The sequence below is a fragment of the Vigna unguiculata genome, chromosome 8 (assembly GCF_037176805.1).
Source record: "Vigna unguiculata cultivar grain cowpea cultivar isolate G323 ecotype 2 chromosome 8, ASM3717680v1, whole genome shotgun sequence".
NCBI classification, from domain to species: domain Eukaryota; kingdom Viridiplantae; phylum Streptophyta; class Magnoliopsida; order Fabales; family Fabaceae; genus Vigna; species Vigna unguiculata.
The window spans coordinates 34624867-34769045 of record NC_140799.1 but is presented as its reverse complement, the minus strand read 5'-3'; the positions used below and the strand labels follow the sequence as shown (position 1 = coordinate 34769045).

At 30.4% G+C, this 144179-nt stretch overlaps 13 protein-coding genes, 1 long non-coding RNA gene, 6 other non-coding genes and 2 pseudogenes across 24 annotated transcripts in view; 18 read left to right on the top strand and 4 right to left on the bottom strand.

The window, feature by feature from the left end:
• Positions 1-4201: 4201 nt before the first annotated feature.
• Positions 4202-6839, top strand: LOC114193127 (transcription factor RF2b-like). 2 transcript variants are annotated; one of them, XM_085665351.1, is made up of 4 exons: positions 4202-4803; positions 5426-5558; positions 5768-5852; positions 5992-6839. In XM_085665351.1, the coding sequence occupies exons 1-4, from the start codon at positions 4211-4213 to the stop codon at positions 6345-6347; spliced, it is 1167 nt and encodes a 388-aa protein (XP_085521477.1). In that variant the 5' UTR covers positions 4202-4210; the 3' UTR covers positions 6348-6839. The 2 variants fall into 2 exon arrangements, with proteins under 2 accessions (XP_085521477.1, XP_085521476.1); XM_085665350.1 differs by having other exon boundaries at positions 5980-6839.
• An 11602-nt stretch (positions 6840-18441) lies between these two features.
• Positions 18442-20064, top strand: LOC114193799 (expansin-A4-like). Its single transcript, XM_028083740.2, has 3 exons — positions 18442-18639; positions 18804-19116; positions 19486-20064. The coding sequence occupies exons 1-3, from the start codon at positions 18495-18497 to the stop codon at positions 19787-19789; spliced, it is 762 nt and encodes a 253-aa protein (XP_027939541.1). The 5' UTR covers positions 18442-18494; the 3' UTR covers positions 19790-20064.
• Positions 20065-23584: 3520 nt separating this feature from the next.
• LOC114193943 (expansin-A2-like) lies at positions 23585-25244 on the top strand. Its single transcript, XM_028083946.2, has 3 exons — positions 23585-23781; positions 24403-24691; positions 24828-25244. Exons 1-3 carry the CDS (start codon positions 23640-23642, stop codon positions 25129-25131), a joined length of 735 nt encoding a protein of 244 aa, XP_027939747.1. The 5' UTR covers positions 23585-23639; the 3' UTR covers positions 25132-25244.
• Positions 25245-28977: 3733 nt separating this feature from the next.
• Positions 28978-44806, top strand: LOC114193188 (PAP/OAS1 substrate-binding domain superfamily). Of its 2 annotated transcripts, none has more exons than XM_028082905.2 (9): positions 28978-29536; positions 35212-35397; positions 36029-36121; positions 36409-36591; positions 36714-36816; positions 36895-37077; positions 41570-42489; positions 42606-43042; positions 44433-44806. In XM_028082905.2, the coding sequence occupies exons 1-9, from the start codon at positions 29288-29290 to the stop codon at positions 44497-44499; spliced, it is 2421 nt and encodes an 806-aa protein (XP_027938706.2). In that variant the 5' UTR covers positions 28978-29287; the 3' UTR covers positions 44500-44806. The 2 variants fall into 2 exon arrangements, with proteins under 2 accessions (XP_027938706.2, XP_027938705.2); XM_028082904.2 differs by lacking the exon at positions 44433-44806 and adding an exon at positions 43197-44423 and having other exon boundaries at positions 28996-29536.
• A 2830-nt stretch (positions 44807-47636) lies between these two features.
• TRNAG-GCC (transfer RNA glycine (anticodon GCC)) lies at positions 47637-47707 on the top strand. The gene has a single exon. It is a non-coding gene; the product is annotated as a tRNA-Gly (tRNA).
• Positions 47708-47710: 3 nt separating this feature from the next.
• LOC114195751 (small nucleolar RNA snoR114) lies at positions 47711-47797 on the top strand. Its single transcript, XR_003606581.2, has one exon. It is a non-coding gene; the product is annotated as a small nucleolar RNA snoR114 (small nucleolar RNA).
• A 10498-nt stretch (positions 47798-58295) lies between these two features.
• LOC114194436 (putative serine/threonine-protein kinase WNK4) lies at positions 58296-62968 on the top strand. 2 transcript variants are annotated; one of them, XM_085665550.1, is made up of 7 exons: positions 58296-59041; positions 59413-59556; positions 60002-60225; positions 60324-60481; positions 60562-60865; positions 61049-61387; positions 62102-62968. In XM_085665550.1, the coding sequence occupies exons 2-7, from the start codon at positions 59510-59512 to the stop codon at positions 62584-62586; spliced, it is 1557 nt and encodes a 518-aa protein (XP_085521676.1). In that variant the 5' UTR covers positions 58296-59041; positions 59413-59509; the 3' UTR covers positions 62587-62968. The 2 variants fall into 2 exon arrangements, with proteins under 2 accessions (XP_085521676.1, XP_027940434.1); XM_028084633.2 differs by having other exon boundaries at positions 59413-59678.
• An 899-nt stretch (positions 62969-63867) lies between these two features.
• LOC114193787 (transcription repressor OFP2-like) lies at positions 63868-65439 on the bottom strand. Its single transcript, XM_028083722.2, has one exon. It carries the CDS (start codon positions 65167-65169, stop codon positions 64036-64038), a length of 1134 nt encoding a protein of 377 aa, XP_027939523.1. The 5' UTR covers positions 65170-65439; the 3' UTR covers positions 63868-64035.
• Positions 65440-67127: 1688 nt separating this feature from the next.
• LOC114193314 (uncharacterized) lies at positions 67128-68818 on the bottom strand. The gene is made up of 3 exons (XR_003606251.2): positions 68717-68818; positions 68528-68613; positions 67128-67382 (listed from the first exon to the last, which is right to left on the bottom strand). It is a non-coding gene; the product is annotated as an uncharacterized LOC114193314 (long non-coding RNA).
• Positions 68819-74442: 5624 nt separating this feature from the next.
• LOC114195096 (uncharacterized) lies at positions 74443-74901 on the top strand. Its single transcript, XM_028085492.1, has one exon. The coding sequence runs from the start codon at positions 74443-74445 to the stop codon at positions 74899-74901; it is 459 nt and encodes a 152-aa protein (XP_027941293.1).
• A 2758-nt stretch (positions 74902-77659) lies between these two features.
• On the top strand, positions 77660-78612 carry OFP17 (ovate family protein 17). The gene has a single exon (XM_028085637.2). It carries the CDS (start codon positions 77916-77918, stop codon positions 78459-78461), a length of 546 nt encoding a protein of 181 aa, XP_027941438.1. The 5' UTR covers positions 77660-77915; the 3' UTR covers positions 78462-78612.
• A 154-nt stretch (positions 78613-78766) lies between these two features.
• LOC114193543 (MYB family transcription factor) lies at positions 78767-81213 on the bottom strand. Its single transcript, XM_028083379.2, has 2 exons — positions 80803-81213; positions 78767-80353 (listed from the first exon to the last, which is right to left on the bottom strand). Exons 1-2 carry the CDS (start codon positions 80900-80902, stop codon positions 79035-79037), a joined length of 1419 nt encoding a protein of 472 aa, XP_027939180.1. The 5' UTR covers positions 80903-81213; the 3' UTR covers positions 78767-79034.
• Positions 81214-86081: 4868 nt separating this feature from the next.
• On the top strand, positions 86082-86152 carry TRNAG-GCC (transfer RNA glycine (anticodon GCC)). The gene has a single exon. It is a non-coding gene; the product is annotated as a tRNA-Gly (tRNA).
• Positions 86153-86156: 4 nt separating this feature from the next.
• LOC114195752 (small nucleolar RNA snoR114) lies at positions 86157-86241 on the top strand. Its single transcript, XR_003606582.1, has one exon. It is a non-coding gene; the product is annotated as a small nucleolar RNA snoR114 (small nucleolar RNA).
• A 7753-nt stretch (positions 86242-93994) lies between these two features.
• TRNAG-GCC (transfer RNA glycine (anticodon GCC)) lies at positions 93995-94065 on the top strand. The gene has a single exon. It is a non-coding gene; the product is annotated as a tRNA-Gly (tRNA).
• Positions 94066-94068: 3 nt separating this feature from the next.
• LOC114195750 (small nucleolar RNA snoR114) lies at positions 94069-94155 on the top strand. Its single transcript, XR_003606580.1, has one exon. It is a non-coding gene; the product is annotated as a small nucleolar RNA snoR114 (small nucleolar RNA).
• Positions 94156-95052: 897 nt separating this feature from the next.
• Positions 95053-95454, top strand: LOC146884434 (premnaspirodiene oxygenase pseudogene; annotated as a pseudogene).
• On the top strand, positions 95053-97061 carry LOC114193045 (desmethyl-deoxy-podophyllotoxin synthase-like). Its single transcript, XM_085665223.1, has 2 exons — positions 95053-95949; positions 96134-97061. The coding sequence occupies exons 1-2, from the start codon at positions 95608-95610 to the stop codon at positions 96764-96766; spliced, it is 975 nt and encodes a 324-aa protein (XP_085521349.1). The 5' UTR covers positions 95053-95607; the 3' UTR covers positions 96767-97061.
• A 17274-nt stretch (positions 97062-114335) lies between these two features.
• LOC114193176 (uncharacterized) lies at positions 114336-117254 on the top strand. Its single transcript, XM_028082890.2, has 3 exons — positions 114336-115440; positions 115576-115619; positions 116788-117254. Exons 1-3 carry the CDS (start codon positions 115305-115307, stop codon positions 117043-117045), a joined length of 438 nt encoding a protein of 145 aa, XP_027938691.1. The 5' UTR covers positions 114336-115304; the 3' UTR covers positions 117046-117254.
• Positions 117255-128246: 10992 nt separating this feature from the next.
• On the top strand, positions 128247-130047 carry LOC114194061 (CBL-interacting serine/threonine-protein kinase 11 pseudogene; annotated as a pseudogene). Its single transcript, XR_014984171.1, has one exon. The product of XR_014984171.1 is annotated as a CBL-interacting serine/threonine-protein kinase 11 pseudogene (transcript).
• Positions 130048-141019: 10972 nt separating this feature from the next.
• On the top strand, positions 141020-141730 carry LOC114193371 (uncharacterized). The gene is made up of 2 exons (XM_028083138.2): positions 141020-141291; positions 141385-141730. The coding sequence occupies exons 1-2, from the start codon at positions 141130-141132 to the stop codon at positions 141487-141489; spliced, it is 267 nt and encodes an 88-aa protein (XP_027938939.1). The 5' UTR covers positions 141020-141129; the 3' UTR covers positions 141490-141730.
• Positions 141731-142347: 617 nt separating this feature from the next.
• LOC114193370 (CBL-interacting serine/threonine-protein kinase 10-like) overlaps positions 142348-144179 on the bottom strand; it is a 2621-nt gene continuing 789 nt past the window's right edge. Inside the window, exon 2 of the mRNA XM_085665825.1 lies at positions 142348-144179. This exon is cut by the window's right edge and continues 267 nt beyond it. Coding sequence (XP_085521951.1) covers positions 142705-144048 — 1344 coding nt within the window. The 5' untranslated portion in view covers positions 144049-144179 and the 3' untranslated portion in view covers positions 142348-142704.

The window sequence follows — 144179 nt, the reverse complement described above, 5'->3', positions numbered from 1 at the left end:
CTAAAGTTCATCAATCATATGTCATCATATTAAAAGTTATTAAAAATAAAAAAATAAAATAAAAGAATATAAAGCATGGAAGATTGAACAAAACTGATGACAAAAATTACATTCTAAATTCTAAAAATTAATTTATGTGAACATGATGATAAATTTTAAAAACAATTTTTCATTTTTGTTGTGAATCATATAACAAATTGGTTGTATTTTTCGAGATAAAACAATTCATCTATAAAACTTTTGTAGTAAACATCACTCCATTATTCACTTTCTTGTATTACGTAAAATATGAATTTTCTTTTACAAATTAATATTCTAAAGTCCGTCAATCATTTGTCATCACATCAAAAGTTATTAAAAATAAAAAATAAAATAAAAGAATATAAAGCATGGAAAATTGAACAAAACTCATGATAAAAATTACATTCTAAATTCTAAAAATTAATTTACATGAACATGATGATAAATTTTAAAAACAATTTGTCATTTTTGTTGTGAATCATATAACAAATTGGTTGTATTTTTCGAGATAAAGCAATTCATCAATAAAACTTTTGTAGTGAACAACACACCATTCTTCACTTTCTCAAATTTCCTAAAATATGAATTTTCTTATAAGATACTTGTAAAAGTTACAAAATTAAAATTGAAATTATAAAAGAAAAATCTTTGCTTCACATATAGTTTTTAAACTATAAAATATTCTTATTAAGTTTTTAAATGTTAATTAAGCATCAATATTTGTCTTATTAAGTGTTATTTAAATCATAATAATATCGATTACTTATTGATATAAAATATTAATAATAAATTTTTAAATTAACTTTTCAAATAAGGTCATGGTAACCATCATTTAAACTTACACATCTCAATTATGTTAATATTCTAAAGTCCATCAATCTTTTATTATCATATTAAAAGTTATTAAAAATAAAAATAAAATAAAAGCATATAAAACATGGAAGATTGAACAAAACTCATGATAAAAATTATATTCTAAATTCTTAAAATTAATTTACATGAACATGATGATAAATTTTAAAAACAATTTGCCATTTTTGTTGTGAATCATATAACAAATTGGTTGTATTTTTCGAGATAAAGCAATTCATCAATAAAACTTTTGTAGTGAACAACACACCATTCTTCACTTTCTCAAATTTCCTAAAATATGAATTTTCTTATAAGATACTTGTAAAAGTTACAAAATTAAAATTGAAATTATAAAAGAAAAATCTTTGCTTCACATATAGTTTTTAAACTATAAAATATTCTTATTAAGTTTTTAAATGTTAATTAAGCATCAATATTTGTCTTATTAAGTGTTATTTAAATCATAATAATATCGATTACTTATTGATATAAAATATTAATAATAAATTTTTAAATTAACTTTTCAAATAAGGTCATGGTAACCATCATTTAAACTTACACATCTCAATTATGTTAATATTCTAAAGTCCATCAATCATTTATTATCATATTAAAAGTTATTAAAAATAAAAATAAAATAAAAGCATATAAAACATGGAAGATTGAACAAAACTCATGATAAAAATTATATTCTAAATTCTTAAAATTAATTTACATGAACATGATGATAAATTTTAAAAACAATTTGTCATTTTTGTTGTGAATCATATAACGAATTGGTTGTATTTTTCGAGATAAAATAATTCATCAATAAATTTTTTGTAGTGAACACCATTCCATTCTCCACTTTCTCGTATTACCTAAAATATGAATTTTCTTTTAAAAATTGATGTTCTAAAGTCCGTCAATCATTTGTCATCACATCAAAAGTTATTAAAAATAAAAAATAAAATAAAAGAATATAAAGCATGGAAAATTGAACAAAACTCATGATAAAAATTACATTCTAAATTCTAAAAATTAATTTACATGAACATGATGATAAATTTTAAAAACAATTTGTCATTTTTGTTGTGAATCATATAACAAATTGGTTGTATTTTTCGAGATAAAGCAATTCATCAATAAAACTTTTGTAGTGAACAACACACCATTCTTCACTTTCTCAAATTTCCTAAAATATGAATTTTCTTATAAGATACTTGTAAAAGTTACAAAATTAAAATTGAAATTATAAAAGAAAAATCTTTGCTTCACATATAGTTTTTAAACTATAAAATATTCTTATTAAGTTTTTAAATGTTAATTAAGCATCAATATTTGTCTTATTAAGTGTTATTTAAATCATAATAATATCGATTACTTATTGATATAAAATATTAATAATAAATTTTTAAATTAACTTTTCAAATAAGGTCATGGTAACCATCATTTAAACTTACACATCTCAATTATGTTAATATTCTAAAGTCCATCAATCATTTATTATCATATTAAAAGTTATTAAAAATAAAAATAAAATAAAAGCATATAAAACATGGAAGATTGAACAAAACTCATGATAAAAATTATATTCTAAATTCTTAAAATTAATTTACATGAACATGATGATAAATTTTAAAAATAATTTGTCATTTTTGTTGTGAATCATATAACGAATTGGTTGTATTTTTCGAGATAAAATAATTCATCAATAAATTTTTTGTAGTGAACACCATTCCATTCTCCACTTTCTCGTATTACCTAAAATATGAATTTTCTTTTAAAAATTGATGTTCTAAAGTCCATTAATCATTTGTCATCACATTAAAAGTTATTAAAAATAAAAAATAAAATGAAAGAATATAAAGCAAGAAAAATTGAACAAAACTCATGATAAAAATTATATATGAAGGGCAAGGGTAGTTGTTGTCCCCACAGTTTGCAAAGTATTGTCTACTTTAAAATGTCGTCACAGTTTTGTCTTTAACAGACACCTCAATGGATGAAGAAAAGAATAGGTATTTAAATTGTGTTTGACCTCAACTCCTAAATACTGTGAAACTATTGAATATACTGGAACAAACCTTCAAACCTCTCGTCGATAGCAAGAGAAATTATTATTCTCATATACAACACCGATATTTTGACTCAACCCAAATTCTTATGACAACATCATTATGAAAAAAAAAATAAGATGTAAGCTAAATTTTAAAACTAATAACATTTCATAGCATTTTTTTATTCTACTTACTTTAACTTCTTCACCTACATACTTAATATGTTTAAAAATACCTTTTAAAAGGTCAAAACATTAATTCACAGAGTGTATAGTGACATATCAATGGACCTTTTCAACCGTGTCACATGATTGTACATGTGGTATTACGTGATGTTTGAAAATGATGTGCATAAATTATAATTCTATATATATATAATTGTATATGATACAAATTAAATAGGACTTTTTGGGCAACAACGAATTAAATATCTTTTGGGCCCTCAACAATATATACCATAATATATATAAATATCTATAGTTTAATTCACATCGCTTTCCTTTGTACAAGGCGGGGATCACAAGGTAGTTTATAAAATTATAAGTAAAGAATATTATTCTATTTCTACAACAATAATAAAAAAGAGTTTAATTAAAATTTCCACAAAAATAATTATTTATAATTTGAAAGTAATTACTCCCTTTGCTCTTTATTATAGAGTACATATTTTCCGGGATTTGTTTATCTTTTTTATAAAATACTTTATAATAAAAAAAATTTAAAAACCATTAATAATAAAAAAAATAATATGATACATTCATAATATTCTTTAAAAATTCAAATAAATTAATTATTTTATTAATGTGTTTAATTATTATATTGAAAGTGCCCTACCTTAAAATTCAGAGGAACGTTTTTTTAGAATAATTTAGTTGGATTGAATATAATAATTATACATAACTAATGCAATTATTAAAAACTATTTCAAAGTCAAAGTCATCATTTAATTTGAATGGCTTAGTATAATGTTTTTATATACATGAATCAAAAATCTTAAGTATACTGTTACAAATTTTATTTTTCATAATCATGAGCTGGAAAAAATGTTATGTAGTATAAATACTTCCTTTCAACATTTTAATGGTGATTTTTTTTTTGTTTATGTTTAATAATATCATTCATTCTAAAGAATAGCAAAAAATAAAAAATAAAATCGTATATAACAATGTAAAAGTAACGTAAAACGAATTTATGGATACATTATAGTTAAGTTGATTAAAAAACTCTTAACATAATATATTTATTATTATTCTTATTATTTAAATATATAGTTTTTTTTTTACTCGTGTCTATCGGAAATGTTAGAAGTGGAGAGAAAGAAGGAAGAGAGTTCAACTCTGTTGGGTGACAAAACTATTAGCTTTAGGGAACAGATGCAAGATCCATCTTCAAACCCTAATTCCAATTCCAATCCCAATCCTCACAATGCCAATGCCGCATCTCAGCCACCGCGACCGGCACCGTCAACAGCGGCCGCCGGCGCCGGCGCCTCATCGTCCTCGATTTTCGCACGCTCCGGCGGGCCTCACCACCGGCGAGCTCACTCGGAGGTGAGTTTCCGGCTTCCGGACGACATGATGGACCTTTCGCCGTCGGATCCGTTTGCCGGCGGGTCATCTACGGCGAGTATGGACGAGATCGGATCCGAGGACGACTTGTTCTCGACGTACATTGACGTGGACAAGCTGGGAGGTGCAAACGGGTCGGGCGGTGCAGGAAATGGAGCGGATCCGACCGGAGAACTGGAGAAAAGTCCGGCGATGGCGAGGCACCGGCACAGTAATTCCGTCGATGGCTCTTCATCGTTTGGCGAAATTATGGAAGCTAAGAAGGCTATGCCTCCTGATAAGTTAGCCGAGCTATGGACAGTTGATCCTAAGCGTGCTAAGAGGTTCTCAACTCAACTGCGATCTCAGCAATGCTTCTTTTACTTTGATTTTGGGTTCTAATGATTACACTTCGATGTGACGTGTGAATTAGTAAACAGTTGGTCTTATCAGTTTAAGGTTTTACGTTAGTTGATTTTCGCGTTTCAAATTTAATTGGTTTATGAAGTTAAATTGAGGCTTGTTGCTGAAGGTTGAAACTGCTTGACCTCTCTGTTGTGATATTTTGATGATGCTGTGTGAATTGATATGTTTTAATTAATGAATAATTAGAGGTCAGGGTTTTTAGTTGCAGTCGTCGTCACTGTTTCACGGCAATCCATGACATTTGCTAGAAAAGTCAGGCATATGTAGCCTTAAATTGCGTTTGCCACTTGGTTGGAGTGTGTAAAAGAACCTTGTTGTGGCAAAAGTTATGGTCATAATTTGGTAAAAAGAATTGTCGTTGTGGCTGAAATTGAGGATGTGAATGCATTTTTAAAACCTTGTTACAGCATGAAGAACCATTTAAATGCCGAGAGCGAAGGGTTTATGTTAAAACTAGTGCTCACTTGTTTCATTAAGTGATTGCTTTGAATTGGATTCTGTTTATTATTATTGTCATGATGTTGTTGTTTTTGTGAATAGAATACTTGCAAATCGGCAATCCGCTGCTCGATCTAAAGAGAGAAAAGCTCGCTATATACAAGAACTCGAGCGCAAGGTTCAAACACTTCAGACGGAAGCCACAACTCTTTCTGCTCAATTGACATTATACCAGGTTTGTGCGTGTCTAAAATTTAAAGTGCTTTTAGACGTTCCATTTTACGGAGTAGACTCTGATTTGTTAAGGGATTTCCTGATGCTGCATGGTAATGTAATGGGGCGTTGTTTTTGAGGATTTACTGGGTTGACTTATTTCGTATGCGTATACAAACCAATTGTGGCTAAATAGAAATGACACAAATACTTATTTTGATTTTTTTATAGAGGGACACGACAGGCCTGAGTACTGAAAATACCGAGCTTAAGCTCCGTCTGCAAGCCATGGAGCAGCAAGCACAGCTTCGAGATGGTAACCATCATTATATTCTTAATATACATAAAAAATACGTACTTTACTACTTTTTTTAATGTAACTCTTAGAAGTGTGTTATTAGGATTAGCTAATTGTACTGAAATTAGTTTCTGATATGTTATAGCTCTTAATGAAGCATTGAAAAAGGAAGTTGAGAGACTTAAAGTTGCTACTGGTGAGATGATGAGCCACACTGAATCCTTTAATTTGGGAATGCACCATATGCCGTTTACGGGACCAACTTTCAGTCCAATCGTGTCACAATCAGGCCCTTCTGGTCACCAAAACATCCAGTTGTCATCATTTGGTCACTCCCCATCAACAATGCCAACTCATCCACTGCATCAAACTAGTTCTCATACACTATCAGAAATATTGCAAAATGACCAGCTTGGTCGTTTCCAGGGGCTTGACATTAGTAGCAAAGGGTCAACTCTGGTGAAGTCTGAAGGCCCCTCACTTTCTGCAAGTGAGAGTAGCACTACATTTTGAATTGACTGAAATCACTTGACCTGCTGACTTATCCATTTCATTCATTGTTCGTAGTGTTGACGTCTAGTCAACTGATGAAGGTACCTTATTTCATGATTCAGATTTGAGGATTAATTCTTAACTATTTATTCTTATTAGGGATGCTCACCAAAAAGGGGAAGCACCCTTGGGGTTTTGTTGTGAAGTTCACACAATCGTGTTTCAGCAAGGCATTTGGTGTTTCTGGGCGCTGGAATATCGGGAATGAAAGGTCGTTCCCATTGTATCTTTGTATGTTGGGATATGCATCGATCCTCTGATCTTTTGTATCATTGTTTACGTGATAGCATGTACACTGTGTGATTTATTGTTGTGTTTCACTTCATTCATAGTCCTAGATGGACTCGTTTTTTTTTTTTATAAATCTAGTTACTTAGTTTTTGGTTATTCATAGTCGTTGTACAATCCAAGATTTTTGGATTCCTGTTGTATTAAAAGCTTCTTCCGAGATCAGACCTTTTTTTAGTAATTGGCATTTCTTAGTGATTATAATCTAACGGAGCACACATAAATTAATCCAAATATAAATCTTTGTAATATTACACTTTTGATTGTAGCATGTTTAGCCACAACCATACAAGCGAAGCATTTTATTAGTAATTATCCAAGCTTCTTTAAGCTATATCTCTGTTGTAACTCCGGCATAACCTTCGTTTTTCATTTCATATATTGAGTTTTCGTGCTATCCTTGTATAATTTTCTGCGTTAAGTTTCTATATTGTTCTTTCTCTACATAGTGTGATCATAAAGTACTCATTTCAGTGACTTTCAGACGTTGGATCTCCAACATAGAAACAATGAATCTGAATATTAGGTGATGTGATGGCATATACATGTAGGCCAAGCACGATATAGTTATAAAATATTGTCCCAAAGCATGATGATGCAACCATATTGGTATCAGATGCATAATCAATGATGCCGGCAAAGGACATAATTTGAAACAATTTTATGATGCTCAAGTGGGTCCCTAGTAGACTCTGCAAACAGGACATGTTCTTCCTACACTTAAAAATTCTAAGCCTGCACTATCTCTGAAGTTTAAAGTAATTTTTTAAAATCCAAAATGTTATCAGTGTGTCACTTCCTCAACAATAATCTGGAACACATAAACCCATTTCTCTTCATGCACATGATCCATAATACATCTTTCTCCCTGTAGTGAGTATTCCGGAAAATGATAAAATAGTATTATGAAACAAATATTTTAAAAAGTAATTAAATTAATTTTAAAATGAGTATTTTATAAACTAGCTTTGTATTTCAAATTGGTATAACAAATAAAAAGATGCAAGAGGGAATGTATAATTAAAAACAATAATTCTATTATTTGGAGTTATGTCTTCCAAAATAGGATGACATTGTTTGGAAATATACAGTGCACTGCTCGGATTTCGGATTTGGTAATGTTGTATGTATCAGGGATGAGAAACGAAGGTATATAAAAGAAGAAGAATAATGTACATACCGGTTCTATCCTTGAATCGATCGTCATGGCAGAAGTAATATTAACATGATAATTTCTGGATTATCACGCTAAAGAAGGTTAGAAAATCATATCATAATTAGACTCTTCAAGGACTTTATAAATTGAGTATGTAAGTGAAGTATTTAATATTTTTGAAACTTTTTCCATTTATTATTACCATTTAGATCAAATACTTACTTGAGCATCAAAATACTTTTGTAGGTAACAAAATGATCGGACAATATTATGTGAGACATCATACAAAAGATCAAACTATAATTCTGGTTGTTTTAGTGAGCAAAGGTCAAGTTGATAATTTTAGTTGAAGTTATTATTATTTTTGAACTTTTAAACTAAGTAAATTATTCCTCTTGAACTTAAGGTCCGAAAAAGATAGCAGTTTATCGTCTTAGCTTTGTTTGAGTTATATTTGAGTATGGTTGGATGAGAGAAACTCGACATGACTTATTATCTTTAACAATTGTCATAAAATGTTTGTGTTTTATGAGTTATTTTAAAATTCTCATGCAATATGATGTTGTGATATATACATGTATGGAAATTAAAGTAATATATGAAAGAGTAATATATGATGTTCTGATACAATATAATGAAATATAATGAAGTAAAAAGGTGTGATATATGATGATGACAATGTTGAACATTATTGGTTTAGTTTATTTAAATGGTGTATGATATTATGAATATTATGTTTACGAATGATATATACATGTATGAAAATTAAAGTTCCCAAGCTTGTGATGACATGTGGGTCATAGTTGAATTTGTGTATTACTTAAAGGAATCTATGATATAATATAGATTTCCTTATTGATGGTTTAAGTTGTATAGACTAAGGCATCATGTAATGAGAAGTAAATAAAAAGTATTTGCACATTGTAACATTTGTAGATGTATGACTTAGGTTATAATGAACTCTGAGTGATCCTTGACCTTAGGCTCGTTATTAATATAAATCTTTGAGTGAGTCAAGTGTTAGTATTTTGTATGACATTAGTGATAGATCTTCAATAAGTATTTTGGAAGTGTCAAAAAAATGATTTTTTTTTTTGGAGATACCATGTACACAAAATTATACCAATCAAATAAATTATTTTTTACATATTAATTTATATATATGAAAAAAATGTGGTGGCCAAAGCACCCTATAACATGGAGAAGTTCCATAGTTAGACTACTTAATATTAGTCTTCCGAAAAGTATATATCAATTGTTATTGAATCTAATATTATCTTTTATGTATATTGATTCATTATTCAATTATGTATTTGAGTTAATTATGTTTTTGTCTTTAAAGTATAATACAATTTTAGAATTCGTTCATATTTCAAAGTTGGATCTGGTTTAGTCCTCATAAAGATAACAAAAATACTCGTGTCCGCGGATATCCACAAATAAAACAAGTCACGGATAGTTTGTGGATACTTGCGAGGATAATGGGTAAAATAATACCTTCTTATTAATGAGACAAAGTCGAGTATCATACTGCTTGTACTCGCGGTATCTATTACTTGTTAAAAGTATAATTTATAATTTATAATCTATCCTGACCTAACACATAGTTAAAATTAGATTTTCCTCTCGCAACAACCCCTCTACTGCTTCTCTTCTCTAACAATGTCTCAGTCCAGGATCTTCTGCAAAATTTTAAGTGAAAACACTAAAGCAACAACAATTACTCCCTGTGTTCATTCTTCTTAGACTTTCATGCATGGTCAAGCAAGAACAAGCAACCATCATTGAGCTCACCACCACAGGTGGCGTTGTTCCGCAATCACTGCCAATTAGTTGCTCTTCTTCACCAGTGTCGATGTGGCGCAACCAGGGCATCGCTGGCACCGATGACACCGTTCTTTACCTCCTTCACGCGTCAAAATCCTCTTGGAACCATAGGTAATGTCATCCCTCCATCTTCGTTGCATTGTGTCATTGTTGTCTATCATTGTGACGTTGTTGACCGAATAGGCCATAGTCTCCTCTTCTCTCTCGAGCAGGAATTATGATCTTCCTTCATATCTACGAGTCGTGAAGCCAGAGCGCGGCAACCTTGCCTCGTCGTTTGCATCGGAGTCGAATGTGACCGTCAACATTACCACTAATTTTCGATCTCTATTGTTGTTCAACTCTATCCTTATTCCATTGTATTAATCAAATATTGATATTATTGTTCTATTTTTTTTAGATCTTGGCAATGAAAATGCTCAACTCTATTTTTCTTATAATGTTATTAGGATTTTATTCTAAATTATTATTTTTTAAATATATGCGGATATCCATGGATATCCATAGGTTTTAGAAAATTCACGGATATTTTCTAAATGGTTATTCGGCGGGTAACTGGACGAGTGACATAAAAGATTTTTTGTTGTGGGTCGAGTAGCGAAATGACGTTAGATTTTTTTTTACGTAACAAACATACTACCATGTGTGTCCGTGTGTGTATGTGTCCATGTGTACCCATCTCTCTCCCTCCCCACCTTCCCCGCAACTATTCCTCATACCTCACCCTCTATGGCCCTTCCTCCTCCTCTCGCACCCTCCCGGTCTCTGAACCTCCATTATCTCATTATCAAGAGATTATGAAGTGGAATTCAGAGTGTGGAGAAACCCTAATTCATGTTTATGGAATAGGTAAAGGGCGCGCAAGTGGGACTCCTTGGCTTGACGGTGGTGGCAAATATTAAGATCGACAAAAGAGATGGAGAAGAGAGAGCCGGAATTAAGGATTTGTTAATTTGAATTAATGGAAGTTACTATATTGTAGTGATTCTGTAGTAATTATAAAATGTGTATGTTGCAATTTGGGGGAAATCTTAAACCCTATCTACTTTCAATTATTATCAGTTTAATTTGTTTAAAACATGATCTTATATATCTAGACCAAATCATTGCCCCTTGTTTGCTTAATGCTTTATTTGATGTTTGAATAATTGTAGTTACTATTGGGAAGATGAAAATTTCTAGGCTTGGATTTTCGAGCGCAAAAAGATAAGGAATTTGGGTAGAAAAAGTTCATATTTTGTAAGTAGTTTATGTGAATTACGCTACTGAAGGGAATAGTGAAATCTCATTATTGAGCATGCTAGAGGTTAAGAATTAGAATAAAGGTATTGTGAGGAGAAGGGTGGGGGAAGGGAGGGAGGGTAGGGGGAGCAGAGGCCAGGGGGAGGAACGGAGGGTAGGGTATGAGGAACAGTCACGAGAAGAAAAGTATATATATATATATATATATATATATATATATATATATATATATATATATATATATATATATATATATATATATGGACACATATAATTGGACACAGTATAAAATAACCTAATTTCGATGTGAGAAAAACTACATTCATACATTTCTTAAATACGAGGATCAAACAAGATCAAATTTTGAAATAGTAATAAATTTCAAAACGAAAAATAATTAACCCATGTATTTCTAATGTAAGTCACTTTTTTTTATGAAATGATTTTTATTATATTATTAATTAACTTGATGTTTTTATAATATGTTATCATATATTTTTTTTTTCAAATAAGTATCTTTAATAAATAAAAATATCTATAAAAAAAATATTCATAATAAAATTTAAAAAATAATTATATTTATTTTTAAAATTAAAAGAACACATGCACCTAGCGCATATATTTTCATTGGTATATATAAAATAATTCTCTCAATAAATACACATATTTATATTACTATTTTATCTTTTATTATGTTTTAAAAAAATATTGAAAATAAATTGTTCAAATATAAAAGTGAATACAAACTAATTTTAATAACAAAATATATTATAAGTTTAATTACTCACTTGGTCCTACTTTGATATGAACATTTTACTGTGGCCTTTACTTTTAAAATAGAGTGATTTTGTTCATTTCTAATTTGAGACTAAATTTTTTATTCGTATAAATATTATATTGATATTTTTTTTAAAAATGATTTTTTAGCGTATTACATTATTGTATATTATTAACCCATGGTTTATTAATCATGACTTTTAGCACTAAATTTTAATATAAATATTCGTAGACATTTATACAAATATCAAATTTGGTCTCAATTAAAAGATGGTCAAATTTATTATTGTATAAATGGTATTAATTAATTTATTCTTATAAAAAAAACATAGTTTAATAATATATTAGTATTAAAAACTTACTTTTTTGTAAAAAACAAATATACTTAATTAGTTTTAATCTTATAAAAAACATGATTAACAAGACATGGATTAATAATATATAATAATGTAATAGGTTAAAAAGTCATTTAAAAAAAATATCAGCGTAACATTTATACAAATAAGAAATTTGGTCTTAAATTGGAAATGGACAATATTGTTCTATTTTGAAAAAATTATTAAGATTAAGTTGAATCAAAGAAACATATGTATGAACTAAATTAAATCAAAGATATATATGTAGAAACTAAATTGAATCCAATAAACATATATAATGATTAAATTGAAATATAGACAATGACACTTACACTTGACATTCACATTAACATTGACACGTGACACAAAAAGTGTTATGTCGTGTCATACTAAAGACCTTACACGTGGTATAAAAAAAATTTAAAAAAAAATCACATATTAATATGTGACATGTCTTTAACCTCGTCAGTAATTGAAACAATTTTTAAAAAATTATGACGCAATTGATATTTTTTTATGTAATTGAAACTTTTTTAAAATCTAGAACCACATTGAAACATTTCAAATCAAAGTGAAAATCAAACGGTAATTAATTCTATAGTATGGGCAGAATGTTTTATCTCTAATTATCTTATTCCTGATTATTAAATATAAAGAAAAATCATAAATTCATAGCTTATTACATCACTCATTAATTTATTACTTATTAATCATTAAGTTTTACATTTTTTTCCTATAAAGTTTTAAGTTTACTAATTGTTTTTATTTAAAATATTAATTGTTTTGCTGAGTATTTATCATATTAATTTATCACTGCATTAAACTTTTACTTATTATTAAAGTTATCATTTATTATTATATTAAACTTATAAATTATCACTAACTATAAATAGTTATTAAATTATACTTGTTCAAATTTCATCTGTCATTACATTTATTCATTTATTACTTATTATTATATATGACTTAACTTACTATACTAACTATAAAATATATAAATAATCTTCAATATTACTTAATTTTCAGTACTAATTATTAAATTTTTCAGATTAAAATTAATCATTTCAATTAACACATTAATTTATTATCTTTTTTCAAGTTTCACTAATTATTAAAATTATTAATTTTTATTATACTAAACTTATCATTTAATTATTAGTTGTCAAACTGATTAATAATTATTAAACTATATCTGTCCATTATATCAGCAAATAATATAATTAAGAGATAGATAGTACCCATTAGGTGTAAAAAAAACATTCAAATTTATCTGTACGTCTAAAGAAACTTTGTCCTATAAACTTTTAAGAGGGAAAAAGATAAGTTTCTACATAGATTAATATTAATTCTGTACATAAGTTAACTTAAAAAAAAAAAAAAAAAACTGCATATAACTCTTTTTAATACTACATTTTTTCAATATTTTTCTTTATAACTTACAAATAAACTAATTTTAATTGATAAACAGCTTCATTTTTTAAATTTCCTCTCTTATAAAGAAACCCAAGAGAAATTTGTATGATACTACTTATATAAATAACACATCGTTTTGCATCTAAAAACCACATAACAAAGAAGCACTTGTGTAAACCCTAATCAATTGTGTTTTATCACTAGAAGAAGCCATGTTTGTTCAGAGGAGAGTGAAAGTTGTAGTTTTGAGGCATAAGTTAGTGAGGCAAGTAACATTCAAGAAGAAGAAAAAGATGGTGAAGAAGTTGAAAGAGTGGAAAATGGTTGAGTTGGCACAAGAGGAACAAAGAAGAATGGAGAGAGAAGAAGAGAAGAGAGTAGAAAATATGATCAGAGAGGCGAAGGAGGAGCTGAGGAAGCTGAGGGAAGAGAATAGATTGAAGGAGTTGTTCCTTGACGTGCTTCAAGTGTACGATGAAACTGGAGAATTTCCTAATCTCAAAGATTTAACCAAGGAAGAGCTTCAAGGGTTGCTGGGTTTGATTGAAGCGAGTATGAACACAATTATGCAGCAGATGGAAGAACTTAAGATTGATGAAGCCACAGTCGTTAAGGAATGTGGAGATTAAGAAAGCCATTGAAGATCAAATTAATGAATCTCAATTTTGATTATGACTTAATAATAATGGTAGGCTGAAGATTAGTTAGTAGTTTTGAATTTAGAGATGTTAAGCTCTAAATTATGCACTGTATCTGCTATTACCAAGCATCAACATCACCCATCTATGTTATTTCAAATTTTAGTGTCGTGTTTTTCCTTAAAGTGGATTTCGTTGTTGTTTAGGGTATACATTGAATTAATTAGCGGCATAGTTGCAGTTTTCTGTTTTCTTATATTTCTTGTTTAGTTTTATTTTTATTGGGTTTATTTTATATTGTAGCATTATCACAAGTGTGAAACTCATGTTAAAACTAAGAACCACACCCAAGGTAACATGTCGATGTTGAAGTTCATTATTTTTTTCTTATCAACAATAAAAAATATATAAATAGAGAAATATTTAGGGTGCTTCAACCCTTTTACATATAAAAAAACAAAGAACAAAATTGTATAAAATTAAAAAAGAAAACAACATCGATAACCTATCAAGAAGAGAATATATAACAATTTAAGATAATTATTTTACAACCAAAACAGAACAGAATTTTGAAGACAAAGAAACAAAAGAATGTTGAGGATTTCACAAGCTCAAGGAAAAATCATTGTCTTAGTCAATTTTGTGACAAAATTTCTCTTTTGTTTTCTATGTATGTTCATCCGGTCCATAAGCCCACACTTTGTGTTCTGCAAGAGAAATCTTTAGACTATATAGCCTGCGTCTAGATGACACAATTAGATAGACACAAATGAGTTGAGTAAAAGTGTAACTTCAAAAAGATATCGCAAATAAAATATATCTCAAAACACCTAACAAACAAGCACCATGTGATTTGTGTGGACAAGACTACACCTCCGGCAGCTACAAAAGCCCTCCCAACTAACCAAAGAAAAAAACAAACTCCTATTCCACTATTGATTTAATGCACAAATCTAGACACAAGCACCAATCTGAGTATATGAATCTCACATTGGAAACTTTATTAGTTATCCACATCCAAGTCTTGATTTGAACTAAGTTTAACACTTTCTCACTATCCTTCATTTTATTCATAAAAATGATTTCATTTCTATGCATTGAAATTTATTGTTTAAAGACGGTATACATTAAAAAAACTCATTAGGAATAACAAAATCTTATTAAAAAAATTAAGGTATTGATTCCATAGATTTGAAAATATGACGGTTTAATTTTCTATATTACTTTTTTTAAAATATTACAATTTTGCATCTTATGAGAAATAAAAATCAAATACTCCACTTATTTTCTTTTGAGACTAGTATATATATATATATATATATATATATATATATATATATATATATATATATATATATATATATATATATATATATATATTAAAAATTTAAGTATAATTTAAAAATCTTACATAGAATACAAATGGAAAAACTGTGTAATATATTAGAAAAAAAATAATAAATATTATATTTGAAGTTAAAATATTAAATATTTTTAAATTTTTAAATTTTAAATTTTATAAGTTTATAATTTTAATTAATTTTAAAAATAATTTTAGGTAAATACAACTATAAATTCTTGAAAGTGCTTTTTTATATATTATGTGACAATGTTTATTCAGAAGCAGTGTAACAAAAAGTATAATAACAGAAATTCAATTAAAAAAATTTTAAATTTTTAGAACTTAATAAATTACAAGAAAAATTCAACTTTAAAAAATTTTAAATTTATCGAAAATTTATACATAATTAAACTTATTAAAATTGATGGATAATTTTTGTCTTAATTATTTTCGTCATTTAATTGGAAAAATAATTAGTCCATATGAGCAGTCCTACTCTTGAACGGAGTTGTAGTCATTGTTTGCGGCTTCTGATTGATCCCTCCCACAGAAAAAACGTGGCAGCAAAGGTCTCCACAACAGTAAGATCCTTAATTTGATATGACAATGTGACCACTTTGGGACAGTCCCTTGTGAAGGGCAGTGTCATTGATCCCTAAACCCACAGCAGAAAACCAACTATTTAATAGCTAGATGCTATGATAAATTATCAAGAGTCACTTTAGACAAAAATATTATAAACACTTAAAGTGGCTTACCAAATATATTTTATATGATTTTAATTCAAAACAATTATGCACATTCATAAATGTATTTTTCTCCCTTTCAGTGAATTCTTGTTAAATACTCCACTGTTAAATATATAAATAGAAAGGAAAAGATATCTGATATAATTTGCCCAAAAACAGGAGAATTGTAAATAAAATTTACAGAGTACTTCGTTTGGTTTCGAATGTAAATATAAAAGTATTGTTGATTTTAAAAATAGTAGTAAATACAAATTTTATTTAATTACAATTTTATCTTTTATAACTTTTTATTCTAAATCTTTTATTGCTTTTATTCTTAGTATCAAGTTTAAGGAAATTTAATCTAAGAAAAGTGTTTAGTTTTTCAAATGAAACTGGTAAAATAAAATATTATTACCTAGTATTTTAATTAATCTAAACTGATATTTTCATAAATAGAAAGATTGTAAGAAATAATTGAATTGCATATTTTTATTTGAAAATTATACGTTTTTTCAACAATATTATTATAAGAAATGTTATGCTAGGAAGATATTTAAAAATATGTTTAGTTTATTTTATATTTTTAAAAAAATAATTAAATTTTCAAAAAAATTAAAATAAAAGTAAGAGTTGAAATTAAAGTACAAATAAATCCAATGATACAGCTTCTCTCAATTTCATTAGAATTTACGACAACTCTTACTGTACAAATGAAAATAAAATAAAGACTTAATTAAAGTTTAAGTATGTGATAAATTTAAAAATTTTCAATTGAATTTTTATTAAACTTTTATATTGTATTGAATATTTAATAAATTTATATTTTTCAATAAAGTCTTCGTTAAAACAAACGCATTCTTACAAAATAAAATTATAAAAGAATTCCAAAGTTCAAATGATACAATCTTTTAAATGAAATAATTGATCTAAAAATATCATTGGAATAGTGAATATCGGAAGAATATTGTATATATTGGAAGTATAATGTAAAAGTTTAATATTTCTTGTGTTCAAATGGATGAAATGTCTATCACTATAAAAAGTTCTAGAATATTTAGAGAGAGTAGAGATTCATTCCCTCTTAAGATTATGGCATGTGATGACAATTATACGATATGATTTTGATCAAGTAACATCTAAATGCAATAAAGCACTTCCAAATATTTGAAGAGAACAAAATTTGCTAGAATGGTTTATCCAAATGCCTTAATTAATGGGTGTCAAACACATAATCAATGATCGAAAATGATATGTGAAGCAACTACTTTCATCCGATCTAATAAAAAAACTCTGAGCATGCACATCAACCCAATCATTCTTCAGTTCTTTTTTGGCACACGGGGATACATTAGGCCACGTATGAGTCCAACCATGATTTGGCAAGCATGTTTCTAATAAATTATGAACCAAACACTTTAATTATATCGAAGAAACCACATAGTTAATGACACTGTCTATGAAATCCTGTCTATGTGCCAAACTGTGAAGCACATAGAAGATACTATCGTCTTTTTCGCGTGGAAAAGGAGAGGCATATATCATGGAAATGCCCTCAGATGCTCCTGCTTTTCCTGGCCCAGATAGACAGATACCCTTTCATGTGCAAAGATAATGTTAGGTTTCTGATTTCCTCAATTAAGACCCTGCCCTACCCAATTCATTTGGAGGTGCATTTATATCTCTTGTCACTCCAACTCAAAACACCTACACCACAAACTGTTAACCATCGATATCCATTGTTTAAAGAATGATAATTCATTTGGACTCAGGTTTTATTGGTGTTGTATCTTTCCAGTAAAACTTCTTCTGTAAACCTAACAAATGATAATTTGATATAACTTGAGATCCATAACGAGATTTTAGATTTTTTAATAGATACTATTTCAATTACTAAGTAAAACTGTTTGTGATCGGAGTTTATGCAGTGATATTTGAGTATTAATTAATAAGATGTCCTTGACGTTTTTGTTCCTTGAGTCTGAGAATCTCTCCCTATTCTATCACTCTTATCCAACTAACAGTACCTAAGTAATGCTACTAAAGTGATGGCTAAGAGAAATATGATAATAGGCCTATAAAGTTTGTTGGGCCGTTGGGGATGCATGTGCTGGTCTCTGGCCTACAAGATTAGCGGTTGGGAATCTCAACCAGAACCATCGCATGTGCATTCGATTTGGCACTTGTTCTGTGACTTTAAGGAAATAACCCCACCACTGTGCCTGTCAGAAACCAGATCATGCTTATAAATACACACCCCTCTATGGGCTAAACCATTCAGCATCACAGCAGAGCAGAGCAAATTAACTGCACATTCCTCTCTTCAACCAAGGAATTTCCAATGGCACTCCATGCATCTTCTTTTGTCCTACTTCTCATTTCTATCCACCTTCACATGCACTTAAAGGGTGCCTTTGCTGACTACGGCGGTTGGCAGGGTGGTCATGCCACTTTCTACGGTGGCGGTGATGCTTCCGGCACAATGGGTGAGTTTAACTTTTGTCTTTATCTATCTCCAAACAAATTTACTCAGTATTCAGAACCACTTCATGTAAAACACACTCAGAATCTGAGACTTTTAGTAAACATTACTTTGACATTGTTTTTATCTTGTTTTGTAATTTTTGACCCTGTTGTTTGATGCGTGCAGGAGGTGCATGTGGGTATGGGAATTTGTACAGTCAGGGATATGGAACTAACACTGCAGCTCTAAGCACTGCATTGTTCGACAATGGCTTGAGTTGTGGGGCATGTTTTGAAATGAGGTGTGATGATGACTCAAGATGGTGCAAGCCTGGCACCATTGTTGTTACTGCTACAAACTTCTGTCCTCCAAACTTTGCTTTGCCGAACAATGATGGTGGTTGGTGCAACCCTCCTCTACAACACTTTGATATGGCAGAACCAGCCTTCCTTCAGATTGCTCAATATAGAGCTGGAATTGTGCCTGTGGCATTTCGAAGGTACGTGACCAAGCCATTAACAGAAACTGTGTTTGCATTTTCCACACCATGGTGTGGAGTGTACAAACTTCATCCATGCACAAAAAAACTCGTAAACAATTCCCACATTCATAATTTCTGTATTTATAATAAAGTAAAAGTCTCACCCTCTTTATAACAAATTCAATAAATTATCTATTTTAAAATGGTTAACCCCTGTAAAAGAAAATAACCAAAAAGAGAAACAATTTTTTCCAAATGTTTTCTGTATTGAGATCTTTGATATTGATGGGAAAGAGCATATATAATTTGATTTAACTTGTTCTAGTTTCCTACCAACCTACCTACTTAAAACCTCTTCTTTTTTTTATTTGGTGGTGATGATGACAGGGTGCCCTGTGTGAAAAAGGGGGGAATAAGATTCACAATCAATGGACACTCTTACTTCAACCTGGTTTTGATCACCAACGTCGCGGGTGCAGGGGATGTCCATGCAGTCTCCATCAAAGGGTCCAGGACTAGCTGGCAACCTATGTCAAGAAACTGGGGACAAAATTGGCAGAGCAACTCCTACCTCAATGGACAAAGCCTATCTTTTCAAGTCACCGCCAGTGACGGTAGAACTGTAACAGCCTTCAACGTGGCACCAGCTAACTGGCAGTTTGGTCAGACCTTCCAAGGGAGTCAGTTTTAGGAGAAAACAAATCACATGTTATTAACTTTATTTTGGTAAATTAAAAAATGTGATTACCTATATATTGTGTGAAAATTAATCCCCAACGGGATAATAATTGAAGAGGTTTTAGGTGTTGTTGATGCCACAAAAATGTTAAGAGAGGCATTGATTATGGAAAGTAGCTGAGGTGATTTATATATGGCATAATATATAAATTAGAGCACCCACTAGGGACTTCACAAATGTACTGTTATATTGAATATTCAATTCCAGTTACTACTACTTTCATCTAATCCTTAATTTTCCACACGTTTCAAGACTAAAAATGAATGAAAAATCAATATGTGATCAAAATTTTAATTTAACCTCTACATTTTTATAAAATATGTGAGTCGATCTATAATAAGATTTACTTATTTATCAAGTGTTATCTCTTATTTATGAAATAAAATGCCTGAACGTGGCTGTAAGATTAGACTATAAAGAAAATTAAATTTCAGTCATATTTTTCCGGTTTGAAAAAAAATATTAATAATTTTTTTTTTGTTTTTAATTTGTTGTATAAATAAAGGAAAACATGAACAAAAAGACTTTTTGAGAAGTGTAGATTTATTGTCCTTAAAAATTTATTTGCGGTGTATTGTGTAAGTCCCACGAGATACAATCGGATTTTGTCGAGAATCTCAAAACTAGCAAGTATTTTTATGGGTGGCAATAGGGGTTGATCCGGTCCATTTAGGCCAACCTGCACTTGGCTCGCAAAATCTGGGTCAGGCTGCTCTGCCTCACATTTTCAATGCGAGCTGAAAAATCTAGCCCGTCCCACATAAGTGCAAGCCCGTGGGCCTGAGGGTCAGCCCACTTTTCTTTTAAAAAAATATCTTATGATAAAACTTTCCATGTTTAACAAATTGGGAAAGTTTAACTTCTTCACAAAATTAAGCAAAGATTTTGAAAAGTTGGATATAAATTGATAATTTAACATTTTCATCGTATTCATATTCGTACTTTGACATACATGATGTATTCTTCAAATTTTAGGACATTCAAAAATACATAATACTTGTCTTTTCCAGTCATACAAGAATTTGGAACCTTCATGCAGGAGTCCAGAAGGAAAATAACCAATATACATAAGTGCAAGTTCTTTTTTTAAAGCGGGCTGCTTCGCAGGCCGGGCTATAGCAGGCCTGCGGGTTCAATGTCTCAGCTCGCCCCGGGCATTTTTTGCAAGCCCGCCGAGCCATGCCCTTATTATCACCCTGAGTATTTTTTAACCAACACTACAAGAAAACTATCAAATATTGACAAATTTTTTGACTAAAAAATATGTTTATAGACCAATTTAGAAACCAAGTTTTTAATTAGAAACTAATTTAGACACTAATTCTTTTGCTAGCCAAACCTAGGTAGCTAATATTAGTGACCAATTCATAAAAGAAACTATTTTAGTTATCAATAATTTTTAGTTTATAAATTGGTATCTAAATTGTGAAAAAGACAAAATATATCTATCTTAAAAGAAACATAAAACCATCCTAAATCTTTCCAAGTAACACATTAATGAATACAACTAAGATGTTCGATCAAACATGAATAATAAGTATTTTTCACATTTATTAATTGATTCAAATCTGCTCATGCTAAAAGTTAGAGTCGAGACGAGTCATCCCATATTAAAAGTCGAGTTAACTCAAGTTCAAGAACAATCGAATTATCTCAAATCTAATTGAATCATATCTATCTTAATATGAGTCTAACTCATACAACTCGATCTATTTTAATATGAGTCTAACTCATACAACTCGACCTATAGATCGATCAAACCTATAGAACTTTTATTGATATTTTATCTTCATAAACTTTTTCTTGTATAAACCTTTTAATTTTATGTGTTTTTTTTCTTCTTATCCTTGTGGGCTTTTTCACCCGGTGGCAAATCTACGTACTAATTAAGTTTTAAAAAATAATCTAACATCAATATAAAAGTTTAATAGCACTTAAGTAAGATTAAGAGTTTCTAGGTAAGAGTAACTTAAACGCCCATAGACTTTTAAAGGCACACCTTGATTTTCTAGGAACTCTTAAACAGCTTCTAATATATAAACTAAAAAATTATCATCTAAACTTGTTCAAACAACTAAGAAATTCCTATTTGCTGGTTGATTAAATAAGATGAGTACAAAAATCTCACACTTAAACGAAAAGAGTAAAAAGTAAACATTTTCATTGTGCAAAATAGGGAACTTACCTGAATTAAGATTATGATTAAAAGAATTTGATTTATACTCAATTCCTTCTAAATTTTGGAGTTGGTGAAGAAGATAACGGATGATTAGTCTATAAATTGAAAAAATGTACAAAAAGTTTTATTTTTTATTTTTGGAAAGATGAAGTATATAACAAACAAGGAATAATTTCTTTTTTAAAGTACTTAAAACCTTCTTATAAAAGGACAATTTTATTTTTCATTTGACGAGTCTATTTTCATAAACCTAAACAAATTGAGTATCACATAAGTTATTTTTTATATCGAAAAAATAAAAAATTAAAACTTTTTTTTGCATAGTATATAATTTGAGTATTTTCCTTGTTTTCTTTCAATCCATTAGACTATAATTAATCTCATCTATGACATAGTAAAATTAACTTAGCAACTTTTAGCACGTATGAGTCAATTGTAATAGTTTAGGTTTAAAAATTAAAACCATAAATATACTTCACCAATTTATCTTTAATTTAGTTTAAGGGTTTTTTTAGAAACCAATCAACACAATACATTTTCTTCATTTTAATTTTAATAAAAATATGTATAAAACTTTTCCTTGTAGCAATTTTTTGTACATCTTACCCTGTTGAAAATAACGTTTGAATAGAGAAATAAGAAAAATTCTAAAAATTCAACGGTCAAACAGAATTAAAGAAGTAATTAGAGCGGTCAAAATGGGTTGAAACTCGCGAGTCAACCTGACTTATCATGGGTTTGGGTCGAGTTGGGTTTAAATTTTTTACAAATTTTAATACGGGTTAATTTTTGACCCGACTCACCCGGGTTAAACCTGTGGTGAACCGTGTTGTGTCACTAACTCGCAAATAAAGGGTCACACAAATATTTTTTGTGTTAAGTTAGACTTTGTATTTGGTTCATGTTAGTTTTTTTTTAGTCAACACATAGATAATTTGTATTTTTGTAATTTTGGTTTGTATTTGAATTGTATTAAAGTTTATTTAAATTTTAATTAGAATTATAATTTAGTTTTGACTAAAAAAAATAAAAAATTATAATTTTTTTGAATTAAGTGAGCCTGTGAGCTAACCCGTTTAATCCACTAACCCGCAGTGGGCTGGATCGAGTTGAAATTTTTGTTGACTCGTTAATATGTAAATCAGGTTGGGTTGGCTCACTAAATGATCAACCTGTGATGAGTCGAGCTGGATCGGACCGAGTTACCGTTTTGACAAATCTATAAATAATGAATATATTTACGATAAATAATAAATAATTAAATCATTAAAACTTATTATCTGTCATACTACTCGAGGATCGAAAAATTATGTTTTGAAAGTATAAATTAAAGAAAACTATCTTTATTTATTAAATTAGTAGTTAGTATTTTGTTAATTGTGAGTGAATTATTACTTTTCCTTCTAACTTTATCACTTTCTCAAACTTATAACTCCTTTATTAAATAAAGAAACTAATTTATAAACCAGAAATAAAATAAATAATAATGAAATGTTTGAATTGTACAACTGTGCTTGTTAAACTATTCACCAATTGTTTCCTATAAATTGAGGTTTCCTATTGCACCTTCAACTTCAAACAAGAGTAATAGAAAAGAGGATTCTCCTGTTTAAGGCACTTGCAATGGCACATGCATATTCAACTGCATTGCTTCTTCTGATTTCTGTGTTTGCTGGAACGCAGTTGCAGGGTGGTGCCACTGCTACCGATGGTGCTTGGGAGGGTGGCCATGCTACTTTCTATACTGGTTCTTCTAAAACCATGGGTACGTTTAGTTAACACTTTTTTTATTTCTTGGTTTTGTGTTTGATATTAGGTTTGTTCACTGAACGAGGCCTAATATGGTCTGGGATGTGTGTTTCAAAAAAATTAAATTAGTTTCTAACTGTCTTTTAATATTGTTTTACAAGAAATATACTACTTTTTCTACTTTAATAAATATAGTTTTATAATTTTTTTAATTGATGTGTAGATATTTATTTTTAACTTTAAAAATGGTATACAAAGTAAAAGATTTGTAAATATGATTTGATGTGTACCTAATATATGACTTTATTTGGAAATATGATCTGATGTAGATATTTAGTTCTTAGGGCATTTTTATTGAAAATTTTGTTCTCCACATAACACAGTGTGTCCTTTTAATTACTAATTACATAGATAATACAGTTTACTGTGTAAGTTAAGTTCATTATTTGGTTTCTCAAAATTGGAATTTTGAATTTTGACAGGGTGTAAGCTGAGAACTGATTCATAAACTATATTTTTTTTTTCATTTAAAAAAATGTGTGATAAAGCGTGATTAAAGAATATCATAAAAGGCAATGTAATTATAAATAGAGATGGTGGCGTTTAGTAAAAAGGTTTTGGCATTATATATACGCAGGAGGTGCATGTGGTTACGGGGATGTGATCGCAGAGGGATACGGAAGTGACACTACAGCTCTAAGCACTGCTTTGTTCAACAATGGGTTGTCTTGCGGAGCATGTTTTGCAGTTAGGTGTGTTAATGACGCAAAATGGTGCAAACCTGCGACTGTTGTTGTCACTGCTACGAACCTCTGTCCTCCAGGTACTTGGTGCACCCCTCCTTCACTGCACCTCAACTTGGCACAATCACCCTTCCTCAAAATTGCTCAGTACACTGCTGGAATTGTGCCTGTGCAATTTAGAAGGTAAACTTCTTCGTCAATTATTCCTACTATACTAATAGATTTACATCGTTTAAAAAGCAATACCTAAAATAGTTTATTTCGTATTCTATATGTATTATAGAATCTTTAGTTTTGGTTTTTTCTATGATGAAAACAGGGTGTCTTGTGTGAAAAAGGGAGGAATAAGGTTCACAATTAATGGACACTCTTACTTCAACCTGGTTTTGATCCACAACGTCGCGGGTGCAGGGGATGTCAATGCAGTCTCCATCAAAGGGTCCAAAACTGGTTGGCAACCCATGTCAAGGAACTGGGGGCAAAATTGGCAGAGCAACTCCTTCCTCAATGGACAGAGTCTCTCTTTTCAAGTCACCACCAGTGACCGTAGAACTGTCACAAGCTACAACGTGGCACCGGCTAATTGGCAGTTTGGTCAGACCTTCGAGGGACGTCAGTTTTAGACTGTGCAATGTGGGGTAGCTTAATTGAATAGCTAGCTAGTAGGTGCTACCACCATTCACTGTACCGTTCTAAAAAAATATTGAATTTTAATTAAAAAGCTTTCAATGTCTTATTCCTATTCTTTTTCGATGTCTCATTCCTATTTCATCCTTTTAGTTTAATATACGTTTTTTTTTTCACTACACTCAATTATATTTGTTTGTGGCTTGTGATTATCAACCCATAACCACATTCACGAGACTCAATTTACTTATTCAATATGGTTGGGTTTTTATTAGTTTCTTTATAACTTTGGACTCTATTATTTGTGAAGTTTTATAATTATATATATATATATATATATATATATATGGAATAAGATATATTATTTTTGTAATGATAAATATTATGATTAAAAAATAACATGAATATGAATTTGTTTTAAAAAATAACAAAGTATTAAGTGCAAGCTGCTGATTTTCTAAGCTAACTTCTACATAATAAATATTCACAAGCAAAAACTTATTACAAGAAACTTTAAACAAATATATAATAGAATAATTTTTTCTAATTATTTGCTTGAAAGTTTCATGCAATTGTCATCATCAAAATCTTGCAACACAAATTTTCTTACTTTACCGACACACAAATCTCGACTGTTACTACTCATAGGTAGCTTGAAAAAACATATAAAAATGAATATAAAAGAGTAGAAATATAAACAAATAGGAAATAAGAAAATTAAAGTCATTTATCAAGTACTTGAAGAACGTAGAAAATAATAGAAATAACTTACCTCAACACAAGAGCCAAATAGGAAGCTGAAATAAATTCTTTGAGCATTGAAATCACAAATCATAAATAGAAAATACCAGTTCATGAAATGAAATGGGGTTAAGAAAATGTATAAAAACACATATTTAAAAGTACTCGTATTGGAATTTGTGAAAAATGCAACATACATATAAGTAGAGGTAAATTAGTATTAACAAATACATAAACTCGCAAACATCAGGTTAAAAACCAATTTGGGAACAATGTCGAAGAAAACTGTAAAACTTTACAAAGGTAAATTAGTTTTATCAAAGGTTCAAATTTGGGAATAGTGTGTAATAAAACATTAAAAATTTTCAAATCATAAAAATATTTGGCAAACCATATTTAAAAAACCATATACGGCTCAAGAAGCATGTAATTGTACTGGCACAGTTTCCATCTCAACTGCAATTTAAAAAATTTAAAGAATCATGAAACATGACAATGTACCAACCAATTAAAAATATAATAATAGGGCAAATAACGGTAAGAAAACCGATTTTAAAATTTAAATAGCTCCAAAAATTTTAAATGCTTACATTTTAGATAAATAAACCAAAATATTTACGAATTTAAATGAAAATCTTAAATAATTCAAAAATATTTCAAGATAATAACTACAAAGAAATTTAAAATTTAAATATTATCATACCTTTAAGTTCATATCCAATTCATAAAGTTTAAACATAAATCCCAGCTCTTACTACTCATAAATAGTATTAAGAACCAAATAGAAATGAATATAAATGAGTAGAAATATAAACAAATAGGAAATAAGAAACTACAAGTTATTTTAAGTACTCTAAGTACAAAGGAAAGAATAAAAATGACTTACACATGCAAGAGCCAAATAGGAAGAAAAAATGAATTTATTGAAAAATCGTAATAATACATCTTTAAAAGTATTTGTATTGAAAATTGTAAAAAAATCATAATATATATATATATATATATATATATATATATATATATATATATATATATATATATATATATATATATATATATATATATATATATATATATATATATATATATAAGTAGAGGTAAATTTGTACTAAGAAAGACTTAACAAATTTCAGGCCTCACGTTAAACATTGATTTAGGAATAATGTTTAATAAAACTATAAAAATTTTCAAAGCATTAAAAATATTTGACAAACCATATTTAAACCATATTTAAAGAGCTATATACTTTTCAAAAAAAAACAAGTGATTGTAAACAATCCAAATTTCGTCCAAACTGCAATTTGAAAAATTAAAGAATCATAAAATCATAACGATATACAATTAAAAATATAATATCAAGCAACTAAGTATATATAAAACAATTTTACAATCCAAATAACTCTAAAAAATTTAAATGTGTACAAATTTTAAATACATAAACCAGAATGACTACGAATTTAAATAAAAATTTTAAAGAATCTAAAACATTTCAAGAAATAGCTAAAAAAATTAAATATTACCATTCCCAAAATCCTAAAGTTTAGATACAAGTCTCATCTCTTACCGTTATTAGATAACATGAAAAAATAAATAAAAATGAGTCAAAATATAGATGAATAAAAAGTAGAAAACAAAAATCATTTATCAAGTATTCGAATCACAAAGAAAATAATATAAATGACTTATCTCCATGCGAATCAAAATAAATTTATTAAGCATTGCAATTACACACCATAAATAAAAACGAAAAATTATAATCGAAAACCATGATATCGGTTAATGAAATGGGTTTAAGAATGGAGTTAAGTAAATGCATTAAAAACACATATTCAAAAGTACTTTTACTGAAAAAATGTAAAAAATGCAAAATACATATAAGTAAATATAAGTAGAGGTTAGGAATTGAAAAGAACATGGAGTATGTAGGGCTATGAATAAAAAACCCTTCACAATGGTCGCCAAAATATAAAAATCTATCTTCAAAACAGAGAAATAGAAGCTTCATATAACAACTTAGGTTAAAAAACATAAAAATACAATTTAGCATAACTTAAAAATTTGAAAGAAGATATTAAACCATATAACATGGAGTAACAATATACCTTAAAATATTTTTTACTCAACAAATTATACCATAGAATAAAAAGTATAACACGATCACAATTTCAAACCCTTGTCGGTGGTTGATAAAATAGAAAGCAATTACCGTAGCATTTGACTACAAAAATCTAGATATGCTAAAAAAAAAAAGACAGGAAAACAATTTTATGCTACAGCAAATTGAAGGAAAAAAAGAAAAATAAAAGAAAAAGTGAAAAGTGAGAGAAAAAACACAGACACACTATAAGATTTGGTAGAAAACTTGCTCCTAAAATATAAAATACTATATTGAAGATTTATTAATCAAATGACATTGATATACCATAAATTAATCTAAACATTATCAAAGGCAATCCACCATAAATCGTATTATAAAAATATAAATATTCAATGACATTTTTATTTATAATCGCTCTTAATTAATCATGTGATATCATAATTATCGACCCTATTTTCCTTTCAATAATACTTATTAAGTATGGAAAATTTATCTTTTACTATTTTCTTACTCTTAAAGTAGTTTTTTTTTAATAAAATACTTCGATTTGAACTAAAAGAACATTGACATAATTAATGTATGTTCATTTATAAATAGTTTAAAAATCAAACTATGTTTGTTTACACATAGATAGTTGATATAATTTTTATTAACTAAAATCACATTTTATTTTGTACAAAAACTTTCATACAGTGGTTGCTTACAGAACTTTATAGATTACTATTATCTTTCTTGACAACTCCGACACCTATTCACCCAACACAACCAAGGTCCACTTTCCCAGCGTACATTTCGTGCAAGTTAATTACAAACCCTAAAAAGGGAAAGAAGAAGAAAAATAGAAACCTCCCATGCCTATCATAATAAATCCATAATTGTCCATAAGTTTATGATTTCAAGAAGTTGACTAATGAAAAACCATTTTCTTGATCCTAGATATGCACCAAATAATATTTTTCCAAGGGCCCAAATATTGATCCATTTATTATTTCATCAAAATCAGAAATAGGAGACTACTCTAAGAAGCAAAGAAGAGCCCTATTGCCCTATTTTTTCTTTCTTTTTCCCTCTTCTCTCTGTCTTAATTTTTTTTTTGTTTTTTTTTTTTTGGGTTTTCGCTCCCTCGCAGATAGATATCCATTTTTTTATTCCCATTTCTTTCTTCGTTCGCTCTTCGTTTTCTGTCTTCAAAAACCATACACGCGCCACTGTTGCTAGATTCACACCAACGCTCTCTATTTTCGTTTTATTTTCTTTCTCCTCTGCCCCGGACTCCGATTCCGGGTCGGGTTGTGCCCGTTTTAACGACAGTGATGGGCGATCTTCATGCAAACGGCATCGTTTTCGGGGAGGATCGCCCGTGCGGGTCCTCGCCGCCGTCTCCGCCGCTTCCGATTTCAAATCCCGATCCGTCATCTGTGGCGGCGGATGCCTGGGCGGCGGCCGAGCAAACCACCGGCGAGATACTCCGCAGCATACAGCCCACGCTCGCTGCTGACCGGAGGCGGAGGGAGGTTGTTGATTACGTCCAGAGGCTTATTCGGTACGGTGCGCGCTGCGAGGTGATGTTGCTCGCACTCGTAGATTCTCATCAATATTCAATTATGCTCGGTGTCACCGGCGTCGTTTTGGTTGCGTGGATGTTTGGTTTTTTTTTTTTTTTTTTGTATTGGATTCAGTTGAACGATCTTGGCGTGCTTGTTCGCTATTTATGTTTTTGTTTGTATGGTTTTGGTGATTGTGAAGGTGTTGGACTCGAATTTGGACTTATTTGTGTTGTTTTGAGGGCGTTGCTTTTGAAATTAGGGCGACATTGATGAGAAATGATAACTTCTTCATTAGGAATTGTGGTAGTTGCAATGCTGAATTGATAATGGAATGAACTTGTTCTCTGTCTGCTTTTCGTCACGAAGTTGTCAGATTAGTCAAGTTCACTTTTGGAACTGGTGATTAGGGCAGCTAAATGTGAAAGAAAATGAGGTGTGGTTGTTCATATCTTGAATGCTTTTGCTCTGAGTTAGAGTCATGGGACAGAGTAAGCATGACCACTTCGAAATAGTGTTAAGTTCTTTTTGTTACGTTATTTCTGTTACTTATCTGTGGTGGACTCGTATTAATGTCAGTCATTGAACACTTCACAGACATTTTGAATATTTTTAGATTCTTTTTACTACTTTTTTGCTATGTATTTATTATTGTCCGTTATATGAATGTGTATGTCACAATGATTAGGTAAATTGAAGTGCTTCATTATGTTTTAAATGACTTATGTTCACTTTTGACATATTCATTCCGTCTTTGATTTAAGACATGTGTTTTATGTTAATGTTATACTGATTTAAGTGTTGTTTTATAAGTGTTGTGTCTTTTAACTTTTTAAATTTGCTGAATTCTACTGCCTGTTGTATTGTTTCCATGTCTATCATGCTTTTGAGTAATAGAAATATGGTGAAAATGAGCAAATAAGTTATTTGATGAGAAGTCAGTTGTCGAAGGGCATTAATTTTGTACTCATTTTGTCAGGTTTGATATCAAAGTGAGTTGTCAAGCATTGTATCAATTATTAATTATATTTTTAGATTTAAGAAATTCCTTAATCTTTATTCGGATATGAATTATCAGCAAGTTCTTGACAACTAAGCTTGGAGATCATATCCATAAGGGTACCATAGCAACTCTGGTTTTTTAAATTAACATGCAATCATTTGATGGAAAAAAGGGTTTACATTGAGCACATCGGAATAGCGTCGAATTCTTTCATCATCATTTCGCCTTTTCTTGGTTTGTATTCATGACATTCTTTCTTAAATACAAAAAGGTAACTTAACTTTAAGTAACTACTATGAGAGCCGCATCCCTATAATTTAATTCATTAGGTTGGAAATAGTCCTTACTTTACTGAAAGAATAGACCGAATTAGGAATATCTCAGGTATTCTTGCAAACAATGTATTAAAATGAAAAGAAGATGCCCCATCAATGGCTCTCTGTATGGAAGGAAGAGAGAGAGCCACATCTTTCAAAATATCTGGATTTTGCACAAGGATTAAGAAAGGCATTCAATAGGCCTCTTACTAGAAAAATAATTACATTTCCCAGAATTGTACTTTATTAGTATTACTATGCATGAAATGTTATCTGTTACTAACCAAATATTTCAAAAGCTTAAGTGCATGTTTGGATTAAAGCGAAATCAATGTTGTGAAAATTGTGTGAGTAAACTTGCTAATTCGCATGATCCTATGAGTTTTGGGTGAGACCCATGTTAATTTGCTCAGGGGACCAGTGCTTATGCAAATCACGGTTTTCAGCAGAAAATTGCTGGATTGCTGATCCCTCTGGTACACTTTTTTAGATAAATGAAGATGATCCTGTATCTCCTATTGTTGTTGAACATTGCTAATGCTGTCACTGAATGTTGCCAACATTGTCGTTGGACGTTGCTGTCACCTTTGCAGGTTTCAATGAAAATGCTTCATGATGGTGTTGCATTGAGAAAATCATGAAAAATGTCATCGAGGATTTCTGGTCACGTTTTAGCAACTGTATGTTATTAGCCTTGCATCGAGCTTGGCAGAGGTGATGAGGTTTTAGTGTGTTGTAGAGGTGGAAGAGTCTAGTCACATGTTTAGGTTAGTGATTAGGATTCACATCTGAAGAAACAAAATGATAGGAAGGTGGGTTTTGGGCTTGCAGGTTAACTTGAAATGGGCCTTATGTTTGGGCCTATTATCATAATCTGTTTTTAGTGTGTTTGGGTCTTTTGGTCGTTTGGACGTATTATTTTATGTTCTTGGTGATTGATGACTTATTAAGAATTCTTAGTTATTTTATTATAAGCTATTTTTTTGTGATCTGTGTTGATCGTTTTATGATCATTGAGGTACAAAATTTACCAACCTTTCCGATGCTCAAGTTTGATAATATTAGTTGACAGAGCTTAAAGATACTTTTTATCCTAGTAGCAACAAATCCTCCCTTTCCAATTCATTCATTGGAATGTGCAATTTTGTGTTGGAATTTTCCAAAGTGTTTACATAAGTTTAAACCAGCATCTATAGACTTGCTCATATAGGTTTTGGTGCCATGGTTATCAAACCCGCGGGTTGACTCGTACACCTGTAAAGTCTACGAGTTGGACACTAGTCACGAGTTGACTTGGTTGCAAACTTGTTTTTGAGTAGACTCGGTTAACTCGTAATAGACTTGCGAGTTCGAGAGCGAGTCACTGAGTTCGTAGAATCGCACGAAACTACAACAAAATTTTTCGTTGGGTTTTCGGATTTTAATCCGAAATGAAAACCCCAAAAACCCAAATCTAAAATCTAAAAGAAATCGGAGATCTAGAAGCCCAAATCATAGATCCAATAACCCTAATCAAAGAACTAAGAACGAAACGAAAGAGAAGGTGAAAACTGGTTTTGCAGATCAAATACTAACCTGTATTTTGCATTTCACCACATTTGAGACCGATCAGGAGTCTACGTAGACTCTCAAGTCTGATAACCTTGTTGGGTGCCATGTCCTATCACCCAGAATTTTAAGTTGTTAGGTAAAGACCCAAGAGTGATATTGTTGCATCTCTAACGCCACTGCCTCCCCCCACATCAAGTGTGGATAGGGCGTAGGTTAATTTATATTGTGGTGTGCTTGAAGTTTGTATTAGAAAAATGGGGGTGGGCAGAATTGAACTCTAGACCGCTAGGTACTAAAAGCTTTGATACCATGACATTGGCTAACTATGCCATGTGGATGCTTTTATATTACACCTCTTACGATATCATTCCATTAATGCTCTCTCATTTCATTTATTATTGATTTCCAGAGACAGAAATAATTAATGTCTTCTTGATTTTCAAAAACTGTAGATAAGATAAAGCAAATATATTTTCTGAAACAATGATGATTCTTTTTGGCATACATTAGTTTAGTTCTTTTCTATCTGTGACAAAATGCACTTTTCTAACCTTATAATTGATTTGAGGCTGTAGGTACTAAAAAGCACACACCTTATGAAAGGTGTCAACATTAGTAAAAACCACAAACAGTATGATATGTGACTATTTTGCATTAAGTTCCATTTAAATAAGGAAAATTACACTGATCTTATTTGAGTTGATTCTCATTACACTATAACCTTCCTTGTTTGCAGAATAACACCAATATCCTTTCTTAATTTTGTGCACTGCCCTTACACCCATGTACCCTTGCTTGTTTATGTCGGTTATCCCACGTCGAAAAGAGATATGGTCAAATTTAAATATATAAGTTGGTGTAAATTTTATCTTATAAATTGGTTTTGTGAGGTTAAGTTAGGCTTAAAATATATTTTCTAAGAGTCTTATATAGATCTCCCTCTTACTTCATGTTTAACCTTATAAAGCGACCCATAATTATAACCAACAAAATGAGGTGAGTGTAATTTTCCAAGCTAGGAATATATTGGTTTAATAAGTGCAAATCATTGAGGTAAATGCAATATCTTCTATCAATATATTGTCTGTTGACGCCCACAACTTAATTTATGTTTCAAAAACAGCTATTGGTGAGCATTGCACTCAACAAATATTTATGTTCTTGTCTGTACCTTTCTTTATCTCATCAATTATTGTTTATTAGCCATCAGTTAGCTTGTGTTTGTAATGACTATTTTTAGAGTATATTTGGAATCAAATATTTGAAGAATCAAGAGTTGATTTGGTCTATGAAAATAATTTTTTCTGGATAAAATTTGTTACGAAGTTATGCCATCGTAATTGATTTTTATTTGGAAAAGCTATTCCATTTTTTTATGGCGTACTAATTTAAATCCATTTAAAACCAAATGGATTTGAGTAGATTTGTTTTGGTTTGAGTTTAATTGCCATTTGATTTCAGTTAATTATATAAAATGAATTAATTTAATGTTAATGTGACTTAAATCAATTTATCTAAATAAACTTGGAATTTGATTTCTAAATCAATTCAAGTTTTATTTTTGTATGCTTATTTCTAGACATAAGTTTTTTTTTTTTCAAAATCAAGTAAGATTGCCCTTGTTTTTAGTGATTCCAAGCCCAACATTAAATTTTGTTTTTTTTTCTTAATTCTTGTAGTTTCCTTGATTTTTTCTTCTAATACCTTAGTTTTTCTGTACGGCAACTATTTACCAACTACTCAAGCATAACGTTCATGGTCAAATACTCAAGCTTAACATTCATGGTAATAATAGGAGTGGAAAAAGTCCAATTAACAAAGGAAGTTTTTCTACCCTCATCTATGGGCACATGGTTATGTACTCAACTGAATTTGTTAATAAGGAGTTGATCCTATATAATTAAGAATATCTAGATTATACATGTATTAATAAGAATGTTTTTCTCTATTCCCATATCATGTCTTTGTTAATAGAAAATATTAAATCTCCTCTATTTATTGTATTGATTCCTTCTAAATATCAGCAAATCACCTGAACTGTCTCAGAAACACATGGTCTCGGTTCAATGTTTCTCTCTTCTCTATAGTTTAAAAGACTTAGTGTTTCAGTTATTTTATAATCAGCAAGATTCTAAAGGCATGGGTTGCTTGAACAAGAACAGTGTGCCTCAGGGGCCACTATGTTGTCTGGCAAAAGGTGCTGAATTGATATTACCCAGGGACACCTTCCAGTGTGGTTGTATTGTATGTGATACGGTCTAAAGTATTGTGGTTGTCTAAGTCCCGCATCAGGTATTCTGGGATTCTTGGTATAGAATTTAAGTGCTTGGTTCTTCCCCTTTATCACTGACTTTTAATGCTCGATGAAGTATTTCAGTGTGGGGTTCTCCCTCCATAGCGAGTTCCCCAAATGCTTGAGTGCTTCTCAATGCACTACGATCTCTTGTTTTTATTTTAGTTCCATTTAATTTAAAAGAAGATATTTCTGCCATAGAGATCGAGGCTTGTGGTTTAATGCTTGATGAAGTATTTCAGTGTGGGGTTCTCCCTCCATAGCGAGTTCCCCAAATGCTTGAGTGCTTCTCAATGCACTACGATCTCTTGTTTTTATTTTAGTTCTATTTAATTTAAAAGAAGATATTTCTGCCATATAGATCGGGGCTTGTGGTTTGTGCCTCTTTTCTTCTAAAGGGCTTATTCAATTTAATGCAGCTGATTGCTGTGCAGATTTTGATGAATAAATGTTGTTGACTTCAGGCAGTGATTGGCAGGATTCTTTCTAATGTGGTATACTTATTGATGTTAAATATTATTCATTGCAGGTTTTTCCATATGGATCAGTTCCATTAAAAACATATCTTCCAGATGGAGATATTGATTTAACTGCACTCAGTTGTCAAAACATTGAGGATGGCTTGGTATCTGATGTTCGTGCCGTTCTTCATGGAGAGGAAATTAATGAAGCTGCTGAATATGAAGTGAAGGATGTTCGTTTCATTGATGCAGAGGTTATTTCCGCTTTCTTAATTGATGGCTTATCAGAAATTGAATGCATTTTAGTTTAAGTTTATTTTATGCCAACTGCCTAAGTATATTAGAAATACAGAGTTGTCAACTTGTTATGACTCATGAGCTTGGAAAAAGTTGGATCTATATTTGCTTTTACATTTTATTGGAGGAGAATATATTTCACTCAAGTATGGGCGCAAGCATTTTTTCTCCTGTATTGGAACTTTGAGTTGTTTAAAAGCATCCAAATAATTGCTTCTTGCTTCCCCCTATTTCTCTTCTCGTAAGTTATGTAAATTTGCTTCTCAACTTGTTACTTCAATCTATGCAAGGGTAGTTTACTTGATTTTGATAGCTTGGATTAGATCTAGATCAGCACTTGGCAATTCTTGTTGATTTTAGATTTATTTATGTTTTCTCATCGTACACAGATAGCAAAATCAGTGTATCTGTGTAACTTTGCTAAGTTGATGTGCTATGCTGATTTTGCTTGCCAGGATGAATTAAAATATTTTATCCGTGATGCCTAATGTGCGTCTTTTTTGGTGCAATATTTGTGAATTGATTTTCTCTTTTATTTAATGTGTTGATATCTTTATAGTTCACATGTTGGGGGTTCTTTTTCTGCAGGTTAAGCTCGTTAAATGCATAGTACAGGATATTGTTGTGGACATCTCTTTCAATCAGTTAGGTGGACTCAGTACATTATGTTTTCTTGAGAAGGTATTACTGACCTCTGAAGGCCACAACAATATTTGTAATACAATTCATCCTTGCTTAATGTTTCATATAGCATAATGATATTTTATTCCATTTTCTTTATTTTGTTTGAGTCTCAAGACTTTAGAAACAAATATTATATATTGCAATCTATATGCATCCACATGTTGCAGTCTGGAGTATTGTGTTACTACACTTTGACTCTGCCTTTTGTTTTATATGATAATATTATATAGCACAGATATTCCTGGTGTATGGTATTACATAAATCCTGTTCTTATAATTTATAGGTTGATCGACTTGTTGCCAAGGATCATCTTTTCAAACGTAGTATTATCCTGATTAAAGCTTGGTGCTATTATGAGAGCCGTGTACTGGGTGCTCATCATGGTCTGATTTCAACATATGCTTTGGAAACCTTGGTTCTGTATATTTTCCATCAGTTTCATGTATCCTTAGATGGTCCTCTAGCAGTAAGTTCTCCATCAAATATACCTGGATCATACTTTTGCTTATGGAAAAGAAAATCTGCATCACATGATGATGGTGATGCATCGTTTCAGTAAGAATTTTGTGCACTCTGCCCTTTTTCCAGGTTCTCTACAGATTTTTGGACTACTTCAGCAAATTTGATTGGGACAATTATTGTGTTAGTTTGAAGGGACCAGTTAGCAAATCTTCTCTGCCTAATATAGTAGGTAGGCATATTTTTCTTTTTTTCTTTTTGGTTTTGTCAGGCAGCTTTATGTTTTTTATTGGTTTCTTGCTGTGTGAAGCTGAGGTTCCTGAAAAGGGAGGAAATACCCTACTGACTGAAGAATTCATTAGAGGCTGTGTGGAATCATTCTCAGTACCATCAAGGGGGCCTGATTTAAATTTGCGTGCATTTCCCCAGAAACATCTTAACATCATTGATCCATTGAAGGAAAACAACAATCTTGGCCGGAGTGTCAATAAAGGCATGTAATGTTTAACTTTTAGTCTCCTTGACTATTGAATTGTGTTTTAATGTTGTGGTTAGGTTCTTTGCCTATATTTTTCTTGTTATCTTGCTTTTTAAAGATTTTGTTTAAATCCTTTTGAGGGGATAATCTTTACCATTGAATTTATTGAATGATATTTGTATTCTTCTTCCAAAGGTGATAGAGATATCACATTGATTAGAGATATAATCAACTAAGTATATAAGTGGATAAAAATCTCATGTTAAAAGATGATTTTTGATGTTGAATTAGACTTAAGATCCATTACTTATGATAAGATCAGAGTCTAGGTTCATTGGGCTTGTCATGCTATAGGGTCGTTATTGAACCATCAATAAATATCTATTCTCATGCTTGAGATGTCTAGTCCTCTGCATAAAGGGTGTGTGTTAGAGATCTACATTGACTAAAGATATGATCATCTTATTATATATAAATTGGTTAAATCTCATATTACACACAGGTTGTGTAAGCTTGCACAAGACTTAAGGTCAATTTTCAGGAAAGGAGATTTAAATATGATGATATGATAAATCGATCTTTTGTTACATATGAGCCCGACGAATTCAATGATAGAACCTCATTAAACCTTGTAAAGAGAAGGTAAGGAAAGAGTAGAAAAATATTGTGCTGACCTTCATTATTGAAGTGTTGAAAAATACAGGTATATAATAGAAAGAGGGTTGAATAGTGTGTTAGATAATCTTGAAAAGCTTTTCACATACACAATTCTAAAAGCTTTTAGCGAAGACAACAGTAAATACTGAGTTATTTTCAATCCCTTTTACAACCCGTAAAGGATTCCACTAGTTACATATTGTTGTAACTTACAATGAATACAAATGAGTTTTTACTTTGCTACTCCTGACTTAAGTATTTTTTGTCATTTCTACCTACAAATATTCCCTATGCCACTTCTTGCACTCTTGAATACCCGAGCTTAATAATACAATTTATTCTTTTTTATTAAGCCACTCTTGGTTTTTACCCGAGCTTAATAATACAATGTATTCACACTCCACACTTTTTCTTAGTTGTATGCCAGAAATTTTAGGTTTCTAAAGCAAATCCTTTCAGTTCTTTTTTTTTTTTGTTTTTATCAGCAGCAAATTCTTTCAGATAACAGCTGGACTTGTCGCTGTGTGTGTGTGTGTATATATATATATATATATATATATATATATATATATATATATATATATATATATATATATATATATATATAATTTTTTTCTGGCTATATTAATCCACAGTTTTAACAGAACACCTCAAGGCCACTCTAGTAGTGTCACATCGCATTGCTTTGTGATTGGAACTTTGTTGTCATTGTTAATTAGAGTTATGACCATTTTGTAGTCTATAAATGAGTGCAAAATTCACTTTATAAACTGGTTTTAGAAAGTTAGACTTAAAGTTCATTTTCTAAGATAGTAGTAGTCTATCCTAGGGAAGTTTGTTGGTCTGTTGTACCACTTGCTATTGGTCTTTTTTTACACATGTGCTGCAGATTTACGCAAAAATTACGAGAATGGACAGATTTTAAATCTATTAGGATTCATAGGTCAAGTTGTGTGTTTGTCACACAACTTCTTTTGGTGGGGTTTGAAGACCTTTGCCTCTGATTATTAGTTGTTCATCCAATTTTTTTGGTGTAGCTTAGTGCAACCCTTTTTGTTTGGTAGAGTTGAAAACCCTTTCATACATCTGAATCAGAGGCACTGCTTTCAGACGTGCCCCTCTATTTGACTTCTGTTATTCACTTGCTTTTTAGTCTAAAGTTATGACTAATAATTAATTATGCAAATGTCTCTACTTGTGAATAATTTTTAGGGTTAAATATGTTTTTGGTCCCTTTATTTTCAGTGAATTTTGGAATTAGTCCATTTCGAAACTTTAAACCAATTTAGTCATTCATCTTTCGAAATGGGATTTAGTCATTTTAATCAAATTTTGTTAAGTTTATTTGACATTTCAAGTGTGTTTCATAATACTATTTGACTTAACATTAAAGCAAAAATGTGTCGAATATTATAAACAACTCAAATACAATCCTGAAATGCGTACGAAACATCAAATAAACCTAACAAAATTTGATTAAAATGACTAAATCCACGTATTTCGAAAGATGAAGGACTAAATTGGTCTATGGACTAATTCTAAAATTCACTGAAAGTTAAGAGACCAAAAACATATTTAACCCTAATTTTTATTTATGAATTTGTGTGTAATATTAAGTAATTTAATTTTTATTTATAAGCTCTAGAGTAGATATCAATAGTTTTGGGTTTGGTCACTTAGCAGTTTTAATGATTTATCAAAACCCCACATGCTCATTTCCTTCTTAAGCATTTCATGAATCATGTTAGTTGAGTTTGTCAAGCTCTACTTGAATAAGCACTTCGTTTTGGATGTAGTTAGGATTCAATTGCAGAGTATGAGACTCGAGTCTCACATTGGAAGAATGGGATTCTACGTGGGGTTTGTAAGACATTGTGCTCTCCAACTACAATAGCTAGCTTTTGTATTGTGGTTCTTTTTGGTCCTTATCCATTGTTACCTGGGCCTTCTACCTTGTCTATCTTCTGCTGACAAGTGGTGTGGGTGGTGATGCCAGCATTACAGTAATTGCTGGTCCTAGTCAAAGAACTACTGCTAAGCCAGTCTGTGTCAATGGCGTGGCTGAAGAGCATGGTGGATGAGTCTTGTGAAAGAATGAGATTCTAATATCTTTGGTCTCTCAACTATAGTAGCTAGCTTTTGTGTTGTGGTTCTCCTAAGTTTCTTATTACACTCAAATTGTCTGTCCAAAATTCTACACAGGGCCTTGTAAAAATTTTACTTGAATAATCTGACTCTTAATTCTTTTGAAATGTCTCTCTGATCAAATAGGTGGTATAGTTTAATGCTTTGCTTTTAAAACCTAATCTTAATTCCTTTGGTGATGGAGTCATTTTATGTTGTGGTTCTCCTAAGGTTCTTATTACACTCAAATTGTCTGTACAAAATTCTACACAGGGCCTTGTAAAAATTTTACTTGAATAATCTGACTTTTAATTCTTTTGAAATGTCTCTCTGATTAAATAGGTGGTATAGTTTAATGCTTTGCTTTTAAAACCTAATCTTAATTCCTTTGGTGATGGAGTCATCCTTTATTGAATCTGACATGCTATCCGTATCACCCACTCATTTTTGGTAAGAAATGCTATCTGAAAGCACCATTAAATCAGCTATTCATATCTCCCACCATATATTGAGATCTTTAGCCTTCCCCGGAATGGCTTTTTGGAAGGTAGGTTTTTCCTTGTAGACACCCTTCAGAGTGAAAATGCAGTGTAGACAATTCGCTCAAGTCACACTAGCATAATTCTTATGGAGGTACTTGTTAGAAGAAATGATAATTGGTAAATGTTTTCATCAAAGGTTTGTGATGTCAAATTAGCATCTATTAGAAAGTTGATAAAAGAAAGGAAGCTTAACCATATTTTATGGTCTTGATGCATCTACATCATGCTTTTTTGTATGTTATTTAACGCACTTATGTTTTTCTTTCATCCAGTTCTTTTTCCGATGGAAAGTAAGAAGAGTTGTGTATGGATAAAACCAATGTTATTATATGTTAAGGTTGAAATACATTTTTTGGTACACTTTAGAAAAATGCAGAGGAATTAGAGTGAATTTGAGAATGTATCTTTCCTTCTGTATGGTTTCATATTTATAATAGCTTAGGACACATCAAATACACTGAATGAGAGGAAACGAAGAGAATTCTAAAAGATACTTCTAGGAACTAGGTCCAGCACAAAGCACAAAATACCTTACAATAAATCCTATGAAAGATTATTTATTTTAACAGGGCCCTAGATTTTACCTCAACTATATGCTTTATAATTTTTGGTTTTGGCCCCTCTAGTTTCGTTTTTTTAGGTTTTTGTCCCTGCCACCAATAATTTGCCACTAGATGTACGAGAGAACTATCAATATAAATTTGGTGAACTATAAGAACGAAAATTTAAATGTTACAAAACTACAGAATAAAAAGGTCACAGAATGAACCTAGAGACTAAAGCTATAATTTTAAGGTATAGAAACAAAATCAAAATCAAGGTAATTACAGAAATAAAAGATATATTCAAACCTATTTTAAACTTATGATTTGGTAAAATTATTAAGGCACTGTTGCATCAAGAGCATAGTAACCAAATTATGGTGTAATATGCATTAATATATGGTATTGTGCAACTAGTAAATCAGTGAACTTCCCTAATCTGTGTATCCTTCCTCTGTACTATAAATCAGTAATAGTATTGTACTACATTTGCAATCATTGTCACTGCAACAGTACTGAGACTATTTATGCTTTGTTTGATATAATGTTCATGGACACAGAAGCATACAAAAATAGTTTGAGGCCTTGCTTTTGTTCAATGTCTCTTCCTGATGATTGCGTTATTTTTTTTTTCTCTCTCAGGGAACTTTTTCCGAATACGCAGTGCTTTTAAGTATGGTGCCCGTAAACTTGGCTGGATTCTTATGTTACCAGACGATAGAATAGCAGATGAGCTTATTAGGTTCTTTGCAAACACTCTTGAAAGGCATGGAAGCACTCAGATGAATGTAGACAAGTCAGTTTTTAGCTTATCTGCAGCATCCAAAAGGGATGCGGGACCTGGAAATCAACATAATTATGAAAGCAGAGAGGAAATACAAGATGCCTCCTCTTTGGCAGGGGAGTTCCTTGATTCCTCTGGGGATGGAAATGCAGTCGCAAGTTATAAACTTAGTGAAGATTCTAGGGATTTTGCAACATCTGGGGTATTGGATATATCAAGCGCTAATGATTTGTCATATTGTTCAAATGGGCAAGTAGAAAGTAATATTTCAAGCAGTGAACCTGCTCTAAATACTGTTATTGATGAAGGTATGGTGAGCAATTCTCCCAGATCACATACTGATGAAAAGAATATGGCATCTTATGGTTCAGCTGTTTCAACATATGCTAATATCCTTGAAAATAATTTCTTTCATGGTGATAGATACACCACTAGTGTTTCTGGGGGTACTGAAGCTTCAATGTTGTTGTTGGACCTTACTGGGGATTATGACAGTCACATCGGAAACTTACAATATGGTCAGATGTGTAATGGTTATACTGTCTCTCCTGTTGTGCCTAGCCCTCCTAGATCTCCGAAGTTCCCAAAAAATAGGAATCCATGGGAAACTGTTCGTCAATGTGTACAAATTAATCACAGTCTTCGATCTCAGGCAAACTCAAATTGTGTTATTGGGCAACAAGTTTACGTCATTAATCATCCTACTCTTCCAATGACAACTTTTGCTTCAGAAGAAAAAAGGAAAATTCGAGGAACAGGCGCATACTTCCCTAACATGGTATTTAAAGTTTATACTTATTAAAACTAGACAGACACCTCTAATCTATGCATACACATACTTTCTAGTAGTTATTGAGTCATCGTCTAATAATTGTTAAGCTTTTAATTTTGCAGACTTCTCGTCCGTACAGGGATAATAGGCCAATTCCAGGAAGGGGAAGGGGCCAAGCACCAGGTTCTCATGGGCATCTGCAGAGACACACTCGTAACAATGGCTTGGCCCTAGCTCCACAAGAAATGAATTTGTCTTCGGAAGGAACCTTTGAATATTCTCTAGAAGGCTACTCTGCTATTGGTAGCACCAAAACAAGATCATCTGAAACCTATTTCCCTCAACCTTCTACATGGGGGTCACATTATACCAACGGTTTCCTTCACTCATCTGAGAAACCTGAATCTGGATCTGTGATCCCTCAGCTTCGTGTAGCCTCAAGAACTGACATGAGCAATTACCCAGACTCTGGGATTTCTACATCTAGGGGCACTGTGCCAAACACGGGGGTGGTGACAGAGGAGGAGCCTAATTCATTGTCTGTGGTTGATTCCAAAAGGTAATATAATTCTTCCAGTGTTGATTATTTTGTTGCTACTGAGATTATTTATGATGTTAAAGATAGCAATTTTCATTAGAGCTTAAAGCACTAAAATTATAGTTTGTACTCCTAGTTTTCCTCTTCTTTAAAGGGGTGTTGGTTTGAGATTCAGGATTGACGTGCAAGCTTATCATTTGAAGAATGAAGATGACTTTCCTCCACTTTCCAACTGAGTGCCAGTGAAGGATGGTGAATATGTAATAGCATTAGCAGTAATGGTGAATACATGGAAACTATTATGACTTGCCTACCTTTCAGCAAGTGCTACCAAAGGATGGCGATTTTGTAAGAAGTAAGAACAATGTGCATTCGTCTCAAAAAAGAAGATAGCTTCCCTCGACACTGGGTCTCTTCTAGAGATTGGAGAACAGATAGAAATGAGAGTACCAAATAAGTAGAAAACTGCTGGGAGTAGCCTTAGAAACTAACGAAATAGACTAAACTAGATGGAGTGTTATGTTATCCGTGTTCCCTCTTTTCTTCATTTGGTCCTTTGTACAAAAGGTGCATGTATATTCTGGTTTCTTTTTTGCCTCTTGCATCCGTTTTTATTTTTCATTATTTAGGGATGTATATATCAGGTGATTTCCTGAGGTTGAGTTTGTAGTTCTGTTCTGTTGTTTGTAGCTTTGAAGTGTACAACCGAAGGTTTAGATAACTTACTGAAATGGATACCCAAAATTTTCTGTCAGTTTCAGAAAGTATATTTAGGTATTTTCCTTGGCATTTGGGTGTTCGCCCATGATTTTATTCATGAGCTTGCTTGATGATCTCAAAATTGAAGAAAGGCCTGAATGGCTGAAATGCTGTGTCAGTGAGTAGAGGCCACTGGAGAAATCAGTGATTCACCTAAATCTTTAGCGGTCGTTTTTGTTTGCTTCCTGTTGAACATGGTCGATGCAATATGATAGATTGGGTGTTGAATTGTGTTTTATTAATCAGCAGGGATATATGAAATCTGAAGTAGTGTACTGAGGAAAAGATGACGGAGTCTCTCTTAAGATTTAGTCTTTATGTGAAAAGAAAACAGTGAGAGCTTATTGAAATCTGGAAAGAGTTTGAAGAGGATTAAAGAAAGCCTTCAATAGAAGCATTACACAAGACTTCAAGTGTTTTTTTGTCTTTCGTGAATGTAGTCTTTTTAGTAAACTACAGTGACTTTATTCGGTTCATTTTGTGATTTCACTTGGTGAGATTAGCCCAGCCCCAGATGTTACTGTATCTGAATATAGATGCTTGATGCGTGGCTGATGTTTTTCCTAGCAATATGTCTTTAATTTTATATAGATTAAGACGAAATATTTCAATTTATATGATATTTTATATTTATTTTTGTTGATGACAGCAGTGTCTCTGGTGGAGTTCTTGGCCATTCGAATTGCCTTGATGACGCCCCCCAGAAAAATTCGTGGTAGTAATCATCATGTGTAGCTTATAATGATAAGATTTTTTGATTAGACGTAGGCTTGATTGAAATATAATCCAGCCAAAAAGCAGGATTCAAATAGAAGAATTAGCATAATTTTTTGTTTGGATGTGAGTTGTATTTTTACACTAGTGAAGAATTTATCGTTGTACATAAAGTAGTCTTATCATGGTAGGATTTTTAATCAGGCTATTTGGTGCGAAGAGAAATACGAGTAGAATTGCGTTTTACTGTTTTGCTGTCTACATTGTTTTTTAGTAGAACTAAAATGTGTCATTTTCCAAACTTTTTTTAAATGAATATCTTAAATTTCAAAGATTATTGATTTTTTTAGTCCTTGCATATAATTTTTATGTTAGATCTAAAGTGTTTTTCTATTTTGTGTAATTCACTTTATTAGTTAAATCTTGATGTGATTAGTAAAATGAAAAATATTAAGATATGGATAGATAATAAATTAGGAAAATTATATCATTATTAAGTGCATAATTCAATCAAATAAAATATTAACTTAATAAAAAAATCATACAATTTACTTTCATTTTCTTAGTCATCATGAATAGTTTTGTTTTTCCTTTGATTTTAATATAGTATTATTTACATAATATACTTAACACTTAAATTTAATTTCAACATATTTTTTTTTTCAGTTACCTTATTAACAATAACTTTTTGATATATGAAGTAAAGACTTTTACCGAATATTATAATTAGTATTCTTTTTAAGTTTTCTATAACTATAACAATAATAAAATAACATTGCAGCACAGCGCCAAGTTTAGAATATTTAAAGGAGTTATTATGTTAATTATGTATTTACTTTTTATATATTAATGTTTTTATTTTATTGGTTTAATAATAAGTCGAATGTGGCATATTTTTTTTATTTGAAATATCTAATACTTCGTTTTTACATCAGCCTATATTATTAACCATATTTATAGAAACTTTTAATTACTTTCGGATAAAGGGCGCATTTTTTTTTTTTTTTTTGTATTTTTAGTAAAATATTTCGGATGTCTTTTCTTCTCAAATGCAAGTTTAGTTTATGTATATATAATATAAAAGCTTTCTTTGTTAAATATATAAAGGCTTCAATATTTATATACAATTTCGTAAAGACAAACGTCTACATTAAATCTTTGAATGTAGGTTTTTCTGTAATTTACTTTTTAAGTTTCAAGTTGTAAGAGATACTAAAACTAGATGGGTTATAAAGTAAGATTAAATTTCAGGAATTAAATTATAGATAAACGTATATTAGGAAGTATCAAAGTAAAATACTGCTATTTAAGAGAATAAATTATAAAATATATTATTTTTTCATGGGAAGTTCTAATTCTGATTTCTTAAAATCTTTTTGCAACTAAAGTCCTTTTTTTTTAATTTCTTTTTGCCAGAAAATTTATTTCTAGCTATTGAAATCAATTTGAATAGTGTATTTACTACTTTATTATATAAGCATGTTAGCTCAAAGACGAAAGGGACGAGAGTAAATTTGGAAGAAACAAAATATTCTAATCTCATTCCTCAAACATAAAATCCGCTCCAAAGTTTTTCGAAGATGATGACATACATGCACCACTTTCTCAACCTTATTCAAAATACATATTAATAAGGCCCGATTTATAAAATATCCCAGGAAATGCAGAGGAAAAATTACAATTTTAATCTCTTTATTCTTTAATTAGCGAACACACAATCGGTTTTTATTCGCAATTTTTAATTTTTCATAAAAATTTAAGTTATTATCAATAAAAAATATATAATTAATTTTTAAAATAATTATTAAATATAAAATTAAAAAAATAAAATATATACACCACATAACCTTCAAAATAAATGTTAAGACAAAAGAGATTAAAAGTAATTTTTTTTATTAAATAATTAATTTTTAAAATAATAATTAAAAGTAAAACTGAAATAACGAAATATGAATATAAAAAATATACATTTGAGACACATTAAAGTAAATATAAATATGTATATTACTTGATAAATATTTCTTTAATACTTTAAAGTTTATAACATGATGTATTCATCAGTGTCTTACTTTTGAAATGAGTTCTGGTATTCTTTTTTAGTATATCGATATATGTATTTTGTTTGTTACCAGAAAAATATTTATTTGACACGATGAAATTTACAACATAAGTGAATTAATAATTCTCCTCGACTTATTTATAATGCATTATGTACTTTCCTTCATCCATTTGAACTAAACAATAATATCATCAAATAAATAATTATTTTTATGATATCATGTAATATGTATACAAATTATTTTTCTAATAAATATATTTATGAGTATGATATGTTATGAATCACATTAAATCCAATTGACGTACATATAAAAATAAGTTTGATTATTTAAAATGATTAAAATTTTCTTTTATGTTTGACTATGAACCAATAATTAGAGTTGTATCCATCACTTTTATTTATGTTCTAAGATTTGAGGATACGTTGGTTATCTTTATTTCTAGCTCCCTCAACTAGAACAATACTACACACGAATGTTGAGATTAAACATTGAATATGTAAAAAATGAATAATTGACCATTTGTGGAATATTATTTGATGGGTGGCGGGTTTTTCACCCTTCTTATTTAATAAAACAGTTAGTTTGATAATTGTTTTGTTGTAAATTAGTGAAATCATGTGAAAAATAAAAAGTAATTACTTGTGCTCAAATAGAGTTACAAGATTAATTTTCATTTGTTTTCTCAAATATTTTGATTGGTCACTACAAAAAGATTTAATCTATTTTTGTTTAACGATGAATATTGATTTAGTAAAATTCTGAGATACGTTGTCAAAATTCCTCTTTAAAACTTTATAAAATTGAAGAGTTTGCATGACATACTCAAACTATAAATTATACGTATGATGGACTAACAACTAATTATATAAACTTATTTTGTGCAACATTTATTTTGCAATAAGAATATACTTAACATTCATACAGAGAAAGGTAAGGAGATGAAGAGATGTTATGGCATCCATGTGTTGTAAGTGATAAATGGTATGAAAGGATGCTTCTTTTACTAATGTTGACCTTGTTTAAACTAAGTTAAAGCCAATTCAGTTTGTAGTATTAAAAGAAAAGTTAATCAATAATAAAATGCACCAGTGGTCTAGTGGTAGAATAGTACCCTGCCACGGTACAGACCCGGGTTCGATTCCCGGCTGGTGCACCTGAGCTATGATGAAACTGTGTTCTCTGTGATGGTTGTGTCTATCACACTCTTCTGATCTTCCAGACGAATCGTGACACATCAGAGCTCAAATTTTACTTTTTTAGTTTTTATTTTTCAAATTCTCTTTCATTCTCCAACTATTATGATTCACAGCATCAATAATAGAGGCAATCATTCTCGAAAATACACTCCTCACCTTCCGCCACATTTTTCATTTGGTTGGTCTCCCACTAAGCCCACACAGTGGTAGTGGCCATTCAAGAAGTCAACCAACAAAATCCTCTCTCTGTAAAGCTTTTGTTTGTACACGTCTTTCTAATTTAACATTATTTCTTCGTTAAACTCACTTTTAAACACTTTTGATTCATTATTTTAAATTCTCTGTCAAAACTTCATTTTTCATAAATATTTTCTCTTTCGAAATATATATAAGTTGTTAATCAATATTTTAGATCTACATAAATCATCTTCTTTTAACAATATCATGAATTCGAAGAATAGTTATAACAATATACTTACATTCATCTCATTTCAAAGAGATATAAGTGAAATGTTTTGTACTGACAATATAATCTATTTATTTTGCCATAATGATGTTTTTAGTTGGTAATTGACTTGAGATGGAAACTATTATTTTTGGGAACAAAATCCTTTTTAGTTCTTGACCGAAGAATTTGTTTCGATATATCTAATAATCCTATTATTAGGATTCACGATCATGAATAATTTAAATACATTTTTTTCTTTAATTATTTGAGTGTTTTAAAAAAAATAAAATTGTGATAGAATATTAAAGTTCTAAAATGGACAAGATCATAACATTTATATCTATGGTGATTATCTCAAACTTGAATTGTAATTAAATAATTTGATTTTTTAACTCAATACATTAACTAGTAAATAAGTTCTTCACTATGACTTATTTGATTAAATCCAAAATCATATATATATATATATATATATATATATATATATATATATATATATATATATATATCAATTTTTTTATTTCTAACTAAGTGAAAGTTTCGACTCATGTTTGAATTTTTAACAAATATGAGATTATGATATAATTGACTCTATCAACTTTTTTTTATTAGTTTTCCTCAAATATTAAATTGGTTTGATTAGAAACAACACATGTTTTTAATTTTTCACATTCCATTGAATTCTTATATGTTTCTTTGTTTCTATACTTCCTTTAAGATAGTAGAGTTTGTATTTGTAAAAAGTCACGAAAGACACAAAATCATGACTTCTTATTCTCTCTAAATTAAATTTATACATGCTTATTTTTTTATTCCACATTATTGAGGTAATCGCACCCAAAACCACTAAGAATTGAAAAAGGAAGATTCTGTAGAGTTAACCTAGGAAAGGTCTCGTAGAGCACAAAGTGGTAACTCGTTGAATTACGTACCCTTTCAATCAACCATAAAGACTCATAGACTTTTATCTTCTTAATAATTCAAATAAAAAACAACCTTCATAAATCCCTTTACATCATACATCCAGGTTTAGGTTCCAAGAAATTTCCAACTCGTTAAATATAAGACGTCATTAATAATTGCGTCAAATTTATAAACTTTGAGGAGTTTAATTCTTATACATCAATGTAAAAAAAATGACAATGTTAATAGATAAAAGTTTATTCCATACACGACTTTTTTTCAAACAATTGTTAGAAAAGTCTATTTTCTCAGCTACAAGATAATATATGATTTGATGATAAGTGATATTTTTTTCATCATTGACGTATTCTAATTACATCAAATAATGAAATATAATTATTGAATATAAAGTTATAATAATGAAACTAATATTTAATTTTAGAATATTTATATGCATGATGAGTTTTGGCAATTCACAAAAGAAGAAAAAGCTTCGCCACATATATTGTTGTAAAATAATCCAAAAATCACGTTTTAACGTAATTCGAAGCCTATATATTGTAGGCTCTTAACTATTCTTTTTTATATCAACGTTAAATCGTGCACTTTCGTTTGTTTTCGTTTTATTATTTTCAAAGAAAAAGGAGAATAGTAAAAACCTGAAATATAGTGCATGCACTGTTCGAAAATGCAACAATATGACTTTTCTAATTGGAAGTCACTTGTTATACACAATTATTTTCATCTTTTTCCTTCAAATCAATACCTATTACTTCTATTATTAAAACCAACCCACTACTCATTTTTTTCTTCAAATTAAATAATTACTAGCAAGTGGAAAAACACTGTATAATGAACTACATATTCTATAATTTTGAATAATTTTCAACTTAGTTTTATATAGTTTTTTAATCTGTTTTTATACGCAAGTTTAAAATCAGTGTTATTTTTCTCAAATTATTTCATACCACTATCATTTGACTAATACTAATTAAGTGCGCGAAATTTCTTTTCAATATATATATATATATATATATACACATACATATATATATATATATATATATATATATATATATATATGAAAATTATAAAGACTAAAAAGAATGATAAACAAATACACAGATTATACTGTAATTTAATGGGAATATATTTTAAAAACCATTATATCATTTAATATATTTTGTGAAACCTACGTATGAATATATGAAGTGAATACGTATACACTTTTTTTTTTTTTTGGCTTGCTAAATATTCAGGTATATGGTAATAATTTAATTTTTGGCGTGTGCTAGGGATGGTTCAACAAAAAAAAAACATTATCTGTGTTTAAGGAGTGTTATTTTGGTTGTCCTCATTCAACGAATATGGACATGTTTATGTTTGTGCAAGTAAGAAGTGATATCATCAATGACAAAAGATCGTGTGCATTTTATACAATTTTTTTTATATAGTCAGAAAGGCATCACCATTATTGAAAATTCCCAGTTCATATATCACATCAAATTATTAACAATTAAATATCGAGTAAACATTATTTCCCAGTAGAACAAAACATGAGATGGTAGGTATAGGTAGGTAGACTTTGGAAATTATTTTGCAATATTTACATTCTTAAAATTTTCTTTGGTTGTTTAATTCTACTTAAAGGGTTTGTCTTATCTCTTCAGGTTAAATGGACCTAAATGCATAAATTTTGAAAATTTCAACATGTAAACGACCATTTTCTTTCCTACATTTGTTGGGTTTTTCGAGAAAAAATTATCGGAGAGATATAATACTAATGAGTATGAGTCCGACCCACACATAAAGTATAATGAGTTTGCGAATCTTTATTTTTATACAATGCTTAACTTCCTTATTTATAGTCAATGTGATATTTATACTCACACACTTAAGTTCTTAACGACTCACTCTTCTTCTAATAATATGTTGCTGTAATTTTATCTTTGCTAATATTCTTGTGATTAAAGTATCACTGAAGGTTTTTTAAATCTCTAACTTTGGTGAATTAATGTCAAATTCATAATCTGACAAAAAATGAAAATAACAACAATATATGTGATTAAGTTAAGGAGCTATAGTGTTCAACCAGAATTAGGTTATTTCAGGTGATTTTATGATTAGGTCTGCAACAAATAGTGTACAAGGAAGAAGAACTGGTACCTGAAAATACTGGGGAAAAAAAGCAGTTTATGTGAAGAAACTGGTTCAAATTCATGCATTATTTTTGTTTGACCTAAATAAGAGAGAAAGACTAGTTAAAATATGATACATTTTCCCTTAGCAATTAACTCTTCATTTATTAATAGAATTAATAAGTTAACCTAGATTTTGGTAGAAAATTTTTAACAAGATAATTATTATTTTTTTTATAGAGAATTAAAAATATTTTATGATAAAATATATTATTTGAATAAAATTTTTTAAATAAATTGAAATTGTAGAATTTTATTAAAGTAATTGAATTACTTTAAATAATGAATTTTACTTTTCATTTAAAATGTAAGAATTTGAAAATGTTCATGTTCTCAGATGTTTCTCTTTCTTTTTCATATTTTCTCCTTTATTTGATATTTGTTGGGACATTATTGGCTTACCAAAGGTTCAACCATCGTCCGGATAATTACTTTTCAGTTGTTATAAGTTAGAATTATTTTTATTAAAATCGATAGGAGTTATCTGTGATTTAAATTGTTAAATTAATTTTTATGTAATCAATTGCTATTTTTTTTTACTAGATATTAGCTAGTGTTAGAGAAACTACTTTTTTTCCATGTGAATTGCATTTTTTCAATTAATGATTGTAATGATTTTTTTTTTTGTCGATGTTTGTGATTCTTTTTTATCATTAATACAAATGTTGTTTCTTATCAATAGTTTGTAAGGATTTTTTTTTTCTTTTGTTAACTTGGAAAACTTTCTATCAATATTAACTATGAATGTTTTCTATCGATTTTAATTGGAAGAATTTTTCAACTGACATTAATAAAAAACGTTGGCAAAAAAATATGATCATCGATATCGTAAAAATAATTAATTTTGATCGATTGTGGTTGAGATCAATTGAAAATGATCTCAGTTGAGGTCAATTGAGAATTTTCTTTTTCAAATAAGAGTTCAAAAAATCTTGAGAAAATTTTGACAAAAAAATTAACATTAACCAACAATTAAAAAATATCATCGATATTGATATTTTTAAATAATTAATAATTATTTTATCATTAACTAATTATTTGTATTTAGTTGTAATTAAAATAATTTATTCACATGAGAAAATTAAAATTTTTCAAAATTAGATCAACTTACCTAAATAAAACAAGTTGAAATAAGATAAAATTAATATTAAATATATTTAAACGTCTTAAAAATTGTGATATTATGGTTAAAAAATGACTAATTTGCTAACCTTAAAAGAAAACTTTAAAAATATAAATTTACAAAAAAAAAAAAACTACTTGTTACCTTCTACATTTTTTCGAGACATAAATGAGTAGCGATTCATTAAATATCCATTTCAAAGAAGAGGAATTCATTAAACATTCTATTTCTAACCAATATATCATAATAGATGATAAAAGGAATAATATATCTTAAATTTATATGTTTGCATGAGATTATCTAAAATAAGTTTTAGAAGATAAACACATGACAAAACATGAAATTGACTTTTATGTGAGAAACAATTAGTTTGTACATGGACTAAAAATAAAATTTTGACAGATTATATGAGAGATTTTAAAAATTTAATTTATGTTAAAATTGATTTAACTTATAACTCATTTTTTTCTTCTGAAAGTGATAAAGCCTTGCATGATAATTAGGTAGAATATCAACATGATCCAAGCTCATAAAGAATCTGAAGAGAATTCTACTGAAACACACAACATTTGGCTTTCAAATTCGTAGTTAGTTTTGTCACAACAACGTGTGAATTCATTTGATAAAGTTATTGTTTTGTATAGCAGTTTTGTATAGCAGTCATCATCAACAATAAAAAAATCTTGGACATGTCAATGAACATATCCTAAAATTTATTAATAATATTTTTTCTTAATCAAAATTTTTTATAGGTGAGATTAATAAAAAAAAATTGTATTACAATAAAAAGAACTGTGACTTGACTAATAGCTATAACTTTTTTAGATTATAGCTTTTGATCTAATAATAAACACTCGATCCTAATAATTAGTATTAGACCGAAGATCACTAGTTTAATTTATGTTTGAACTTATGTTATTCTCTTAAATAAAAAATTATACTTTGATTAATAATTATAGTTTTTGTCCTAACGATAAATGTTCGATTCTACCAAAATTAAGATATTGTAAAATAATCGGCATTTTGAAAGTAAATTAACTCCAATAAAAACCAATTAAACCATATATCTATTTTATATATATATATATATATATATATATATATATATATATATATATATATATATATATATATATATATATATATTCGAGGAGAAAACCTATGGTATATTTGAATGCTTAGTTTCAACGATGATTAACAAATATATTCCTTGAAAGTAACAAGAGAGAAACTAATAAGGCATAGGTTCCGTACACGTTCTATGATTAAGTTATTAGAGTTGAAGATCCCTTTCAGAAGTTCTCCAACTTAAAAAACTACTTCATTATTATCCTTCTTTCTTCTTCCTCTTTTGACCTAAAAATGGAGCCTCTTTGCTGACCATAGATTGCAAATATGTTGAAATATAAAACACAACAACCTTACTGTTCTTTCCGATACCTTCTTTATTTCTTTAATTTGTTCAACCCTATTTGCTAACGGACCCAAGCACACAGACAAAACAAACCCTTAAATTATTTATTTTTCTTAAATTTCGTTCATTCATTTTAATTTGACCTCCTAATTTTTAAATTGATGCAATTTCTTCTCTTCTCAACCCTCCTTGAAGTTTACAAATTGACAATGTTTTTAATAAAAGTAAATGAAAAGGTTGATTGAAGAATAACACCTTAACAATTTTAATTTTATACATATAATTAATGTGGTACATTAATAGTTTTTATTTACCAAAAGTATTATATTATATTATATTTAATAAAGGAAATTTTTTACTACATTATTTTAAAAAATAAACTTTAAACTAAAATTTATTTTACAAAATTAGTTTGTAAAGTGAAGTTTACACTTGTAAATTATCTTTTCTCTGGTTATTATGCCGTAAGCCTACAGGTGGAGATGTTCACTAGGGAAACACAACATCAATGAAATATGAGTCAACCACATAAGATATTAATATCACTCTCAATCCAAAATCTTAAGATAATGAATTTATGAATCTTCATCTTATATAACACTTTATTTTCTTATTTCTATATAATATAAGATTTAGGCTCATTCTTGACTTTACAAAAGTATGATATTTCTAATACATTACACTATATTATATTAAAATTCTTTAATATGAATCTTTCTTTTTTGTAATTAATATTCGACCGCTTCACTTTGTTTTTTCTTTGTTTTGTCTTCTCTTTGTTTTGTCCATGGTTGAATTATGCTAAATAATACTTGACCCATTTGATGGAAATGGTTAGTTTTGGGTTATCTAAAAGCTATAAAGATGGAATAAAATTTTTGTGGGTCTTTCTTTATTGGAGTGAGGAACAAACTCAATATTATTCTTGATTTCTTTTTGAAGGGAAACAAATTTCCACGATCTTATTCAGTTTGGACCAAGTTATTGGAATAGCCTTTTTAAAATCGTATCTAGGATCACTTAAGGTGGATAATCGGATCTTCACCATCATTTATCCAAAAACATGATAACAATTTACGAGGCATCTTATGAAATGATGTGATATGTGAATGAAATTTCATGTTCTATCACACTTTTACAACACATTCAACTCCTACTTTATTTGTAAATACATTTCTTACCACTTGGGTTGGGACCATAATGAACTTTGCTCATAACCAACCCAACCAAAAGTAAAATGGATCAATTTTTGTACCACACTCTTATTCACATCAATTCATAACATTTATAATATGTTATTATAAAACTAATGTTGTTGACGTTATTTTCTAATTAAATTTTACATTTTAAATGTTTTATCAATACGATGATATTTAATTGAAATATTTATTATATACTTACCAATATGAAAGTTTTCCTCTGATGAAATATTAGTATCAACAGTAACTATAATATTTAGATATTGTTGCTCAATCAGATTTAAGGCTTCATTTCAATAACATAAATACTTATTTATGATATACTTGTAATCCAAACAAAAATATTTATTAGTTTTAAAATTTTTTATTTTTGACTTGTTAGTTTTAAATGTCATTGATTTGACGATTCTTTTTTCTAGCCCTTTATAAGTGTTTAAAGCTAAAAAATTATTAATTAATGAAATAAAAACATTGTAAATTATTATAATCATATTTTTTGGATACATAATTCTCTTAATTTGAAATATTTTTTATCTTAATTAAATTTTTTTATTTTTAAATTTTCACTACACATAGTTAGGGATAAAGATAAAAACACAGTTAAAAAATGCCATAAATTTAAAATTAATAAACTATTTTTAATGTGACTAAGAAAAATAAAATTATATTTACATAAACTAAAAAATACATTTAAATCTATTACTTTTTTATATTTCTAATTTTGCTTTTAGAATGATACCAATAACAACTATAACCTTCTAACTTTTATCTTTCACAAAAACACAAATTTTAGCTTCTATATAATAAGAGGAATACAACAGCAGATTTTTTTTTTTTCCGTAGAGATGGTTTTATTTTTAGAAAAATATCACCGATAAAAAGAAATAAATAATTAATTTTCGAACTGACAATTAAATTATAAAATCTATATAAAAGTAGTAAACAGAAAATAAACCATATTCCCAGTGATAGCGTAACCTGCCTTTACGTACGCGAATAACGTCGTTGACAGAATCGAAGAGTAATATTCAAAAACATATGCTGGAATACATGAAATAAAATTTCTTATATTAAAGGCTAAAGGTATTTTTACTATTTTAGTCTTGATATTTCAAGAGTTTTTTTAATATTTTCTAATTTAAAATGTTTATTTATGATGTTATAAGATGAGTAAATTTTGTTTTATATTTTTATCTTTCTAGAATTTTAATTTATTATCTTTATCCCTTAATTAATTTTAAAATATATAAGTTAGAGAAACATATAATATCTTAAATAACATTACATACACATTATATTACATGTCATTTAATATAATATAAACCCATAAGAAAAAAGCTATTTTAGAAATTATGTCAATTCTTTATATAAATTTGAATTTAATTTATATTTCAATAGTGCAGAGTCTAATACACTCAAAAGACTTGTCAACCTTGTATAATTTGATAATTACGTAAGAATTAGATTTAAAAAAAGAACAAAAATGTGAATCCATAGAACTTTTTCTTTTACTCATTTTACATAAAGAAAAAGATATTTATTAAATTAGAATTTGCATACTCAGTCCACCAAACTAAAACATGAGAAAATGAATAACAGAGCGACACACACCATACCTACCATGAAAGTGTGATAAGAATAGGAGTAGGGAGAGATAGTGGTATGGTGGGGCAATATTATTCCACATTCCACTCACTAAAATTATCCTTCGCAATTCTCATCACAAAATTTCCATTCTTTTCACCTCACAAATATAAAATAATATATTTTGTAGATCTAATATTTTGTTCAAATATATTTTTACTTGCTAAAATTTTTTATAGATTTTCATTTTTAAATTTAAAAATAAATGAATATACTCTTTTTAGTCAAATATGTTAACTTTATTTTACATGTTAAGTGATGTTGTGGATTTAATTTTTGAGTTATTTATACCGTTTGATATATTTTAGTTTGAATTTCAATTTTGAAGGTCATTCAACATATTAAAAAAGTTTAACTAAATTGGATTAGGAAAACAATATTCATTTATTTTTAAAATTTGAGGACCAAATTGTATCAAAGTTTTAACATGGACAAATTTTAATTTTATATTAAAGTTTAACTATAAAAAATATATTTAATCCAATCATTAAAAAAGATATAGCAGTATGGATATTGTAAGAAAATATTTATAATATTATCTGGGAGTCACTGGATCATCTATTTGATGATAATACTAAGAATTTATACTCTTCACATTTAAATTTATACATAGTTTACACTCCTACTTTTTCTCATTCTATAATTTGTATTTTCTTTTTTCTAAAGTTGTGTTTGGATAAAAGAGTTAAAAGTAGAAAATGAAAATGAAATAAAATGAAATAGAGAAATAAAGTAAAAATGTAGCTGCTTACATTAAAGAAAAAAAAAGTGAAAAATAAAAATGAAAAATGAAAATGAAAAAGAAATAAACGTGTTCATGAATGATTTTATTAATGTGATGAAATAAAAAATATGCATTAATAATAAAATTTATAAGATAATCAAACACAAAGTAAGATTTTTAAAATTAATTAAAAGACTAGTTTGAATAAGAATAGACTAAAGTATAAAAGAATAGTCTTAGTGTATTTTAAATAGTGTCAATAAGTAAATATTTATAATCAATTAAATATGATCTTGAATACATATTTTAAAGTAATCACTACAAAAAAAAAAATTCCATAATTAAACCATAAAACCTTTTGTAGTGTATACAACTTTAACAAGATGAAAAAGTAAAATCTTCTACATCATTTCTAATTCTTTCACCAATAAATCTATTTTAGGAAGTTGATTGAATGATAATATAAAGCAACATATTATACTTAAAGAAACATTAAAACATTATAAAACTTTGTATTAAATTAAATTCATATCATTGAACATGAACAAAAGAGGTATAATTATGCCCAAACATTAATATATATTGCATACACATAAATAAAACCAATTAAGAGAAGCCTTATAAATCCAAAAGCAAAAGCAGAGAAATTTAATGCTGACAAAGCACTTTACAAGTTGTCTTTCTTATCTCAGTGGTCCCACACTTTAGCACACAGGACACAGCAACAATGCTGCCAAGTAATTCAAAAGGTGTTCCACAAACCCACTTCCATTCAACTTCATCTCATGCTCTGGTTTTACTCTGTTTATCACCATCATTAATATTATAATGACTTTTTTTCTTTCACCAACCATTATTCATTATAAATTTACTCTACAAACCCTGAAACCACACCAAATCCTCACCTTCACAACTTCATCTCTTATATGTAACAATTCCCTCTCTGCATCATCCCACTCTGTTTTTCTCTGTTTTGCTTTTGTTGCTCTGTTTTGCTCTGTTTGCCACCAATGATTACACCAAAGCGGGTCCACAGATTCTTCAAGTTCCGTGTCTCAGTGCTTTCCCTTATCTGTGCCAACCATTCTTTGTGCACTGTGAATGCCCAAAACTGACCCTGTGCTCAACCCTTATCTGCCACAAGTCCCCTGCACCAAAAGGGAGTACTTTGACACCAACCTGTCACTTTCCTTGTTAAATAGTACCTCCTTATTCTCCCATCCAATCACCCACACCTTGCCCCACTTTCTCATCCTTGCAACTTTCGTTTTCAAATAGAACAGAAACTACAAAAATCAAATGGTTGCTAAGGACTATAACCACTTAACATGTACGGTTGTAAACATGGGCAAAATCATGCAGAGCATTGACTATTCTACACTTTTCTGGCTATTTTTTGGGGTCTTCTCTCACGTAAATCATGAAGGAAAGCCTCGAATCTAGGATAATACCATAAGACAATTCTGTTCTGCTTTTATATATATTTTTTATCCCTTTCTTCTTCTCTGCACGATCCAAAAGATATAGTGTTTCAACAAATATAAGAGGCGGTTGTCAAGTTAGTACATATAGATAACAATCAAAATCATGGCAGAACATTGTTATGTGGAAACCGACCCAACTGGTCGCTATGGCAGGGTAAGTTCTAATCCCCTGTTTATCTTATCTTTCTCTGTGTTTCAGTCCATTTATTTAGTCATTTGTTATGTTATTTGAATTAGGTTAATAATTTTGCTATGCCAAACGGTTAAAAATATATTCCACCTCTTGTTTTTGTGTATTATAACTTATAAGTTGGGTTTGTTGTTTTAGATGAGACATGCTTTGGCCTAAATGGTTAGTTTTGTATGGAAGTTTAAACTGGAGGACTATTTAGTTATTATTGGACTTTGATAGGTAATCACATAGTTGTATGTATAAAATTATGGAGAGGAAATACTTTGTTATAAAACTGTGTGTTATCAGTTATAAATGATTGATGATATGGGATGTTTGTTATTGATTATTAGTTTGGAGATGTTCTTGGAAAAGGGGCAATGAAGACTGTGTACAAAGCAATTGATGAGGTTCTTGGAATTGAGGTAGCATGGAACCAAGTCAGACTCAATGAGGCGCTTCGCACCCCTGAAGATTTGCAGAGGCTTTACTCAGAGGTTCATCTCCTCAGTACCCTCAAGCATCAGTCCATCATAAGATTCTACACTTCTTGGATTGATGTTGATAACAGGGCCTTCAACTTTATCACAGAATTGTTCACATCAGGGTCACTTAGAGAGTAACTAACTTCCTTTCCAACTATAAATTAGGCAATTACTCAGTCCCATTATGTAGTTCATCACAAAATTGAGCAACCTAGGACTAACATTCATCACATGGATTGTGTTTGATACTAAAGAGGCTATGTGGGAATACAACCATGAGCGTAAATGTATGTTGCAACTTTATGCTTGTATATGAAAAGCATATAAGAACACAAAGTTGCAAGTTACATTTCATGCACTGATTTATTTTCAGTATTTTGAATGATTAGTCCTTAACTTCTGGTGGGAGAATAGTGAGTTCATTGGAACATTAATTGATGATTTCTTGCATATGCAGATACAGGAAGAAATATGAGCGTGTCAGCATACAAGCTATAAAGAATTGGGCTCGCCAAATCTTGCAAGGTCTTGTTTATCTACATGGCCATGATCCACCAGTGATCCACCGGGACCTTAAATGTGATAACATATTTGTCAATGGTCATCTTGGACAAGTAAAAATTGGTGACCTGGGACTTGCTGCAATTCTTCGTGGATCCCAATCAGCACACAGTGTCATAGGTATTCACTTTTTCTCCGATGACTGTTTCACATAGCAGGTATTAAGAAACACTATTATTTGTCATTGTCAATTAATTTTTTTTTTCCTTTTATGCTAGGTACCCCTGAGTTCATGGCACCAGAGTTATACGAGGAAGAATACAATGAACTTGCTGATGTGTACTCATTTGGCATGTGTGTGTTGGAAATGCTTACATCTGAATATCCATATAGTGAATGTTCTAATCCAGCACAGATCTACAAGAAAGTGACATCGGTAACTTCAGATTCTGGTGTATGTTTCTGGAGATATGTATTGTTGGGTGTTTTATTTAGAAAGAATATTTCATATTTCAGGGAAAACTACCAATGGCGTTTTTCCGGATTGAAGACATGGAAGCACAAAGGTTTATTGGAAAATGCTTGCTACCTGCAGAAAAGAGGCCTTCGGCAAAAGAATTGTTGGTTGACCCGTTTCTTGCATCTGATGATCCATCATCAACAACGAAATTTGCAATTCAGAAGCCATTTTTAAATGCCACTGAGATGGAGAAACTGCAATTAAATGATGATCTTCCGAGGACTGGAATGAAAGTGATAGGAAAACTGAATCCTGAAGATGATACTATCTTTCTCAAAGTGCAAATTTCTGATAAGAATGGTTCGTAATCTTTTTCTCAACACAATTTCTAGTTTGTTGATTTTAAGGAAAGGTCTTTCCATTTGACCTTTAAACAATTGCATATGTTTTGTTAATGAACTTTAGGCTTTTATTGGCTAAACTTTACAAGTAAACATTGTCATATTAAAGTTACAATAACTTTTTTGCTGACTGTTTCTGCAGGTTCTGTTAGGAATGTATTCTTTCCCTTTGATATTTTCCATGACACCCCTATTGATGTTGCAACTGAGATGGTGAAAGAGTTGGAGATTGCTGATTGGGAACCTTTTGAGATTGCAAATATGATCGATAGAGAGATATCTGCTCTACTACCTCAGAGGAGGCAAACTAGCTGTTCAGATGCCTTCCACACATTCAGTTATATAGATGATGATTGTGATGATAATGATGCACCTCATCATCATTTTCGCTCCTTCTCTTCAAGTTCATCATTCCAAGAATCAATGGCAGATTTTGTCAGTAAAGCTGAGGAAATATCAAGTGGATATTATTGGCTCCATGGTATGTCTACTTGCTCCTTTTCCTTACTGATATTGTGAATGTCTTGTTCAATAGCTCCATATAAACCACCTTCACACTAGGAAGAAATGTTAGATAGTTCAAATAACCATAGTTTAAGACTACTATGGTTGGAACTAATCTTCACATGACAATGTTATTAACTCTTTCTTATAAATTGGAAAAAGTTAACTACATGTATCAGGAATTCATCAAGGCTATGAATATGGGATGGTCTTGGACTATTAAAAGGCCTCTTTAGCAATTCACTATTAGTCTACCTAGAAAAGACTTTTTCATAAGCTTAAAGCTAAAATTTGCTTACACGGAAGCTAATTTGTTTGAGTTATTTTCTATTAAGTTCTCTAATATTCAATTTGTAATTTTTGTGTAAAACTAATGTTTTAGTTTGATTCTATGAAACTAAATAATTCTCTAAAATTGTTGTTGTACCTAAATACAATGTACATAAATACGTGTCAGAGAGCCTCCTAATCTATTTATTTATTCCAGAAATTTGTCTTATGTATTCATTATTCAACTCTGATGATATATGAGTTTATCTAGTCTTGATTTTAAAGCTGATCTTTTTGTTTTGGTCAACTAAAGCTGTATTAAATAGTAGGCTTCTTTTGGATAGGATTATTGATGCTTTTTTGAAAAATATGTAATCTATTGTCGGTTTAACTACAGTAACATGAGAAACTATTGTTGCAGATGATTCGCATGATGATACCAGTTCCCGATGCTCTTCACAGGGGACATATTCCAACTTGAATTACTCTTCTGTGGATGATCATCAGGATCAGTACAATGTGCATTCTTTGAGAAAAGATAAACTTGCCATCATGAAGAGTCACAGCAAGGGCAAAAAGGTTTCCCCTGGCGAAGACTTGAGCAATTTCAACCAATGTAAACTCATGGCAGGATCACTGGTTCCTTTTACTAGTAAAAGTAAGATGATGATGAACAATCAGAGATTAACAAGGAACAGGTCATTGATTGATATAAGGAGCCAACTACTACACCGATCACTGGTTGAGGAGGTCAACAAAAGAAGGTTGTTCAAGACAGTTGGTGCTGTGGAAAATATTGGATTTCAGGCACCTTGTGATGTTACAACAAAAAGGTCACATCATGTATCTTCTGCTAGGAATGAGAACTGTTCAAGGAGGGGCAAGGGGGAAAAAAATAGGAGATGAAAACATTTAGATGTGTCTCTTGAACATTGAACATTGAACAATAAATAAATGCAATGCACAGCCTTTTTTGTTCTATAAGGTTGAGAAATTATCTGGTTGATTAAATATAGGGTTAATTATCAGATTTCCAACGAAGGAAATGTCAATATTAAAGTTTGGCCACTAGCATTGCACTGTTTGGAAGAGCTAGGTTCAGATGAATGTGATTAAGTGTATAAATGTACATGGAGCGTGCTTAGTAAAAATAAATGATTTTTGGGGTTAAAAGTCTTCTCAGAATGCTGGTCCAACATGTTGTACTATTTCTGTTCTGTAGATGAAAATGAAACCAATTGGTGAAGCTGGTCGACGAGAGTATGCTGATACCAGTGTTTTTCTTTTACCTTGCTTTCTCATTTTTGAAGCATTCATCGATTTGCATGCTGTTTAGATATGAATGTATGTGAGCACTTTGCTGTCAGCTATAAAAATTAAGAGCCATGTTGCCAAACTTTTTTCTAACTCAGGTCATGTTTAGTTACTTTGTTGGCAGATTTGTCCAATTAATCATGTATAAATAATAATTGAAGGGGAAGTTTCAAATAAAAATAATCAATTATAATTTTGTATTAAAACATGAAAATGGAAATATTTTCAATTATAACGTGATTGATTTCAAATCAATGTCACACTAGATGCTATATAACTTGGATTGAGAAACTAAACGTCATGAATCATGAATTTTGGATCCAAAGTGTGGCATCCTTCCTTTGAACATTTTTATCTGTCTACTAATTAAGAATTCAGTTCTGGTAAAATGAGCTTCATAAAAAGTAAACAAGATTTATAATGATGGACCCCATTTTTGAAAGGTGTGGAGGAGGTGTATCACCATTGCTTGTCTCATTTGTTGTTAGATGCGCATGGCGTTTTTTTCAAAGCTATGATTGTCGATATATGCTAATTTGAACATAACTTCAGTGCTAATTATATGTCCCTTGATCCTGAAGCTTTATAATGGTGGATTGCAGTTGAATAATGATGTTTTACAACAGGGTGCATTGTTGCCAGTAGTTAAGAACTGTTCTCACATGGAACGATGGAATAGATGAGAAGCTAAAAAAGTCACTTTTAGTATTTTTTTAAAATTATTTCTATTACATTAAAATGCATATATATTCTAAACAAAATTAAAGGAAGGCTAAAGACAATAATTCTACATCTTATTACAAGATCTTTCTATTCAAGATGCAGAATTGCCAACATCATTTCATAGATATTTTATCACATTGCATGGAAACATTCAAAAACCAAGCAAGAAAATCATTTGATTCTTAAGATAAATACCAGGTTGTCAAAACTTGAGGATGTCCTTTATACGAGGTATCATAATAGTTCAGACCAGAAGTTGATGAAAAGAGTGGTGATAGTTACAAGACTATAAACATGCATTGGATAACAATAAGATCTTTACATTCTAAGTTGAGCCAAGTCAAACCAAATTTGCTCAAATGCTTTAACAATGAGATCATGGTATTCACTAGAATTGAGGGAAAGGTAGCAGGCAAGTAGGTCCTCCAAATCTTTCGATGCTCGGATATTGTTCTCCACAATCATCTCCACCATTGATTCCCTGAAATCACTCTGTGGATCAAATGAGGACTTCACAACAGCAAACCCATCGGGAAAACCTGTGCTCCTTGAAGCTCTGCTTGCAGTTGATGAAACACTCCTTCTTGCACAAGTTTGAATTTTTCTGCTAGCAAGTTTTGGAGAATTGATTCTAAGCCTTATGCCAGAAGAATTAGAGAAGGGCTTTCTATGACTGCTTTTTCTCCTCCTTTGAGTTCTGCTATCTTCCTCTTTGTTGATTTCAATTGAGAAAGACTGATCATACTGCAGTTCATAACTTCTCAACTCAGTGGCTTCAATGACCTTGTCATCAAAATTCACTGGCTTTGTCAATATTGGGGGAAGACCCAGCTCTGAAATTGCATCAAACCCATCTTGGTTTTCAGAGTTCCCAAGGAAGGAGTCGTTGTTCATGTCAATGATGATGTCGTTAGTGGAAGAGCTAACTCTGCAGCTGCCATTAGGGGCCATTCCGTTAAGTAAATCAGGAACAGAAAAACTGTCACATTCAGACTCAGAATAAGCGTACTCATGGAGATCCGATTCAGAAGAGCTTTCAACTGAAGACACATCATAATCTGGTGGTGACTGATCTTGGTATGGTTTGATCCAATGATCGGTGGAGTCATAGTTGGAAGTTGGTAAGAAAGAGGAAGAAACAACAGTGGGAGAAGGCTTGTAAATGGTTTTTCTCCTAGTCCTTCTCTTGGATGATCTTGTAGGTGAATCAGTGAATGGCATGTCCAAATCTCTGGTGTGAATGGGAGTGTTGTATAGCTTACCAGTTCTGATCGGCTCAGTGGAGAAATAGTGTGAATATCTTGGCAGCGACCTTTGAGATGTTGTTGGTGAAGATACTTTACTCTTCATAACATGAGAACCATTTCTGTTTCTTGATCTGCTCATATCTTTGAGCTTGTAAAACCAAGCATTTGGCATCATATCTGACAACTTAAACCTGTTATTCCCCATCAGAATACAGACACAGACACAAAAACACACACACACACACACTCTAACTCTCTATGTTTCTCTTGTTTGATGGGTCAGATATGTTTCTAATTGAGATATAAGGTGAAATGGAAGATGAATAAAGGAAGAAAGGTAGGTTTATAACAGTTGAAAAAGAAGAAAATTGAAATTGGTGGTCCAAAAGTGCCCAGCATGAAAGCAAGGGGACCAAGTTTGTCCACCAAATTACTTTCTCTCATCATTGCTTACCAGCAAACATGCACAAAGCTCGTACTGTTTCTATTACTACAACATTATTGGTTTTCTGTATTCACGCTCGTCTAAGCTATCAATTCTATTATAACAACTGCAATATAGTTGTATCACAAACATTCCGTAAAGCACACTATTCATCATTATGAAAAAAAAAAGCATGAACAAAATATATTAATTTCTATTTAGTTTAGAGAGTAAAAGTCTTAACATCAACCATAATCCAAATTGAAAATTATATTTAGAGTCTTTAAATCTTACAGACAAATCATGAATACAAACAAAATATTGATCCTCCTTTTGCAAAAATCCATTAGAGTTAATCAACAACCTGAAGAGTGGAATTCAGAATCCTCAGGAATTTCAAATGAGTGGTAAAATATTAACAAGAAAATCCTTATGTTCTAATAAGTTTTTTTAGAGATTTATTAGACAGATACAGCACGAGTCCATCTCACATAAAGAATAATATCATTTCCATCTTAGCACCTTAAAACAACAGATTTACGAGTCGGTCAATCCATAAATGTTGAACTTTTTCATGTGGAATTTAGACTTACTAATTGAATTTTCACATGGTTTTGAGATGTTGCAAATGTTTAGATGATAAATAATTGATCCAAAGGAAAGAAACATAGTACTTAATTACAAGATACGTGGTGTGTTAAAAAGTTGCATGGTAAAAGTGTGTATGTATGATTCATTATGTGACTAATATTGTGGGACGTGGGAGGTTGAAGTCTCTGAACACTTTGTATCAGTCATTGCTATGCAACTACATTGCTTTCGTGTGAGTGAGTAGCAACATTAATTTTGGGTTGGAGTTGAAGGATTGAATCTCATGATCTGCTTCTCCACGCTCTGTCTGGGGTGTATATATATGTTTGACCTTGAACAACTAATCATGACAACCATTTGTGTTATTGGTGCTCTCCTCACTCATTTATCCCTCAATTCTTGGCTTTATCAATGATGGCATTCTGTGCCTTTTTATCCACAACCCCCACATGCATACACAGTGCTTCCTTAACCATCTCTCAAATTCTTCATTCTTCTTCTGCTTTTTCTAATCAAACTACCTGCACCATTTCATGGGGGATTTCTCCACCCGTATATTTTGTAAAATTCTAATTATATTCATGCTGTAATTACAGTTTCGGGTTATATATAAATTTATATTTTGGATTATATAATTTATAATACAAATTTACATTTTCATACCATTTGTAATGTAATTTTGTACCGTAAATTGTATGATCTAGAATGCACACGAACTAATTCCATTTTTTTTCTCATTAATTCTTATTTTTTTTCTTACACTTCATATTTTTTTTTTTATATTTTCATTTGTTTGAATGAACACTTACAAATATTATTGAAGGTAGAGGAGGAGATAGAAGTGGAAGAAGATGGAATGGAGGTGAAGATGAAAATGGAGAAGGAAATGAAAGATGAGATTGAAAAAAAAAGGATAAGGTTGAGGTGGAGTTGGAAGATGCGAAGAAAAATAATGGAATTTATTTTTTTATAAAAGTGGGTTATTTGACTTTTTATTTTTATAAAAATGGGATAGTCGACTAATAAATTAGATCGTAGAGGACAAGTCTTTGTGGTTTGTGGTAACAATTTCTGTGACATCCCATTTAAATAGATTAAATCTACTAAACAAGCATCGCATAATTATGATAATAAGAAACAATCAGAGGAACAGAACACGTACGAATCTACTATTACAGTTATCCATAAGAGTGCTTAAAAGGAAACGTAGGCATACAACCATGCCAAGAACGAAACAAAGTCTAAACGTTAACTGTCTTGCCAAAAAGGTCACTTCTAGAGCAGGAAATCATAAGATAGAGGGGCATTAAAGCTATAAAAACTACTAATAGGGCTATTAAAGACTGGTCCCAACTACACAACACCGCTACCACCAGCAAATCCACCTCCTGAGCTCTTTCCATCTACTCCCACCGTAAGGTGATCATTGCAAAAGGAAAAGAATCACGGCAAAAACATACACAATAAAGAAAGGGTAAGCTAGAGTAATTTAAAATTTACATGGCATAGCAGACTAGAACTTAAACAGTTCAAGCATGTCAACACAGTGAGCACAGCGAATCATGTTATCACAGACAGACAGGACACTATGACTCAATTATCCGGATAAATATACTAAGATCGGATTCATCGGACGCTTGCACTTGTGGTGGCCTCTACTGCTCTGCAGAGCTATTGCCAATGGGTTTCACCCTACCACGCACAAGGTTAACCTTCAAGCATCTAAGGCCATTATCCTGCCAAAGACTAAGGTCTCCCGCTACTCTCACCACTTGGGTCAGTTTGCTCTACCTGAGACTCACTGACCCTTTAGAGTTTCGGGATGCGATCCTTACTTGAATCCATATCTTAATATATACACTACACACCACCATGAGGTCTCCCCATGAGACTCATGGAATTACGCCTATCACATACACATTTCATGTCTCTCATACCACAACCACCACTTTCATCTCATACATCCAATTCTCATTTCACCTAATCATCATGTACAATTCCATGCCATCACTCATACCAAACATACCAATTTCGTTCATAAAACCCAAACACCCAAGCATATTCACGTACATCATATTTAGGAAGAATAATCCAAACAATACATGCAACAAATCATCCAAACAATCAATAAAACAGTGCATGCACTCACGAACTCGCTCAGGTGAGGGGCTGGCCTCACTCAAACAGCGGGCTCTCGCCCAAGCGAGACATGCAACAGTGGGGATTTCATGAACTCTCGCTCAGGCGAGGCCTTATCGCCTGAGCGAGACAGGGCGTCGCTCAAAACGCGAACTGGTCGCCTAGGCGAGCGTTCGAGGCAGAACCTTAGGCGAGCCTCTGATATTCTCACCTAGGCGAGACGAGCTCGCTTGGGCGAGAATATCAGATCTCCCCCGCTGTTCCACGCATGCAACCCCAGAAACAAACCACATCAAGCATTTTAACTCCATCTTACACAAATACACGCATCCTCCAGTCATTTCATGCATAACAGTAGTGGAAACAAGCACATGCAGCAAAAAGAGACGAAAAACCTAGCTCCCCTTACCTTTGTTTTGGAGTACCAAAAGCAACCCACCCTAGCTATGGGGTATCGCAACTACAAGGACTAGAGTAGAGCTGAAACATGAAGATCTGGACCAAAACGGGGTTAGGAGATCGAACCCTAATATACCCAATACGCTCAATAGCGAAGAAAAGGGGAAGAATTAAATTAAAGCTCTAGAGTTCGACTTACCAGGAGTACAAGATGGGTTATGCTAGCTTGGAGATGGGAGATGATACGTGCCCTAGCAGAACTTTGCTTCGTAGAGGGAGACAGGAGGGAGCTCTGTTTCTGAAAACCCAGGCAATGAGAAATGAGGAAGCAGAAAGGGTATGGGGGTCCTACAGTTGGGCTGGCCTTGGTCCTACGAAAAGGCCAGGCCCAAGAATTAAAACTGTAAAAAAGGGGTTTACAATTTCCAATTTCTTAAATCTAATCATATTTTTTTAACTTTTTTATAATTTTTATAATTTTTACAATTTTTTGTATATTTTTAAATAATTTTTAATAGTTTGATTAAAAATATTTTATATAAAATTTTAAAATTTTAAAACTTTAATATTTTAAATTTTATTATTACATTTTATTACTTAAATATTTATACATAAATAAAATACAATAATATTTATCTTTTAAAATTTAAACAAAAAAAAGTGTGTTTATATAAATTAAAAAAAAACATAAATAGTACTATATTTTATATAAACGTACCATGTATAAATTTAATAATTTATTTATTTAAAAATTAAGAAATATTAAAGTATAAAGTTAAACATTTTTATTTTAATATATTGAATTAAATTATTCACAATGGTGATTTCATCTTTCTTTAATTTCATGAAGAAATCATTCTTATGTCATACGTCTATAGTATAAAATTATTCACAACTTTTCTTGTTGGGTCTCGATATAGTTTAACAGTCACATTATTTTTTAAAACACCAAAGTATGGAGGTGCTATCGAGAAGAAGAAGAAAAGAGAGCAAATTTTACTTTTTATCTTATTAGGATGCGGTAAGAAAATATGGGGGACTGGAAGAAATTTCCCATTTCATGAAATTTGATTTTTGACTTTTGATTTCATTTCTTTGGTTCCAGCACCCAATTTTTTGTCTTGTATCCCTATAAATTTTCAAATTCTAATTTTAGCCTTTATTAAAATATATTAAAAACCCTAATTTAGAAGTGTGTACATGTTTTTGTTCTTTATCTCTAGCCGCCCCTCTGCATCTCCATCCATCTCATCTCAATTGAAATTTATATTATAATTTTAGAGAATTTCCGATTCAATGAGAATTTGAAGAGAACATGCCATGCTATGCATACTATGACTCGAAAAATAGAGGTAATTTCTCTTTTTTCAAAAAAGTTTAAAAACAGTTTAGTACAATTCAGAACAATTAAAATTATAATTTCAGTTTCAAACAATTTTTTTTTATAGTTTCGACCAGTTTAAACTTTTTTCCCTGCCTTAATAGTTACAAACTACTAAATATTTTATTTACACTTAGAACAAAATGAGTAATTAAGGGATGAACGATAGGACAAGGGTAAAGAGTTAGATCAAGTACAAAGAAGTGTTTAACAAATCTCCTATTATAGAAATAAAAAACTCTTTGCTTCATTAATTTATTTTTTATATGAATGTTTATTCATAATTTTATAATTTAATTAGTGATTTAGTCATATAATTTGTTGATTTATTTTATTGTGGTCTTTTATTATTTTAGGTTCAATTTGGTTTTTCAATTTTAAAAAATGTTCAATTTGTAAATTATTATGAAGCTTTTTTTAATGTGGAGTCCATACATATCACTTATCAATTTGAGGAATTTTTAATTTTTAAAAAACAACATATTCAATTTAATTCCTCAATCTTTTAAAACAGTCTAATTTTGTCTTGTGTAATTTGAAATCAAATTAGTAATTAAACTTAATTACAACTTATATACACATGTTAAAATAACTTTTAGAATTTATACATCAAATCACTCTACCCACATATTTAAATTATTTTATCTTTCCAAGTGTAAAAAATTACAAGTAAAAAAATTAAAAATAAAATAATTTAAGTATTTAGGTGAGTGATTTATGTATAAATTATAAAAACATATTTTAACATGTATATATAAGTTGCAATTAAGTTTAATCATTAATTTGGTCTCAAACTGGAGAGAGCAAAAATAGATTGTTTTAAAAGATAGAGTGACTAAATTGAATGGAAATTTTAAATAAAGAGACTAAATTGAAAACAACAATCATAGTACTAACATGTGACACGATCATGACCTGACATGTGGTAGTTTATGTAATTTAAAAAAATTAAAAAATCAAAGAAATTAAAAAAAATTGAAAATTCTACGAGTTGAGACGTGACATGTACGACATGACATTAATGTCAATTCAACGGAAATGACCAAATTAAACATTTTTAAATATTTAAAGAACTAAATTGAACCCGAAAATAAATAAGAGGACTAGAATGAACAAAAAAATAAATTAAAGGACTAAATCATTAATTTATCTATTGGTTTTTCTCCTACTTTGTCTTTAAAAGATCATTGGAACATATGTAAAGATTAATTGACTTACTAATGGAATGAAGAATCAGTCATATTAAGGGAAATTTGTAATTCTGGCTCCCCTTTTACGCGAATTTGTAAAATAGGGTCCCTCAATTTTATTTTTTTTTTGCGAAACTGGGTTAAGTCGCTAGGATGGTGGACGACTTTCAGGGTGAAGTCGTCCTCCATCATGACGGTTTTTTCTTTTTTTTGAAATGAAAGTCGTTAGGCGGAGTGCCAGTTTATGGTTTGGCGCTGGTGAAGTCATCTTTGCAGATGACGACTTCATTTTAGTTTTTTTGTTTTAACAGTAAATGATAATAAATTGAAATAAAAATAAAAATAAACATTAATATATTTTTAAAATGATTAAGTATGTATGATAAACAAATGTACAACATTGTAATATAAATAACCTCATCGTCGGAAGATTCTGATGGAGATATATAGCGGATAGTGTGGTTTATGTACCACTGCATATACGGTGTTTCATCACACAAATGACCGTTTTCGTTGAACGGTGTACCTTGAATGATCTGATTTTGTCGATCATTCCAAATTGCAATCCATTGGTGATGATGTGCTACCCAATCTCTGTCGTTTCTCCCCCTCAAGTCATCCTTGTGAACTTGATCCAGGTTAACCGGCTTAGGCGGAATGTTTTGTCTTAAACCAAATTGACGCATCACCCTATCCGCCTGATGGATTTCTACTGTCGCGAAGCAAATTATTGGTACTGTTGCTATGGACACCGGAGGGATGTCAACCACAATCAATCGACTAACTTCGGGTTGAATGTAAGACCTCCACAAGAACTGAAACCAAATTGTAGACATTAGTTTTAAATTTTTAAAAACAAAAAATTTTCAATTACCTTAAGTATTACCTGTCTCGTACGTATTTGATCAAATCTCAACTGAAATTCAGTAACTGAAATTGAAGCTGAATTTATCCGATGCGTTACGTTCGTCCACCTAAATAAAAATGTTGCAATTTAAAGTTAGTTAAATGACAAGAAAAAAAAATAATTTAAAAGTTAGCTTTTTACCTTCTACAGACAGGGAAACCATCCCCATCAACCACCTCCTGATCACTTAAAGGTTGAAGTTGTGGGACTATAGAAGTAATCATCTCCCAAGCCCAACATTGTAACAAAATCATGCATCCACAAATATTTTCTTGGCGTAGGTGAATGCCATGATCTAGGCAATGATATATAGACAAGCCAAGACTGCAGACCCCCAACTATAATTTCTGACTACATTCAAGTCAGCTAACTTAAGTAGGTACATGACATGTACCCTAGCTACGGACGTGTTTGGCATTAAAATGCTTCCAATCAATGTGAGAATGTACGCTCTCGCATATTGAGCAATAACATCATTGTTTGCATTTGGTGGAAGTTGTTGGAAGGTAGTGTTTAACCAAGTTACTCTAATTGAGTTCCCTCTTATCACCGTCGGTGGTGGAATGACACCTAGATATTCATGGAAGGTGGAGAATATGTCTTGAACCGTAGTGGGACCAGTGACCACATCTCCGTCTATCGGTAGGCCAAGGAGGATGGCTACATCCTTTAGTGTCACAGTGGTCTCTCCATGGGGGAAGTGAAATGTGTGAGTTTCTAATCTCCACCTTTCTAATAAAGAACTGATGAGGAAGTGGTTCACATCCATGTCCGGAATATACAAGGCATGTCTGAATCCAGTCCGATGAATTAAATTTAAGACACGGGGATCAATTATGTGTTGGTTGTTTAGTATCCAAACTCCAGCTCTTCTCGGTCTAAGAACTCGTTCTCGTCCTTCCCATAAGTCGTGAGTGATATGTTCGTGCTGAAGTCAGAGTAGTGACATATCTCGAGGTAGGCGTCCATTTTGTGCCATGCTAAACATGTTTAGAAATGGTAAATGAAAGTTAGAACATAAGTATGCAAATTAATTGAAAAAAAATATATTAAATGATACTTAAACCTTGAAAGTAGAAGCAACTAAAAGAGTGATGAAGTCTTGAATACTCTCGCGCACAACTTGAAAAAATTTTCAGCCAATCCAAGCACAATGCACAAACCAAAGTGATGAATATGGGCACAAGTTGAAGCTATTTGAACCGATATCAGCTTCAACACTCATGTGAATGCACAATGTAGCTGTCCATCAATGCACTATTTTTTCGTGCAGTGCATAATTATTTTCGTGAATTGTTACTGTCTTTTTTCGTGCATTCAGAAAAAGCAATAAAAGTTGCCATTCATTTATACCGTTGCATGCAAAATTTAAACTGTGCATGGCATAGGGAGTAGCAGGAATCTCTGAATTCCACTATTTCCCCTGAATTCATGGTTGGGCAATGGTACAGCGAGGACATCAAGACATCACGGGCACGGTCAAACATGAAATAAATGTGCGCAGATTCGTGTGCGTGATAGTGTCAGTGTCTTGGGAAAGCGAAGTCGTCATTAGTGCGGACGACAACCAAAGTGAAGTCGTAATCGGTGCGAACGACTTTCAATTAATGTCGCCAAGCCGCCTGACGATTTCAATGTAGTTAATTTAATTAAGTCGTGTGGTCCTTTAATGAAGTCACTAGTTTATTAATGAAGTTGTTGGCTGCTTATTAATGAAGTCGTTGCCATTAATGGCGGCTTCTGTGCATTATTTATTAAGAAACCGTTGTCATTAATGACAACTTCTATGTGCATTAAAATGGTTATTTATTAAGAAACCGTTGCCATTAATACTAGCTTCTCTGCATTAAAATGAAAAATGAATAATAAATGTGTTTCAATGGTCTACACATGATTTAAACACCATTGCATATTCTCAATTTATTTATACAACTCTGAAGTCATATATTTCTTGTGACCTTATTATTATCCTTCCCTACGAAATTTTCACTCTTCACCAAATTTACACAGAAATGGCCGGACAAAGTCAATATCCAGATATTTTGTCTGATTTCAGTGAACATGAGTTGGTTACCAACCAATATACAATCCATATTGGCTCATCAAGTCACACCTCAGTTGAAGCTTCAAATCCAGTGAACGAAAATTCACTATGTATTGGGATGTCTTTTGACACAAAAGAGTCCACAGTGTCATATATGGGAAATTTGTAATTTTGGGTCACTTTGACCAAGAATTTGTAAAAAAGGGTCGGTTGAAAGTTTATTTGTAAAAGTGGGTCGTGTCGTTAGGGGGGAGGACGACTTTAAAAGTGAAGTCGTCCTCCCAAAGGCCGCTCCCCCCCCCCCCCCCTTTTTTAAAAATGAAGTCGTCCGGCTGCTTATAGCAAGTGAAGTCTAAATTAGGAGATTAGAAAGATTGATGGATCACACACTTGTTTGTCAACCATGCAACCTGCAGATCATGTCAATCTTGATTCCAACCAAATTGGTTCTATTGTGATGAACTCTGTAAAGGAAAATCCTTCCATACCTATCAAAAGTTTGGTAGCTGAAATCAAGAATCATTTCGGATATTCAATTTCATATGACAAAGCTTGGAATGGTAAGCAAAAAGCGATTGCTAAGGAGTTTGGAGATTGGGAAGAGTCTTACAATGAACTTCCCAGGTGGTATCAAGCTGTACAAGAAAGCAATCCCGACACAATAATTCAATGCACTGGATCTCCTAGAATTGTTAGTGGCCAACCTGACCCTTCTTGCTATATTATGGAACGCGTATTTTGGTCTTTTGGACCATGCATTCAAGGATTTAATTATTGCAAGCCAATTGTCCAAGTAGATGACACATTTCCCGTCATATTAACTTCGGGTGACAAAGTAGTATACAATGGCGGACTATTATAGGAGTAGGGAGGGGCCATGGCCCCCCCAAAATTTTTGATTATTTTATCATTTTTTGTATTTAAAATTTTTAAAATTTTTAAAATTATGTATATTAAAATATTTTGATTTTTTTTTATAGTTTATGCAATTAAAAATTTTGAAACTTTTTAAATTATATATAGTATTTAAACTTTTTTAAAATTATGTGTAGTATATCAAAAATCAAAGAAAATTAAATTAAATCTTTTTTATTTGACTTATAAATCATAATATTTAATATTAATTAATAATAAAATTTGAAATTAAATAAAATAAAGAATAAAAAAAATTATTAAGATATTTTTTATTTGTCTTCTAAGTTTCTTACATATTGTTCACATATTTTACTTTTACTTAATTTTTTTTTTTGTATTTTTAAAGAGGAAAATAATCATTGTTTCTACTCTTTTCTCTTATAGTTTTTCTTTCCTTCTTGAAAAAAAAAATTTTTGTCTACTTGATAGTGAAATATTAGTTTAATAGTTAAAATTATTTTTTATCTAACAAACTTTTTGTATATTCAATTTTAAGAATATAGAAAAAAAAATATTGTACTATGTATTTTTTTTCATAACCGATTTTTAATTGTAGTTTAATTATCATGAATTTTTATTTTAGTATTTACATCTCAATTTTTTATTAGATTAGTCTTAGTCTTTTAAAAAAATATTGGTAAAGAATAAAAGAACAAATTATATTTTAAAAATGATAAAAAAGGAAGTTGTGTGAAGATGAAAATAAGACAAATTCAACTTTTTCACATATGTTCTGAACCATGATACTATTAACTCAATTGTCCAATTATAAATTTATTTTCTTAAAGTTCAAAAAATTACAGGTGAGTCATTACTATAATAAAAAAATTGTTTTTTTAATGAAGATTATCAAAACAAGAATATTAAATAAAGATGAAAGGTGAATATTTTGCTGACAATTTGTTTATTTACATTGAAAAATAAATAACTGGAAATTTTAGTTCTGGTCCAATTATTGATGAGTTCAAGAATATAAAAGAACAAATGACAATAATTATTATTTCTTTATATAGTTATGGTTATACTAAATTATGTATTCATTATCTTTGCTTTGGTGACACTAATTAAATATATAATTTTGATTGTATTAGTTTGGCTACCCTTAAAATATTAATCAAGATCCGTCACTGGTAGTATAGGCCTAACATGCCAGTCTGCCAAAATGGGGTGGGCTGGGTTAATATTTGTAGGGTTAATTATGTTTTCCGTCCCTCAAATATTATGTGATTTTGTTTTTAGTCCTCAAACTACCCATTTAGACCACTTACACAGCTTAAAACGGGATCCATACGTGGCAGTTCGTTTGCCAGGTGTCAAACAAAACTAACGGCGTCAAAAGAGGATGACTATTTCCAAACGTTTCAAAACATGAGGGACCAAATTGGAGCAAACGGTAGTTGGAGGACTAAAAACAAAATCACATAATACTTGAGGGACGAATAATATAATTAACCCATATTTTTAATCTGTCAATCTATTTTGGTTCAACTCGTCTGATCCACCAAATTAGTAGGCCGAAGGCATACTAGCCCGTCTCTGATTAGACTGTCTTATTTTGTCACTCCTAATATTTGTCAAACTAAAGAATTAAAAAAAAAAAAACTGATGGGGAATTTCGAATATTAATTTCGGGGTGCCAATAACAGACAGCCTGATAAGATTGTAAAGGGTTATAATTTTATAATTTCTTGTTTGATCATAGCTTCTAGAACCCCTACAATTACTAACTGCACTACCACACTGATAGAAAAAGACTAGACTACCATTTACCATTGCACCTGTTGTGTTACCACTACTGGCACTGTCGCTTTCATCATCGCTATCGCCGTAGGCCCGTGGAGGAAGAAGAGAGGAAAAACACTGCAGATGAAGTAGAAGAGAGAAAATGTGAAGAAAAACTCTTTTCCATATCATAGTGTATTTTAGAAAATCCTTTCCAAAACACATTTCATATAGAGCGTTCCAAAAAACTCGTTTCAAAAGACATTACATGCGTTTCGAAAAGTTTATTCCAAAAAAATTATCTTGAAATATCTTTTTCCAAAATATATTCCATACATTCCAAAACTTTTGTTCTGAAAATCCTATTTTGATTTTTTTTCCTAAAAGTATTTCATGCATTTTGGATATTTTATTCTAAAAGTCTTATTTTAAAAAGTTTGTTTCGAAAATTTTCAAAAATATGTTATCCAAAAGTCACTTTTACAAAAAGTAAAATAGTCATTTTTTAAAAGAAATTTAAAGGGTGCATGGTACAGGAAGTAAAAGCCTATCTGTTTTCAACATACCTTTTATTCATTTCCAAGATTACTAACTAAAATAAGAGACAACACTGAAGACAAAGCCGAAATTCCCTTTACCCACCAGCTCCACTAATTCTAATATTCTATCACCTAATATCCTTTCCTATAAAAGCTAAACACATCATTACAAGCACAAGTGCGTTTGTTTAAGATTTTTTAGAATGTTTTTCAATCAAACCAATATATTTTATTAACACTATTTTCTCATGTTTTGCGTATATTATACTAGAAGTCAGAACAATGCAGAATCCTACTATATTCATTGTTGAAACACTATATACATGACATGAGAGAGATTAAAATGAAAAATGTTTTTTTCCTCAAATGAATGTTCATAGTACAGCTAAAGACAGCACTGCTTCATTCCCTTAACGCGTATGTTGTGTGGTAACATATCGATGCTACTGCTATGCCATTTCTATCCAATGCCACATCACTGAAAGACGTGAAACCCACACACACCAACTAACTACACAATTAGCACAACTTGTTAAAGACCTCACACCCTCTCAACACACCAATACACTTCTCTCTCTCTACCCAACATCACAACCTCATTCTCTCCGAGTTAACAACAACTTAGGTTCCAACAAACACAACGCTACTGAACTAAAGCACTCTACTTTCTTCAACAACACTCTTCTCTTGCTTGTTAGAGATGAAAGGGAAAGCATTGGGTGTCTTTAAATCCAAGCTTCTCAACCCATGCAAAAGGCTACTATTTTTCTTCAGACTTAAACCCAAGAAGCTTGTGTTTATAAGAGCTCTCAAGTTCCGTGCTCATAAGTCCTCATTCCCTAAGGCCTCCCCTAAAAGACCAACTATGTCTTCTTTGTTACAGTCAGTGTTTCGTTCTCCAAAGAAATCTAAGCACACAGACACAGTGCAAGGACTCAGGAGTCCCTCCAATGTTCATGAAACTCCACTCTTTCCTTCGCCGCTTACACCGGTTTGTGCGGTGGAGAAAAGTGAAGAAGGTTCGAGGCAAGAGGTGGAAGATGCGTGCAAGAGTTTTGAGAATTATTTGGTGGAGATGATTGTGGAAGAAGGGAAGACTAGGGACTTGATGGATGTGGAGGAACTTTTGTATTGTTGGAAGAACCTTAAATGTCCTGTCTACATTGATTTGGTTAGTAGATTTTATGGAGAGCTTTGTAAGGACTTGTTTTCTCCTGACACTGGGGACAGTAACAGTTCCCAGTGAAGGCACAAGGAGAGAGTGTGAGAGTAAATAGATATTGATTTATTAATTTTCAATTCAGTGTTCCCACAAAATTGGATGTGTGCAATCTATAAGTGTAGTAGTTTATATGAAACCTTTTATGGAATGATCCATCTTGACTTTATTTATCTCAGACACCTATGGACTTACATAGATCAGAATCTTGATTTTGTTCGAAAAACTGAATCCTTGCTTCTTGTCTTTTTGGCAATAATCAAGATTAGCATTTTAACTATGAAGACACATTATGATACTAAATATACCAATAACACCATGCTCTCACTCTGTTACGAATAAAATAAAGTGCATTCATGAAAAGCAGTTTTACATGAACACCTATTTACAGTTTATAGAGAAAATTGAAAGGTTAAAAGGGAAAATACAGAACAGTAAGGAAATTTAAGACCACCGTAACTACTAGCAATATCAGGTCTCTAATTAATAGAAAAGATTACAACACCAGAGCTGGTGGTTGAGGTTCTAGCATTTCAAATAACTCTAGTACAAAATTTATGTGGTTCTGTTAGCTGAATTACCAGTTAAAAAGGCCACCATTTAGCTTGAATATTTTGACACATAAACTCGGGACTTCACCACCATCTTTCCAATCTTAAACCCTGGCATGATCATGATTTGAACTTTGTGGGTCGTTCTTTCTTCATCTGAAAGCTTTGCACTCTCCTTTTCTTCTTCAACAGATTCCATGTACAAGTTGGAGAACACATTTCCTCTGTTCACGGAAAATAGGGTTGCTGAAGAATCTATGGACCGAGCAGATCCAAGTAAAACCCAAACCCATTTTGCCATCTTAGCAAACAATTGATAGAACTCGGTTCTAGGGTGCTTGCCACTCATTATAAACGTTCGGTGATCCAAATTGCCGAAGAATGACTCTTCCATTTTGGGATGCACAACCAGAAGGTATTTTGCTAGAGAAAATTTGGCGAAATCTGAAAGTGGATTCTCCATCAGTGCATCAAAAGGGTCATCAAACTTCATAATATCACTCACATCATAAGATATTAACGCAACACCATGGAACATTCTGCGAGCAATGTATGCCTCAAAAGCAAACTTCTTGTCACACCTTTTGGAATAAACAACACCATTCTCAACAGAACTTGCAGCCCTATCAAGGTCCCAACCTGAAGCTTTCATCAAGCTAATCATTGGTTTTGCAAAATCATGAATGGACTTTGAAGCAGCCTTGAAGACATCCTGAAACTCAGTAACACTCAAAACACCCGCTCTCCTTTTCTCCAAACTTATCTGCTTGATCTTCTCAGTGAGATTTTTATTCCCTATCTCCAAATCCAGCAGCTCGCGCCGCAACCGGACAATCTCAGAATCTTTGGCACTGTTTTGAGACTTAAGCTTCCCCAACTGTGCTTCCTTGGCCACAATTTCAGCCATTAAGGGAGCAGAACGAGAGGCATTGAACCTTGCTTTCTTGCAATGTTTCTGTGTGTATTCGCGCTTGAACTTGCAAATCTTCTCAAGCTCAGCAACAACCAGGTCATCAGCAGCAACTATTTTCAGAGGGTCATAAGGGATATGCGCCTGCTGAAGCTGAAGGTATGCCAATTTCAGCGCTGAAACAGCATCAAATATCTTCCTCGTCACCTCCAAACCAGCACAAGCCTTCTCTTTGGCTGGCACTTCAATGGGGTGGGGATGCACTTTCTGGTGATAGCATTTCCCCTCTTCATTACTGTTTTCACTCAAAGGAGTCTCATTGCAAATGGGTCTGTGGAAGTGAGGGAGATTGGGGATTTCAGAGGAAAACACCCCAATAGACTTCAATCTACAAACTTTCGCAAACTTGCAGACCATTTCTGATATGTTATTGGAGTTGGGTTTCACTGGCTTAGTATCTGAGCAGTCCATGGTAAAAAAGATCAAACCTTGTTCATACAAATAGATCCAGCAGTGATCCTTGCTTCAACAGACAAGTAAGCACTTCACCAAATCCAGATAAAAAGAAGCAAAACACTCACTCAAAGCGCATTCGATGAAATGTGGTTAGAAAACCACATTGCAAACACCTAATAACTCAGCCAGAGCCAAGATTCCAGGCACAAACACCAGATAGTGGTGGCAAGTAGGATCCCAGAATAAAAAATGTAAGAAAATCTGTTTATTTTGAAATTTTAAATAGCTAGCATAAAGCCTAAATGTTTCCCAAGACACATTTCAACACCTAAAAAACTCATTGTTGTATTCAAACTTCACAACACAACACAATTAAAAACGGCACTAAAAGAAAGAGGCAAAACCCATTTGAGTTTCAAAGGAAAGCAAGAAGGCAGGGCCAAAATCTAACCAGAAAAGTGGAAGTGTAGTGGGAGGAATAGTGATGAACAGTACAAGGTTGCAAGTTCTCTCAGTTGGAGTTCAGTGCCACCATCTTCTGTCTCTGACATTTGAAAGTTTGAAACTTGAGCGAATACACACCTTCTTCGTACGTGTGTGTTAGTGTTGGCTTCGTGCGAAACGCGAGAAAGTCATTGTTTATTCATTATTAGCGTGTTATTTTATTATTGTTCTGGGTGTTTGGGAAAGGTGAGAGAAGCAGGAAAGGGAATCTTAATCTGTACTGTTTCAAAAAACTGAAAGATTTTCTTCAAAGAATGGAGAGAGAGAAAAGGTGTGCGTGTAAATGTACATGCAGAGCAGGAAGGGACACGCGCAAACCAGTACCAAAAATGAAGTGAAAGTGGGTTTCGAAGTTTGAAGAAAACAATGAAACGATAAAGAAATAATATGCACGCGAGGTTGTTACTACTTGTTTGGTTTCTTTCGAAATCATGGATCCCCATGCAGATGCATCCAACGCCACTCATTGATTCCCTTACAAACACAGAACAAACGATCGTGACCGTTCATTCTTTGCGCGTGTGCCTTCTCTGCTAAAACAACTTCCATTGTTGATACCAATACTGCTACTACTACTACAGTGGCGTTTCTCTTATCAATTTTTTTATTTTAATTTTCAAACTCATCAATCCCTCTATCATACATTAATTAATGCTTTTATTTAGCATTCAAAAGAATTTCATACTCATGGGTTTTGAGATATGGATTTGTCTATATCTATTTTCATACCTCATATATAAATTCATACATATATTTGCTTACAAATATCTTCATTTTTTTAAATAATGAATATTCTCATATTTTGACTACTCCCATATTTATTTAATAAATTTTCTCGTAAAAATAATACAATAAAAATATGATATTATAAATTTATGTTGCTGATAAAAAATCATTAACTAAATATTAAAAAGAGTTCTATTTTCTTTCCTTCGATATCAAATAAAAAAGAATAATTACAGGTATATTTTCTTTAAGTAGAGTACAAAATAATAATTGTATAAATGTTAAGTAAATTATAAAAAAAAAGTAAATTCTTAAAACATGGACGATTATGTTAATAAGGAACAACATATATATTTTTTAAGTCATTTCTATGTCATAATTAATTTAAAAAGATGAACATTAATCATATATGTGATCAACTAATCGATATATTTTCTTTCAAAATCAAGGTAGGTTAAGAACATACGTGTGTGAGGGTGAGTTTATTTCTCATCCTATTTATAATCTTATAGTTGAATATTCTCTTACTTATTTGAGTGTCATAAAATCTTTTTATAAGTAAATCTCCATTTAATACTTGAAACACATCTTGCAAAATTTAACCTTCATCCATAATTCAACTAAAAAAAATACACTTTTCCAACAACTCTTAGAAACATGTTTTTTTTTTTAAATTTTGGCTCCATACCCCCTTTTATTCTTTCCTTCTTTTCTCATTCCATATACACTCAAACACATATACTCCACTCCTGTCTCTTCTCTCTTTGCCTCACCACCACTCTCTACACAGTTATCCTTAATCACTCTCCATCTAAATCCCTTTCCTTACAATTGGAACAAATTCTGGAAGAGTGACTTCAACAGGACCTTCTACTGTTTCCACTCTCGGCTCCCCTCCTTCTAGGTAAGTCTCCATTACCGTTTTGGGGTTCATTCTAGCTTAAGCTCGAAATTTTGTTTCTGTTCTAGGTTTAATCAAGGGTTCCTTCATTCCCTGTGTCTTGGTGATGAATTCTTTAGGTTGAACTAAAGGATTCTACATTGCTTCTCTAAAGTTGATTTCACCAAAGCATTAACTAAAAAAAAGGTAAGGGAAGCTAACCTTTCACTCTAATTTCGGATAAAAATTGTTGATTAGGGCTAGAATTGCATGATTTGGGTGTTGATTGATGAGTGGAAACAATTGTGTGTGGTGAATTACGATTTTGGCATGAACTGTGTGGTTTGCATGTGAAAACAGATTGAAATTCTGATGGTTTCGCCCAGGCGAGCAGCTCTCGCCTGAGCGAAAATACCAGAAATTCACCCTTGTTGCTGCGCGAGGTCTCGCCTAGGCGAGTTGGTTTCGCTTGAGCGAGAGTCACTCTCGTCTAGGCGAAACAACTTAGCCTGAACGAGAATTCGCTCAAATTTTGGGGTTGCTCTCTGTTTGGAGTCTCGCCCAGGCGAGAGTGACTCGCCTAAGCGAGACAACTCTCTAACTTAGGCGAGATCCTCTAGCTTGAGCGAGTTTCACTGCAGAATTTGATTACTTCTCTATTTTAGATTAGATGAAGCTATACTAAGTGAATTGATGTGATATTTGTCTATTTTGTACTTGAGTTTTATGAATGATAGTATACGTGATGGAATTGTGTGAATTTGGTTCATTAGAGAATGTGATTGAATTAGGATTTCAAGGGAAATTCTAAAGAGGAAGGTTTTAGTGAATGTAAGGACATGAGGACTTATTTTGGTGGTATCTTGACACTCCAATAACCATTAAAACTCATATAGAGTATAATGGATTATGTCGGGAGGAGTAGCAAGAGGTCCTAGTCTATGGACCTGATCCGTCATAGACACGAATGGGACTTACCCTGAGAGTGGTTGGGTGATAACCCCTTGTGCCTAAAATTCTGCAGAGTTTGGGAACCGTCACAGGTGCAAGCCACCAAGAGCTCCAATGTCTCTTACATAATCCGGATATCGAGTCTAGAATCATGAATGTGTGTTATGGTTGTGGTGGTTTGAATAATTCTAATAAATGTGATAAGCCTTGATTGATGTCTAATTAATAAACTGCATGATTTCTCTTAATTAAGTTAGTTTACCCTTCTTGCATGTGTTGTTTCTTTTTTTGTCTTTTCTCTTTTGCAATGATCGCCTACAATTGGTGTGAGCAGATAAAAGTGCAGGCGAAGACACACCCCTCTGGGATAGGAGTTGAATGGTGACGTGAGCGATCCAGCAGTAGTATATGTCCTATGTTTTGCTTATATGGTTGGGTGTTTTGTAAACCTTTCTCAATGTAGGTTGTGTTTATAGACAGTACATGTATGGTTATTTTTGGATGACTGTATTGATACTTTATACCAGCCTATTCCTATCATCTGCTTTAAATTATCATAATAATATGTTTTGTTTGATAGCGTAAAAACTATTAAAACAGGATGTTACACCCAACATAGAGTTCAAACCCAAACCATAGGCTAAGAGCCTTATGGTCAAACCGCGTGCAATACATAAGCATACATTTTACAGCCATGTGAATGCAACCACAATCTTTTAGATGAAAAACACGTAATATTTTGTGTGTATGTTTTGCACACACCCATTTGGACATAATTGTAACATGTATAAAATGAGTAAAACATAATAAGAGAAAGTTGAATTGTGTTTTAAAATTTTTTAATAGTTCTCTACAAGATTTGACTGGTGTGTAATCAAATGATAAACTTATATTAATTAGACAACTTGACGAGATCCTCACAAACAAAGTTTGGAGACACTTCTCCTTGTTTAAGTTAGTGCAATGAATAACATGCAGTGTTAACAAGATAAGAGAAAAGGGTAATTTGGGATTTTTATTAGTAATGGCAATGCGGGACGAGTAAGGGGCCACAATGAATGTGATGATAGTTACGATAAGGCATTCGGTACCCAAGATAAGGATCATCTTTGAATATATCCTTTTACAAGCAAGATTTAAGCCTCGTTAACTTGAGTGTCAAATTGCATCGCTAAGTAGTAGTTTAAGGGAGTCCTACAAAGAAGAGACAAAGGAATTAAGACTCTTGAGGCAACTCGGTTCCATACAAGAACAAAACTCTTTTGGATTGTTTGAGTTTGGACAGTTTGAGCTATCTTTTATTGGACTATTGGACTATTTTTGGACTACTTTCTATTGGACTATTACATTGTTTTTTATCTATGAGATGTGGTTGCTTTGCATCCTTAATATTCATGTCCAAGACTTGTTTTGTTGTGCTTGTAGAATATTACTCTCTTTCGATGGTCTTGATGAAATATTTTATCTTCAAATTAATTTGATCAATGCATGTGCAACTTTTGTATCCTTAAAATTATTTAAATGTTGGCAATTAACTTTTAAAATTATGATGTTCCAAAAATGCGGGTCAGCCTGCAGACCCATAACCAAAAGGAATGCAGAGCGAGTTACATATTTTAATATGTGTTTTTTCTATGAGACAGCTCAACTCAATTTATAATGTATAGGCCTAATGCAAGTCGAACATAAACAGACTAGACCGACCCGGATTCTCAACCTTACGATGGAGCAATGTGAGAATTTGAAAGATTTTCAGGATGTTGAAGAATTCTTTAAAGGTGCATGGAGAAGCCCCAAAGTATTTTAATGCAGTATTATTGAATAAATATTAAAAAGTTGCTACGTTATTAACTTTCTAGTAGCCGACGCAAAAATTCCAGGGCTTTTTCTTACTGCACCCCTCTGTTTTATTCTTCCTGCCTCCATAAAATTGTTAGACCCAACTTACCTATTTTAAAGAGGGATAATCTTGGGTTTATAGGTTTTATAGGGTTGCAGAAAAGAAAAGTGCAAGAAGAAATGCTCCTTTTTTTTAATCAGAGACATTTACCATGCTCACACTACAGAGCCCACACTTTAAAGCCCACTTTTATGTAGAAGAAACATGGATGTTTCTTTCTGCACCCCTATAAAATGTGCATCCACTCACTCATCCAATTTGGCTACAGGAAATTGCAACAGCAAAATTTACAATTACTGCAAACGTTGCCAATAATGAGGGATGTATGTCGATAGAGAGGTTTCCAAATTGTACAAATACGAAAAAAAGAAACAAAATATAAAGTAAAAGTTTTAATATTTTTGTGGTGAGAAAAAGGTAACGAAATGTCCAATAACCATTTGGTAATAATGCTTCTTTGTGTTTCCTTAACTTAAGACCAAAAAGTTTAGAAGATGTTTCACAATAGAGATGATTTTCCTCGTTTTTTATATTTATCTTCCCATCGCGTGCAACCTTTTTCTGTCTCTGACCTCTTTTTTCTTCCTTTTCGCCCCTGGTCAATCCAACTATCATATTTAATTATGTCCAATAAAAGGTGTAAGAAAACACTAAATTTGGCGAAGATTAATCCATTAAGAGGGAAAAGGTTTTAACCAATAAGGACACTACATTATTTTTTGTACCATACTTTAAGATAAATTATTTTGATTGTATCTTATTATCGAAAGCACCAGTGGTCTAGTGGTAGAATAGTACCCTGCCACGCTACAGACCCGGGTTCGATTCCCGGCTGGTGCAGTTTGAGCTGTGAAGAAACTGTGTTCGAAGTAATGGAGGAGTCTATAACACTTCTGATCTTTCAGACGATTCGTGACGCATCTGAGCTCTGCCTCTTATTTTTTTATTTTATTTTTTGTTTCCTCCATTTTCAACTTTTCATTTTGCTTCATATGGTTATTCAGCTTGCATTCTATTAAGTTTCACACCATGTTCTCTTCTACTTTGTTTGTTTTTTTCTCTTCTTTTTGGTTCTTGCTCATAATAATCACCACATTATACTTCTGCAACAATATATTACCTCGATCACATTTTCTTAAACATAAACAAACTTCTATTCAGCTTTTCAGCTTTTGTTTTTAGTTTGTCCAAATAGTATAATATGATTTGCTTAATATTTAACTTTTCTTACAATTTGAAAACACTAGATTTTAATTTTTTTTATTTACATTGATCCTATCTATTATCTTTATGATTACATATGATGTATAATTATTCTTAATTTAAAACTAAGCGAAATTAAGTAAATATTTTATATTATAATTTAAAATTAAGTATCAATCAATTAAAATTAAGTTATATGTAACTATTTTATATGGGCCACTACTTTAGTGTTATAATATAATTTAATTTATTTGATTGAGTCATCTTTATAACAATTTTATCTTGACATTATAATATATCTATAGTGTTAATTATTTTTTCTAATATTTTACAAGATAATTTAAAGAATATAAGTGAGATATATGAAAAATAAATTAAAAAAGTACTTTTCTCAGTGGTAGAACACTTTAAATTGAGTAGACAACAAGACCTTGATTTCAATGGCGAACCTTAGTTGTGGTCAGGGGATTTTCATAATATTTATTTATACTTTTATTTTTCTTATATATATATATATATATATATATAATATAATATAATAACGTATTTTTTTTATTATTTAATATATTTTAATATATTTTAATTATTTTAATATACATTATTTATTAATATATAATAATATATTTTTATTGTTTTAAAATATGAGTATTAAAAATATTTTTTAGAAATAAAACTCAAATAACTATTAAATTTAAAAATTTGAAGAAATGTGAAAATATTTATAATGATTTTTTTACTTACTTGCTTATTTGAGAAAACTAGTTTAAAAGTTTAACTTGATTGTTTTATTGTTGATGTTCTTAGTCATTTAAGTTTGAAAAATTCATCGATAATATTTGAATTATGTCAATTTTTGTTAATAATAGAAAATACATTTTACTTAAATTGAAATATTTTTTTTTTGCAATAATTTTTAAAAATAAGACTTCAAAATGAAACAGAAGATAATTTCATCCACACAATATGATTAATTATCTTAAAAAAGAAATAACTTTAAATTATAGTTTTGATTTAATTATTAATGGATTCAAATAATATAAGAGAGAAAAAGAATAATTTATGTTTTAGTATATGCAATTTTTTAGAATAATAATTATATTAAAATATATATTCATTTTTATTGTATTAGTGAAATGATAAAAAAATATATAAATTTTGAGTATATTATGTTGGCAACCCCAAAATTTATGGTGAAGATCCGTCACTGCTTAGTTTAACAACTTGAAACATGTTTCGTTATTTGAATAATGTATTTTTTGAAAATTACATAAATCACTATTATAATCGGTATCAATTTGATTCATATATTGACATTTTAAATGTCATATTACCATTAATTTTACTTTATATTTGGTCTAATCATATTCACAACACTTGTATTTTATTATTATGAAATATTTTAAATGTTAATTATTTTATCTTAACATTTTGTAGGACAATTTGAGAAATGTGGGTGAAATTAGGAATGTCAAAATGGGTCAGGTAAGTTGGGCTGGCCCGCCAACCTGTCAAAAAAAGGGCGGACCGGGTTGAAATTTTTAGCCCGTCAACCCACTGTAACCCGGTCCGCCTAGCTCGCTAGTTTAGCAGGCCAAAACGGACCAGCCCGCCAACCCGTTTTTTTATTTATTTTTAATTTCTTTATGTTTAAAATTAAAAATAATTAAAAAATAATACGTTTTTTATATTATATAAATAAATTTATTTATATATAAAATATATTTATAAACAAAAATTTATAAAAAATTAAAAAAAGTTAAAAAAAATAAAAAAATAAAAAAAAAAAGACAGGTCAGCCCGCGAACCGACCCGCCAGCCTATCCTAAGACAGGATGAGTTACAATATCCAGCCCGTTTATTGGTGACGGACCAGCTCGACCTGACCCATTTTTGGTAGGCCACAGGCGGGCCGGGCCAAAATGGCCCGGGCTGGCCCGTTTTGCCACCCCTAGGTGAAATGTATGGTAAAGAAATTTCAAAAGCATTTATATAGTTGGTTAAACATTTTGCATTGGTACTACGAACAAAGCTAAATCATTTTGCATTGTTGTTTTTATGAATATACTTGAAGGAATTAATATGAAAGAATTAATATCCAACTAATAACAAATATGAAATTTTGTAGCTTATGATTATTTTCATTTATATTTCTCCCATTTCAGATTCGTACATACACTTTTTCTTATGTAAAAGCTGATATATTTTTTTTGTTGCACTCAAACAAAATTATGTTAGAATCACTTTTCAACAAACTTATCCAAACAAAATCTGATTGTTATTATAATCGAATATTGAAATAATCTAATTTTGGCAGTTGTCTCAACATGCTCCAAACTTATATTCAGAGTATAGAGTTTTATTAAAATAATATGATAAGTTGATGTATTTTATGTGGTAACTGTTCCTCAATTTGGTGTTCATAGAACATTTATGGCTCTTTGAAATGGTTGTCTTTAATTTCATTATTTTTAGGGAATATTATTTTGAAGTTTGTGCAAGACTTGTTTATTATCAAGTTTATGAATGTCATATCCAATCGATATGCTAAATTTAATTTCTTCCTTATTTGTTTCAAGTTCTGACAGATTTATTAAAGTCACGTAAGCATGGAAAGAATAACATTAAATGCATGTCTATCTGAAGGTGAAATATCAAGAATGAATATTTAGTTAGTATCGTAACTGACACAGTGTGGGAGAGAATTTAGTTCAGATAAAACTAATACTAATCATTGTTTAAAGTAGTATAAATAGGTGGTGAGGGAATGCAGGGGAAGAGAAGAAAAAAAAATAGAAAAGAAGAGTTGTGTGTGTGAGAAGAAAGAGAGAAGAAAGAGAGAAGAAAGAAAGAGGAAAAAAAATTATATATCATTAAAGTCTCATACAACCTTGGTATAATTTTTCACAATAACTAAGGCAAGGGGATGAGACATCTATCATTTTATTTTATTTTTTTTATCTGTTCATAATTTTTTTTTATCTCTATAAGTGAGGTGTCCCTAACCTCATTCTAATTTATATTTAGTTCTCATTCCTATTTATTTATTTATTGATATTCATCTCTAGTTATGCACTAGTCCTATTTACTCAATTTATATTTACTCTCATTTACTTATTTATATTTATCTCCAGTTACATACTGATCATTTTTATTTATTTATATCTATTTTAATTATCCATTGATCCTATTTATTTATATAATTATATGGTTTAATATTGAAATAAAATTTATGATAAATAAAGATTTCATTATTGTAGTTGGAGGTATGACCTTGGGGATTTAAACGAGTTAGTATGATGAGATGTTCTTGAGTTACTCATGAACTCATTTATCCTGACTAGTCACTACAAAATTAATCAATATCTTTATAAAGTATAATAAAATCCAGTTTTATGGACCTAGGAGGATTTTCGTTTCTTTTTATCTTATTATGATATACTGTATTTTTTTATGTGGTATTTATCTCACTTTCCTATTTTATGATTGTGTGTGAAAAACAAAATTTTATAACCTTCTCATAGATGGCCGCTCCAAACATGTCTGATCCCTTCTTCGTCGACATTGTGGCTGTTTTCCCGGGGAATGCATGGCAAACCAATGCAATGAATAATTCTATAACATTTCAGGGAACGAGAAACTCTACCATTACTTTTTTCTCTGCTCCGAACGCGCCGATTGTCATCGAAGGACAAATCGGAGTTACCTTCTATTTACCTCCAACAGTCCAAGTGAACCCTATTCATAACCTTTTCCCTCCACTTGTTTGAAAGCCAGTATATGAGGGGAAAACTATAAATAAATAACACTTATTCCTCTTCTAGTATATGAAATATAAGATGTACTAAACGGTGTAGATATAAGATGCATACAATATATATATATATATATATATGAATATTTTAAATATAATTATATATCATTGTATAATTTTACCTCTAAATTTTTATAAATATATTGTAGAAAATAATAGTAATAAATAAATAAATAGAATTTTTTTTATCATCACAACTGAAAAGAAATAGAGAGAGTTGTCAACTAAAATTACTACTGTGTGCTCCTTGATGCTTGTGATTTGGATTCAGAATCAACTAAAACAGCAGAAGACAAAGGAAAAATTGAAATCCCAAGTCAATGAAATGAAGACAATGGATCATTTTTGGTGCAAAATTATCTAGGAGAGTTATGTCATGATTTTACTTTGTCATGCATCACCTGTAATATTTAAATATTGATTAAATTAATATATGCTTTATATCATTTTTTGAAAAGTTATCAATTTTCATTATTTTTTTATGTCACGCATGTGATAAAGGAAGTATTCCTAACGGAAAAAAATAATTGAACACCATATTACAATAATGCTTTTTAAGTTTTCATTACGTCTATTTTTTTAATTTAGAACAAATGACGGTATAATGACTTACTAATTTTAATTTTTACGCTTTGTCATTTACATTATTTGGTATTAAAATCGTAGACTTTGTTTGTGTTTCCCTTTATGAATGATATACGCAAATTGTAAATACCAAAAATTTAAAATTCTTATCTTTTATAAGTTTTCTTTCATTTTAGGATTTATGTATTATTAAAATATACAAAACGAATCAAATGGGAATCCCTCACTTAAAAATATTTAAACATGACTGTATACATAATGAGGTTTGTGAGTAACGGGGGTTTCAAACCCAAAGCTGTAATAAGGATTTCAAAACCCAAGCTGTAATGAGAATTTTAAACCCCAGGCAATAATTCAAACCTTAGAAAATAACAGGGGTTCCAAACCCCAAGAAATAACAGGGATCTTCTGAACCAACGATAAATTGCACTAATTATAGGTGTTACTAGAAATCCCAATTTGTTAGTAGTGCTGACTCTTCTCGAGAATGACGAACCGCTGGAAACATCCTTAATCGGGATTCAAACCTCCATAAATATCAAATATAATTCTAACTAAAAATAATTAATTTTTTAGTGATTATATTATTAATATTTAAATTTTATAATTATTATATCCAAGATTACATCTTACATTTCTAATATATTATTAATTAATTTTTATTAAATATTAATGATTTAACTTTTCTTTTTATTTTACAGGGTCGAAATTTTTGAAAATATTGTCATTGTTTAATTTTTAATTACTTATTTAATGTAGTTGTTCTAAATTAAAATTAAGTATTATTTGACATGTACATGTTTACATATATTTTTACATATTTTAGCTTTGATGAATATTTTATTTTTATATTTCATGTTTTATCTTTTTATGTTTATTTATTTTCAAATTTTAAATATACTTTGTCTGTTTATTACAATATGATAGTTATTTGTAGAAACTACTTATCATAATTTCTAATAATAATTAAAAGTAATTAATAACTAATTACATAAATTTTGCCAATAAAATAATAATATTTATTATTAAAATTAATAGTAGTAACAAATACTTTATTTTCACTGTCTTATATATTTATAATAACTTGTTATTATCACTGTTACAAATAATATACTAGTGCTAATTAATTTATCATCATAGTCTTATATTTTTATGATATTTCATTGTTGTCATTATTGTATATCATTATATGTGATAATTACTTTTAGCATAATAAAATTGAAGTTTAATAATTTAAAATTATTGTGACAAGTATAATAGTCACATAACTTCTAGTGACAATTTTATTATTAGTACAAAATATTATTAGTGACATATTTATAGATTTTAATAGATTTTAATGGTGAATATTTGTATTAATTTTTCTGGTAGTGGGAACACAACTTTATTATTTTAGTTGGAAACTTCCAAATAGATATAAGGAAAATTTTGAAATCACTCAAGCTTTGGAATTTTTTCTCAATAAGAAAAACATGTCTAGTCTTAAGTTTTGATGTGTCTCCAAGACAAATTATGGATCAACATGAAAGATAATGAAATTAACACTTTTACTTAGATATTTTAATTAAGTGATTGTTAGAAATTTTTAATGAACTTCTTATGTTTTCAGGCTCTTTTAGATTAAAATTGGACAACATGAAACTTTATACAATATTGCAAGATGTAAAAATTGATGAAGTTAGTAATTTTTTTAATATTTTATTCAAAAATAAACTACAATATAAATTGTTAGTGATTTTTTATTTGTTTGTTTGTCAGGAATCAATCGAAGAAAGTGGACTTGTTGATTCAAGTACTAATTATAATTAAATATTTATTTGTTTAAATATTTTTGTAAATACTTACGGATATCCGTGGATACCCGCGGATATGGAAAAAATAGGCGACTATCCGCCTAACGGATACCTGACGGATATATATATTGGTACAGGACAAATATTTATCCAGCGGATTGGGTACGTGGAAGCTACTACCCATACCTTACCCGCTCCGTTGACGTCCTGATTAGAAGAGGGAAAGTTTTTAACAAATAAAGACGGTACATTATTTTATCATCCCTGTTCACAATATCTATTAACTAAAATACTTTAAATATATTGTTTTGATTGCATTTTAATATCAAAAGTACCAGGATTCGTGACACATGTGAGCTCAAAGATTTTTTTTTATTTTATTTTGCTTTTTAATTTAAAATTTTCTTTCATTAGTCTCAACTATAATAACTCACAGCAACAATAATTGATCCAAAGAAACCATTGCCTCATTAATGAACAAGAGAACGAACAAAACCACATGCCTAAGGTCAACCAACAAATCATGTGCCTAAGGTGTACGTGCGCACGAATGACGGACTTCATCCTAAGTAAATATTATATAAGTAATGCAAAACGTGATAATATCTAATATATGTAAATTAATTGAAACTTAGATCCGAAATTATTGCATAATCAAAATTATTTAAACTTCAAAATATTAGAAATGAGGATTTTTTTCTTCAAAAACATATCTTTTAAAATAAACGTGTACAGCACTAATTTAAAAGCCAGTTTTTTTATTTATTTTGACTTAAATATAATTTTGCTGTATCTGTTTTAACTTAATTCTTAACAGATATATTGATCTTCAAATTTATTTTCTTTTTAAATCTTCTAATTTATTTTATGTTTTCATTTTATGTGTATTTTAATTAATTATGTAATATCTCATTTTACTAGATTTTTACTACTAAGTTAAACTATTACAAATTAAACATTAAGTAACAGACCATTACATAAACATATAATATATATTTACAGTGTTTCACAAATCTCAATTATAGATCTTTCATAATATATAAAAAGTTTTTTTTAATAAAAAGAGATTTATAAAACACAAAACTATATATCTATACATCATGTATACTCTATTCAATCATCAAACAGCTTCACTCTTCGTAATTTTCCTATTTACACTATTTTCTACTAACCCATAATTTACGATCATGTCAAATGGAAGGTGTATAAGAAATCAAAGTAAATGTTGTTGGCGTAAGAGAGAAAGGTTTAACAAAATAAAAAAACTACATTAAATTTTAATAACAAAATGCACCAGTGGTCTAGTGGTAGAATAGTACCCTGCCACGGTACAGACCCGGGTTCGATTCCCGGCTGGTGCACCTGAGCTATGATGAAACTGTGTTCTCTGTGATGGTTGTGTCTATCACACTCTTCTGATCTTTCAGACGAATCGTGACACATCAGAGCTCAATATATATTTTTTTATTCTTTGATTTCAACTTTTCTTTCCTTAATAATTTCGAATGTGAGTGATCCAACAAAGCATTACTTCGTTAATGAAGAAGCCAACGAAGAAAACCATGTGCTTAAGAGTGTGATTCCGCACGTACGATCGACTTCACCCTAACTACATTTTTCTATCACTAAGTAATGCAAAACGTTCTAATATTTAATATAGTTCATGGGTTGGCATATCCATAATTTATTGAATAGGAACGGAATTTATTATGAAACCCCATTAGAGATTTCTGGACCGTTGATAAAATTAATTGAAAGTTAGATTCGAAATTATTGTATAATCACTAAGAAATCGTTAATGTTGATTTAAACTTAAAAATATTATAAATGAGGATCTTCTTCTTCAAAAACATATATCACTTAGAAAAGAACTGGACCTCAATTTGTTGAAACTAAAAACTAATTAATATTTTTTTAAAATAAACGTGTATAATACCGTATTTAAAAAAATAAAGTAAAATTAAGATGTAGAAGTGATTTAAATTTTTGTTTACAAAATTAATCTTGAAAATTTAAATTTAAAGTTCATCTTGATAAAATGTTATTTGAATCATCTATAAATATATCATAATAATGTTTTTTAAACCTGCCATATCACTTGCACCCATGAATAAAAAGAAAGTATAATTGTGGTCCCTGAAAGAACATGTATTTGACAGATTTATTAGTTTTCAAACCTAAAAGTGTAGAAAGTTCAACTAAGGAAGCTAATATCTTCAGTAGAAAACTTACTGAAGTATTTTTAATATCTTCAACAACAATCCATTATTGATGATGATATGGTGTGGAACAAAAGTTCTATATATACCTTTCATTCTCAGATTGTTCACATACCATAGAAATTCATAATGGATCATCACTTGATTTCATTCTTACCCTTTTTTCTATATTCAGTGAGTTTCATCCTTTTGGTTTCACAAATTCTAAAAGTGGGAAAGAGATCCAAAACCTCAGCGAAAACATTGAAGCACCTCCCGGGACCATGGAAGCTACCTGTCATCGGAAGCTTACACCACTTAGTTGGCTTTCTACCTCACCATCGCTTGAGAGAACTTGCCCAAAAACATGGTCCTCTCATGCACCTAAAACTTGGTGAGGCATCAACTATTGTGGTTTCTTCTCCAGAAGTGGCCAAAGATGTCATGAAAACCTATGATGCCATCTTTGCTCAAAGACCCCATACAATTGGTGCAGACATCATGTGTTATGGTTCCAGTGACATTGTCACCTCACCATATGGAGGGTACTAGAAGCAACTAAGAAGAATATGCTCACAAGAGCTTCTAAGCATTGCACGTGTGAAATCATTTCGATCGATACGAGAAAAAGAAGTGTTGAATTTAATAAGATATATTGAGACCAACACAGGTTCTTGTGTGAACCTCAGTGAAAAAGTGGCCTCCATGACAAGTGTCATCGTTGGAAGGACGACTTTTGGTGAAAAATGCAAGGATCAAGAAGAGTTCATTTCTATTGTCAAGAAACTTGTGAAAATGGCCGAAAGTTTAGTTATTCTTGACTTGTTCCCTTCTCACAAATGGCTTCATAAGCTTAGTGGCCAACAACCTAAACTAGAGGAGTTGCACAAACAATATGATGTAATAATTGGAAACATCATTAGCGAGGCAGAACAAAAAATTGGTGAAGTGGAGGTTAATAGTCTCCTCTCTGTTCTTCTAAATGTTAGAAATCAAGGTTCCCTCGAATATCCTTTGACAATAGACAACATCAAGGCTGTAATGATGGTGAGTGTTTGCATTACTTTCGGTTACCATTTGTTTGTGTTACTGCATATTATAGGATTTAGAACCCATCTTCATTTCATGTCAATATAACATTAAGTAAACAAAAGCACATAGAAGCAACATCTTTGTGCATGCAAGTATAAATTCGAAAGCTAATAAATTTGAACTAATTTTATTGTTGCAGAACATTTTTGGTGGTGGAACTTATACATCGTCTGCAATTATAGAATGGGCAATATCAGAGATGCTGCAAAATCCAAAAGTAATGGCCAAAGCTCAAGAAGAAGTTAGAAGAGTTTTTGGTAGCAAAGGATACGACAATGAAGAATCACTTGAGGAACTAAAATATCTGAAAGCAGTGATCAAAGAAACATTGAGATTGCACCCTCCTTTCCCTCTTCTTCATCCAAGGGAATGTAGAGAAACTTGTGAGCTAAAAGGGTATGTGATACCTGTTGGGACCCAAGTGATAGTGAATGCATGGGCAATTGCAAGAGACCCTGATTATTGGAGTGATCCAGAGAAGTTTTATCCTGAAAGATTCATGGATAGTCCAATTGATTATAAAGGGAACCATCACGAATTCATACCCTTTGGTGCTGGAAGGAGAATATGTCCTGGCATTTCTTTTGGGGTAATTACTATTGAACTTTGTCTTGCACAATTACTTTACTATTTTAATTGGGAACTTCCAAATGGAAACAATGAAAACCTCGAAATGGATGAAGCTTTAGGAGCCTTCTCAAGAAGGAAAACAGATCTAATCTTAGTTCCCATTTCTCATAATCGTCTTCCTATTTCATCAGACCTTAATTAAATTTTAGTCATTGTAATGTGTGAAAAAAATGTTTATGTACAATAAATGAATGTGATTAAGGTTTTTATATCACATTTCACCGTTGTCCAAGTTCCCTTTTTTTTTATATTACTTGTGTGTTAAAGCTATTGTGCAGGGGTGGAATTAAGATGTGAAGTTTATCTTTTTAGAAGATACCCTCCTTATTAGAGTCTTGATTTATTTGTTTCTTTTGTTGTATTTTAATGTGAAATTTTATTATTCCCTCATGTATTTATCATCTTTAATAAAATGATTAGTAAACTTCTTCATTTAACTTAGTCAGGTGGTATAGTAATGTTAGTATAGATTTTGGAAGTAGACAAATAATCATTATGAAATACCAATTAATACCAAAACAACTTTATTATGACTAAAAAGATTGTGACAAATTTGCAACAATAATGACTGAACTTTCACTTATGACAAAATTCTAAAATTTATGAGAAGTAATAGTATTAATGAATCTTACAATGAAATTAATTATATTGTCACCTACTATTTTATCACAATAATTGTTATAAAAAAATTGGAGTTTGATAGTGATTCAAGTCAATAACGACTATATTCTAACATGTTAAAAAGATATCACAAATTATATGGAAAGAAAAACAATTAATGACACGTAAACTATAACTATTACAAATATACTATCACAAAATCATTCATAATGAATAGGTTACTTTAGCCTTATAACTTTGACTTCATGCAAGCAAAAACTTAAAGTAATTATAGCATGTTAACCTTACTTTCTCCTTTCCCACTCTTACTCCATGCATTTGTCTCTTTCCTATTGTTTTTCTCACCAATCCTCTAACCCTTAAGCTACTATAAAAAAATTAGGTTAAAACATTTTTTTTCTCGATTTTTGTCAAGTTTTATCAAATCAGTCCTAATTTTGATTTTGTGCTCAAATAAGTCACAATTTTCGTCAATTTTGTTCAATTTGGTCTATTTTTATTGACACCATCTAAATCACTGACGACCATAAACAATAATTGACATGTGTCACTTCATGATTTTTTTTTTTGTTTTTGTTTTTTTTTTATTTTTTTAAATGTTCACGTGTCAACCCAGCACTGTACCACGTGTCAAAGTCAATGTTTTATATTCAATTTAGTCCATATATTTATTATTTTCATTCAATTTAGTTCCAATTTTGTTTAAAATTGAGCAATTTTGTCCATCTCAAAATTGGGATAAAATTCAATTTTTTTATAAAATTTAGAATGATGTGAATTTTAATATATTTAATAAAAATATTTAATAAAAAATATGAATTTTAATATAAAAATTAAATTTGGTCTCAATCGAGAGAGTGACAAAATTTGTTCATGTTAAAAAAAATTGGGACTAAATTGAACAAAACTAAAGAATATAGGAAACAAATTGAATATAAAACATTGATTCTGACACGTGACAAGCCGCTAGATTGACACGTGGACATTTAAAAAAAATTAAAAAAAGTTAAAATAAAAACCACAAAGTGACATATGGCAGTCACTATTCATGATCGTTAATGATTTATACAGTATTAGCAAAAAGAAATTAAATTGAACAAAATTGACGAAAATTTGGACCTATTTGAGTTTAAAAAAAATTAGGACTGATTTGATAAAACTTGACAAAAATTACAACAAAAACATATTTTAACCAAAATAATCGTTTCATATAGATGGATTCATTTTCTATTGTGAAAATAAAGCTATGTTGTTTAGATTACAATGTATTGTATTATTTTTACAGCTATATTCTACATAAGGATAATCATGTAATATTTATTCTTTTTTTTTAATATAATTTCTATGTTTTTACTTTTGTAGTTCTTTCATATTATAATTCTATTAAATATATTTATAAAGTTATTTAATAACTGTTTTTGTTTTTCCATCTTACTTTATATTAGTTGTTTTGGATATTTTTTATTTATTTATATTAGTCATGAAATGGATTTTGATATGGGTTTATGGGTCTTTATTACTCTCAACCCAAAACCTTAAGGCGATGGGTTTGTGGGTCTTTATTTTTATATAGTGCTTGACTTTCTCATTTCTGGTCAATGTGGGACTTAGACTCACACTTGGATTCCTAACACATATTATGTACAAAACAAAAAGCACCAGTGGTGTGGGGTACAGTAGTACCCTGTCACATTCTACATTCTTCTTTAAGCGACTCGTGAGACATCTGAGCTCAAATTTTTAATCAGTTTTTTTTTTTTTCTTCTTGAATAACTATCTTTGTTCACAACATGAATAGTAGAGCCAACCATTCTCCCAAATACACTCATTGATTTGTTAATGAACAAGCCAACCAACAAAATCACTTGTCTACGGTCAACCAACAAAACCACCTGCTTTTCATTGGGTAAATTAATTGATTGTTAGATCCGAAATTATTGTATAATCAATAAGAAATCCTTAATGTTGATTTTGCAGTCCTATTAAGATAAAATAAAGGAAATTAACATGCAAAATTGAAAAATTGATTACCATTATGATTTTCAAAAGTAAAAGTTATACAAACAGTACCTAGGCTATTTTACTTAACTGTTTTTTTTTTCATCTTACTTTATATTAGTTGTTTTGGATTTTTATTTTATTTATATTAGTTATAAAATTACTTTTGATATGTGTTAAATTTTTATGTAGTGTCAAAAACCGTATTGGTTAGGATTGATATTTGATTTGTTTGTACAGTCAGACACTTTCTTATTTGAATAACATTCTAAATCACCATCATGTAAGAAAAATGACTAAAATATATCAAAATTTTGTATAAAACAAATATTAATTTTATTTTTTAGGATTAAAAATATATTTAACTATATATTTTATTTTTTATTTGAAAAATATTTATTTAGTACTATGAATTTTATGAATTGATTTAATTATGTTGGTCTTACTTCTTTTCTTGTGAAATATTTCTTTACAAGTACCTTGAAATATTTCTTTAGTAAATAATTGATTCACATTATGATTTCTAAAAGTAAAAATTATAATTATGGAGGTTATTTACTTAACTTTATTTATTTTATTTTATATTAGTTGGTTTGCATATTTTTTTTCTTTATTTTACATTAGTTATTAAATTAATGTAACAATGAAAATAATGAGTTGTTTTAAGGTAAGTTAGGTTGTGATCTCAAGTTATTTAGAAAATAAAAGTCAAATTAAGATGTAGAAGTGATGGTAAATTTTAGTTCACAAAATTAATCTTGAAATATTCAGTTGAATTTAAAGTTCATTTTGCCACAGAAATTCAAAGTGGATCATCATTTCATCTCATTCTTACCCTTTTTTTTATATTTACGGAGTTTCATACTTTTTGTTTCATAGTTTCTAAAAATAGAAAAAATATATAAAACCTCATTGAAATCATTGAAGCTTCCCCATGGCCATGGAAGCTACCTCTCATTGGAAGTTTACACCACTTAGTTGGATTTCTATCTCACCATCGCTTGAGAGAACTTGCTAAAAAATATGGTCCTCTTATGCACCTAAAACTTGGTGAGGCATCAACCATGTGGTTTCATCACCAAAAGTGGCCAAAGATGTCTTGAAAACCTATGATGTCATATTTGCTCAAAGACCCCATCAAATTGGTGCAAACATCATGTGTTATGGTTCTAGTGACATTGTCACCGCACCATATGGAAACTAAGAAGAATATGCTCACAAGAGAAGCAGAAGTGTTAAATTTAGTGATATATAGACAACAAGTGATAGTGAATGCATGAGCAATTGCAAGAGACCCTGAGTATTAGAATGATGTAGAGAAGTTTTATCTTGAGACATTCATGTATAGTCCAATTGATTATAAAGAGTTCATGAGTTCATATCCTTTGGTGCTAGAAGGAGAATATGTCTTGACATTTCTTTTGGAGTAATTAGCATTGAACTTTGTCTAGCACAACTACTTTACCATTTTAATTGGGAACTTTCAAATGGAAACAAGGAAAACCTAAAAATGATTGAAGCTTTGAGAGCCTTCTCAAGAAGGAAAACGAATCTAGTCTTATTCCCATTTCACACAATCCTCTTATGTACAATAAATGTGTGTGATTAAGGTTTTTATATCACATTTCACCATTGCCCTTGTTTTGTTACTTTTGTGTTAAGATATTGTGAGTGAATAATGGAAATAAGATTTTAAGTTTATCTTTAAGGCTTGTTTTCCTTGTTTGCTCTTTTGTATTTTTAAGATGGTTTCTTATTCTTAAGAATATGTACAATTCTTCATTTAAATTTGTCAAGTGTCATATCAAGTGTAAATATAAACATTAAAACGAGAACAATCACTAATATGAGATACCAATTAAGAGCAACAACACTAAGGTATTAGAACTAATAAATAGTTACAAATTTGTAAGAAGAATTAATCTAGTATAAAAAATTGTAGGAAATATATTGTGACAAGTGTAATTAGTAAATTTTGAGATTAAATATTAATGTTTGTAACAAATGATTGGTAAATAATATTGATAGGTTTTTTTGAAGAAACTAATTATATTGCCCCTAGTTACTTTATCACAATAATTATATAATTTGAAGTTTGTTAATGATGAAATTTTGTGACAAGTACACTTTCTTATTAATAAAATTGTCACAAAAGGCACGAATTACATGAAAATCAGTTAATGATAAGGGAGTTTCATTGTGGAAATACAACACCAATGAGACCTGAGCCCAACCAAGTAAGGTATTAATACCACTCTCAACCAAATACCTTAACACAATGAGTTTATGAGTCTTTATACTTATATAGTGTTTCACTTTCTCATTTCTAACCAATGTGAAAATTTAGACTCACACTTGCATTCCTAACATAATTGATGTGAAATCTTTAACCGATACTTCTTAGACATTCATGATCTTTCTTAAATAATGTTGCTTAAAGCAAAATATAAGACAATTTTAAGTAATTGCATTTTTAAATTTCATATTAATTTGAAACATGGCTCACGAACTCCTCTTATTTAGTTTTAAATTTTAGAACCTTGCTTTATGACAAGTGTAAGGTAATTTAATTTCAAAAATAATTAATAAAAATGTCTATTTTAGAAAAAGGATTAGTATAATTTTTATAAAAGATATTAAATTTGGTGTCAATATGAAAGGGACAAAATTGATTCATTTTAATCAAAATTGGGACAAAAATGGACAAAAATAACGAATGTATAAACTAAATTGAACAAAAAATAACGAATATAGAGACAAGATTGAACAAAAGAAAATAATATAACCACAAACTTACATGTGACACTGACATTGACACATGGCACTAACATTGACATGTGGTACAATTGTGACTTGTGGACATTTTTTTTTAAATTAAAAAAAAAATAAAAAAACAAAAAAAACTAAGAGCTGACACGTAACATGTATTATTCAAAAGGTTAACTATTTAAATACCGTTAGTAAAAAGATCAAATTGATCAAAATTTGACAAAAATGAAGACCTAATTGCATATAAAACGAAAATGAAGACCAAATTAAATAAAGAAATGAAAATAGGACCAAATATATATTTAAACCATTAATTTTTAATGTTTTGAAATAACTGTGATGTATTTAAAATGATGCACCGATAAATAATAATTGTCTAATTCAATGGTGTTGATTTTCGACGTAGGTTCAATGTCAAAGCTTCAAAATTTAGTTGCAACTTAATACTCTTCGTATGCAACTTGGTATATAAAGTTTGGTTGAAACTCAACATGAATAACAAACTCACATGAAAAGAAAATCGACATTGTGTGTCATGATAATGATGACACTTTGATTTGTTGCCATTGCAACTATTATCTTATGCATGTCTTGTAGTAATAAACAGAATTAATAATAGAAGGAATGATTCTCTTATTGGTTTGGATTTAGTTTTCTCTACAATAGGTACACAATAATGTTTTATAAAAGTGTTTGATCAATGGAAGAAGAAGAGTGTTTTTTAATATGTTATAAAATTAATTTATTTTCTTCTAATTTTGTAATCAATTAGTTTATCAGTTCTAAATTGATAATAAAAAAGAGCTTCAAATCTGTGACAATAACCGAAATTTTAGCTATATAGTTTTTATTTTGAACAATATAATATTAATACATTTTTAAGTAATTTTAAAAGATTTTAAATATGATATTTTTTCCTTACTTGTTGATACTTTAATATTTTCTCTAAATCACAATACAAATTAAAGTCCATTTAATATTTTTCAATAAATAGGCTGATATTTTATTAGAAGTCACAAAATTTAAAAGTTTTGAAGAGAATTTATTTTGATTTATTCTTTTTCATTTTACTTTTTATTTCTTCAAACATTTTACACTAATATTTTCATTTTATATTTATTTTATATTTCAAAAAGTTAATGTTTACATTCAAGTTATTTTTAAAAATTATATACACTACAGATATTAGATAATTGAATATTATTTTTCAATTAGTAAGGCTAAATGCAAATAGTAGGTAATAAAATACTTTTAACATTTTTAATATAATTAATGATACTTTAATCATTTTCTAAATATATAAATTAAAAAAAATTATTTTCTCCCATCAATTAAACAATTTATAAATTTTTCATTTATTTCTCACTTCTTGCTCTTGATTCAAATAGCTAAAATTTCAACTCTTTTTCTCTTTGCTTATCTTTTTCAAATAGGATTTTGTAAAGTTTCTACTCTTTTTCGCTTCTTTTCTTATTTTTTTCAAATTGGATTTTGTAACATGATCGTATTTGAACTTTTTTCAGCTGATGGAACATAATTGATGGCTGATATCACCTAGTTCACGATTTACTTAATGTACCTCGTGATTGTACATACATCTTTCCGTATTGTATGAAAATTTATTGTACCATTCTTTATTTATTTATTGATTTTAAAATATAATTTTTAACATATAAAATATCCTTTATGAAGAAAAAAAAGCGTGTCAATTTTTTATTATAAAATACAGAATTAGGATCTTTTTGTGGGTATTTTGTTTCTGTTGAATTTGTTTCATATGTAAGTGATATTTAAGCTTTTTTTATCTTTAAAAATAGCAACGGCTACTTAATTACATATGGCACACTAATTTGAATATAATAAATTAATTCATGTAAATTAATAAATTGACAATATAACCCTTGTTTGTAATTAAACAAATATAGAAAAAAAAAAAACTCAATTGATATGATTAGTAACGTTGCTGTTAAATCATAATCCTCATAGAAACAATTTTTACCAAATACACTTTCAGTATCATCAACACAAATTTCCAAATTAAATTTTTGTATACATATATCTACATCCTCAATATATAATCAATCATATAGCGTCTATGTTGACATTAGACATAGTTGTTATAATGTCTTTTTTAATGACACTTTCTTGCGACTTTGTTTTAAACACACTACATGAATTTAGGCTGAAAATTAACGTAAGGTACTATATAAATTATTCAGTATCAATACGAACAGAATTCATGGATTCACAAAATTTTTATTATAAATTATATTTTTGAAGTGATCATATAAATACTCTTAATCTTTTACTTTTACCAAATAATGACTGTGCACTCTTAATTTTGTTTAATACATAAATTATACTATACATGATTCTATGGCTTATTTCTAACGTGGGGACAGTCACTATAGCATTATCCATCTGTGCAACGAAACGCTACAGGAAAATTGACTAGCTAGCAGAATTTTGGTAACTGTTGTTTTGGATTCCCTTCACTTTGGAGGTATATCTGACCCCACTTAGATTTGACATTAAATTTTAAATGAAGATTATATATATATATATATATATATTTATTTATTTATTTTAGGTGGACGAGAGTAATTTTAGTTTTTTAAATCAATTCTTTTAAGCATGTTTATAAATAAGAATATAGAAATAAAATTACATAATAATTTTAACGTGTTTTACTCTAAAAGTTGTATTTGAGAAAATATTATTGTTTAATGTGTAATTTTTCTAAAAGAATTATAAATATTTGTATAATTTTTTCACAAAAACTGAAAAATAATAATACATTTTTTTGGATAAAATTATAAATGTTACATTGATACACAACTATTTAAGTGTTTTATACGCTCAATAAATTTGTTGAATTGTTGTGGTTACTTTCAAATCAAATCTTTACATATCTTTAAAGTTATTGTTTTTCATATTATTCAATATGAAGCTATCATACTAGGAACTAAAACTTTCGCTATTTTTGCTTTCGAACATAGATAAAGGTTAATATGAAAAAACTATAACTTTTTTTTTTTCTTATAGAATGATGATAGTGCATCCTGTAAAAGAAAATAAAAGAATACTATTATACTATTTTATAATCACTAGTACAAAATTAATTTTTTATGACGACTTATTATGTCGGTTATAATTCATTTGACATAATAAGATACGATAATAGAATTGTAAATATGATAAAATTTTATATTGAGTATCACTAGAATGGACATAAAAAGTGTGTGCGATGGTCAATTCATAATGAAACAGAAAATTTTATATATCGATTATAGCTAGAATCGACATAGAACGAACTCTATCTCTCTCCACTTCCACCTCACTCTTGTCTCTTCTCTTGTTGAATTGTCATCGTTGTCGCCTCCTCACCACTATCCACGCGAAGACCTCTCTCTCCGCTTCAACTTTCTTCTTGCACACGGGGTTTCGTCTCTTCCAGCAAACATAGTAAGGGAAAACTACTATCGAGCCAACCCTCACCGTTGTTGAGCCAACCTTCATCGTCGACATTTCCAACCATGTCGCCCCCTACAATTGGAATTGTTGTTATGAGTGTCGGTGTTTCTTTCACTAGCGAACACATGAGCGCCCTCTCTTAGATACGAGATCGTAGATTCAGCTACCACACCATATTTATTTTGCATCGTGTTTCTTTTTTTCGACTATGATTATGTGTTGTGATCATAAAAGATGGTGATGATTCGATACGAAAATTTTCAGGTGAACACACTTTCTATATTAGTTGAGTCTTGATCGATAAGTAGAAACTTTTCTATAAATGTTATAATTGTACCAAGTCCTTTAACTATAAAGTTTTAGTTGTAATAGTTTGTGATGAATTAACTCTAATAAATGTACATAAAGGTTAAAAATCTATGAATTAACACTGATAAATTTATCTATGAATAATTTAATGTATAATAAAATTTGGAGGAATGTAACAAATAAAGAGGTTAAGTAGAAGGGTGAGAGGTGATAGAGAGAGAAAGTGATGGTTGTGTTGTGTGAAAAGGAAAGAAAGAAAGAAGAGAGGAGGTGTCAGCTTTATTGAAAGTTGAATAATTGAGAGTTGCAGAATTGAGCTTCACACTTGCCATATCGCTATCAAAGGTCTAGGTTTGGTGGGACAAGCATCCATGTTGAGTTTCAAAAGAATATGTAATTTGATGGAAACTGGTGAGACAACGATATCTTCTATGAGAGAGCCTCAAATCCCTTCACAAACAAATTAACAACGATATCCCCTTTTCTTTTTCTCCACGTATCTTCTTCTTCTTCTCCTTCTACCAACACCATATCCAACAAAACTTGTTTCATTCATCTTAACCATGCCTTATTCAATAAACAATATAGAACCTGCAGTATGTATGTATTGTGTTTTGTCTACGTATTCATCAACTCTATATTCAGATCTAAAAACCGACCAACTTCTCCATTCCTTTCTTCCTGTTCTTTTCGATCATTCTCTTCATTTCTTATTATTATAACCATGCACACATTTTCAAATGATTTCCATTTTTTTTTCTGTTACTATAATATTTTTTTCAAATAAGAGACTCTCTTTTTTCAAATAGATAATATTTTTTCAAATGACATAAGCAATATATAGGAACGTTATCACCATGAATTTAATAAAAGAAACACTTAAAAAAATAATGAGAACAAAATTGGATTATCAAAAATAATGGCATAGCGTTGAAAAAATATCATAATTAATAGAGGGGAAAAACTATTCAACTTTAAAAAAAAATCTTGTAAAACTTTTAGTGTGTTAAAGGAAATGATTAGTCAGACCTAATAAATTTTATAATAAAAAATGTATTTTCCAATATCAAATTCAGGAAAATAGATTGATTGTTTTTTTCAGTATATTCTGCTTTTTATCTTCTGTTTTTTCGAAGTTTCTAATTTTGAAAAAAAAATACAAAATTTTACTTGAGATATTGTGCTTTTTCTTTTTTAAATAACATAAGTAGATACTTCTAACGGCAGGTTTTAAACTTACTTATTACAGACATGTTTTTGATGGGTTAACATTTAATTTGTTATTAGATTGCTAAAGTAAGAAGATTGATTTCATTTACATGAAGGGACAAGGTAGTCATTCTCAACCAAAAGTTTTGAGGATCACTAATCAAAATTCTATCTTCTTAATGTGTATGGTTATAAGTGTTGGTCAAAACAACTGCAATTGGTCGAAATCAACATCAACTAGAACAACTACTTATCGTTATCTTGATCCACGATGGTTGTTTCTAATAATAGCATACGTGTTTATGCAATTGTCGTTATCATCATGCACGAATGCGGTATATAGCTATTGGGCCAACTATGTAGACCACAATTATTTGAATAATGTTTACACAACAGAAAGAACCTAAATCATAATTAGGTTAATGAGAAAGTTCGTGTGAGAGAAAAACCATGTTTATGATCTTGCGTTTAATAGACTTTTACCTTATTATATATATATATATATATATATATATATATATATATATATATATATATATATATATATATATATATATATATATATATATATATATATATATATATATATTCAACTTGCAAGTTACTTATTTCTGTAAGCACACTTTTACCTACAAGCTTTATAACATCGTATCTATAAGATATTACATTGTGTTCTTGTTGGTGTTTAGGTAGGGGTGACAATATAGACTTGGTTTGGCGGGCTGACCCGTAAAAAAAATGCGGACGGGTTGAGATATTGAACTCGTTGACTCGCAAAAGTTTGACCTTCAAAATTTGCATAAAAAAATTTACACTTATCTATATTGGTCACTTTCTTTTTGGTCTTTTGTATGAACTTTCTAAATACTTGTATGAGTGAAAAAAACAAATGTTATGTATTTTTGAATATGGTAAAATTTGAAGGATACACCGTGCATGTCAAAGTACGAATATCAATATGATGAAAATGTTAAATTATCAATTTATCATATTTATCATTCAACTTCTCAAAGTCTTTGCTTAATTTTGTGAATTTGTTAAGGTTTTCCAATTTATTGAACATTAAAAGATTTATCATAAGGGCTTTTTAAAACAACAACGGACAACCCGTGGGCCCGCTGGTCAAAACTTATGCGGAGAAGGTCAAACTTTTCAGTCGCATTTTATGAGCCAAGTGCATGGTGGGCCTAAATGGGCTAGGTCGCATTGTCACCCCTATGTTTAGGAGGATATTCATCAAAGTCTAACATAAAATAATATAAAAAAATGTTATAATAATGAATATTTAACTCGAGAAATGTTACCACAAATTAGTAAATTTCTTGAGTGTATAAGATTTGGGTAATTGTGTCTTATAAGCGGGTTTACAATTTTGTTAAGAAAAATTGTGTTTAATAATAATAATTTTATTCGTTGATATAGGTGTTGAGGCGTTGCATCATGTTAAATTTATATTGTGTTTTTATTTTTGCTCTTATTTGTAGGTATATCCACTATAAAAAAGTTATTTTCCTATTTTATGATTCTCGGCATTGACATCATAGTTGAAGTTGTAATCAATTCTTATTCAGGAAGCTAGAGGAATAACTTGACATCTCAACCAAAACAAACTTTACATGTGCTTGAGGTTAATCTTGATGATTTTCTTTTTATGCAATTTGTTGATGAATGTGTGTTTGGATCTGACTTGATTGAGGTGATACTGATGATAGATTCTTCTTTGAGTATCAATGAATTGTCAGCAACAATGACGTACAAGTTGGATATATATATTTACCAAAGTCTCACTCAAGTAATATGAAAATGGAAATAAAATAAAAGTACTACAACTATAAAAAAAAATTAATTTTAAAGTTTATAAGAAATTTGGATAATTGTGTGTTATTTGGTGGTTTTCAATTTTTTCTAAAAAAATTGTATGAGAAATTTTATAATTTTTACCAAAGAAATGTATAAGATTTACAATTTTCATCCAAAAAGTTATTTGAGAAGATTTGAAGTTTTTATTAGAAAAATTGTATTAATGAAAGCTTTGAAGTGATAAACTACGTTATATCTATTTGCATATATGCTTATTTTAGAAAATGTTAATTTCCTATATTGTATAATTCCTGGCCATTATTTAAAAAGTAAAAATATACATTATAATGAAAAATAATAACATGTTTGGATCTGTATTGTGTGAGATAATACTAAAGTCCACTTTTCGCATTCAAGATAAAAGTTACATTTTGGTTGGGGGTTTCGTATCTTATTATGTTGTTGCTCTATCCTATCTTCTAATAAAATTCACCATGCTAACAAAAAATATATGTTTTAGACAAATTACTTTCAATGTTATAATTTCTTAGTTCTTAAAGTAAGTTTTGAGTTTTTGGACATTGAATCAAAACATGGTAAACTAGTTAATATATCTAAGTCTTAGGGTGTGTTCCTTTGAAGATATGGATTTGGGGAGAGTGTGAGGATGGATTTGTATGAATTTGAGTTGATGATTTTTTGTGTTTTGAAAGGATTTGAGGGTGAAAGTGAGTGGATTTTGGGATGAAATTTATGAGAGTTTGTAAGTGATTTGATTAATATGAGAGATAAAAAAATAAGTTTAATAGAGTAAAAATATAAAATTAGTATTTTACCTTGTAGTTAAAATTAATATATTATTATTATTTAATATTATTAATATTATTTAATATCCTTATAATTATTTATTATAATAATTATTCAGTGTATCTCACTATCTTCTTTACATCCATTTCATCTCAGAAAAAGAAAAAAAAAATGAAATATGTGAGTCCTATGAGTGCATGTGAGGAAGGATATAATGGTAAAAACATTCATCATCCATTAAAATTTGCACACCTTGAAGAAGGTAATAAATTCAACTTATCCTTTAAATCTACTCTTTGTCTTTCTTACAAATCAGCATATAAAAACATAAATTAAACCTCAAATTTGTCTCACCAAACTCCTGTCTACAGGAATATCTTCTCATATGAACACATTGTTAATGATTTTATAAATATTTTTAATAATTTAGCATAATATATGTATAATTTTGGTCCAAACTATATTTTAGAATTCAAAATGAATATATACTATTTGTTCAAGGTTAAATTTCATCAAACATCGTCTTTTGATTATCACTTTGACCATTTGTATTTAATTTTCATATCTATTGTACCTATCATCATTCAGGTTGCAAAATAATAAATACTAAAATATCCCTACCATAAATATATTTTCACATAAATATTATTAAAGTACATGGCAGTAAATATGATTATGTAGTAATATACTTCAAATTCCTTAAAATATGGTGATTGATAAACACTTATAGAAATCATGAATTATAAAAACAAAAATTATGCCTATAAAAATAAAAATTATGCCAATTAACATACATTATTGTTCTTGTAGGGCTAAAGATACACTAATACTCACTTCGTTCTTCTTGTCACATTAATGGTTGTTTTCTTTCTGTTTCACAATCACCTTCCTTGTTCTTTGGTCCATTTGAGGGGCTACTTGTTGAAGACACTTTGACGTTTAAGTCAGTGTTCGGTTAAGACAAAATTCAATAAATGCAGTCGATTCAAATCATTAAATGTCTTACCTACATACCATTTTTATAGGTCTTTGAATGAACATTTCTATCCTAATGTTGACCTAATAATGATCCAACTACCTTTTAATAATCTTGTTTAGCATAATAATCTCATAATTAATTAGCACATTTTTCATCACAATTAGTCGACCATGAGATTTGGGGCCAACTGATATATCTCTTATATACACTGATCGATATAGCTCTCTTATTTTCTATTTCACCTGACATTATAATTTTGATTAACCTTTGCTTGTAAATACAACACATTCTCATAATGAGTACTCATTCAATACTTCTTACACTACTATACTTATATTTTTTTACTGACTTGAATGTTGGATGATTTTGTGCAAGTGAATCTTCCTTGAATTCTTACTTAAAGATCCAATGGTCAACCTTTTCTACTTTACCTTTAGCATTCTTTTCAAATAAAACATTTATTGATGATATTTTTTAATTTATAATTATTGTTTTACATTTAATCACTAATGTCAATATTTCATTTTAAAATAAACAAGCAACATCATCACACACAAAAAAGTCTTAAAAAAAATAATAAATTTGTAAGTTATAGCATTTTCTATATAAATTTCTTAAGAAATCAATGTCAAAAATATGACATACATACTACGTGACTTTTCTTTAATAGAGAATGTAAAAAGTACATATTATATTGGTAACTTACATAAAATATGTAGAAAGTTCAATATCACTTTCACGTTTGTGTCTCATTTCACACATATCATTCCTCTTCTTTATCTCATCTTTCAGTTTTTCTCCTTCTTTCTCACCACTTCTCCGATATGAGACATTACCTATATTGAGACATCATCTTTAATCAAAAGTACATTTCTTAATTTTCAACTACTTTCATCCCTAAAATTTTTGTTTCAAATTTATTTAATCCATAATCTCTTTTTTTATTTAAACCTACTTGAATATCATACGTGCATTTTGATTCAAAGATATATATTTACTCTACATGTAATCTATATGTATCGTCACTTATAGATTTGTATGTTTGTTTCTAACGTTTATAGATTTTGAGATCTAAATTGTTTTCGTGTGTTTTCTTATAAATCTATAAAGTATAAGTTTGCTTTCATTCTCACAAATTTAAATATTTGAAATTTCTCAATATGGTTATTCGTCTAGTAGAAATTTTCAAGAGCACAATATTTAGAAGAAATATCATACTTTGACTAGAATAGATACAAAATGTGTCTATATGAATTCTAGTTGCAATTCATATAAAATGTACTCTTAACTTTTATAGTTATTAATAATATTCCCATTTAATAAAAACTCTTTTTAACCTATCTGTAGTTAATACCTTTTGTCCTTTAAGTCTCTGATATAAAATTGATATAAATATCCTATAAAAATGTTAGGTCGTGTTATTCAATCTTAATACATAAATTACCTCGCTAACAAGCACACTTTTAATATGACCATACTTTTTATAAATATTCTTACACGAGACATTCCTCGCTTTCCCTTTGTACTGAACTTGACCCCAGAACATTCTAATATGAATTATTTAATCAAAGACTATTGTATATTTTACTCTTCACGTGTTCTCTCTTGTAGAGTTAAGTGGAAGAAAACTTAACTTCTATTTAGATAGTATGTGATTAAGGGTTGACTTTCTAAAAATAAATCTCAGCTCACAACTAACTATTTCCGCTCTTTGAAATAATTTTAGAAATTATTAATCTTTTATTGTTTTTAAGCTTAACTAAATCAAATAGTTAATATACTTTTCATTCTCGGAAAAAATTATGTTAGAATTTGAAGTTCACGATTATTCACGTATTATAAAGTGTTTTATCCAAAAATTGAAATCCTCTTTTTTCTTTTATAGTAGAAAATTCTAATATTGTGATAAAATCAAATTTAATTAAAAGTGAATTTTACATTTATGAATCTCTTCGTCAATATTGAGTATAAATAAACATTCATTTTTCTTACCAGGACAACTTCTCTCAAAGAACACCGACGAAATTTGGACAAAAAATTCAAAGTGCCAATTAGATATTTTATACATAAATTAATTTTTTTAATAAAATAAAAAATCCTCATTTCGTCAACTAAAAACATATACACATAATAGTAAAATTCAAAAAATATAACTATCATTCACTCTCATATCATAGATAAACCACAAAAAAACTATCATTAAATGTCAAACATTACTTGATATAAAATAAACTGAAATAGTTGTAGTAATATCCAAAATTAATTATAAATAATATATAAATATAAATATAAATATAATTTTAAATTTCATATAATATCTATATAATATTAAAATATATAAAAAAATAAAATGAAAAAAGTTTGGAGGAGACGTGGCTTATATGTCCTAATCAAGGACCGTTCCTCTCAATGAAAATTTAAAATTAAAAGTTTTCGATGATGATGGTGCTTTTATATTTTTATGTAACCAATAAAATAATCCTCTATTAAGTAAATTAATCTTTGAAATATTTTTTAATTTACATCCTTTTAATCTTTTTCTTTACAATAAGGAGGTGTTCTTTTTCTCCCACAGGTAGATTATTTTCACAACTTCATGTCATCAAATCAATATTCAGACCTGTATTAAGAAATCCAAGTACAAAAATCATAATTTACTTTCCATAATCCCATTTAACCTTTCATAGATATAAACCAGAATTTAATTAATCAATGCATGAAAACACTTATCATAATGTCATAAAACACATATTTCTTATGCATATGCAGCAGTTAATTAAGCAAAGTGTAGCAGTTTAAGGGTTTAGGGTTTGTATGTAACTTAAGATTTTACCCAACTTGAACCACTGCAGGTTTTGAAACAGTTTGAAGGACCACTGTGAGGCATCTACAAATTCTCATTCGTACATACACTAGTCACACTATTAATTTTCAAATTTCAAGTTTGTGTCTTCCATCTACCATATTTCTCCAAATTGCCATAAATTTAGCAGTGGAATTAGAATAATCCAAACTGTGTGAAAGGTTAAGAAAGACTGAGTCACGAAATTATGGGAGTAAAAAAAAGTGGAAGAATGCCAAATGAAGAAGGATAAGATTGATAGAGTGGGAAATCCAATCGAAAATGGACATCCCATGAAATCCGGTTGAAACTTGTAAAAAGAAAGTTTGAAAACTAGAGTCCAATTATTGGTACTACGCAAGAGAAAATTGAAGACCCCATTGCACCAATGGAAGTTTGGTTTGCATTAATGGGAGTGAGCAAGGCCAAAGAACAGAATATACATAGATGTATCTATCTAGCTATTCCCTGTCAAAGAATACACCATTTTCTTACACAATATTTGTCTACACCCTTTTGCTTTTGGAATCTGAGCAAATTGATGGACTTTTTGAACAGTCCCTTTGACCAAACCCTCATCACATCCCTTTCTCTTTTACTATCTGTCATGTATCAATGGCTTCAGTGTTCCTCAGCTCACACTTCCTAACAACAACACATCATGCTCACACGTGCATCACCAGAGGCTAGTCTTGTAAATACATGCCTTGTTCCTCCGTGTGAGAACTGGCCCACACTCTAAGGTACCTAGCTGCTAGAGCATATTAATACAACCAGATATGCAGGACATTTTCAACATCTTGTACTTTTTCCCATTCCCAAAAAGTCCCACTGGAACCGTGGTGAACCAAAATATTGTATTTATCTCAATTATTAAGTACATAATGAATCTTTAATGCAAGTACCAAGATATTCCAAAACCTTTGCATATCTCAACGGGGGTTGAAAATTCAAGCTCCACCTTTTTATTCGACTCTTTTGAATTATATTTGTAGATAGAGAAGCATGCAAATCCATTTGTGGTTAGAGATAATCTGTGTCGTTTAAGAAAGAGATTGGTGGTTATCATGTGTCTTGACATTACATGTGAAAAGGAGAAGCATTAATGAACTAATGAAATGACGGTAGAAAAGAGAGGATGGAAGGAGCAGTTAAAAAGCGAAGCTGGTTAAAATTGAAGAGGGTTGCCCATGTTTCTGTTTAGAGGAGAAAAACTATATACAGAAGGAGAAAAGGCAGAGAAAAAACAGAGGGAAGGTGAGAGCAGGAGGCATATATCAGAAGAGTGAAGAGTTGGTGTTGCTTTTGCTTTTCTGGGTTTGGGAATCGTTGAAAGACAGTGGAGAAAGCCTGCAAGAGAATCCGAGACCTAAACATGGTAAAGCTTAGGAAGTGATGATCTGCATAGATTCACCTTTGTTTTTCTTCCTTTCTTTTTAACCTCTCTAATAAGTACTGTGCACACACTCACACACACACACACACACACCTCTCTGCCACAACACACACCTCATCAGATAATCAGATAAGCCGTACCACTACCACACTCCTTCCAAATTTTCCACTCTCTCTACTCCTCCCTGCACCTTTATTGCACACTGCTCTCAGAGACAAAATAAAAGTGGTGTGAGAGAGTTGAAAAGCACAAAAGATTATGACTTTGTCCATTTGAGACAAATGGGCTAAGTGTTAGGTATTTGTTTAGCTCTTATTTGCATGGAACGTGCAAGCCTTGGGTTGCAAACCCTACTATTTGCTCGTAGCTTCATACACTACTCTTGATAGGGTCATAGAGTGAGTGAGAGTGAGTGTGTCATATATCTGCAAGCATCCTAGTGTTGGTGTTGCAGTGAAGGAATTTTGTTCTTGTTCATGGAGAGGAAGAGAAAAACCCCTTCCCTTGTGAACAGAACCCATCTCTCTAGTGTCTCCTTCTTTTTCCTGCTCTCAGTTTCCACACTTATCTTCAGCAGTAGAATTACCACTGCCTCCACCATTCCATGTTTAGGTATGCAATTCTTCCACACTTAATAATTACTCTGACATTTCCTCTATAAATTTTTCACCTTTTCTAATTCTATCTAACCCCGTGCCATCATAAATTTATAACTTCTTCTTCCTATTCGTCCTTTCTCCACTGCAGATACTAAGTGTCCCATGTTCACCAAAGCGAACACAGATTTTCAGGTATAGACTGGTCCTCTACATTCTTTGTCCATACACACACACTTAACTCACCTTCACTTATCGCATAATTAACTAACTAATTAACTTTTCCTAGGTCTAGTTCTAACACTACCACTGTAAAAGTCATTTTTTTTTCGTTATTATTTTTATCTGTAGTTAAAAAGAGTAATGCATTTATTATAAGTGACATTTATTAGCGTGTTTTGAGATGGAAAAAGAAGATCGCAGACAAGAATCTGCAATTAATTTAGTGATAATTGAAAAGGGATGTGATTTTTGGAGAGGAGAAATAAATTGTGGTTGCGGATGTGGGAGAGTGTGATCTGCAACTAACTGGAACAAGGTTTGGATGGTGACAGTCTCCAAAATTACAGAGAGACACTGCTGGAGAAAACTGATAGTGGCTAACATGCGCCAAAACAGTTGCAGGGGTGTCGTGGGACCCACTTCAACGTGAGCCGTCAGATGCATGGACTCCACCGTGATTACGAAACACACGTGGTGGTGGTACCATCTGCCTCCCCACTGCTTCCATCGTCGTTGCGCCGGATAAAATCCCCTGCGCTCGACCGATTCACCCTTCATCCATCACCACCGTTCGATCAAAATCAAACGGCTCGTGGAAAAGGCACGTTTATAATTTAGTAAACTGTGCGCTGTTTCATCAAGGGGTTGATGAAACACGGGAAATGTATTTGCCGCTGTTGCTGGATACTTCTGCTCTGACCCATGTATATATATTATTCTATCATGTTAGGCGCAACACCACCGGCGCACGTTAGAACGAGACAGGGAAATTAGCTGTCGTGTTTGTTTCCTCATAGCCACATACACGAGTCTGGGTAACGTGCGCGCACAGTGTACAATGCTCAGCACTTTCACCGCTAAAACGTAACCACAGTTGTATTATGGCCGAATCATGGTCATATGGTGCATGTCACCCTCCTCTTCTACATATTATCTATCACAATCAAATAATAATACGTGTCTTTTCTTTATAACTCAACTTAAAATTTCAAAATAATAAATTTATAAAAAAACTATTTAACTTTTTATATTTCTATTATATTTTTGACTCTTTATCCATAAGGTTTTGAATATTTTAAAACGAATTTTCATAAAAAAAATACTAATTTGTGTAGTATTGGTTAATTACTTAATTATGCAGGTTGGGAAGGAAAATAATGGGAAAATTGGAGAAAGCTTGGTGTCTGGAGGTAAAAGAGATGTGTTATCAATGGGGTGGCCCAGAAGAAGGCTTCTAGGTGGGCCTGGGTCGTCGCCGCCGCGGTGCACTTCGAAGTGTGGCAAATGTACACCATGCAAACCGGTTCACGTGCCGGTGCCGCCGGGTACGCCGGTGACCGCCGAGTACTACCCGGAGGCATGGAGATGCAAGTGTGGCAACAAGTTGTACATGCCATGAATATATAATATAATATATTAATTTCTGAGTATGATGTATTTTGGTTGGGTCTAATACATAGTTGATTTTATTGACTATAAAAGACTCGCAGTTCTTAGTTTGATGAGTTACGTTAGCTTTAGCTTGTGGTGGATATTGGATATGAAAACAGAGTACAGAACTTGATTTGATGTGAAATATATAATATCTTCACACTGATTACGGATTAATGTTATTAACAATAATGATGTTATTACATTTAGCTTCTTTTTTCTTTTTCTTTGATTTGATGAATTGTTTAATGCATTAATTGAGGAATCTGTGAAGAGTGGTTCATTCAAGAAGAAGAGGCCCATTTGGCAGTGTCAGTTCGTTTTAGGTTGGCAGAATGTGATGTGGTCTGAATCTGAAACAAGTACTCTTGTCTGCTATTTGGAGTTTCTTCTAGTTTTCACCTTCTTGGACTCATTTGTATGATAAGTACATTTTTATTTTTTATTTTATTTTAAGCAGTGGTAGTGATCTTAGACCTTAAATTAGTGAGTACAAATTTAGTGATGTATTTGTATATTTTTAATTATACACAAATCTAAACAAGTTTAAATATATAAAATTAGAAAATGCAAAAATAAATTCCGTTCACTTATTCTAAGTAATAATGCCATTAATGGAGATGTTTGGTTAGGTGTTTGAATTGAACAGGTTGATGAAATATAGTCAGCAAAATTTGAGATAGATTGATGTAAATGTAACAACAAAACACAGCGGTTTCTGAATGGAATATATGAATTGAAAAACTTCACGTGCAACCATTTGTCTGCAGACATGAAGCCTGACACGATATCATTAACACAAATTCTGTTATTACCATGATGTGTGTTTCATAGTTTTCAGATGTAAAAAGTAAAAATTCATTATATATATATATATATATATATATATATATATATATATATATATATATATATATATTAACACATTATAAATATAGTTTTGTCCACATATTAAGACATTGACCATAAATACAACGTAAAATTTAAAAGTAAAAGTTGAAGAAAAAGCCATGCTGGCAACTCCGTGAATTGTTTTTGTTTTCTTGTGCTGTATTTATAAATCAAGAAACAATAGATTTTTATTTTTTTTTACCTTTTTCTGAGATTGACCATAAATTTTTTAGGTGAAGCAATGAAATCTGGAGAGAAGAGAGCAATGAATGATTCTAAAAGTAAATGGAGTGAAAGACGAAGTCACAAGCAAAGGACAAGTCAAGATTTGGAAGGTGGGACATGCTCCTCATTATAAAAATATTTTACGTGAAAGCGAATATATTAAAGTAATTTCATCGACAACTATAATTTTAATATTAAAAATTACGAGTATTCGGTAAATTTCATCGATTCTTCAAATATGATAACTCAGAAAAAGTATTGAGCTTATTGTTCTCAGTTTAAATCTATCGAACCACTAGGAACGGTTTTATAAGTTTTAAATTTATATATTTTGGACTTAAATATTTTACCACTTTATTTTTTTCTTTATTTTAATATACTATTAAGTGCTTTGAGCTTGTTGATGTAAACAAACCGAAGAGATATCCAAAATAATACTTGTGAATGCCATAAGTTTCTCTTAATAATCAAACTTTAAAATCTTCATATAAAATATTTAAAACCTACCATGTCCAATAGTCTCTCGCATCACTTAGAAGTTGAGGTTTAAAGTAATCTAAATACTCATTTCTTCTTTCACAGACTCCAAAACAAATAATATCTCAGATGCAAGGTGATTGACATTAACGATATCACTCGACGGACTTAGATCGGAACCTTGGTGCCTACTGTGTGATCGATAACGAGGTTCTTAGAGGAACCATCAGTCCCTTAAACCTTCCATTGGAGATGAATTGCCTTTGGCCTCAACTCTGGAGTGATGTGAGATTGTTGAGTGTGTGTTTGTGTGTGTGTGTGTGTGTGTGTATGTGTGTGTGTGTGTGTTTGTGTCTATGTCTCTGTCTGTATGTTTGTGTCTGTGTGTGTGTGTGTCTGTGTCTGTGTCTGTGTGTCTGTGTGTCTGTGTGTCTGTGTGTGTCTATGTGTTTGTGTGTGTTTGTGTGTGTGTGTGTAGTTAAGGAAAATAAAAGTGTTTTTCATCAATTACGAAATTATTCTCTTGTAATTAACCTAATTGATTTCCTGCTTTTAGATTCAGAATCATTCTCCTAAAATTAAGCTAATTGATTCAAGTAATTAGGTTAACAAATCTTCTATAATTATGTTGTGCATAATTACATACCTGAAATTATATTGTTATATATAATACCTATCTCCAATGCATAATCAGACATATATTCAAATCAATTTGACTCTTGCATGCTACCACGAGTCTCTCTCTAATCCATACCTTGTCTCGTTGCATTTGACATCGTGCACTCCTTCTCTTTTCTGCACCGTCTCACACTATAAAGCTCTCCCTTGCACTATCGTCATTGTGCCTTCCCTCCACCAACAACATGCTTACACACCCTCCCTTCCTTCCATCTCCAACTTGTGCAATGTTCCTCCTCTTCCAGTAGTCATGACTCATGTCCTACCGTTGACGTCATGTCTTCAACTAACTTCGTCCATGGCTCCTCACTAATCACTCTAGCCCTCCTCAAGTCAACATGAATTTTACTTGGCACTCACTATCTATAATATCGAAAATAACATCCCCTTTGTGCAAGAAATGGAGAAAGACCATTGTGCTATGTGGGTTGAACTTTTTAAAACTCATGCTTGGGCAACCAGATTTCTTCACCATATTATCCCTCAACTTAGGAAGGAACGTTCGACTCCAACCGATGTTGATCACGAATAGTGCACCACTCTTAATTCCACCGTACTTCAGTGTATCTACTTTATCACATCTTTTAATATTATCGCCACTGTCATGAAGAAAGGTTCCACGACTATGACCCCTTAGAATTGTTTAACTTCCATTTTTTAGGATAACAAGAATTTTCGTGCTATTACTTCGAGCAAGATTTCTCTTTCAATCGCATGGTTGACTTTTTGAATATTTCTGCATACTTTCAGCAACTCAAACAAATCTTTGATCAGTTGACAAATGTTGGTTCTCCTACGAGCAATCATCATTTGGTATTACAGTTAGTCTCTAGTTTGTCTAAGCCCTTTCGTGGTGTAGCCACCCTAATTCATTAGAGCAACCTTTTGCCTTCCTTCCTTTAGGCCTGTTCTATGCTGACTCTCGAGGAATGTGGTCTGGCGAAGATGCAAATCACAGTTTCTCATATTGTCATGCACACTTTAGTCCCACAGGACCCTAATCACTCCTCACAACCACACTCCAACTGTAACTTATGGGTCTAGCCGCAATTGCAACCATTTATCTATTGGTAATCGTATGCAGCATCAGTGTACCAAACATATTGAGATGGATATTCACTTTGTTCGGGAAAAGGTAGCACGTGGTCAGGCGTGACTTATTTATGTACCTTCTTGTCACCAGATAGTTGATATCTTTACCAAAGGCTTACGTCAAGTTCTTTTTGATGATTTTTGGACTAATCTAAGCTTATGTGAACTTCTCGCTACAACAGCGAGAGTGTGATAGAAATCAGAATTATTTTTTGTAATTAACCTAATTGATTTTTTGTAATTAGATTCATAATCATTCTCCTATAATTAAGCTAATGGATTAATGTAATTAAGTTATTAAATCTCCTGTAGTTATGTATGTTGTGCATAATTACATACATGATTTAGATCATAATGTTATATATAAATACCTATCTTTAATGCATAATAAGACACGTATTTGTAGACACTCAATTTGAATAAAATATATTTTTTAAAAAATAGAAAAAATAATAGTAGATAAACAAAAATGGTTGAAATAGAATTTGTATTGAAATAGAATTTGTAAAAGGAAAATCAAAACTTTAAAAGAAAATTAATTGGTTAAGCTAATTAGGATTTAAAAATAAAAAATAATAATAATTTTGGTCTATCTTTGACCCAACCTGTTTTGAGAAAAAAAGGAAAGAAGAGAAAACTCCAAAGTTGATGGTCCAAAATCCAATTTACTTTCATCACACCTTTTTTTCTCTATTTTCTTACCACCCTCTTTCTCTTCCAAAAATCCCAATCCTTATTTTTACCTACACCCCTGTTTTCTTCTTTTCTTCACCCAAAAATCCTCTCCGATACAAGGCTGCCACGTGTTACTCTTTTTTCTCTCTCACTTAACAGTTGATGCACATGTAATGAAGGGTTTTCATGGGAACCGTTCAATGCATTCCTTCGACAATATGTGTTGATCACGCATTCCAAAATACAATTTTCACTTATAAATTATGTAATCCGAAAGTAAAACTTGTATTAGAAATTAAACAATTAAAAGAAACACTCATTTACATTTTCTCTAACGGATTACTTAGTTCAGAATAATTTTCGATAGCATAGTAAAAAAAAGAAACTTCAAAACCAGAGACTTAGTTGTGATAAAAAAGACAAAAACATACAAGTAGTTATTAAATGAGTTACCCACTTTTAAGCTCTACGAAATCTTCATCTTTGACTTGTTCCTTTTATCGAAATCTTGCTGTTCAAAGTAGTAGCGGATCCGATGAAGAAGAAGCAAGAAAAATGGAGCTATGGAATTTTGATACACATATAAATCCCAAAGAACAAAGTTAGAAAATTATAAATTAAGTAGGTATAGGGAAAACTAATGGAGGTGCAAAAACTAATTGTCTGTTGTGGATCTTTTAAATCCTTTCAACAGTGTTGTCACCGCTATCCCAAAAGCCCAACCAAAGGTGTATTTCACATTGCTTTTATTTTCTTCAACTTTGGGCCTGCGCCCAAAATGGGATGGGATAGTCTGTTATTAGAAAGTTGGTGCGTGTTCATAGAGTGTTGGCTGAATTTGGAACTTTGGAAATTAGAATGCTTCTTCCTGCACCTCTTTTCTTCTGCATTCCCAAAAATCCTATAATCCCCAAATTATTACTCGGTAAAAGTTACGCCTACACTTTTTTTTTTAATAAATTCCTTATCTTTTCAAAATATACCAGACGAGGTCGGGTCAAGAATAAAACAAAGATAAAAAACTTTTAAAAAAAATTTATTGCTAATATTTTTTATTAAATTAATTATAAAATTATGTATAAGAAAAAAAAATCTTGAAACTTTTTTTAGTACTAATTAATATACTTTTATTAAACTAATTACAAAATTATGTTTAAGATAAAAAAGATCTCAAAAAAATATTTTATTACTAATATGACTCTGTTAAATTGATTATAAGTTTATGTTTGAAAATAAAACTTAATTGAATTATTATTAGTTATGTGTTAATTTTTATTGGTAGTAAAAATGATAATTAATGAGTTAAAACATTTTTTTAGTAAATTATAATTTTGTTTACAAGAAAGATAATGATTAGCTATCTTTATTATAATCAATCTGGATCTTATTTTCTTATTTTATCTTTCTATGACTTCTCTTACCTCTTTTTACTTTATTTTTTTTAATAGTCCGTCCTTTTTCTAGGGTTTTGACATATTACACTTCTTAAATCTCTTAAATCTCACGTTGCTAGTGTGTAACAATTTTTTCATCCTCAATTTTTATAAGTATGTTTTTTCTTTCTATTTGTGTTATTTTTATTCTGTTTTGGATTTGTATTATAATTAGAAATGTGTTTCTTTTGCTTAGTTTTGTTTTTCGATACTTTTAGATTTATAGGTTTTGAGAGTTTTTTTTACATATATCTTGAGGAGAAACTGGTTTTTGTTTTTTTGCAAAACTATTAATTAGATTATGGTTTAATCTTTTGGTAGATAATAGATTAATTGAAGCATAATTTAAAGTTGAGTTTTCTGTAGAAAAATAATTAAAGTTTAGGAAAAAAAAAACTCACTATCGAGTTTAGAAGAAAAATATTTTTTTAATGATTAATCTTAAAATAAATAACTTTGCAAGTTTATAAAAAAGTTAGACTTAAGAACGAAAAAGATATTTGAGACTTCAAGATACTCCAAGTCTACTATTGAGTTTATTTTCTTGATAACCGAAATCAGGTTTTATTGTTTTAATTCATTGTTTTATACATTTATCTTTAGTAGTTTTTTATATATTATCATTTTTTATTTCATATAAAAATATATAAATATGTCAACTAGAAAATTTGAATTCAAACTATTCAAAAAATTCAAAAGAAAAAAAGAATTGAGACTTTAATTGCATAACGAAAATGAGCTATGAACAAAAAAGAACAAATATCTTGTGTATTACGGTGTGTAGATATTTCACTTTTGAAAAAAAAATGCTTAAACCTTAAAAAATCTTTAAAATATGATAATTCGTTGGATATTGATGGATTTGATTTAATTTTAGAATTAAATATCTTGATAGAAATTATAGGTTTGGAAAATGATAAACCAATTGACATTCTTAATTATATAAAAAGAATAAATTATTTTCTAAATGTATATATAAATTATAGAATAATATTAACAGGTTTAGTATCGGTTGTTTCAGCCGAACAAAATTTCTCGATAATAAAAAATTATTTAAGATCAACAATAAAATAAGTAAAAAAACTCATTTTTTTAATTTGCTTTAGATGTTCCACGTCTTTGAGTCATTCCTGTATACAATCAGGTAATTTTTTTTTATACATACCAGATTAGTTATTTCGGAAGCATATTAATGGATACAAGAGAGAGAGACCTTGTATTTAGTGGAAATGTCAATGGCTCCAACCCAGAATTGGAAGTAACGTTGCCAAGGTCGCAACTGAAAGAATTAACATGTATTGATATATATGATTAAAATGTGCATTTTTTAACTCTGATAAATAGTTTCCTGACAAAATAACTCCATCATTGATAAATATTAATTTATGTTATTATGGATAACTGAAAGAAAATATTTGATACTTAAAACATTTTATAATGTTATTTGATTAAAAATAAAAACAACTGATCTAAAAGCTAATAATATAATTAAATTTAGAAATATTTATGTAAAAATTTCGAATTTCGTGGGTGGATAACTGATAAGTATCGATGGATCAAATTTAAGGGAAAAAAGAGGTCGTAAAATGTTTTCTTAAACACCAAGGTAGTAAGAATTCCGGAACTAATCTTTCAGTAACAAAACACACAGAGTAAAAGTAATGATTAAACATTTTACCTCATGTATTGCACGTGCTATATATTTATGCCCATTGTTCCGCGTAAAACCTCTCTTATTAAGTAAAACACGTGTTAATCATGATTAAGTGTCCTCTCTCTCTGTGAATAAGAAAAGTTAAACAATAAAGCTTAGTCTATACACGTAATATACACTTTACGGCCATTTTAAACTGCAATATCTCACTTCAGATGGTGGTCAAACCTACATTTTGATTTTGAGCTGGACAAAGTTGATTTAATCTAATCTTACTGTAATCACAATTTAATTAGAAACAACGTGTATTTAAATAAATAATCTACTACAGTTAATTTGGATTTGAATCATCTAGAATTAAAATAGATCGTGATTTGCTTTATCCTTAGTTAAAAATAAAAAAATTTCATGCTTTGCTTTATGCTTACACTGTGTTTGGATCCGTTAATTTACTCTTTACATAAAAAGCGGGTGTGGATCATGTTTGATTCAGTTACTTTGAAGTGGTGGATTCACAATTGAATCCTAATTCTTGACACTCGCTCAAGCGATGCAGAAAGAAAGCTACATTGAAATAAATTTACGTCAAGGGAAATAATTAAAGTTTTTATGAATTTTATTATGATATACGAAATAAATTTCAAAAATTTAATCACCTTATGAATTTAATTATTGATATTTAAAATTATATACGAAATAAAATAGTAATAACTTAATATTATCTTTTAAAATATTTTTAATTAATTATATCTATCATAATATATACAAAATTTCATAAAATTTTATCTTCAATCTACTTAAATTATCCATATTTCCATTAATCCAAAAAATCTCATATTCACTTTCTTTAATTCCTTCTCAAATCTATTCAAATCGACTCTCTCATCCCATCTTCCCATCCAAACATAACTTTACATTTTGTATAACCAATCCGAGTTAATTATTGATAAAAAGTCATTGTATTGTACTACAAATTTTAGTAAGATTATACAATTTAAATATGTGTATGAAAGTAGTTATGTATTTAGATTAATCGAGAAATTTTACTTCTAGTTTAAAATGTTAAGTAAAAATAGTTTACATGAGATTTTATTAAAATAAATAGAACAAGTAATTTATTAAATCAGAATATATATATATATATATAAAGTGATTTATATAAAAAAAAACTGAATAATTAATTACATATAATATCTATAATATTTAACTATATTTTACTCTAATAATTTTGAACTAAAAAACGGAACCATTCAAATGGATGTAGAGACTAAAATATGAATTTTGATTAAAAAGTATTTATTATTTGAAAATATAATAATAATAATAATAATAATAATAATAATAATAATATTGATTACGTATTAAAAAATATATTTATAATGATTAGGAATAGATTAACAACAAGTATATTATATCTATCAACGATATATATTAAAATATTTATTCTTCAAATTTTTTATAATTTAGTGGGATGTGAATGTACATTAGAAGTTAACATCATAATATACGACTCAGTACTACTATTTTACAGTGTTCTTGATTATTTATATCTAGTATAGAAAAAAAACAAATCCCATTATATATATATATATATATATATATATATATATATATATATATATTAACATAAAAATAACTTTGATACTAAATTTACATCTGAGATGTAAATAACCGATTAAAAATGTGGAACGATATTTATGTCATCTAATCCGAAAACGTTAGATTTGAAAAAAATGTTATAGGTCAGATATAGATCTATTTCTATTAAATATATAAAAGACAAAAATTTATGTTTGACCTATAAGTGCTAAACATAAAGATCGATAATTGACATTATTATATTTTTATTTTATTTATTTTTATATTTAATTATTATTTTGTTTTTGGATTTTATTTAATATTTTAGAATTGAGGTGAAACATAATTTAAATATTACTTTTTCGCTCCTTCTTCTAAAATGTTTTTTAAAAATAAAATAGTGCCTTGACAGAATCTCAGTTCAAAGCGATTTTATTTAACCTTCCCTAGTAAAAAAAAATCTCAAGAACGATGATGTTCAAAAGTCTGAACTATATCTATTTTTATACTTTTTCATGATCATTTATTTATTTTTCATAAACAAATTATGTAAAATATATCGGTAAGAGAGATATTCAACCATAAGTTGTAACAAATAAAGAAATGACATGTATACCATTTGATTCCTTCACAAACTAAATTTTGCGGTAGACAATGTAAGTGGTTGGAATTAGATCTTTGTACAGATAGAATCATTAATTAAATTGATAAATATTTTGTACTAATAATATATTTATAAAAACAAACTTATAGTTAGTCGTTGTTTTCTACTTCTTAATTGTCTTTTCTCTTCTATTTTTGCTCTTGAAAGGAGAAGAAAAATAATAGTTTACAACTCGTTTTAATATGCATTATAATTTTAAATGAAAAAATAAAATAAATATGAACAAAACACTAATATATTAAGTTTTCACATAATTTATTTTGTGTGTCAAAATATCCCTTTGGGAGAAACCATGAACACTCATTAGATTCCATTGCGCATTGTAATGGTATTTTGAAAGTATCTCACTTTTTAAAGTATATTCTCAGTTCTTGAGAATCATTCTTATTTCTTAGAATTTTATTTTAATTTTCTAAAACCACATATATTATGCTTTTCTGAGAGATCGAACATTATTTTTTTTAACAAAGATTAAAAAATATTATCGTTTCAAAGAAAGAGTCCAAAAACACTGGTAAACTCCTTTTTTAATCTTTGCAAGAAATTCTCAACATATTAAAGCTCAATTTCAAAGCGCCCCAACTGTACAAGAGAAAAAATCAACTATTTTGGTAAAACCGGCACCGACGTGGCAATATCTTATTGCAAAGTCAATCTGCCGTCCCAATCACCACCGCCCACGTGTATGGCCACAATTAAAACCTACGACTGTTGGAAAGAAGAGGGGAATCACGTTCCCATTCAAGCAATGGATCCACCTAGCGATCTCCTAAGTCCAACCCACACACGCACCCTTCACGCGTGTCATTAAACCCTTCTTCTTTACATGTGTAATTTTTTAATGATTCCCATTCTTATTAAGACACTAATTAAATCTATTATTTTAGAAACTACTTCTAATATTTATCATATTGGTTGTTTTTATTCTCATATTTCAATTGTTTATTTATTCTTTTAATGTTAAGAGAGAAAATAGTTTTAATATAATTTATCACAACTCATTTTTTCCAATTTTAATATGAGACGTTACCTCACTAGTTTTAATATTTATTTTTTCAATTAAAATTTCTTGAATAAATAGTAATATCTTGTGGAGATATATAACTGATGATGTATCAGATAATTAATTAAAAATCTTATGCAAGAGATACAAATATTGTGAAGAAGATTTAAAGGTGGGGAATCTTTTTCCTTCAATATCTACAGCTCATTTTTTATTTTTGTATTTTAAATTTTGAAATATTTCAATTTATATTTTTCTAACGTTATTTTACATTATCGCTCATAATTTATATTATCTAATTGACTTTGAAAAAGATAAAAAAGATATATCGAAGCTACAAAACTACAAAAATTACAGCAAATAATTTTTTGTTTCTCTTAATACATTAAATCTATAACAATATATAAAGGGGATTCTCCTTTTTGTGTCCACATTTCAAAATACCAAGTTTACCTTTTAAATATAATAATTTATTAAATTTTTTAAAATTGACCATTACTTTTACAAGTTTTTTATAAAATCGGCTATCTATGCTTCTTTTCTTCTTCTTTATTTATCAATGGTTATTTTTTCATCTGTTCTGATATACTTCACTTTATTTTTAATAAATATAATTTTAGTTTATATATTAACTTAATAACATTACAATATTATCATCTACTAATATTATAATTTTAGCTTATATATTAACTTAATAACATTTAAGTTTAAAAGATGCATACACACAGGCGCGATAGCGCCTGTGTTTACACTAGTAATTAAATAATGAGAAATAAATAGCCACCCCCTCTTCCCCTGCTGAGAACCCATTCAGTCTTAAGTGGAGACATTAATCACCACCAAACCAACTCATATACGTAATCTTCCAACGAAGTTCTAAAGCAGTTTCTTCGTGAAACCTCTCAAACAGCCAATGCCAGCAAAACCTCGTTTCCTTATAACGTAATCGATCCCTTCCAATTACGCTTCCACCAACCACAACAGCGGAAAAGGAAATAAATCCCAAAAGCCTCAATCAACAATTTCGCGAAATTTCTAGATCCCTTTGAACCGCTCTACACTAATCCCCCAATTTCTCAAGACCAGAAACGATCGTGCTAATGCCGGAAATTGAACAGGTGGCGGCGGAAAGCACCGTCTTGTTCGGAAAATACGAGGTGGGAAGGCTCTTAGGATGCGGCGCGTTCGCGAAGGTGTACCACGCGCGTAACATCGACAAGGGGCAAAGCGTGGCAGTGAAAGTGGTAAGCAAGAAGAAACTGGCCGCAACGGGGATGACCACCAACGTGAAGCGCGAGATTACCATCATGAGCCGTCTTCACCACCCCAACATCGTGAAACTCCACGAAGTGCTGGCGACCAAGACCAAAATCTACTTCATCTTGGAATTTGCGAAAGGAGGCGAGCTCTTCTCGAGGATCGCGAAAAGTCGATTCAGCGAAGATCTCGCGCGACGGTTCTTCCAGCAGTTGATCTCCGCCGTCGGGTACTGCCACGCGCGCGGCGTTTTCCACCGCGACTTGAAGCCGGAGAATCTACTGCTGGACGAGCAGGGAAACCTCAAAGTCTCCGACTTCGGACTCGGCGCGGTGAAGGAGCAGCTGGCGGTGGATGGGGTGCTGCACACGCTATGTGGGACCCCTGCTTACGTGGCACCGGAGATTTTGGCGAAGAAGGGTTACGATGGGGCCAAAGTTGATGTTTGGTCTTCCGGGGTTATTCTCTTTGTTCTTGTGGCCGGGTATCTACCGTTCAATGACCCGAATCTTATGGTGATGTACAGGAAGATTTACAAGGGGGAGTACCGGTGTCCGAGGTGGTTTTCGACGGAGTTAAGGAGGTTTCTGGCGAGGTTGTTGGATACGAATCCCGAGACGAGGATCTCTGTGGATGAGATTTTGAAGGACGCGTGGTTCAAAAAGGGGTACAAGGAGGTTACTTTTGGCGATTTGGGTTTGGAATGGAAGAGTGAAGGGGATGGGGTGAAAGATTTGAACGCGTTTGATATAATTTCTTTCTCCACAGGCTTGAATCTCTCTGGTTTGTTTGATTCGTTGAAGGAGGTGGAAGAGGGAGAGAGGTTTATACTGAAGGAGTCGCCGGAGAAGGTGGTGGAGAAGTTAGTTGCGGCGGCGGCTACTGTGGAGGGTATTATCGTGCGGAGAAGGAAGGAGTGTGGGGTGGAGTTGGAGGGGTGTAATGGTAATTTCGCCGCTTTAGTGGAGGTTTACCGGTTATCACCGGAACTGGTTGTGGTTGAGGTGAGAAGGAGGGATGGGAATGGCGGAGTTTTTAGGGATGTGTGGAGCAATAAGCTTAGGCCGTATCTCTGTGCAGCGAGTAGCAGTACGACGTCGGATCGGGAGGAAACCGGTGCGCAGCCGGTTGCCGGTGAATCATGATTCAGCGTCATTATTATTTCTCAATTAGTAAATTTTAAACAAAATTGAAAACAAATTGGAAGTGGAGAATTGAAAATTGAAACGAAGTAGGGCACAAATAGACGTGGAACACATCGTTGATTAAGCGTGCAAATTCGCTATGTATATTATTTTATCATTTATCATGCTTATATGTAAAGTATTACAGTATTTTGCTTAGCCTTATTATTTCAAAGTGGTTGGTTGAAATTTATTAAAGCAACAATTGTTGTTCTAATAAGTTAATTCTTGTATTTGCAGGTTATTACAATCAGTTCCCCAGGATTCCCTTGAACTGCTTGGAAATTCAAATGGAATAGAGGAACATTTGCATGAACTTTTTTATGTTATGAAAATAGCTTACAATTTCATGATTTCTTCTTACCCCATTTCAATAAATTTCTACCTTGCTAATCATTACTTGAAAAAAAAAAAACTTTTTAAAGTCAGTCTTATCAATGGGATACATTAAAATCATTTTAATACATAATGCAATGATGTAATTTCTAAAGAAAAAAACATGAGCTTTTAAATGACAGATTTAATAAACTAATTAATTTCTTCCGCGTTACTTCACTCTCTTTACAAATTACAGATAATACCCATGGGGTGGTGAAGGGAGGGCCCAACTGGTAGAAGAAAAAACTAGTATCCTTGAGGTTTTTGCTGCACTTGCAAGAAAAAGAAGAAATAAAGTTATAACTTGATTTCCACAATTTTCTTCAAAAACATATTCCTCGTGAACTTGTTTGTCGTGTTCTCTCTGGTGGAAAGTGTCAGCACTTTCCGTAGATTGTCCTCATCGTAAGTTTTCTAATTTGATTCTCACTTCTTTCAAATCTTGGTATGATGCTTAATTCTGGAATTTGTTGAGTTAAGCTTATAGTACATATTTATCTCTGCGGTTAGATTTAAATATGTGGTGGATTGGCCATTTTCTTCCTGACATGTTTTCTTCTAGTATGTGCCTTCTCTTATTTAATTGCATATAAAGTGTTCGATTAAATTACAGCTTCAGATCTAATAAAATGCATTTTTGTAATGATTTGACAATGGCTATCTATGGTCCATGTGCCTGCCTCCCGGCATCAACAAATGGATAACTTCTTAGCATTTTTTCACGACACTTCTCAATGACCACAAAAGTAGTAACTGATTATGTGTGCCATTTGTCGTATGAATAGGTGGTTAAATCTTGTTGGATAGGTGGCCGTCGTGCGGGTGTAGCAAATCTATGATCAGTGTTGGTTCCTCTTCTTCATTCACCTTTTTTATCGGATATGTTTATGTAGTCTATTGGAATTGGTAACAATTCATAAATAAAGTTGGATTGTATATTTTCTCTCATGTTTTTATGAGATTTATATAAGTTAAAAATCAATTCTCACAAAATTCAACTAATTAGATGAAATTCTACGGAAAACGTACAAGAGATATAACAACACTATGCACACGAAAATCATGTTCAACATTTATTAAGAGCATAACAATATGATATTTATAATAATTATTAATATATTATTATATATTATAAATTGAATTAAAAGAAAGTGTGACTAGACTAACACTAATATTTAAGTTTTTTTTAATTCTTTTAATTAATTGTTAAAAGCGTGGTTAGGTCGATGATACTAGTATTTTATTTTTTTTATTTTATTTTATAAAAAATTAAATAACATAACATGTAGAATAAATTTGATGCGGTTAAAAAAGTATGGACAAAAAACAATAATTTTGAAAATGCATAGATCAAACAGTGATCAAGTTTCAACCAAGTACCATTTTTAAATTAAGTTAAAATTTAGAGATCAAAATCACTTTTTTCCCTTTCTTTTATAATGAAATTAGATTTGAACAAATTGTTTCTTGGTTAGATCAAAATTCCATTGAAATAAATAGACCTAAACATATGGTAGAGACAATAAATATGGACATCAATTTCACTAATTGCATGAACTTTGTTTTAAAGGAAACACTAATCTGAGCGATGTATCATTGTCAAAGCCACATTTGAAATAAACAAAACTTGTAGTATGCCTTAAATGTTAGACATAAGTACTCTCAAAGAGACATTTACCTTAAGTATATGCATATAGTATTATATTCAAAGATACGTTTAACAAAAAGGTAAGTCTAATTTCTAAAAACTAGCAAATCCCTAAATTATTTGATGAACAATAACCTACACAATCAAAATAAATAAGCAAAGATGTGATTGTGTTGAACTTTAAACTCTCCCATTTCTTTACTCTCATTATTTTTTTAATATTCTTTTTACCATTTACAAATCAACACATTTATTAATGTGGGAAAACATTTAAGAAATTTTTTAAGTTTATTTCAAAATTGACATTATTGTCACCATATATTAATTTAAATTCCATTATTAATGTGGGAAAACATCATTTGGGAAGACTAACGACTCCACTCACATTCATATCGATATAGATATGCTAATTATAAATAAGTAAAAGAAATTATTTATTTTGTCAAAATAAAAATTACACTTGTATTAATTATCTATATACAATACAATATTTCACCCTCTATCAATATACAATTATTTCAAAATTGTCCAAAACTTATTCTAACTCTCTCTTTTTTTCACTTTGAATTTTTATAAGAAGAAAAATAACTTCAATTACCCTGAATTACAAAAAAAAAAAAATAGATTCAAAATTTCACCACAAATAAAAAGATTAAAATAACAAAGTCGTACTTACATGTTCTACTTTAACTAAATAATAATAATAATAATAATAATAATAATAATAATATAATAGCCTAAAATGGTGCATCTTAACATGCCTCATACTTGTCTAGGAAGAAAATATCAATTATCTAAAGTGGTGATATGTATTGCTTGGGTGCTTTTGTCCACAAATTACACCAACAAAGTATAATGATTATAGTAATATAATTCAGAATCATAAGTACGATTCCTGAACTCCACGATCATGTTCAGTCACATTCACTTGGTCTTATATTGTGGCCTTTAATTAATAGCAAATGGACACGCTGCAGTACCACCCTGCATTCTCTGCTACTTCAACAAGTGGTCCAAATTGAAATAGTACCCTAACTTTTCAAACTTGTTCAAGTTCAAAAATTATTAGGTGATTTAGAAGAATCAACACACAACTTTTTAACGTAATTTTTAACATTATTTATCCTAAATTTATTTTCATTCATTATATTCATAATTAAGGTATGAAAAGAAAAAAAGGAGGCAACGAGGTATGGTACACGCGACAGAGCTTAACAACCATCCAAATTTGAAGCATAGCAGCATGTGAGAAAGTTCGCGTAGAACTGAACCATTCAATTAATTGAACCATGTTACTCTCTCGATCTGAACAAAAAAAAAACATTTAAAATACTATTTTTTTTTGGATTGTTCCTCCATTAATGCATGCTACGTTAAGTTCTTTGTCGCTTTTCGTTGGCTGCCCAGACAAAATATGGTTGCTGTTGGAATCCATTTTTCAATCATAAACTCTTGACACCAAATATTAGTTTTCTTGTTGGAAATTTTAACTTTGGATTTCATATATAGGATATATAGTTTGAAAGTGAGAATGACTTAAGGTAAAATATTTATCATAAAATAAAGTCTTCAAAAGTATCATATTTGAAAAGTATATATAAGATTATCCTCAGTGATATTACATATCTACCTCAAAATAATAAATAGAAGGATATCTGAATACAATAATGTGGTATACCTAACATGGTTGTCTGTGATGAAAAAAAACATGTATTATTATTGTTATGTATGTGTCACTACCTTTGGTGCGGGACATGTCATGCATGATAAGTGTAAATTAGTGTGTTAATCACACTATAATTGCGATTAATGATTACTGACAAAATTTGCTAAAAATAATTGCCAAACACAATATTCCGGCGGACCCACAACAGAGAATCATGCAATAGTATTTATAGTGTATCTTATAGAATATATATAATAATTGTGACCATGATGACGTCTTTTATGTAATTATGATATTTAAAAAAAATTAAGAGTTAAATATATCTTTTATTTATTTTTTCATCTTTAAATTAAATATATAGTGTTTTGTTTTGACAAATTAATGAAAATAATGTAAGATATTTTTCAACAAATTATACGTGTACATTATATTGTAGTTTGTGCAATTTTATAAAAAAAATAACATTTTTTTTCAATAGATTGTACTCTAGTTTATTGTAAAAATAAAGTGAACATAAAATAAGTATATAGTTAGTTGTTTTGAAATAACTTGAAAATAATTTAACAAACGAAAAATATATTTAACTTTAAATTTAATTTAATTTTATAAAGCTTAGTTTTAAAGTAAAGTTTGTTATTATTAATATATTGTAATAGAGTATTTTATTTAATTTATGTTTGATTTTACATTAAATATGAGCTAAATATTTATGGATAGTGATAGGAAGTAACAAGTTTTTTTGTATTTGAGAGTCTATTTGAAGTCAAATTTGTAAAAATGGTCTGTTTAATTTTTTTTTTTGTCAAAAGGGATTAAGTCGTCAGGATGGAAGACGATATTACAAAGGAAGTTGTCCTCCACTCAGCTAGTTTCTGTTTTTTCGCATAGGAAAGTAAAATCGGCTGCAATGGTGACAACTTCTCATTGAAAACCGGCATGGAGCACAACGAATTCAACATACCATTTAATGGAAACTAGCTGCAGTGGTGACGACTTCATATCGAAAAACGTATGTTTTAATACCGACTTTGCTTTGTCCAAAATTGTTGATACAGGCACGCACTGCTGCAATATGCACTGCACAATTCATATTCATAGACATGAGTTCACGTACATAGAAATTGTCCTGTATAGGGACAACTTTGCTTGTTTGAAAAAAAAAACAGAAATTGGCTGAATGGATGATGACTTCACCTGTAATTCATCTTCTACCCCGACGACTTGACCTACTTTAAAAAAAATTCAAGGAATCCTATTTTATAAATTTATGGTCAAATGAACTCTGAAATACAAAAAAGTCGAAGTAACACGATATATTTAACAAGATTTTGTTAAATTATAGTATGTTAGAAGAGAGTTTATGTTTATCTCAATCTCATAAAATAAATTTATAAAATGACAAAATACTTGTTATATATATATATATATATATATATATATATATATATATATTGTAATTTGTCTTTATGTTTAATATATTAAATATCCAACAATTTTTTATTTCAATTTTAGTGATTCTAATGCCAAATTTAATAAAGGAAAATATTAATTCATTTTATAAAAAAAAAAGTCAAGAATAAATAGAAAAAATTGAAAAAAAAATTATTATAACAATAGAACTTAAAAAAAACTATTAATCCTTTATAATTAAATCAAAGTTAAACAGTTTTAGTTACCTTTCGTTTTCTTAATTATATTTAATGAGGAAAACAAAGTTGACCCGTAGTGACGGTAACAGCATGAAAGATGCACTTGACTTGACGTTGGACAAACTATTGCTACTATTTTGGCCACGAATGACCTTAAAAGTAAAGAATTAATTTCTTGCGTGTGATGGGTGACATTTGCGACTAAATATTTTAAAGAATAGTTAATTAGTCGGCAACTAAAAAAAAAAGAAAAAAGAAAAAAGTAGGGAAAATCAGAAATGAAAAATGAAATTCGAAAGAGAGAAAATGTATTGAAAATTTAGAAATTTATCTTCCTCTTATTTAATCATATAAAAAGTGAAAATAAAAAACTATGTGAAATAATACAAATATCGCTAACTATATGATGCAGCGTCATAATGAATTTTTAAGTAATGTATATTAAAAATAATATTTATATAAAATTATAAGTAATGTATATTAAAAAATATTCTTTATAGAAAATTTTCTATTTTATATGCTTTAACCGTAATATTTATTTATCTTTTGCAAAAACACTTTAATATATTATAGTTATTGAATGAAATATAAATTTGTAGTAGTTGTTTCTCTTAATAGGAATTGAATGCGCATGTAACATACAACGACTCACACACTTCACTCAAACAATTATGAGTTAGAAACCTTTAACACAATTGTTAAATCTAATAAAACTTAAAGGATTTTAATTATATTTACAAAAGAATAAACTATTTCATAATAATAATACTTGTCACATAAACATTAATGTAACATCAGTATTACAACTTTACTTTTTTTTTCATGAAGATATAAGTAAGTATTTTATTTAGTGTTAATTAATAAACTTATCAAATATAACATATTTATTAAATTCAATAGTTATCAATTTATTAAATGTATGTTTAATGTTTATTGTTAACATTTTGTATGTAATAATAATAATAATAATATAATAATAATAATAACACATTTGTATTTATAATTGTCAGTTGAAATTATTTTATTTTTAATAGCCAAAGATTAAATATAATTTTAAAATTATTTTCTTAAAAAAAAATAAGCTTCGTGATTTTAATTAAAAGACGTGATATTTAAAAATGAACAGAGAGCAATTTTAAAAGGGACATTTAGTTGAATACACTATACATCAATGGAATAATCTACAATAATAAAATATAATTAATTATTTTCATAAAAAAGTTTACATTTTAATAAATATTAATTAAATTGATTACATTAATTACACAATATCAAGCTCTTAGTAATATAATTATGATCTTGAATAAAGGTGTTTTTAGATCTCTGATATGTATCTATTTCTTACGATAGATTTCAAATGCATATAAGTACCACGTGTAAGGTCCGTTTCATTCTGTCCCTTTTATTTGAAGGGTTGCTCCAATCTTATGGGCCTAAAGGCTGGCCCAAAGAGGAAGGGTCAGACCTAACCTATCAACCCTAACCTTGTGCTCATTTTGGTAACACAAAACTTTCACAATCCTTAGAGTGGCTGATGTTTTTCCTCTGCTAGGGTTTACTCCTAACCTTGAACCATTGAGCTCAATTACGTTTCCTAGCCTCATGTAAGTGCTTTACACCTCAGGTCTTGTTTTCCTTTCGCTTTTATGTTTGTACTTCTAGTAGGGGTTCGTCGTAGGCTTACGTATACTCTTCCGCATCTGTCCCACAGCTCAGTAATCTACCTTTGGAGTTTTGCGTTCCGCTGTTGGAGATGCACCCCGCTCTTAGGCCTTTTCCAGGTACGAGAAGTTAGGATTTCGAGTTATATTGTTTGTGGATTGTTCTTGAGCTTGTTTGTTGTTTGTATGGATAAATCACTGTTTTGATGCGTGGAGTTCTTTGCATGATTTGTTGGTTTGGAAAAACACATCTGTTGCAGGCGAATTAGGGCGAGAACTGTTAATCTCGCCCAGGCGAGTCTGACGAAGGCTTGCCCAGACCTTCTGCGCGAGTTGTCGCCCAAGCGGGTGGATCTGATTTTTGAGCGAGGGTCTATCTCGCTCAGGCGAGGTGAGCTCGCCTTAGCGAGCTGGCGTATTTGTTTCTGTCTGTGTTATCGAACTCTCGCCTAGGCGAAGGGGAATTCGCCTGAGCGAGACCCCTTGGCCTGAGCGACGAGTTTGGGCGAGGGTATGCGCTGGTTGAGTGGTTACTCCTTTTCTCTTTTGTGTTTGGTATGAAATTGATGGAATTATTGTATAATGGCATGTAGGGTATAATATGAATGTGTGAGAGGGTGTATGAATTTATGAATGACAAACTTGAGTAAATCCTTGGCATGAAATGAGCATGATATGGTTGGTATTAAAGAGATATGATAACGAGATGAGTTGGAAATCCTTATGCATGGATGGTTTATGATGAATGGAAATGAGTTGGGCCTGAAACATGAAAGGCGTTGGTTTTAAAGGTTGGGATGACGAACGTATACATGCATGATGAATGTTATTTGGCTGTGTGATTATGTTTGGTCGGTGTCAATGCGTAATACCTTGGAGTCTCTAGGTGAGACTTTCAGGGTCACGCTTCAGTGATCGAGACGTAATTCCATGACCCCTGTTAGTGGGTGTCCCTGGTGGTGCCCCATCTGTATAACTAGGTAAGGATTCAAGGTAAGGTTGTATCCTGACACTCTAACGAGTCAGTTAGTCTCATCTAGAGCGGACTGACTCCTGTGGTGAGAGTAGTAGGAGGCCTGAAATTCATTAAGGGCTAACCTTGTGGTGACGGAAATTGATTCATTGTAACACTTGTAACACATAGCTCGAGGGTGAGCAGAGGTATTCACCACAAGTGCGAGCATCCGCTGAATCCGACCAAGTTATACGTATCCGAATGAGTCGAGTCGAGTCGTAGTGTATTGATTGAAAAGTCATAACATGCTTGGTTGTTGTATGGATATTGGATGGTGAAAATATATTTGACTGTATGATGAAAATGTTGTTGGCTCTATCTTACCCGGTTTGTTGTATGGTTGTCTTGTATGTGGCTCTTCTTTCTTGCGATGATCATCAATTTAATTGATGGGAGCAGATGGGCGAGGTTCCCGCAGTCAGCAAGGAAATGGCAATTCCGTTGCTTAGCCATCTGGACTGGACTTTATGTTTATTTTTCTTCATGGGTTTTCTTCAGGGCTATGGCCCATGTATTGCTCTATGTTTTACTATTCTACTCTCATTTTGTTAGACTTTTATCTGGTTTCCGTTGGCATCGTGGTGTGCCCAGTTTGTAGGGATTGTGTTAAGGACCCCAGGACTACTCTACATTACTATTTGGTGTGATGTTTATTTTAATTTCGCTTAATAATTAAATTGGACGTTACACCACGGAGGAAGAATTTTTTTTTTGTTTTACTTAATTACTTTTCATCTAAGTAGTTAATAAATAAAACATATTATTAGTAAAATTTTATCTTTTAGAATTAAAAATTCCAATTCGCATGAGAGATAAGATAAACAATTCACAATATCAATTGTTTATGAACTAACATAATTACTAGTATTTTGATAAAATAATTAATATTGAAAAGTATTAAAAAATGTCTTGGAAGGAAATATACATAAAATAATAATAAACAGACAAAACAAACTATGTGGAGCAGAACCTAAAATAAATTATCAAAGATGTGGGAGTGCTAGCAAAGACACTTCATGATTGGTTGAGACGTGCAATCCAAAACTTGCGATAGCTACTGTCACAATTGGAGGAACTGAGGCCCACTTAAAAACAAGCCCATTTAGACACTAGAATGGCAGTTTCTTCCTGCACCTCCACAATTTCTTCCTGCAGCTTCATATATTTAAAAAATTCAAATTATAAAAAGAATTACTTGTTGAAAGTATTATGTGGTTCAACATGCAAGACTATAAGTAAATATTGATTTAGTTTTAATATTCATTCAGTTTGTTCAATTTTGGTTATGATATTCGTTCAACTTTTTCAATTTTGTCATTTTATTATAATATTCGTCAATTTTGTTCAATTTGTTTTTTTTCGCTAACATTGTTAAAGTAGTTAACGAATTGTAGATATGTCACGTGTTATTTCATGGTTTTTTTTTTAAAAGAAGATATGTTCACGTGTTAAGCCAATATCATGTCACATGTCAAGTCAGTTTTATATATTCAATTTGGTCTTGATATTTGTTATTGTTGTCCAGTTTGCTCCTAATTTTTTCTTTGAATTCAACAATTTTTTTGTCTCTCTCCTAATTGAGACCAAATTTAATTTTTATATAAATGTTATACTGATATTCTTATTAAAATTCTCATTTTTATTAAATATATTTAATTTAGAGTTAGAGTTGGTTTAAAATTAAAATGAAAATTTTTAAAGTAGAGAATAAGACCATTGATTTTAAATTTTAAGCCGTTAAAAATAATATAAAGTAATATAATTGATTAGTATAATGTTTATGTGATTTTTAATACTCTATGTGATTTTTATCCTCTTAAATTTTTAAACCAGTGAAATTCTCCACTTTTAAAATTTTCGATCTAATGTTAAACCAACTTTAACCTTAAACAAAAAATATTTAATAAAAGTGTGAATTTTAAAAAATATTAATATAACATTTATATAAAAGTTAAATTTGGTCTCAAGTGAGAGAAAGATAAAATTGTTCAATTTTTTTAAAAAATGGAACTAAATTGTAAAAATATAATGAATATCATGATAAAATTGAATATAGAAAATTGATTCTAACATATGACATGATATTGATTTGACACATAGTCATTTTTTTTAAATAAAAAATATTAAAAAAGTTAAAAGATTGTGCAAAAAAAATCACAAAATGACATGTGATCCTCAGTGTTCATAATCAATTAACTATTATTTTAAGGATGTTAGCAAAAAGAACCAAACTTAACAAACTTGACAAATATTGTGAGCAAATTGAAAAAAAAAATTAACATCAAATTGAAAAAACTAAACGAATATTAAAAACTAATAAGTATTTAAGCCTAACATTTATTATTTTTACTAATTTAATTAAATAAAAATAAAATTATTAAAATTTGCACCCGAATATTGTAGGGAGGAAACACAAATTATACAACAAATAATTTCTTATGTAGACAATTACAAATCTTGAAACCAAATGTTGTCTGGGGTGAGTCAGAAAACTTAATCTGTATTTTATATGTAGGATAGGTAAGATCGATTTGTTTTTGACTGACCGGTCAATGATGAATGGATGAAACAAAGCTGAAAGGTCCTTCTCTATTATTTTCCTTAATTTAATCTAAAATCTTGAAAATATTAAAATATTAAATAAATTTATTTTAGTTAATATTACTCAACTTATTATAGGATTCTATCCTGAGAAATTCACATTTAAACTCCAAAATAGGGTAATGAAAAATAAGATAAATTAATGTGAAAAACTTTTTCATTTTTAGTAATGTTCACTAACTATAAATAAATACTATGATACTTTGACATCACACCAATTTTTTGTTTTCTCTTTTCAAATTATATCAAACTTTTTTTCATTTGATAAGATGGTATGACGTGGACATTGTAAAAAATTTATAAAAAGTCAGTCAAAAAATAATTTTAAATAGATGAGATAAAACAGTCCACCATGCTTTTTTCTTCTTCTTAGCCATCCCTGTGTTTAATTTAAGGAAGAAAGAAGTAGCATCAAGTTATGCCAAAGTAAAGTATTTGATAATAGGACAAAAGTTGATCGAGACCAACCCACCAACATGTCTTTTATTTATTTTTCGACTGTCAAGTCCATTCCCACTTTCAACTTATTTAGTGTCTTCTTAAATCAGCTCGCACCACAAGAGAGTCATACCCTGATTCCTCTGATATACACACACACAAACCTTTGTAACTCCGAGGAAACCATGTGTCCTCTCAGGTTCATTCTTGTAATCTTGTCGGCAACTCTTGCCGGTTTCTTTGTCCTCAGAAATTTCAGATCTCAACCCCACATCACTGACACTGAGTTGGATGCAAACAATGAAAACAATGAGCACACCCTAACCTTAAAGAATGCAACTTCCAAGGTACCAAGATGACCCTTTTCCATTCCTTTTTGTTTATGCTTTAGATTGTACAAAAATGTTGTCTTTTCATGTCGTGTATTGGTGAGTCTACAGGTTCGTGATGCATTGCAATCTGGGTTCTGGACCTTCCTTGACATGGCTAGCGGTCGCTATCTTTGGAGGCACTTAGTCTCTTCCTCTTCCCCAAAGTCTGAATGAATTCTTATGGTATATAGCTGCTTTTAATGGTGATAATAATCATAACTTAGCTGCAAAAATACTACAAACCACTTCCTTAACATGTGGTTTAGACTTACATGCCTGTAACTGTTTGTTACTTTTTTGGTTAGCTGTAAATGGAATACCAATATGTTGCAGTTGATGGGCAAATAACCATGTTTCTTACTCACTATTAATTTAGGAGAACAAATATTTCAATAGAAGAGTATTTTACATATTAGTTTGAGTTTTTGGAATGAAAATATCTCAATTCACGAAAATCCTGTGAATTAGATATGGTTCTCTTTCCTTAGAATTGGTCTTCTTTTCCTTATGATTTTTTTAGTAAACTAGAGACTGAAATTCCATAGAGTAGAAGACTAAAGTGATAGATTCTCACGAGAGTAGAACGGGTTTCTACAAGTATAATCCACCTATGACCAAATGATAATGCTTCAGGTACTCCAAAGAAAATATCTTAGCCTCTGAAATTCTTCATACAAGGCAGGTATAGGTTTTTGAACATTTTTATCCTATAATTTGGAACTGATTTAAAATGCTACAAGGATACTTTTGCGCTTTGCGGAGTATTGTCTTTCTTAGAATATGATCTAGATTCCTAGTTGTGGACAATATATAACCTAATTTGTGAAAGTTAGGATTTTGTTTTAAAAAATAATTATTTATAATCTGTGATAAACATGATTTTATCCCAACATTTTGGAAATCAATTGTTTGTGAAAATCAGTTTTAGACATAGAAGAGTGATGATAATGTGTTGAGATTGATTATGTATGATATGATTTGTGAAAAAATTGTCTTAGCCTGTATCAGAAGCAGGTCTTTGTATAAGAGGAATTGATAAAGAAACTACAGAATTTATTGATTTCTCTTAGGACAGTATGTATGACACTCATTAATCACTCATGTCCTTAAAACATTGGAGTCAATACCACTACAAACTGGTTTTTAACCAGTAAACTTGCAAAAATATTCAAACTAAACATCTGCTACCTGAAGTTGAGACTCTATGTATTACAATAAAGTCATGACATTGTAAAGAACAAGAAAAATATACAGACACAACATCATTTACAATGGGATTTCATATTATTGATGCACAAATAATAAGGTTTGAGGCACTGGAAACTCAGAAATATTGTTTTTGGGACTGAGATTGTTGTTGCTGCAGTTGCTCCAACTGTTGTGTGTGATTTACTGTTGTTGGTCACCTTGCCATACCCAAACAATATCTTTAAGAGCAGGCCTTATGGCTTCTTTCAATATTTTATCATATTCCAGCGTATCTCCATTTGTTTTCTTCACCTCCACCAAGTGCAGAAGTGGAGTGACCTCAAAGATCTCAGCATCAATGGATAAGATCCCCTTCCTACCTTCATGAAGGCCCTCAAATTTCAACAAACCCGCAGCTCTTTTCTTTATCTTCATCTTCAGCCGATTTGCAATTTCTTCTAGCCTGAAGATGATGAGAGATGCTGGTTGTCTTGAAGTAAATCTTGCTTCCCTTTTCTGAAAGCTGTCTTCAAAGAATCCACAAAGATTGAAACCAGGTGAAAGGGAGATTATATCAAAGGCATTTATACTTATTGGCACAACTGACTCTTCCCTTGCTTCTGCTGCTAAGCCATTACTTCCATGACCACATTGTTCAGAATGATTTGTATTTGGAGAGACACTCACACTCCTGTTTTCCTCTTCTTGTGTTGTCTGTGTACCATTTTCCCACTTCCTAAACCAAGAACATTGCTTAATCTCATCTATGGAAATCCTAGTGTTTGGATTTGGATCCAACATCTTGCTCAATAGCTTCCGAACTCCTTTTGGGAACCATCTAGGACAGGTAAATTCTGCCTTGCTTATCTTCTTATACACCACCATCAAATTAGGATCTTGAAAAGGAATGTAACCTGCTAGTAAGACAAACAAAACTACCCCACATGACCAAATATCAGCTTTGGCACCATCATAACCTTTCCTTTTGATGACCTCAGGAGCAACATAGGCAGGTGTTCCACAAGCTGTGTGCAACAAGCCATCTTGGTGTTTGGAATCAGCCAGAGCACTTAACCCAAAATCTGAGATCTTCAAATTATCATTTTCATCCAACAGAATGTTCTCTGGCTTTATATCTCTATGGCATACACCTCTACTGTGACAAAAATCCACTGCATTCACTAGCTGCCTAAAATATCTGTGTGCAACATCTTCTTTGAGTTTTCCTTTAGCCACCTTCTTAAACAGTTCTCCCCCTTTAGCATATTCCATAACAATGTAAATCTTACTCTTTGTGGCCATGACCTCAAAAAGCTCAATAACATTTGGGTGCTTGACCAGTCTCATAATAGATATTTCCCTTTTAATGTGATCAACCTGCCCAGCTTTTATAACCTTGTTCTTGTCAATCACTTTAATGGCCACACTTTGGTTAGTTCTTGTACAACGGCCATAGTAAACCTTTCCAAAAGTTCCTTTACCTAGTAACCTTCCCAGTTCATATTTTTGCATCAAGATGCTTGATTTGTTCTCCCTAGGAGACATTGAAGTTGGGCAAATTAAATTTCACTCCCTCAGCCAATTAAAATATCTATAGTATAGAGATCAGATGATAGCAAATAAGCTATTCAACCTTCTTCACGCAGGTGATATACTAACACAACAGGCACATCAAA

Coding starts and splice junctions, on each gene's coding strand:
- LOC114193127 (XM_085665350.1), top strand. CDS start 4,211: ATGTTAGAAGTGGAGAGAAAGAAGGAAGAGAGTTCAACTCTGTTGGGT. Junction 4,804..5,425: donor GATCCTAAGCGTGCTAAGAG/GTTCTCAACTCA, acceptor TTTTGTGAATAG/AATACTTGCAAATCGGCAAT. Junction 5,853..5,979: donor GCAAGCACAGCTTCGAGATG/GTAACCATCATT, acceptor GATATGTTATAG/CTCTTAATGAAGCATTGAAA.
- LOC114193799 (XM_028083740.2), top strand. CDS start 18,495: ATGGCACTCCATGCATCTTCTTTTGTCCTACTTCTCATTTCTATCCAC. Junction 18,640..18,803: donor TGATGCTTCCGGCACAATGG/GTGAGTTTAACT, acceptor TGATGCGTGCAG/GAGGTGCATGTGGGTATGGG. Junction 19,117..19,485: donor GTGCCTGTGGCATTTCGAAG/GTACGTGACCAA, acceptor TGATGATGACAG/GGTGCCCTGTGTGAAAAAGG.
- LOC114193943 (XM_028083946.2), top strand. CDS start 23,640: ATGGCACATGCATATTCAACTGCATTGCTTCTTCTGATTTCTGTGTTT. Junction 23,782..24,402: donor TGGTTCTTCTAAAACCATGG/GTACGTTTAGTT, acceptor ATATATACGCAG/GAGGTGCATGTGGTTACGGG. Junction 24,692..24,827: donor GTGCCTGTGCAATTTAGAAG/GTAAACTTCTTC, acceptor TGATGAAAACAG/GGTGTCTTGTGTGAAAAAGG.
- LOC114193188 (XM_028082905.2), top strand. CDS start 29,288: ATGGGCGATCTTCATGCAAACGGCATCGTTTTCGGGGAGGATCGCCCG. Junction 36,122..36,408: donor CATTATGTTTTCTTGAGAAG/GTATTACTGACC, acceptor TATAATTTATAG/GTTGATCGACTTGTTGCCAA. Junction 37,078..41,569: donor TGGCCGGAGTGTCAATAAAG/GCATGTAATGTT, acceptor TTTCTCTCTCAG/GGAACTTTTTCCGAATACGC.
- LOC114194436 (XM_028084633.2), top strand. CDS start 58,991: ATGGCAGAACATTGTTATGTGGAAACCGACCCAACTGGTCGCTATGGC. Junction 60,226..60,323: donor ATCAGCACACAGTGTCATAG/GTATTCACTTTT, acceptor CTTTTATGCTAG/GTACCCCTGAGTTCATGGCA. Junction 61,388..62,101: donor TGGATATTATTGGCTCCATG/GTATGTCTACTT, acceptor CTATTGTTGCAG/ATGATTCGCATGATGATACC.
- LOC114193787 (XM_028083722.2), bottom strand. CDS start 65,169: ATGGGGAATAACAGGTTTAAGTTGTCAGATATGATGCCAAATGCTTGG.
- LOC114195096 (XM_028085492.1), top strand. CDS start 74,443: ATGCAACCTGCAGATCATGTCAATCTTGATTCCAACCAAATTGGTTCT.
- OFP17 (XM_028085637.2), top strand. CDS start 77,916: ATGAAAGGGAAAGCATTGGGTGTCTTTAAATCCAAGCTTCTCAACCCA.
- LOC114193543 (XM_028083379.2), bottom strand. CDS start 80,902: ATGTCAGAGACAGAAGATGGTGGCACTGAACTCCAACTGAGAGAACTT. Junction 80,354..80,802: donor ACTACACTTCCACTTTTCTG/GTTAGATTTTGG, acceptor TGGACTGCTCAG/ATACTAAGCCAGTGAAACCC.
- LOC114193045 (XM_085665223.1), top strand. CDS start 95,608: ATGACAAGTGTCATCGTTGGAAGGACGACTTTTGGTGAAAAATGCAAG. Junction 95,950..96,133: donor ACATCAAGGCTGTAATGATG/GTGAGTGTTTGC, acceptor TTATTGTTGCAG/AACATTTTTGGTGGTGGAAC.
- LOC114193176 (XM_028082890.2), top strand. CDS start 115,305: ATGGAGAGGAAGAGAAAAACCCCTTCCCTTGTGAACAGAACCCATCTC. Junction 115,441..115,575: donor CTCCACCATTCCATGTTTAG/GTATGCAATTCT, acceptor TCTCCACTGCAG/ATACTAAGTGTCCCATGTTC. Junction 115,620..116,787: donor AAGCGAACACAGATTTTCAG/GTATAGACTGGT, acceptor TTAATTATGCAG/GTTGGGAAGGAAAATAATGG.
- LOC114193371 (XM_028083138.2), top strand. CDS start 141,130: ATGTGTCCTCTCAGGTTCATTCTTGTAATCTTGTCGGCAACTCTTGCC. Junction 141,292..141,384: donor TAAAGAATGCAACTTCCAAG/GTACCAAGATGA, acceptor GTGAGTCTACAG/GTTCGTGATGCATTGCAATC.